Source organism: Oryx dammah, unplaced genomic scaffold, assembly GCF_014754425.2.
Source record: "Oryx dammah isolate SB20612 unplaced genomic scaffold, SCBI_Odam_1.1 HiC_scaffold_14, whole genome shotgun sequence".
In the NCBI taxonomy this organism is placed as follows: domain Eukaryota; kingdom Metazoa; phylum Chordata; class Mammalia; order Artiodactyla; family Bovidae; genus Oryx; species Oryx dammah.
This window is the reverse complement of record NW_024070198.1, coordinates 16,469,021-16,594,287: the sequence shown is the minus strand read 5'-3', so window position 1 is coordinate 16,594,287 and position 125,267 is coordinate 16,469,021. Positions and strand designations below refer to the sequence as shown.

Genomic DNA, 125,267 nt, shown 5'->3' with positions numbered 1-125,267 from the left:
ATTAATCCATATAGCACTGAGAACCATGAGGTCTAGAAACCGGACACAAGTAAGTCCTGTGATGCTGCATTTTATTTAAACCTGAACATGTATCTTGGTGCCTGTACTTACAGTCCCTGCTGGAGAGAAACTCAAAATGGAGCACCTTTCTGTAAGTGAGGCCAAGAAAGCTTCTGTCCACTTCTCCACTTTAAGCCCTGCTCACCACTCTCCAAAATAAACCTTCAGCTATACTCAGACCAAACTCTTCTTTATATTTCCTGGCATTTCCACTGTTTGATTTTTCCACCTTTCCCTTAATCTAGAGCATTCCACGTTTCAAAGCCTCATTCAAACATCACATCTTCCAGGATTTTTTTTTTTTTTTTCTGACTCTGGTCCTTTTGTGATCTCCACTAGCACTAATAATAAAGTATTTTTTGTTCATTACAGCCTACCCTGCAAGCTCACTTTCTGCCTGCTCTAAAGTGAGGACGAGAGCTGGGCACTGGACTCATGTGCCCTCCACCAATCCTAGCAAAGTATCCAGCACACAGTAGGGGCTCAATAAATAATACGAACCTGGATTTGAAACAAATCAAGCACTGCTCTCGAACGCTGTATGATGGAATGGTTCTCAGCCTTATCAATTCCCAAAGGTGATGACTAACGGATGGGCCAGATCTTGGGGACTACAAGTCTCAGTGGCCCATGCGGGTCTGGACCTGGTAGTCTGGGGACTCCGCGGGCTCTTTCCACAGAGTAGGGCTGCAACCAGACAAAATATTGGAGTGTGCTACAGGGAAGGGTAAGGACATTTTATGGGTCATTAAGACATTCACCCGGATGGTCGGTACACTTCTGCTATGCCTGGGCGGCGAAGTCAGGACGCGCAGTTCACCACGGACTCTGAGCTGTCACCAACCGCCCCGCACCGCTCGCGACGTCTACACCCTACGCATCCCAAGCCTTCGGAGCTCTTCCTCCTCCGGGCTGGACGGCTAGGCGGTCCCGGAGCATGCGCGATGTGGCCTCTCAGCCAGCCTGGCGGGAGCGCGCGCCGAGCCTGTGTGTTCCGGAATCTTCGGTGCGCTACTTCTGCTCACCTGGCTGTCACGGCTTGAGACTCACCCTCGTCTCAGCCTGGCGTGTCTGGTGGGAGCTGCAGGTTTTGATCACTCGCCGCTGAGCTTGTGTCTCAGTAGCCACAGTTGCCCTGGTGGCTGTTCTGGAAGAGATCTGAAAGCGGGCTGGCCTGGATCGTGACAGCCCCACATCTCTCGTCCTGGTGAAGACTTGTATCCCCAGCCGGGAAGTATTGGCCGCACGCTCCCCGGCCTGCGCGGGCCCGGGATGACCAGCCGAGTCGCCTCTGAGCAGGTGTTCCTGGCGGAGGATGCTCCCCAGCTGGCCGTGGAAGTGCGGTCGCCCGCGCCGTCCAGGTGCGCCTGGGAGCCTGGGACCTGCTTCGCTCTGCGCTGCCTCTGCCTTACCGCGAGGAGAGTCTTTGAGTTCAGGCGCTTTGGGTGTGGCGTCTCAAAAGACCGCCCGGAATATGCAAGGGTTGGGGCCGGGGTGGGGGTCTTTCTCTTTCCGGAGCCTGCTATTAGTGTAACAAATTTATTTTTCAAGCTTAAAATAGGGCATGCTGGACACGCTCACTCATGTCATGTCATCTTTGTTTAATAATAATAATAAACTTTACATTGTCTTATCTTCTTTTCCCAGTGATTGACCGCCGTGTTAAAATAGAGTTAAATAAAATGTTCTGTGGTTGGAAATTTGTCCTGGCAAACTCTTGGCGGGGGCGTTGGCGGGCGGGGGTGGGAGGTGGAAATTTGCTGGTATGGAAAGCCCCACGGAGGTGCTACCTATGTACGCTTTCATTCATTCAGACATTTAGCAAATGTTTATTAGCTGCTTTCTCTGTAAGGCGTTGTGCTTAGCGCTCTAATTCTAGAGAAACTTAGAAAGTGTTTAAAACTTCTAACAAACCTTGTACATTTAGGGGAGGGGAGATGTGAAAGTAGAGAAACTGCTGCAAAGCTACTGTTCCAGGTTATACTGGCACATTATGACATAAGTAGGAATAGTCCCGCCGTCTATGGGGTCGCACAGGGTCGGACACTACTGAAGCAACTTAGCAGCAGCAACAGCAGAAATGGACCTGAAGCTCTACTCACCTAATAATCTGAAATAATGCATACAGATAAACGTGTCCAAACCTCGAAATCATTTGGCCAAACTGTCATTCTGAATAAAATCCTCACTGCGTCTCCCATCTTGATTTTCTAGAGCTCTTCTGTATAGGAATTTAGGAAAAATGATAGTGGAGTAAGAGAGAAACAGTCTAGAAATACTTCCTTTAAATTGCAATGTTATGGAGTATGTGGGCAAGTGCAAATAATATGTAATCTGTGGTGTTCCTTAAGTACACCTAACTCCTGGAATAAAAATATTAATTAATATAATAATTAATTGATAATTATAATTATTATTAATTAATTAATAATGATTATATTAATACAGTGTCTCCTGAGTTCACCAGCTCCTAATCCTGTCCACTTAGTTCTTCAGGTTAAGCTTTGAATACTCAAGAAACTCTTCACATAGGACATCACGATTATGGGCTAGTTATTTTTCTTTTCTTTTCCATTTGAGTCTTTGTCTCAGTGTGAACTTGTGCTGTGCTTAGTCGCTCAGTTGTGTTTGACTCTGTGTGACCCATGGACTGTAACCCGCCAGGCTCCTCGGTCCATGGGATTCTCCAGGCAAGAATGCTGGAGTGGGTTGCCATGCCCTCCTCTAGGGAATCTTCCAACCCAGGGATTGAACCCAGGTCTCCCACGTTGTAGGTCGATTCTTTACCATCTGAGCCACCAAGGAGTCTCATGAATACTGGAGTGGGTAGCCTATCCCTTCTCCAGAGGATCTTCCTGACCCTGGAATTGAAGCAGGGTCTCCTGTATTGCAGGCAGATTCTTCACCAGCTGAGCTACCAGGGAGGCCCCAGTGTGAACCTAGTTTGGCAGTAAAGACAGCATATTCTATACAGGGTTAACAGATTTTGTTTCTTAAAAAGCCAGATAGTAAATATTTTAGGTTTGCCAGCCATATAGCCTCTGTCACAATTACTGAAGTCTGCCACTGTAGCCTGAAATCAGCCATAGGCAACATAAAGAAATGGGCAAGGGTGTGTTCCAGTAAGACTTTATTTAAAAAAACATATCGCTTAGCTTCCCAACCCCTGTTCTATACAATCCCCATCTGCTGTGGGTTCGTTTTATTTCCTTCCTCAGAGTTGAGACAAAATGAATTTGCACTTTGTCTTATCACAACTTGAGTAATGTGCTGTACCATCACTTGTGATGTAGTCTGTACAAAGACTTCAGCAAAAGAACCCATTAAACAAATGACCCCAAGCCATTCACTGCAAGTAAGGGATGGTTATACAGATTTAGGAACAGTTTTGTACTGAAAAATGTTAACAATTACTGGAGAGGCTGCGTCTGCTAGTGAAGAAGCACTGCCACATTTCCAAGAGAACTGAAGCTGATTAAGGAGACCAACCACATTCACGTAACTTTTATTACAGTATATTGCTGTAATGTTCTATTTTTTAATTAGGCACATAAGAGATTGACAGTAACCAGTGATAAAATAAAACAGTTACACCAATATACTGTAATAACAGTTATGATTGATTATTGTTGTCAATCTCTTATATGCCTAATTTATAAATTTTATCATATATATGATATAGGAGAAAACATAGTATATATATAGTTCAGTACTATCCACAGTTTCAGACATCCATTGGGAGTCTTGGAATGTGTTCCCTATAAATAAGCAGGGATCACTGTATCTACTTTGTTTTTACCATTTAATTAAAATTGCCTTCCCAGAGATCACCAACAATCCAGTCAAATCCTGCAGCTTTTCTTTGTTAATGATCTCTGGGATCATTAACCACTCTCCATGTATACTTTGTATTTTTAGTCTTGCACACTGTTATTCAAGCTCGTCTCTTAATTTTCCAGTAGCTGTCAATCACCTTAAGTTGTCTCTTCTTCCTTCTCACTATAAATATTTTATAGACTCACTTTGGCTTTGTGCTTTTATTCCTATACTCAATTTTTAAAATCACATTTTCTTTTCAAATCATAAATATTCGGTAAAGCTTATTTAATAGTTCATAGAAGAATGACTGTTTTATATTTGTTTTTAGAGACCACATCTGTTTTATTCTATAATGCACTAAAGACTTTTTTTAGTGCTTAATAGGCAATGGCACCCCATTCCTGTACTCTTGCCTGGAAAACCCCATGGATGGAGGAGCCTGGTAGGCTGAAGTCCATGGGGTCGCTAAGAGTCGGACACGACTGAGCGAGCTCACTTTCACTTTTCACTTTCATGCATTGGAGAAGGAAATGGCAACCCACTCCGGTGTTCTTGCCTAGAGAATCCCAGGGACAGGGGAGCCTGGTGGGCTGCCGTCTATGGGGTCGCACAGAGTCGGACACGACTGAAGCGACTTCAGCAACAGGCTAAATAAAGGGCTTCCCAGGTGGCGCTAGCGGTAAAGAACCCACCTGCCAATCCAGGAGACTGGATATGATCCCTGGGTTTGGAAGATCCCCTGGAGGAGGGCATGGCAACCCACTCCAGTATTCTTGCCTGGAAAATCCCCATGGACAGAGGAGCCTGGAGGGCTACAGTCCATAGGGTCACAAAGAGTCGGACATGACTAAAGCAACTTAGCACACACAGGCTAAATAAAGTTTAGCTAGAAACTGAATTTTGCCTGGGAGTTAGAAATTTCCTTCCCAGTATTTATTCAAGTATTCTAGGAGGAAAATTTACTGGCTAACTCATTTCTATTTCTTATAAGAAGTCCTCAATTAAATCTCTCTCATGTTTTTCTTCTCTTGGAAACATTTTGCTTGTGCTTATTTATAGTCCTTACCTGAGGAAATGTTCTTCCCAACAGATGGCAAACTACCAGAAAATCAACACTAGGAGCCTTTACTAGAATTTAGAAAAGTCACTTTTTGAACTCAGTATTCTGTTAAGGTAGTGATTGCTGTTCTTAAACTAAGATATAATTCTTCCCATCTTTTTATCTAGCCATTATCTCTGAGAAAATTTCCTTTATAACATGTCCAGATGTCAGTTTTCTTCTTTTTGAAACAAAGTAACAGGGAATTCCCTGGCTGTCCAATGGTTAAGGACTCTGCACTTCCACTTCTGGGAGCCCAGTTCAATTCCTGGTCCCAGATCTAAGATCCTGTAAACTGTGTGGTGCAGCACTCACACCCACCCCCCTAAAAAAAAAAAAACCTAAGCAACATTGGAACAGTCCAAAAATCTTATGTATCTTAGCATATTTTCAGCAGGCATTCCTAAAGAATATCTTGTTTAATTTTCTCTTCTTTAATAAAGATATAGTATTCATTCAGCATCTTTTATACGCTGCTTAGCAGTTCTCCTAAGATCGCTACATGTCAGATATAGTACTAAACATGGCTACAGAGGTCAGGAAGAGCCCTTACCTCCAAATAGGTAAGTTAACCAGCAAATATAATAGAGTAGGTGCTATAATACAGGACACACTGCCTATTCCTTTTCATTCTGTAAGTATTTATGGTGCACCCACTGTGTCCTAGAACTCTGTTTAGCTCTGAGAAGTCAATATTGAATAAGAAAGACCAGATCCCTTCTCTTATCTTGTCTTTGTGTGGACTAGCAAGGCGTTATATGAAGGAATTCTGCCCTGCTGTTCCCGTTACCTAGAATGTTCTCTTTGCATGGCTGACCTCTTAGTTTAAATATCACCACTTTAGAGTCAGCCTTCCCTGGTTGTCTTATTTAATATTGTCCTTCTCCACCAGTCACTGCCTATTGCATTATCTTGAATTTCCTTACTCCTTGGAAGGAAAGTTATGACCAACCTAGATAGCATATTGAAAAGCAGAGACGTTACTTTGCCAACAAAGGTCCATCTAGTCAAGGCTATGGTTTTTCCAGTGGTCATGTATGGATGTGAGAGTTGGACTGTGAAGAAAGCTGAGCACCGAAGAATTGATGCTTTTGAACTGTGGTTTTGGAGAAGACTCTTGAGAGTCCCTTGGACTGCAAGGAGATCCAACCAGTCCATTCTAAAGGGGATCGGTCCTGGGTGTTCTTTGGAAGGAATGATGCTGAAGCTGAAACTCCAGTACTTTGGCCACCTCATGCAAAGAGTTGACTCATTGGAAAAGACTCTGATGCTGGGAGGGATTGGGGGCAGGAGGAGAAGGGTCGACAGAGGATGAGATGGCTGGATGGCATCACTGACTTGATGGACGTGAGTCTGAGTGAACTCCGGGAGTTGGTGATGGACAGGGAGGCCTGGCGTGCTGATTCATGGGGTTGCAAAGAGTCGGACATGACTGAGCGACTGAACTGAACTGAGCTGAAATGAACTATTACTTCTCTTTTGAGAACAGGGACTTAGCCTTGTTTGATCATTACTGTATCTCTTAAGTGTTTAAACGGGCTTCCCAGGTGGTGTGCAGTGGTAAAGAATCTGCTTGCCAAGCAGGAGATCTGTGTTTGATCCCTGGGTCAGGAAGATCCCCTGGAGAAGAAAATGGCAACATACTCCAGTATTCTTGCATGGGAAATCCCATGGACAGAGGAGCCTGGTGGGCTACAGTCCTTGGGTAACAAAGAGTCTGACACAACTTTGCAACTGAGCACACACACAAGTGTTTAAATAGTGCCTGGCACATTTAGGGCTCCTAATAAGTATTAATATTTGCTGAATGGATAAACTAATGAATAGATGGATAGTGCTGATTCAACAAATAAGGTAATTTCAGATAGTGAAAGAGTGGGAACTCAGAGAAAATATATGGAAGGGTGGAGTCAGGGAGGTCTGATGTCCAGTACTTTAGTACTCCTGACCTTACTCCCTTTCCACCTTTATTTCTTCTGTCACCCTTTCCTCATAGTGCCTGTTCTTAAACTTAAGCCCTTAATTTTTATGATCTCTTGGCCACAGGAAATAACATTTACATCTTAACAGTTGAAAATCCTTTCTAAAATTTGGCTTGGCTGATGACCTTTACCTCATGGTTCTTAAGCTTTATTCTTTCCATCAAGGCAAAATAGCAAAATATCTGTCAATTTTTCCAAGATGCAAATGATGAGCCCATTTGCTTTTTTTTGTGTGTGTGTGCCTTCAGCAAGTTGTAATATTTTTGCAATAGTATCAGATCACTGATCACAGACCACCACAACTAATAGAACGATGGAAAAGCTTGAAATATCGCCAAAATTACCAAAATGTAACAGAGGCAAGAAGTGAGCAAATGCTTTTGGACAAATGGCACCACTAGACTTGCTTGATGCAAGGTGGCCACAAACCTCAATGTGTAAAAAACAAACACAATATCTGCAAAGTGCAGTAAAGTCAAGCACAATAAATGAGATATGCTTGTATATACAGTGGAATATTATTCACCCACAAAAAAGAAATCTTGAATTTGCTACAACATGGATGAACCTTGAGAGCATTATGCTAAGTGAAATCAATCAGGAACATAGATACTATATGACCTCACTTTTACATAGAGGACTCTAAAACAATAATCAGCCAAAAACAAATTAAATTAAAAAAACTCACACAACAGAACACATTTGATTGGTGGTTGCCGGAGGAGGGAGAAATGGTGAAAGGGTTCAAAGGTACAAACTTAAGTCATAGGGGGATATTTAATGTGTAGTGTGGTAACTCAGTTAATAATATTTGTATTGTCTATTTGAAAGTCGTTAGTGTTGGAGAAGGCAATGGCGCCCCACTCCAGTACTCTTGCCTGGAAAATCCCATGGGCGGAGGAGCCTGGTAGGTTGCAGTCCATGGGGTCGCAGAGAGTCAGACACGACTGAAGCGACTTAGCTGCAGCAGCAGCAGTTCTCATTATAAGAAAAATTCTGGTGTGGTGACAATGTTAACTAGACTTACTGTGATCATTTCATTGTATAAAAATACCAAATCACTATGTTGTACGCCTGAAACTAATATATGTCAGTTCAGTTCAGTTGCTCAGGCATGTCCAACCTTTTGCAACCCATGGACATTAGGCTTCCCTGTCCATCACCAACTCCTGGAGCTTGCTCAAACTTATGTCCATCGAGTTGGTGATGCCACCCAACCATGCCATCTGTTGTCCCCTTCTCCTCCTGCCTTCAATCTTTCCCAGAATCAGGTTCTTTTCCAAGGAGTCCATTCTTCGCATCAGGTGGCCCAAGTATTGGAGCTTCAGCTTCAGCATCACTCCTTCCAATAAATATTCAGGACTGATTTCCTGTAGGATTGACTGGTTTGATTTCCCTGCAGTCCAAGGGACTCTCAAGAGTCTTCTCTAACACCACAGTTCAAAAGCATCAATTCTTTGGTGCTCAGCTTTTTTTATGGTCCAACTCTCCCATCCATACATGACTACTGGAAAAGCCATAGTTTTGAGTAGCCGGACCTTTGTTGGCAAAGTAATTTCTCTGCTTTTTAATATTCTAAGCTGGTCACAGCTTTTCTTCCAAAGAGCAAGCGTCTTTTCATTTCATGGTTGCAGTCACTATCTGCACCCTGGCTGCAGTCTCATCCATGTGCCTTGCAAGCTCCTTCCTCTAGGACCGGACCCTGGGCGGTCAGCTCCGGCTGCTGCTGCTGCTTCCTCCTGGGTTCCTGGCCGCCTCCTCGTTCTCCTCCCGGCCCCAGTTCCTACCGCACTTCCTCCTCTTTTCCTCCCACCACAATCCCGGAGACCATGGGAGGCTCCATATTACGCGGTTCTTCCCGGTCTTCCAGGCTGTGATAGCATCATTAGGCTGCGCCCTCCTCCCCGCCCGCCGCCAGCCGAGGCTCCAGTTTTGAGCGCTGCGGATGAATCAGACTCCGCGCCGGAATCTGCGCGGATGCCCTCGTCTGGGGTAGACCTGGGGCCTAACCGCCGGGGCAGGTCCTCTTTGGGGCACCTTGTCCCGGTAACAGCGGTTTATAGCGTGTGTGTAGCCGGTCCAATGTGTACCTGCTCCTGGTTAGGCGCCCGCCCTCCGTCCCTGGCGCCCTTCCCTGCCTCCCTCGCACCGCCACCCCCCCATTTGCCTTTTTTTTTTTTTTTTCTTACTTTGTGCTCAGCTTTTATGCCTAAAAGCCTATAACCCTCTTTCTGATTGAATTTTAAAATTTGAGTTGGTATTTTTCCTCTAGTAATCTTGGAGTGGATATCTGGGATTCTGATGAAGCAGCCAATCTCCCATCCGATTCTATGGACGAAACCATGGATTGACCCTCAAAAATGAAGGCTTTCGTGGGTAAAAGAGACATGATTTTATATTAATATTTTATAAATGTTATGAAACATACTAAGATCAGGAAATGTGCGTTAAAGCTTTAGCTCTACCGCTTAGAAATTGTATATAATTTAGAACAAGCGACATAACCTTTCAGGCCACTCTTGTTTAATTTGTAACCTAAAGCAATTGGACCAGATCAGTTAGCTTTTGTTAAGATGCATCATAAGGATATCGAAAACTAGTATTTCATGAGATATTATTTGTTTTACAGGAGTAAAAATTGTTTAAGTCAAATAAATTTTGGAAATGCAAACTGCAGTCCGCATGAGCATGACTTTATGAAAAGCCCTTAGGATTCCTGAAGAATTTATTAAATTTTTATATGTGGAATCTAAAATGTCACAAATGAATTTATCTTTGAAACAGAAACAGACTCACAGACGTAGAGAACAGACTTGTGGTTGCCAAAGGGGAGGGGGTTGGGGGAGTGATGGATTGAGAGTTTTGGATTAGAAGATGCTAATTACTATTATATATTTTATATAATTATTATATATTATTAAGCTATTATATATAAAATAGAAAAACACCAAGATTCTACTGTATAGCACAGGGAACTATTTCAGTATCCTGTAATAAGTCATAATGGAAAAGAATATGAAAAAGAATATATATAACTGAATCATTTTGCCATACACAAGAAACACACAAATTGTAAATCAACTATACTTCAATACATTAAAAAAATAATTTATTAAATTTTATTTAACCCAGAATTTCCCCAGATTATTTGAGCACAGAACTCTTGTTTCCCCCACAGGACAGGCATTAACATGACATGGGACACTAATTGTCTCCAAACTGCTTAGCAAATATTGATTAATCTGAAAGTAATATATTGCAGACAAGATCATTGTTCTTGGTATCAGGTTTCTACTGGGGTGGTAATCACAAGATTGGAAAGGGGAATCAAAATGAAAAATGCTGTAAAGGCAGAATGGGCAGGTCTTGGCCAGGACAAGCCCCTGTCACTTCAACACTGATAAAGTTGATTCTGATCTTGGTTTCTTAAGGAAATGGTGGTGTTAATCATGATAAAATGCAGGAGGAGGAGCAAGTTCATGAGGAAAGGTAGAGCTCAGTATAAGTCATCCTAAGTACACACTGTTCCCTATCACAGGACTTTCCTCCCCTCTCGTCTTAGAACCTTGCTATAAGAAATGACATTGTTTCTTAGGAGACTGTATCTCATTTTTCATTGACTAATCCATGTTCTCTGATAGTCATTGTGCAAAAGGGATATAGAAATAAAAAGTCAACTCAGGTGCTGATGAGGGTGATTCCATCATTATATCATCAATATAAATTTAGAAATTAATTTACTTAAAATAGAGAAATACAAAAGGCATAAAAACACTTTTAAAACATGTAGTCTTAAATGCCACTTTGAAAGAAGAAGGTTTATGGAGACATTCTTTTCCCAATTACTTTAAAATAATTAAATAAATATTAAAATAACTATTTAAAAGACTATTGTGATTAAACCAATTATGTTCAGTTGTATTAGATTCTTGTGCAAATAAAAATTGAGTAGTTAACTATACACTGTCTTAAACATATAAGGAAAATAAATAGAAGGTCTCTTAGTTAATCTGTCATTTTGGAGAATGTGAGATTGATGTGGGAGGTGCCAGAGCATCCTGGTTAAGGCTGTGGAAAGAAGATGGAATTAGTGATGTCTTGGAAGAAATGACATTTTTTTAAAGAATATTCTTTGGCAACATAAGTGGGTTTCAGTTTATGGAGAACATGCTTTATGTTTTAGGTAATGAGACGCTGGGGTAGACTGAGGCATTGTGCCCAGGGTTTCATGCATTTTCTGTTACAATTAGTCATTCATGTCCTTTGCCACATGACTCTGCAATTTTTCCCAGTGTTTCTTCAATTGGTAAAGTTGGGGCTGGTCATATGACTTATTTTGGTCAGTAGAATGTGAATGGAAGTGACAGGGCCAAGTCTGGGCCAAGACCTGAAGAGGCATCTTGCATTTTCTGTCCGTTTCATGTCCCTTCTACTCAGAACATGGCTCAGGAAGCCACCAGACAAGAAGAGTGGGAGATACATGGAGCAGGCCTGAACTTGACCTACTGCCAGAAATAGAGATACTAGCTGACTTGAGACCCATGAACATGAAAATCAATGTTTATTGTGGTAAGCCACTGAAAATTTGAGGTCGTTATAAGAAATTAAAGAAAAAAAAATTGTACAAACTGAAATACTTGGCTAGTGCAGACTAATTGTGAGCAACTTGTTATGTTCAGACAAGATAGCAATTATCAAACTCTGAATCAGAGAGGGATGAAACCATTTTGGTGAAATTCAGCTCATCTTTCAAACCAACAATACATGAAAATATATTTTAATAGTAATTTTACTATTATATGGTAAACTTTGTGAGCTCTTAAGAGACTAATCTTTATTTTAATATTCAAATTTATACTTTGACTATAGAATATAAGCATCCAAATTATCTTGTATTATCTTTAAATCCAGATTAAATTTTCTAAAGTTTAGGGTTAATCATCAAGCATCTTGGTCTGAATGACAGGCATCTCTACTGTCACAAAAAAACGCAACAAAACCTGAGGAATAATGTGAAATTCTGAGCTGGGATGTTAAAAGCTTGTTAAGGATAATGTTAAACTTCATATATAATAAATAATAGCAAGGATGTTACAGCATCTATAGCTGTTTAAAGAAGTCTCCCTACCAAAGAAAGACAAAGTACATCACCTGTGTTTTTTAGCTTTGAATGTACTTTTTGATATGTGCTGTTTAATGGTAGCCACTAGTCACACATGGCTATTGAGCACTTAAAATGTAGTCCTGATTGGGATGTGCTCTAAGTGTAATATACACAACAAATTTCAAAAACTTACTATTAAAAATAAGAAATCTCATTAATTACATATTAATTACATGTTGAAATGGTTTCTAGGCACCTTCACCATAAGTATCTTTGCCATTGACACCTCTGCCACAAGCGTTTTTGCGGCAAACATTTTCATCAAATAACTCATTGCCTATAAGGCACATTCTCCGTGAAAGATAAAATAACTGAGGTGAGAGTTTTTGGTTTGACAGTTTGGTTTCAACTGGTTAAAATGTGTTAGCATTTCTTCTAGTTGGCAACACTATCGATGGCTTTATTCAGCTGGCATATGACACTGATTTGTCCCAAGAGTTGGTTTCTTATTTTGAAACACTACTTTGGAGGAGAAAGAGGCCACAGTCCTAGAAGGTGGAGAGGGAAACCCACGTTTCCCACATGACTTTGGAATGTCTGTCAACGAACACGTGACAGTATGCCAAGAGCAAACAACAACTGTGTAGAAGCTTTCACAGCACAGCACAAAGCTCAGTTACAAAGATGCCTCTAGGTACTTGGAAACTTACATCACTCTTTATGAAGGAAGAAATTTTAGTGAACAAGAAAAAGTATGATGCAGAATGAGGAGACAAACCAATGAGCCGAAAAAATAAACCCCGTATAAAATGCTATGAATGAAAGACTTGGAAGACAAGTGCTTAGGTACAACCTGCAAAGTAAAATAAGCTATTTGTACAGTATTGCCATGAATCTACACACATTTTAAATGTACGCAAACATTTTATATTTCATAGTGTCTTGAATTTGTTATTCATTTCCTTGTGTCCTTTAATTGCCCCTCTTTTATTTTCCATTATTTTATATTTTATGGCAAAATTGCTTCCAAGCCAATTACTACAGTGAAAATGTGGCCACAAGTGCTTGTGGCAAAGACGTCTATGGCAAAGATGCTTAAAGCAAAAGTACCTAGAACCAACAGTAACACTTGTAGATGTGGTTCCTGGCACACTTTGTTGTGTAAATACCATGACACCAAAAAGGCATGCCACTCTCACTCATGAAGTTCTCTCACTAAATTAGATCCTGGGACAGTAAGATATAGCATGGCTTTAGTGAGCATCTCAGGGAGCATCTTTGTGGTGCAAGTGGTTAGCATGTTTAGCAAAATGGAAAGGTTGATGGTTCATGTCTACCTCAGGATGATCTTATACATGGCCAATTTCTTGGTGATGAAAATATTCTGGAATTGGATAGCAGTGAGAGTCGCACAGCATTGTGAAGGTACTAAATGCCACTAAACTGTTTATGTTATAATGGTGAATTTTAGGTTCTATGCCTTTTACCACAATAAAAACCAACCCCAGGAGATGTTTTGGAGGACACATTTTTCCAACCTTATGTTGCAACTGTATTTTTCTTCCTGACATGTGTACACCTAACTAATATGCCCTGATATCTGAATGCCTATATATATATGTACAGCAGCTTTTAAAATAATCTCTGGTATGGGTGTCCCACTCTGTAGCATTCTTGGCATCACCCAGGAATATGTGACTTAGGCAAAAACCCTCTTTTGGCTTGGATTAACTATTATTGCATAAGCACAGAAATTCCTTTGCAAGACTCTTTTGCCCTAGCACACATTTGCTTAGTCTAGAAAATTTTCCCATGGAAAGGGCAGGCTGGGCTTGGGTGTGTGTCTGTCTTCTCCAAAGGCATTGTATGGCTTTCTTAATAAATGGGAAACAGGTCTGTAAGATCACAACTGAATTAGTTCCCAAGATTCTTCTTTTAGCCAGGGCAGCTTCCCAGCACAGGACTCAAGATTCTCAGTTCTTTTGGACAAAGTCAATATTGTTCTTTTATAAAGCAATGATCATGAAAGGAGGCAGATCTTTAAGACCCACACAAACAGAGAGCACAAAAGAGAAAGGGGGGAAGTTTGGAAAGACTCACAGAAAAGACAGTGTCTGCCAGGAAGTCCTTGAAGCAGAGGGTGGTGAATACCTCCCACGGAGAGGCTTTAGCAAAAGCCAAAGAAGCCTCATGCTGGTCAAGACTGGCCTTGGTGAGCAAGAGTGGTGAGCTTGTTGCACCACTGTGGAGGAAAGTGCTTCCTGGGCAAGTTTTCTCACTCCAGCCAGAAGATTTCAGCTGCTCCTGCTATACCATGTCTTTCCAGATATACGAAGGCTTGTGAAAGACAACTATGCCTACGATGATCACTGCGAGCAGGATCAGGGAGAAGAGGACCATGAGGAAGACATAGGTGGAGTGGGGGAGGGGTGCGGACAATGGCTGTTCAGCTGGAATCTTGTTGGTCAGGTTCAGCATGTAGCCCAAAGTCCACCCAACGCTGGTGCTCCGGACCTGCAAACAGTGGGGAAAGTGTTGTTTCTGGTTTGAGGATTAAATGAGCTTTCATTCAACCCTGCCCATAACACTGAACCACTAGGAAGTAAAAGCACCACGTTCGGTTCTCTAAAGGGATTCCTTCTATATTTTGAATTGGGAATATGGCTGTGAGGAGACAGGAGCAAGTGATTAGGAGAGTGTGGGGCCTCACTACTGTATTCCCCAAATTCAGTGAATTTGGTGAATGATGGCTCAGTTCTCCTGCCAAGAAGAACTTAATTCAAATTAGGCCTTTGGAAGTTTGCATTCCTCTTTTGCTGTTTGTGTGAATGTGGGTGGGTGAGGTGGGGAAGGGGGCTGGAGGCTGACAGGAAGCAGGGAAAAGACGAGAGATTAATGACTGTCCCTGTCCTTCTACATCCATGTCAGGCCCAGGAATCAAATCCGTACAAAACCAGGACTTCTGTTATGATTCAACTAGGGAAAACCTGGGGAATAATCCCCATCAAGTCAGTCTTACTCGACGGATGTTCAAAGACATTGCATATGCATGAGAAAGGATTATTCTCAAGTGAAAAAACATTCTCCAACCCTGCCATCTTCCTAGGGACATTTTCAAATCACCTTGAAATGTATTGAAATATAGGTAGTCTGTGAATAATAAATAATTGTGGAAATGTTTCTATTACATGAGTTGTATGTAGTCATGGTAGGAAAATCACAAAGTACAGATATCTTCTTTTTTGAAGATAAAACCACCTCTGCTTCATCACTCGGAGTTGTTGTTATTATCATTTTGTCTTATATCCTACCAATCTCTCTGTGCATATTTTTCACAGAAAAAAAGTGGAATTAAATTGCATGTAGAATTCACTTAACAATTCTTTGTAAATATTATCCCACATCTCTTAAGGGATTTCTGCAGCATTATCACTGGTATGAACTGCCTTATATGGTCATTTTTACTCACTTTATTCAATTATTTATAAACCCTAGAAATGGAGTAGTTGGACAAAGTGATGTACATATTTTAAGGCTTCTAGCACATATTGCCAAAACAGTCTTCCCAAAGGTTATGCCAGTTTACATCCCAGCCAATATCATGTGAAATGCTCCTCTCCCCTATGCCTTTACCAGTACTAGAAATTAATAATTTATAAAATGCCCACTTCCTTTTATGGGAAACTGGAACTTTATCTGACTGCCTGTGTCAAAGAAGCCTCCAGAGTTACTGGAGTTATCACCTAGGGTTTAGAAATAACAGATCATAGTTGTACCTCAGCGAATATAAGTCTGACATAGACATCTTTCTCAAACAAACAAACTATGATGCAACAGAAGGAAAACTTGGATGTTAAAACAAGGAAAAGATTCAAATTAGCAAAGGCAATATTGACAAGAGTGTGGTGAAACTGGTACTTTCAAGGCCACCACAGTCCTCTGCCTTAATGCTTTGTTTTGCTTGAAGTCACCATATTTAATAAAGGGGTAAATTGTTTTTGCCATGAATTGGTATGAGTTTAAAAGGTAGAGAAACACTGTCCTTAATATTTTTCATCAGGAACGAGTGTGTTCATGTGTCTCACCGCCAATGTAAATGTTGCTCCAGGCCTGAGTGCCTGCAGGTGATGCTTTGGTAATGCACAGCCATGAGGTTGCTTCTTTAAGGCTTATGCTAAGCCTGATTTCTTAAGCAAAGGCCCCCATGCACAGTCATTCCTCTCATTCCTCACAGTGAGCTTTCAGATTGGTCATTCTTAAAGCTGCAATGAACAAGGCCTTCACCCCTTATAAGAAACCATGATCATCCTTTCTGGATTCATGAAGGGGCCTTTGGGATGGATGTTGAAGCCAGCACATAGAATCACTGTGGCTGTTGAAATACTGTTATATTACTCTAATATCTTATATTTTGTCTTATAAAGGGTTAGTCATTGTTATATGAGCAGAAAGGTGAGGCTGAGGATGTAAGTAGACCTCCTTAGATAGGATGCCCACAACTTGGCTGGTCAACATGCCAGGAGAGCCAGACACAAAATGCCAGCTTGGGTTAGAGTTGAGGTGGCAGAACAGGACAACAGGCCAAAATTTAAATTAGGTTGACTCCTACCTCTTTCAAACTCAAAGCTCTCTCAGTCACTACCACCCGACTTCCCCCTTAACCCAACAAACCTTGTTCATGAAGTGAATATTTTTCCAGGACTCAGCTGTAAAATGGTAGCCATTCAGGAGGAGAGCCAGGATGTAGGTGCCAGAAAAGCAGTATTCACTCAGGTATTTCTCCTTCACGTCACGAAAACTCTCCTCCACCTGGAAGCAAAGTGAAGAAAACATCATACTTGTACAACAGGCCCTTCTCGATAGCCGTCATGTTCACTACTGAGTGGATCAAGGGAGTAGAAAGCCCCAGCTCACATGGGCCTGAGGGTTGGCCTCTGTAGAGGCCTTTGGGAATGGTGCTGCACGCCTTCCATGGGTGCAGGGGTTCATACTTTAGGGTCTGTTAAGGAATCTTTTCCTCCACAGGGTTCTATGACACATTAATAAGTGCTCCAGGAGGAAAAAAAAAATCTAGTTTCTGCGGTCTGATAGGTTCAATAACATGGAATTTTACTATATTTTTTCATCCCTTGTGAAACATTTTCCACATATATTCAAAACTGAAAAAATGTTACATGAAAGAAATCATTAATTTTTGTTTAATGAGCTTGTCCACTTACACACACATCTTTTCAATAAATATAGTATCCATATTTTCATTTTACAGATCTTTAAGTGTGGGGAAAATTTGATCTTTGTTAAGACATTTCAACATGTAGAATCAAAAGAACTAGGGTTGGAGTCCTGACTCTATCCCAGCTTCCTGCCCTTTGTTGTTGTTGTTCGGTTACTAAGCGTGTCTGACTCTGCAAGCCCCTGGACTGCAGCATGCCGGTCTCCTCTGTTCTCCACCATCTCCCACAGTTTGCTCAGACTTAGGTCCATGGAGTCAGTGATGCCATCCAACCATCTTCAACCTCTTTCTCCCCTTCTCCTCCTGCTCGCAGTCTTTCCTAGCATCAGGGTATTTTCCAGTGAGTTGGCACAGTTACGTTCAACAAACACTGCTCTGGAACCCAGTTCAGGAAGCATTTTGCTCAAGAATCCAAGATGCTCGTCTTTCTCCACAGATTACCAGCAGCTGCAAAAAGCCTCCCCTCTTGTAAAGGGCTGAGGCATATCTGAGCTGCTCTTTCTGAAAGCCCTGAATATCCTCCTTCATGTCCCAACTCAGACAAAATACTTAAGAGAAAATTCCAAATGTCCAGGCTTTTATACAGTCTTCCTTCCTTGGTTGTCAAGAGAACAGCATTCATTTTCAATTAATCACATATCTTCAGAATGAGAGCACCATGCATTTTGCAACAGTGTCGACTTAAAACAGCTGCTGTTTTTAGCCACTCCTAGATGATCTGTTTTTTTAAGAGCAGAGTATATGCAGATGACACCACCCTTATGGCAGGAAGTGAAGAGGAACTAAAAACCCTCTTGATGAAAGTGAAAGAGGAGAGTGAAAAAGTTGGCTTAAAGCTCAACATTCAGAAAACTAAGATCATGGCATCTGGTCCCATCACTTCATGGCAAATAGATGGGGAAACAGTGGAAACAGTGTCAGACTTTATTTTGGGGGGTTCCAAAATCACTGCAAATGGTGATTGCAGCCATGAAATTAAAAGATGCTTACTCTTTAGAAGGAAAGTTATGACCAACCTAGATAGCATATTGAAAAGTAGAGACATTACTTTGCCAACAAAGGTCCACCTAGTCGAAGCTATGGTTTTTCCAGTGGTCTCGTAGTTGGACTGTGAAGAAAGCTGAGCGCCAAAGAATTGATGCTTTTGAACTGTAGTGTAGGAGAAGACTCTTGAGAGTCCCTTGGACTGCAAGGAGATCCAACCAGTCCATCGTAAAGGAGATCAGTCCTGGGTGTTCATTGGAAGATCTGATGCTAAAGCTGAAACTCCAATACTTTGGCCACCTCATGGGAAGAGTTGACTTGTGGAAAAGATCCTGATGCTGGGAGGGATTGGGGGCAGGAGGAGAAGGGGACAACGGAGGATGAGATGGCTGGATGGCATCACGAACTCGATGGACATGAGTTTGAATGAACTCCGGGAGTTGGTGATGGACAGGGAGGCCTGGCGTGCCATGATTTATGGGATCGCAAAGAGTCAGACATGACTGAGCGACTGAACTGAACTGAACTGAAACTCCATATCTTTCTCTTGCATCCCTGGAAATTTTCATCAGGTAGCACTGGATCTTGAATGACTCAGTGCCTCAGACCAGAAAAAAACTTGTGCTTCTATCATAGCAGGATATATATTGAACCTGTCTGATGGAAAAATGGTCTGACCACAGTGGTGTCTGTGGCAGATTCTGTGAACTGCCTGTCTTCCTCGGGGTTAAGGGAAGTAGTGGAAGACAATGTGCTCAGCTCCAGGAAGTAGCTCGTCGTGGATCTAGGGCTCTAAGCCAGTCGTATCTAGCCAGACATCCTGGAATGTGAAGTCAAGTGGGCTTCAGAAAGCATCACTACGAACAAAGCTAGTGGAGGTGATGGAATTCCAGTTGAGCTATTTCAAATCCTGAAAGATGATGCTCTGAAAGTGCTGCACTCAATATGCCAGCAAGCTTGGGAAACTCAGCAGTGGCCACAGGACTGGAAAAGGTCAGTTTTCATTCCAATCCCAAAGAAAGGCAATGCCAAAGAATGCTCAAACTACCGCACAATTGCACTCATCTCACACGCTAGTAAAGTAATGCTCAAAATTCTCCAAGCCAGGCTTCAGCAATACATGAACCATGAACTCCCAGATGTTCAAGGTGGTTTTAGAAAAGGCAGAGGAACCAGAGATCAAATTGCCAACATCCGCTGGATCATCGAAAAAGCAAGAGAGTTCCAGAAAAACATCTATTTCTGCTTTCTTGACTATGCCAAAGCCTTTGACTCTGTGGATCCCAAGAAACTGTGGAAAAGTCTGAAAGAGATGGGAATACCAGACCACCTGACCTGCCTCTTGAGAAACCTATATGCAGGTCAGGAAGCAACAGTTAGAACTGGAAAAGGAGTAGGTCAAGTTTGGAACCTCAGGCTGGTTCCAAACAGGAAAAGGAGTAGGTCAAGGCTGTATATTGTCACCCTGCTTATTTAACTTCTATGCAGAGTACATCATGAGAAACACTGGGCTGGAAGAAGCACAACTGGAATCAAGATTGCCGGGAGAAATATCAATAACCTCAGATATGCAGATGACACCACCTTATGGCAGAAAGTGAAGAGGAACTAAAAAGCCTCTTGCTGAAAGTGAAAGTGGAGAGTGGAGTTTCTTTCAGAAAACGAAGATCATGGCATCTGGCCCCATCACTTCATGGCAAATAGATGGGAAAACAGTGGAAACAGTGTCAGACTTTATTTTTGGGGGCTCCAAAATCACTGCAGATGGTGACTGCAGCCATGAAATTAAAAGATGCTTACTCCTTGGAAGAAAAGTTATGACCAACCTAGATAGCATATTGAAAAGCAGAGACATTACTCTGCTGACTAGGGTCCGTCTAGTCAAGGCTATGGTTCTTCCAGTGGTCATGTATAGATGTGAGAATTGGAGTGTGAAGAAAGCTGACTGCCAAAGAATTGATGCTTTTGAACTGTGGTGTTGGAGAAGACTCTTGAGTGTCCCTTGGACTGCAAGGAGATCGAACCAGTCCATTCTGAAGGAGATCAGCCCTGGGATTTCTTTGGAGGGAATGATGCTGAAGCTGAAACTCCAGTACTTTGGCCACCTCATGGGAAGAGTTGACTCATTGGAAAAGACTCTGATGCTGGGAGGGATTGGGGGCAGGAGGAGAAAGGGACAACAGAGGATGAGATGGCTGGATGGCATCACTGACTTGATGGACGTGAGTCTGAGTAAACTCCGGGAGATGGTGATGGACAGGGAGGCCTGGCGTGCTGCGACTCACGGGGTCGCAAAGAGTCGGACACGACTGAGCGACTGAACTGACTGAAGCCATTCATAAAATCCTGCATCCTGCTTTCTCAGCCAGCCCTGGCCAATGAGATGTAAGAGGAAAGACTACTAAAGAGCTTCTGGGCTAGCTTTTGCTTTCCTGTAAAAAGGAACTGATGTATCTGGATATGATCGCTGAAGCTACACCTTGTTTCCATGAGGAAAGCGGCCTAACAAGAACCGAAGAATGATTGAAGATAGTCAACCTGTTGAACCCATGCCAGCAACTGCGTATTGCCACACTTCAAATTAGGTGAAAATCATTAAGACCTTTTTTGTTTAATCCATTGTATGGCCAGTTATCATGGAATGCCGGTGAGTTTATTCCTAACTGAGTGTACTGCCTGGGCCTCTAACACGTGTGTTGGATGTTGGTCACATTAGCACAACCTGAAGAGCAGACTCACATCCTCCCTGCCGTCAAGGGCACAGGGTAATGGTAACAATGATAATAGCTGCTGTTTCCAGTTGCTTACCTCTTCCCAACGCTGAGCGCAGAGCTCTTCCAACTTCTCAGTCAACTTTTCCACAGATGTTGGTTCCTGTGATGTAAGGTTTAAAAACTCCATCACATAGTAAAAAGCTGAAAATGCCTACAAGAGAAAAGTGCTGAGTTTGGTGCAGTGTCCAACACAGAGGGGCATTGATTCACTCTCCAGAAGGCCAAACCCCTAGGGAAAGTGCGATATTCCAGACCCAGGAACTGCTTCCTTCCTGGAAGGTGTCACTTTGCCAGTGACAGGCATTTCTGAGCTGTTTGGTAGCTAATTTTCTCTACAATCAGGGAGAAAGAAAGAGAATCAGGGAGAAAGAAAGATAGGGAAAAGAGAAGATAAAAGAGAGAGGAATAGGTCAGAAAAACCCTATCTTTAAAAAGCTATTATGTATGAATTTTTAATAAATAAAGCCTGGAAAATTCTACACAGAGGTAATGGGAGTGATCTCTAGCAAAATTATAAGGTGTTTTTTTCTTTTTATTTATGCAATTTTGAGCCTATTTTTATAATGTACAAGTACTTTCTTTAAATAGCCAATGTTTATTTAACAGATACTTTTTGCAGGTCTATCATAAGCTAGGCACAACTTAAAAGTTTAAAAAAATCATCATCATATGTGAAAACTATATAAAAAGTTTAAAAGTGAGTTAAAAGGAAAACATTCTAGAGTAATGGAAATAAAACCCAAAATAACCAAAATGGAACCTTAAAACTTAAAAGCATTTGTACAACAAAGGAAATTATAAACAAAACAAAAAGATAACCTGCAGACTGGGAAAAATATTTGCAAATGATGTGACCAAAAAGGGATTAACTTCCAAAATATACAAATGTAAGGCTTAATATTTAAAAAAAAATCAAACAATGGCCAGAAGACCTAAATAGAGATTTCTCCAAAGAAAACATAGAGATGGACAACAGGTACCTGAAAAGATGCTCAGTATTGCTAATTATTAGAAAAATGCAAATCAAAATTGCAATGAGGTATCACCTCACACCAGTCAAAATGGCCATCACTAAAAATAATACATGCTGGAGAGGGTATGAAGAAAAGGGAACTCTCCTATACTGTTGGTGGGAATGAAAATTGGCATAGTCACTATGGAGAATAGTCAAGAGGTTCCTTTAAAAAACTAAAAACGGTGTTACCATAAGATCCAGCGGTCCCACTCTTGAGCATATATTCAGAGAAAATTCTAATTTGAAAAGATACATGCACTCCAGAGATCAAAACAGCACTGTTTACAATAGCCAAGACATGGAAGCACTCTAAATGTCCATCAACAGATGAATGGATAAAGAATATGTGGTATATATACACAATGGAAACATACTCAGCCATAAAAAGAATGAAATAATTCCATGTGCAGCAACGTGGATGGAGCTAGAGATTGTCATACTACATGGAGTAAGTCAGAAAGAGAAAGAAAAATGTCAAATGATATCACTTATATATGAAATCTAAAAAGGAAATCAGACAAAAGAACTTACTTACAAAATAGAAGCAGACTCAAAAGACATAGGAGACAAACTTATAGTTACCAAAAAGGGAGAGTGGGGAGACGGGGAGGGATAACTTAGGAATTTGTTATTAATATATACACACTACTGTATATAAAACAGATAAACAACAAGGAGCTACTGCAGAACACAGGGAACTATATTCAATATCTTATAGTAACCTATAGTGGAAAAGAATTTGAAAAAGAATATTTATATATAAATAAAGTCACTCTAATGGCTAATGGGAACACTCTAATGACTGCGTGAGAGTCCATGTTAATGTATCACAGTTCATTCAACAACTCCCTGCTGGTGAGCATTCCTTGGACTCCAGTATTTTTTCCTATAAGCAATGTTGCTATCAATACCTCTGTACATTTAGCTTGTGAACTGGTGCCCTCATCCCTCATTGGAAGATGAGCTCCGTCGGAAAAGGCAGCCTCTACATACTTTGAACTTGGGAATTCAACACTTTAAATATTGTATGCCAGTTACAGAACAAGTCTTATTTCTATCATCTTAACCCAAGCCATCATCATCTCCTGTGAGGACACTGCAATGACCTCTTGTTGGTCTCCCATGTTACCTTTCTAGTCCTATCCCAACCCATCCTGAACTGGTAGTCATAGGAATCTTTTAAAAACAAATTTGATCTCTTCTGCTTAAAGCCTTCAGAGACCAAATTCTACCAGATGTCTCAAAGCCATGCATATTCTAACCCCACCCTCTAGGCCAATACCATCTCAGACCACTGCTGACCCACCCACCACATCCCAGCCACCCAGGCCTTCAAGCATGCCAAACTTTTCTTCCCCCTCAGTTATATAATTGCTCTTCCCTCTACTGGAGTTAACTTCCATGGCTCCTCTTCAGAGAGATCTTTTAATCACCCACCTAGACTAGGATGCTCTATTAATCCCTCTTACAGTACTTTTTTTCTCCCCAGCAGTTGCCACAGTTTGACTTGCTTTGTCTGTATCTCTGGTCTCTTGTCTGTCTGCCCTCTAGAACACCAACTCCATAATGTCAGGACCACATCTGCCTTGGCTCTCAGATGAATCTACGGCACTAACATGGCACTTGGACATGGAAGAGCTCTATAAATGTGTAAGTGGCAGAAAACCACCCTCTCTCTAATTCCTAGAGCGCTGGCTAGAATGTGAGAGACACTTGGCAAATCTCTTTGCTGAGGTGCGTGTACGCTCAGTCGTGTCCCGCTCTCTGCAACGCCATGGACTATAGCCCGCCAGGCTCCACTGTCCTTGGAATTTTCCAGGCAAGAATACTGGAGTGGATTGCCATTTCTAACTTCAAGGATCTTCCTGACCCAGGGATTGAACCCAAGTCTCCTGCATTGCAGGTGGAGTCTTTACTGTTGAGCCACTGGGGAAGCAATAATATGCATAGCGGATGCCTGAAAAGGTTCTCCCCTATTAATTAAAACTATTAAGAGTGTTTTCCTCCAGTGAACTGATTGTGCAGGAAGAAAGGAAAGACTTAAGTTTTTACTGTAAACTTTACATTTTTGTTATAAATAGATTTAACATGAGATCTACCCTCTCAACAAATGTTAACGTATACAGTGAAGGACAAAGCTGTACAGTAGATTTCTAGAAGTAATCTTCTTGCATAGCTGAAACTTTATGCCTATTGATTAGTAACTCTTCATCTCTCCTCTCCATCAAGCCCCTGGCAGCCACCATTCTACCCTCTGACTGAGTCTGTAAGTTTGATTATTTTAGATATCTCATGTAAGTGGAATCATGCATTATGTGTCCTTTTGTGACTGGCTAATTTCACATAGCTAATGTCTTCAAATGCCATGAAATCAGAAGATGATAGCTTCTTGGCAGGAAAGCTATGACAAACCTAGACAGTATGTTGAAAAGCAGAGACATTACTCTGCTGACAAAAGTCCGTATAGTCGAGGCTATGGTCTTCCCAGTGGTCACATATGGTTGTGAGAGCTGGACCGTAAAGAAGGTAGAACACCAAAGAATTGATGCCTTTGAACTGTGGTGCTGGAAAAGACTCCTGAAAGTCCCTTGAACAGCAAGGAGATCAAACCAGTCCATCTTTAGGGAGGTAAACCCTGAATATTTACTGGAAGAACTGATGCTGAAGCTCCAGTATTTTGGTCATCGGATGTGAACAGACGACTCATTGGAAAAGTCCCTGATGCTTGGAAAGATTGAGGGCAGAAGGAGAAGAGGGTGTCAGAGAATGAGATGGGTGGATAGCATCACCGATGCAATGAAAATGAACTTGGGCAAGCTCCAGGAGATGGTGAGGGTCAGAGAGGCCTGGTGTGCTACAGTCTATGGGGTCACAAAGAGTCAGACATGACTGGGCAACTGAACAACAACAACAATGTCTTCAAGGTTCATTTTTGTCTCATGTCACAAGATTTCCTTCTTTTTAATGCTCAAAAATATTCTGTTGTATGTGTATACCACATTTAAAACATTCATTCCTCTTTCAACATTCATCAATAGACGTTGAGGTTGTTTCCACACCTGGGCAGATAAACACCCAAAAGAAAGATTGCTTGATCATATGATAGATATATTTTTTATTTTTTGAGGAACCTCCATACTCCTTTACATAGTGGCCACATCCACAATATACAAAGGGGCCCATTTTCTTCACATCCTCACTACACTTGTCTTTTGCTTTTTCTTTGATAATATCCATTCTATCAGGTATGAGGTGATACCTCATTGTGATTTTGATTTGCATTACCCAGATTGTTAGTGATGTTCTGCACCCTTGCATATACCAACTAGCCATTTGTATGTTGTCCTTGGAGAAATGTCTACTCAACTCTCTAGCCCCATTTTTAATCAAGTTAGTATTCTTCTTGCTGTTGGGTTGTTAGCATTCCTTATATAATTTGGAAATCTATCTCTCATCTGATATACAGTTTGCAAATATTTTCTACCATTTTGTAGGTTGCTTTTTTACCCTGCTGATTCTTTCCTCTGCTGTGCAAAAACTTTCTGGTTTGATGTAGTTTCAGTTATCTATTTTTGCTTTTGGTGCCTGGGCTTTTGGTGTCATATCTAGAATTCACTGCTAAGACCAATGTCATGAAGCTTTTCACCTATATTTTCTTCTTGAAATTTTACAGTTTCAGGTCTTGTGTTAAAGTCTTCAGTCCATTTTAAGTTGATTTTTGTGGATGCTGTAATATATAGTTCCAATTTCATTCTTTTGCATATGGACATACACAGTTATATCAGACTTATATTGAAGAAAGTAGAGAAAACCATTTGGAGAAGGAAATGGCAACCCACTCCAGTGTTCTTGCCTGGAGAATCCCAGGGACGGGGGAGCCTGGTGGGCTGCCATCTATGGGGTCACACAGAGTTGGACACGACTGAAGCGACTTAGCAGCAGCAGCAGCAGCAGCAGCAGCAGCAGCAGCAGCAGAGAAAACCACTAGACCATTCAGGTATGACCTAAATCAAATCCCTTATGATTATACAGTGGAAGTGAGAAATAGATTTAAGGGACTAGATCTGGTAGACAGAGTGCCTGATGAACTATGGACAGAGGCTCGTGACATTGTACAGGAGACAGGAATCAAGATGATCCCCATGGAAAAGAAATGCAAAAAAAGGAAAATGGCTGTCTGAGGAGGCCTTACAAATAGCTGTGAAAAGAAGAGAAGCGAAAAGCAAAGGAGAAAAGGAAAGATATAAGCATCTGAATGCAGAGTTCCAAAGAATAGCAAGAAGAGATAAGAAAGCCTTCCTCAGTGATCAATGCAAAGAAATAGAGGAAAACAACAGAATGGGAAAGACTAGAGATCTTTTCAAGAAAATTAGAGACATCAAGGGAATATTTCATGCAAAGATGGGCTCGATAAAGGACAGAAAAGGTAGGGACCTAACAGAAGCAGAAGATATTAAGAAGAGGTGGCAAGAATACACAGAAGAACTGTACAAAAAGATCTTCATGACACAGATAATCACGATGTTGTGATTACTCACCTAGAGCCAGACATCCTGGAATGTGAAGTCAAGTGGGCCTTAGAAAGCATCACTAGGAACAAAGCTAGTGGAGGTGATGGAATTCCAGTTGAGCTATTTCAAATCCTGAAAGATGATGCTCTGAAAGTGCTGCACTCAATATGCCAGCAAGCTTGGAAAACTCAGCAGTGGCCACAGGACTGGAAAAGGTCAGTTTTCATTCCAATCCCAAAGAAAGGCAATGCCAAAGAATGCTCAAACTATCACACAATTGCACTCATCTCACACACTAGTAAAGTAATGCTCAAAATTCTCCAAGCCAGGCTTCAGCAATACATGAACCATGAACTCCCAGATGTTCAAGGTGGTTTTAGAAAAGGCAGAGGAACCAGAGATCAAATGGCCAACATCCACTGGATCATCAAAAAAGCAAGAGAGTTCCAGAAAAACATCTATTTCTGCTTTATTGACTATGCCAAAGCCTTTGACTCTGTGGATCCCAAGAAACTGTGGAAAATTCTGAAAGAGATGGGAATACCAGACCACCTGACCTGCCTCTTGAGAAACCTATATGCAGGTCAGGAAGCAACAGTTAGAACTGGACATGGAACAACAGACTGGTTCCGAATAGGAAAAGGAGTACGTCAAGGCTGTATATTGTCCCCTTGCTTATTTAACTTATATGCAGAGTACATTATGAGAAATGCTGGTCTGGAAGAAGCACAAGTTGGAATCAAGATTGCCAGGAGAAATATCAATAACCTCAGGTATGCAGATGACACCACCCTTATGGCAGAAAGTGAAGAGGAACTAAAAAGCCTTTCAAAGAAAGTGAAAGATGAGAGTGAAAAAGTTGGCTTAAAGCTCAACGTTCAGAAAATGAAGATCATGGCATCCGGTCCCATCACTTCATGGGAGATAGATGGGAAAACAGTGGAAACAGTGTCAGACTTTATTTTTTGGGCTCCAAAATCACTGCAGACTGTGACAGCACCCATGAAATTAAAAGACGCTTACTCCTTGAAAGGAAAGTAATGACCAACCTAGATAGCATATTGAAAAGCAGAGGCATTACTCTGCTGACTAGGGTCCGTCTAGTCAAGGCTATGGTTCTTCCAGTGTTCATGTATGGATATGAGAGTTGGACTGTGAAGAAGGCTGAGCACTGAAGAATTGATGCTTTTGAACTGTGGTGTTGGAGAAGACTCTTGAGTGTCCCTTGGACTGCAAGGAGATCCAACCAGTCCATTCTGAAGGAGATCAGCCCTGGGTGTTCATTGGAAGGACTGATGCTGAAGCGGAAACTCCAGTACTTTGGCCACCTCATGGGAAGAGTTGACTCATTGGAAAAGACTCTGATGCTGGGAGGGATTGGGGGCAGGAGGAGAAGGGGATGACAGAGGATGACATGGCTGGATGGCATCACCGACTCGATAGATATGAGTTTGGGTAAACTCCGAGAGTTGGTGATGGACAGGGAGGCCTGGTGTGCTGCGGTTCATGGGGTCGCAAAGAGTTGGACACGACTAAGTGACTGAACTGAACTGAACTGATACACAATTTCCCTGAAACCATTTACTGAAGGGATTATTCTTTCCCCATTGTGTACTCTGGCACCCTTGTCAAAGATCAGTTAATCATATATATGTGGGGTTTTTTTTAAGGACTCTATTCTGTTCCAGCCTGTCTTTATGACAGCACCATGCTGTTTTTATTATAGCACCTTTAATTAAATTAAATGTAATATATTTTAAATGTAATATATTTAAAAATCCACAAGTTGATACCTCCAGGTTTGTTTTACTTTCTCAGGATTGTTCTGGCTTTGTATGGTCTTTTGTTCTGCAAATGAATTTCATATATATTTTTTCTGTTTCAGTAAAAAACACGACTGTGCTTTTAATGGGGATTGCGTTGAATGTGTGGATCACTTTTAGCAGTATGGGTACTTTAACAATATTAAGTCTTTCATGAACAGAGGCTGTCTTTCCATTGTGTCTTCCTTAATTTCTTTCATCAGTGCTTTGTGGTTTTCAGTGTACAAGTCTTTCTCTTAGGAACTAAGGGACCAAACAGAAAAGCTACCAGGAGAAGCTCAAGGCTCTTCCATGCTTTTCCAGCCCTGTCCTACCTTGATTGGGGGAATTACATTCAAAGGCAAGAAATTCCACCCTCACCCCCATCTTTCCACCCCAAACAGTGCTAAGTCAAAAGGGTTTGTTCAAGCTTGAAAGCAAGAATTGGGCCATGTTATTCAGGAGGGAAAGGTTTCAAAAAAGTTAAAAAGCAAATACAAAATAATATATCCCTTTTCCTTCAGATGTAGTTCCCAGGAGTGACCAGAATAGAAAATGCCCTTGGCTGTCCCCAGCATCTCTGGTAACCTTCTTCCCTTTTGTGGCACCCTCCTTTCTCTTCCAGCAGCTAGATCCAAGGCAAGGAATTTGGCTCAAAAAAACCCAAAACAGGCAGCCAGTCCTATTTCAGCTACGGAGCATCCAGGTGAGAGTGTAGTTTGTTCTGAATTTGTATTTGGAGCCAACTAATGACCAAATATTACCTTGCCAGATTGTGCAGTCATGTATTTCCCTCAGAAAACTGGAGAGGCAGGTAAGCTGTGGTCTAGGCCATGGTGAGCAGGATCCATGATTTTACCCATTGTTGTTTTCCAGAGACCAAGGGAATGAAGACCTCCATATCATTTGCAAATGGTAACGCCAGATTTTAAGCCAGGTATGGTTACTACAGGGCCTGTGCTTTCTCCAGGAAGTTCTTTCTGCGACACTGAATTGGGCCAAGAGACGTTAGAGGAACCTCTTATGTTGGGGTCTGAGAGAGGAGTTGAAAGACCTCTCCTCACATGCTGATCTACTTTCTGAAAAAGGGAGACTGTGAAGGCAGACAAAAGCCTATTGTTTCTTTGAATGTAATCTTAAGTAGTTGAGATAACATATATATTAGTCAATAATTAGAACTCAGTTGATGGTAGCTTGGAAGAAAAGTTTTGACCAACCTAGACAGAATATTAAAAAGCAGAGGCATTGCTTTGCCAACAAAGGTCCATCTAGTCAAAGCTATGGTTTTTCCAGTAGTCATGTTTGGATGTGAGATTTGGACTGTGAAGAAAGCTGAGCGCCAAAGAATCGATGCTTTTGAACTGTGGTGATGGAGAAGACTCTTGAGAGTCGCTTGCACAGCAAGGAGATAAAACCAGTCAATCCTAAAGGAAATCAGTGTTAAATATTCATTGGAAGGACTGATGCTGAAGCTGAAGCTCCAATACTTTGGCCACCTGATGGGAAGAACTGACTCATTTGAAAAGACCCTGATGCTGGGAAAGATTGAAGGCAAGAGCAGAAGGGGACAACAGAGGATGAGACAGTTGGATGGCATCACTGACTGGATGGACATGAGTTTTAGCAAGCTCCAGGAGTTGGTGATGGACAGGGAAGTCTAGAGTGCTGAAGTCTATGGGGTTGCAGAGTCAGACATGACTGAGCAACTGAGCTGATGGTAGCTAATGGAACAATATACTTATAAACTGTGAGTACTATAATTTTTGGTCTTCAGGAACAACACATGACATTTGAAATAATGAGTAGATCTAGGGGCACCTCTTTCAGCCTCTGCTTAAATTTTTTTCTTATTCTGGAATAATGAAGAAAAGAAGGAATTTAGAGTCAGGATTCAAATGATCCCCCAACTCTTCAAGATGTAATGAAAATGACACTATCTTCTTGTTTCCTTGGGACTTACTTAGTTTCTACTTCCTAAGTGTCTTTATAGAGGAAAATCCTTACCTAAGACATCTAACTGTTGATTCTTCTTCTGACATCTGAGACGCCACCTGTGGCAGATTCTAATGGGTGCCTACCCAACAGCCTTACAGATTCCTTACAATCTGGCTTACAGATTCATGATTTTACCTGGTAGAGGAAAGCAATTTGCTCAAGAAGATTCCCCGGTTCCAGGGGATGAACAGTGATTGTCTAAACCAACCATGGTAACCCATTCCCCTTTATCATGGGTTGGTTTACCAAATTCTGGCTAATGGTATCTAAAAAGATGTCTGTTGACACTTCTGCAGAGTTGGAGAGAGATATATGCAAGATAAACTCCTTTCTTTCCTGCACTGGCTTTGCACAGAGCAGTAGCTGCCATTTTAGTACCACAATAAAGCCAAGAAAATAATTGAAAAGCTGACATTGTTAAGCTAAAGAACTAGCCCAGAATTATCTATCTTAAGGATTATTACCATGTGAGAAGATAAAGAATCCTGTTATTTAAACCCTTTGGAGGCACATATTCTATAATTTACAACCCAAATCATTCTAACAAGTATATCATTATTTCACAGACTTACCCCAAACTGCCCTTGGAGTGGCGGTAAGAAAACCCCATTGAAAGAGCAGCTGGAGTAAGGGCAATAACTGGTGTTAAAGAGTTGAATGATGCTTTGCCGACATTGTTGGAAGTGTCCAGTGCCACGGACTTCAATGTCAGAGAGTGGGTAAAAGGAAGAATTCAACTCATGTCTCTTGGTACAGAAACTTTCGTTGAAGACACTCATCTTCACTTTCCTTATGTATCCGGAGTGAAAGCATGGCTCACGGATGATTCCATTCGTACCCTGAAGGGGAAAAAAATCACTTGAAGGCACCACGTGCAAATGCTTTGGACAAAAGCACTGGTGTGACTTCATTAATGTACAGCAACTGAACAACATCCAGGCACTCAGCGCTGGCATCAGTAGGCCCCTGCTCTGTCTTTTTGACCCTTGGGAATAGTCGTATTTGTTTAACAGGCACCAGAAATGGTATCAGAAGTAAATGAACTTTTGCTACTCATAGGAAGCTAATGTGGTTGAAGCTGGGCCCAGAGATTCCACTTGTTTGGATTGGCCCTGAGTGCTTAGGTCAGAAGCAGATCCACACTCTCAAGGGTCTCAAAATTCTGATCCTGAGGTAGTTCTCTGGGGGGTCTGCTTATCTTCCTGCCCCCACGTCTAAGCCAGAAGCAAAAATCCCAAGAACTAGAAGTGCCATAAATCATATTGACACAGGAGTATCAAAATGATTTTCAGCCCACAGCTCAGTCTGTTCCAGAGAAGAAAGGGGGCTGCGATGGACGAGAGGCTTAGTGGAGCCTTAGGGCAGCAGCCCCCCACTCATGGCAGTCAGCTTCTTGACCGTGCAGAAAGCTTGGGAGGAGAGCATGAACACACACACACACTACTCTAGACGTTTCATTGTCAGCTCCACAGGAATGAGAAATTATGTCCAAAGAAAGGATTTGAGTCGTGTTCTTGGAGACAGTGCAGTAAACAAACAGGAGGTGATGTCTAGGTGGGACAGGTCACAGGAATTGACCAGATGTTCTTAGATATCCTCCCTGAAAAATTGTGGAAAGTACAGCAGCCAACTTCAGACCAATTATGCAGTAGAAATAGAAAACAACAAGATGCGGGGGCTGGAGGCCCCCAGCTGTTGGGAGGGTGGTCTGGATTGAGTTATACTTGCCTGAATTCCCAGGGCCAGTTTCTGAAAAAGTGCTTGGTCTTTCCCATAGCACAGGAAGCTGTGTGTGTATACACTGTAGTTCTTGCCATAGAGGCGAAAGTACAGGTTGTTGTCTGGAGACTCGGTCATTTCATTTCGGGGCACAAAAGTGATTTGTGTAGAGGCTCCCCCAAGGTCTAAAGCTCCATAGGTTTCCTGAGTATCATCTTTGCTTGGCTTCAAGTTAAACCAACTCAATTTCTGAAAGAGAGTATAGTCATCAGCTGTAGAAGCCTCCGTACATCTCCCTTTTCATATGATTTCTTGGACTCAAGGACTTCCTAAGGCATAGGAGCATAAGGGTGACACCAAGCTTACCAGAGGTTCCTGAGTCTGCATCAAATCAACAGCAAGAAAAGAGGAGCTTGAGAGACAGCTCAGATTGTAGCAATACAGGGCCAGTTTACAACCGGAGGCCAGAAACACTAAAATTCAAATCTCCATTCATTTGCTCATTAGCTGTGTGACCTTAGGCAGAATAATTACCTTCTCTAGACCTCCATTTGTGGCTTTTCAATGAGAGAACATCTCCTATAAGTATTCTGAAGATTAAATCAAATGGTATATGCAAAATGCTTTGCATATAGCACAAGACACATAGCACCAGGAAAATAACTGATATCTTTATTTTCAATGATAGATTTTTAATTTTTCTATGTGTGCGTGTGTGCATACAAAGTCACTTCAGTCCTGTCCGACTCTTTGCAACCCTATGGACTGTAGCCCACCAGGCTCCTCTGTCCATGGGATTCTCCAGAAAAAGAAGACTGGAGTGGGTTGCCATGTCTTCCTCCATGGGATCTTTCAGACCCTGGGATCAAACCCGTGTCTCTTGTGTCTCCTGAGGTGGCAGGCGGGTTCTTTACCACTAGTGCCACCCAGGAAGACCGATTTTTCTACATTTCTATATTTTTTATTTTTTCTTTATCTCTGTAAGGTGAAGATATGGCTCCCTTATTCTCCGATAGTAAGAGTAGTTGTAAGAGAATTATACCTCTGGTGACCCTTGCAAATATGAGAGGAAGTTAATTTGTTCATTTATCCATCATTCATTCTGTTTAGTGATCCAGGTATTTCCAAGATATATCAATGGCATTGACCCCCCTGGAGCCACCTCCCAGGGTGCTGTGAGGTAATCACCTGAGTGAATTTGCCCAGCAAATAGTTGACAGTAATCCAGCCATAGGCACCTTCCTCCTGGCCACTGATGATTCTGGCACCTTGGAAGTCAAAGGGGTACTTGCTGATGCTGCTTGCAACCGCAGCCAGGATCTTGTCTGCCATCTGTTTATTTTCCATCCTGCACAAAGAGCTGAGGTTACTGGTTTTGTTTGAATAACTACAACTACCTACTGCAGCCAGAGCTTCCAGCCTGTTCTACTAGGAAGCTGAACCACAAACTCATGGACTAAACAGATGGATGGAGATCCCCACACATGGCTGTCTGAGGAGCCCTCCCTTGGGGTGAGGCATAACTACTCTTGGCCCCCTCTCTCCAAATCCAAATCCTTTCAATCCCTACGTAGGTTGGTCCTCTTAAAAGACCATTTTCATTGTTGTTGCCTGGCTCCAGGAAATTATCAGAGTAATTTTAATTACTGTGGTGGTAGCTGGATATTGCTTGATCACCAAACCTAGAGCTGAGATGTGCTACATTAGCTATTAATGGAGGCTTTGAGCTGCTTACACAGCCTCAGGACTCTCCTTGAGGTTTTTAATTAGGGCTCTAGTAAATTCCAGGTGGTAAACATCCTGGGACAGATACCCAAACTCAGTTCGTGCCAGATTGGTTAAAAAATAAAACAACTTTCTTATATTGTGCCTTGGTTTTGGGGTTTGAGATCTTGAGATCTAAAGAAGAAATCTTCCAGGGTTGTCATAATGAAGATGGACTACAACTGCTTTCACCAAGGATTGCATGCTCAGCCATGTCTGACTCTTTGTGGCCCCATGGACTGCAGTCCACCAGACTCCTCTGTCCATGGGATTTTTCGGGCAAGGATACTGGAGTGGGTTGCCATTTCCTTCTCCTAGGGGTCGTCCCAACCTGGGGTCAAACCCATGTCTCTTGTGTCTCCTGCATTAGCAGGTAGATTCTTTTACCACTGCACCACCTAGGAAGCCCTTCCAAGATCTAGCTAATACAATACTGAGAGTCTCTGGGTCAGAAAATGCTGCCTTCCAACTGGCATTAGACTCCATAATCTCTCATTTGAATGCCTTCCATACCCTAGCAACTGGCCTCCTTATCCCTAGTTTTCCTCCCTTCCAATCCACCTCTCTACCAATGTGCATGGCACACTTCATGGCAAATAGAAGGGGAAAATGTGGAAGCAGTGACAGATTTCCTCTTCTTGGGCTCCAAAATCACTGTGGATGGTGACTGCAAGCCATGAAATCAGAAGACGTTTGCTTCTTGGTAGGAAAGCTATGACAAACCTAGATGTGTGTTGAAAAGCAGAGACATTACTCTGCCGACAAAGATCCGTATAGTCAAGGCCATGGTTTTCCCAGTGGTCACATAAGGTTGTGAGAATTGGCCCACAAAGAAAACAGAAAACCAAAGAATTGATGCCTTCGAACTGTGGTGCTGGAGAAGCGTCCTGAAAGTCCCTTGGACAGCAAGGAGATCAAGCCAGTTAAACATAAGGGAGATAAACTCTGAATATTCATTGGAAGGAGTGATGCTGAAGCTGAAGCTCCAGTATTTTGGTCATCTGATGCTAACAGACTACTCATTGGAAAAGTCCCTGATGCTTGGAAAGATTGAGGGCAGAAGGAGAAGAGGGTGTCAGAGGATGAGATGACTGGACGGCATCACCAATGCAATGATAATGAACTTGGGCAAGCTCCGGGAGATGGTGAAGGCCAGGGAGGCCTGGCATGCCACAGGCCATGGGGCCGCGAAGAGTCAGACACGACTGGGTAACTGAGTGTCACCATTGTGTAGCATCCTTTCATGGCTTCCCATTATTTCCCAGATAAATTCCAATCTCCTTGGCATGGCCCATGAAGCACATTGTGATTTGAATCTTGCCCTCTCAGAATCCCACTCAGAACCTGGCTCTACCACTTGCCAGATGAGTGACCTTTGGTGAGTTCCTTAACATCTGTGCACCATAGCTTTCTTAATCTGGTTAAGAATAGCTAATGGTACCTCTTTCTTTATAGAGTTACCTCCATAACATGGTGCTGAGAACATAGAAAAGGCCCAACAAATACAAGCTTCTACCACTATTATTGTCACTATTGATATTTACCCTGTGCACCCTGTGTTCCATTTGTGCAGAACTATCTATAGTCCTCTGAACAGGCCCTGGTCTCTCACATATCCCTCTTGGGTACAGTGATTAGAATACAAGATCCAGGAAAAGGAGGGACTTGTGCCTGACGTGTAATAGGTATCCAATAAACATAGGTTATCAGAGAAGGCAATGGCACCCCACTCCAGGACTATTGCCTGGAAAATCCCATGGACGGAAGAGCCTGGTAGGCTGCAGTCCATGGGGTTGCTAAGAGTCGGACCTGACTGAGCGACTTCACTTTCACTCTTCACTTTCATGCATTGGAGAAGGAAATGGCAACCCACACCAGTGTTCTTGCCTGGAGAATCCCAGGGACGGGGGAGCCTGCTGGGCTGCCGTCTATGGGGTCACACAGAGTCGGACACGACTGAAGCGACTTAGCAGCAGCAGTAGCAGACATAGGTTATGGAATACATAACATCTACTTGGCCTGTGATGCCCTTCTCCCAACCTCCAACAAGCCCTCAATGATTTGGTTCATGTACTCCTCCTCTGGTGAGTCTTCTTGATCTCCTCCCATCCTTGGCAGGGACAGGTATGTTCCTGTAGCAGCTCTAAGCACTCCTCTAGCAAAGAATTGGCCACCCTGTATCAAAACTCGGATCTTGGGAGACGAATAGTCTATTCCCATGTCCTGGGACAGAGGAGGCGGTCACTACACACTGAATCAATGGTGAACAAATGAAAAATTAAGCTTATGGGTGCTAAGTGGTGACCAACAATGCTGTGCTGGGACAATTTGGGTCTTGGGACATTGTGATCTCCTCTGGGTCTCCTACTCCCAGATATGGAATGGCTAAATCTGTTACCCCAAATATCAGAGTATACAGGCTCAATCTTTCTTTGTGTCATCACTCCCTCGAATTCCTTGTGGGGAGATCAGCATGAGGGCTTTTTTTTTTTTTTTTACATATGTAAACTCCCATTATTATATATTCAAAGACTTTGGGAATATTATCTGTTCACTGACATTTTCTTTCTTCGGTGTGGACGTTTAGCATCTCTAGAATTGTGTTAAGAAGTAGTGTGGCATTTGCTCATAGTTCAGAGGCTCTAGTGCAACCAAGCCCAACTCCCTGCCGCGCTCAGTCCCTACAGGCTGCTACACCTGAGCAACCGCATGCCAGCCGTGGCTCCCAGGTAAACAGGCGTTTCTGTGTGCTGGAGTGATGGAATCACTTTCCTGGCTCTTTCCATGCATGCAGTCAGATAAACATTGATTTCATTTAATTTTTTAGCAAAGCTTGAGATTCCGGGACCTAGAGAAAGATGTAGAAGCAGATGAAAATCGTTTTTAAAAGTAAAGGACATATCGTCATATTATTAGAGAAAATAGTGATGTTTTCTGAGAAAATGAAAGCAGATAATTTCTTTTTTTGATATTTATTGGGTTTTGGTAGGCTTCCCAGGTGTCTCAGTGGTAAAGAATTCACCTGCCAAGCAGGAGACCCAGGTTTGATCCCTGAGCTGGAACGATCCCCTGGAGAAAGAAAAGGCAACTCATTCCAGTATTCTTGCCTGGGAAATCACACGGACAGAGGAGCCTGACAGGCTACAGTCCATGCGGTTGCAGGTCAGATGTGACTTAGCAACTAAACAACAACATTAGGTTTTGGTATTTAAGGATAACTCACTGAATCTAACCTTGGTAGGATTTATTGTCACACCTCGAGCTAGTTTTGTTTGCTGTTCAATAATTTTGCCGCTGGGTGGTGCAATTTTCACATTTAATGACATAACCTTCCTAAAAACAGGCTCTGGGATTTTAATGGGGATCTTATAGATAACTACTCTATATATAGCTGCTTTATGACATTTCTTCCACAAAGCTATAGTTAAAAACACTAATTCCTAGAAGACCAGAAAGGTGAAAGGTAACATTTAGAATAAAAATTAAGAGTCTCATGTTCTACCGACTGAACTAGCCGGGCACCCAGAGAGATGGTGCAGGGAGGGAGGTGGGAGGAGGGTTCAGGATGGGGAACACGTGTACACCCATGGCGGACTCATGCTGATGTATGGCAAAACCAATACAATATTGTAAAGTAATTAGCCTCCAGTTAAAATTAATTAATTTATATTTTAAAAAATTTTTTAAAGGAATAAAAATTAAAATATGCACCAGGCACATGGGCTTTTACTGAAAAGATAGGAATGGCTACTAACTGGCTATGTAATTGTGGCCAGTCCCCTAAAATTTCTGAAGCAAAATTTCTTCCTTCGTTAGAAAAAACAGGAATAGTATTCATGATTCCTCAGCAATTTTCCCATTCTGATATCCTGACTGCCTTGCAAAACTGTTTATCCAGTTTTAGAGCCTTTTAAACTGTTGCTATGGAGAGGATTAGAGCCAAGATTCCTTAAATTTTTTGAAGTTAGCGCAACAATTTTGGCTCATTTTAAGCTAAAAATGTACATTTTCAATGCTTTATAATGAGGATTTGCTTTAACAGTAAATATCCAGATCTTATCCATGCTGCTGCTATTGTTTAGTTGCTAAGTGGTATCTGACTCTTTGTGACCCATGAACTGTAGCCCGCCAGGCTCCTCTATCTATGGGACTCTCCAGGCAAGAATACTGGAGTGGGTTGCCAGTTCCTTCTACAGGGGAGCTTCCCGACCCAGGGATCGAACCTGCGTCTCCTGCACTGGCAGGGGGATTCTTTACCACCTAGCCACCTGGGAGGCCTCTGTCTCACCCATATCATTCACCAGTATCATTCACCAAATTTTAAACAGCCTGTCCACTTCACTGTAATAAGAAAAATCAGCTCCAAGTTACCAGCTAACTGTTTTGATTCCAAAAAGTCTGGCCTTCAGTAACTGGTGGCTCTCAACTCAACCTTTCTATTTAAATATTTGATTAGAGAACTCTCTCCCTCTCTCTCTTTTGAGAAGGGAAAATTATTGCATTTATTAGACCAAATATGCATGGGATAAATCTCCATAGATAGCTGCTAGGTTAACACAGCAACACTACTTTCAGAAATGGAAGGCAATGAATAATTAAATAGAAGTCAATAAAATGAGGGACTCGGGTTTTAAGAAATGCTTGAAATACTATCTCAGAATTTATGGGACCAAACTGAGGACATCAGGCACTGGATACCATGACTCGCTGTCTTAGAAACACCTCCTATTTACAGCTTTCCTGACAAACTATGAAAAGTCAGTTATCTTCTGGGGCGTAGGTAACCTGTCTGACTAAAACTAAACAGTAGGTCCCTGGCTCCAAAGGCCAAGAGAGAAGTCCGAAGATGACAGTACCATGTGGTAACATTCAGTGCCTGCTGGAGTGTTGGATGGGAGGGAGCAGAGGGAGCTGTTGTCAACAACTCTGTCTTGTTTTGTGACCTGGAAAGAAAACTGACTAGGAAAAAAACTCAGCATGCAATGCAGTGACTCAGAGTAGCAGGGAACCTGGAGTTGTAACTAGGAGGCGAGATTCTTTTCCTAGATCTGTTCCTACTCGCAAGTCACTAGACTTTCAGATTTTTCGCTTCCTTTTCTGTAAAACAAGATTTCAGTGATCCACAGGGTCTTTTTTGCAGCCCTAAGGGTCTATGATTTGCCTGCCTATACAGAAGCTAAAGGCTTTTAGAAATTTCTTCCAAGCCTCGAATTAGAGGACAAAGATTGAGAGCAGCAGTTCTCTGGACCAGCAGCACCATCATCACCTGGGACCTTGTTAGAAATGCAAACTCTCAGACCTTGTCTCAGACCTACTGACCCAGAAACTCGGGTGAGAGCAGCCATCTGTGGGTCTGATGCAGGCTCAAATTTGAGAACCACTATCTAACACGTGGGTTTAAAGTTGTGCATGTCTTTGCCCAGCAAAGGAAACCACCAACAAAACAAAAAGACAGCCTATTGAATAGGAGATATTTGCTAATGAGATGACGGATAAGGGTTTAGTTAAATTGGAGATCTCAGTTTGAGCTCCAGTCCCATCACTTACTAGCTCAAGTAACCTTAAACAAGTGGCATAACTTCTTGAAACCTCAGTGCCCTCATTGAAAAAAAAAAAAAAAACACGGGAATACATTCCTTACAGGGAGATTGTGAGGATGAAATAACGCATTTTCAGTACTTGGTGCATAGCACACAGAAGTGTCCTGTTGACGGGAGCTATTCCCCAATTATTCTAAAGTTTATTTTTCAAGGGCTTTATCATTAAGGACTGATTCCAATACGATTTTATAACGATAATACATTATTTATAAAATAGCAACAACAGCAGCTCCACTGCGTTCTCACCTGACTTCCCTTTTCCTCGTGTGTTTCACTTTTCACATGCCTCTTGGTCTCTTGTGCCCACGCTCTCCCAGCCCCTTTTTCTTCGTCTTACCTTTTAGCTTGCATTCTTCTATCTGAGTCACCACCCCCGTGTCATTCTCCTTCTCTGCTGGCCATCTATAGATGTACAAACTCGTGTGAGAGGAGCCCGCATCCAGCACGATCCCAAACTGAGGGCAAAACAAACCGAGAACTTGTCAGCATCTCATCACTCTTCTCCACACTGAGCTTGCAACAGAAACGACACAAAAGACAGGGGCTTTCAGAAACAGGAGAAAGTATTTCAACTCATGGTGAGGGTGGGTTGGGTGCTGGGGGAGTGAATGCCTGGAGTTGTGCTGATCACAAGATCGACCAACACATCAGTCCCTCTAGAACTATGCCTCTCAGTGCTGGCTGCCCATTAGCAACAGCCAGGCTTTACCCAAGGAGGGGCCTGCCACTGGAAGCTTCTCAGGTGATCACTATGCTGAAGGAGCTGAGACAATAGAAAGGGAATCGAAAGCAATTAATCCAGCAGTTCCCAAGCCTGGAATCCTGTGACAACCATCTGAAGACTTTCAAAGGCTACTGCTGCTAGTGTCTGGCTCCCAGATTTGTGATTTGATTGGTCTAGTATGTAGGAGGTCTGGAAGAGAGATATCGAAAATATTAAATGTACCTGTTTTCTTATTACAAATATAACTAGAAACTGTATTCGATAAATTTTAAAAGATTTGTACTTTGATTTCATGATTTTGGCTCTTAAGCATAGAAGGCATGGAAAGAAGAATAAAGCAAAGGAAGAGGGTGGAGGAGGAAGGGTAAGAAGACAATATGAGAAAGAATGAGGCGGCCAGACCAGAAAGTTGCCTCTTCATATTTCACAAGGATGGGAAATGCACCAGCAAGTGTTGTGAGGAGTATTCTATAAGAATTGTCTGACTTAACCTTCAGTGCTATAAGGTACATACTGTTCTCATCCCCAATATACAGATGAGAAAAGAAAGTACAAAGAGGTTAAGTAATTTCCTCAAGATTCAGAGTGATTAGGTGACAGAGCCTGGATTTGGATCAGAGTTAGACCTAACTAAGGCCTTGTGTTTCTAATACAGAGGAACAGAGGAGCAAGGTATAGGACAATAGTTTTCCAATTGGTGCCCCATTGAAAGGACTTCTAAAGAGGGATGACTATACCAAAGTGTCCTGATGAATTTTTGCACATATGCACATCCGTATAAACCACCACCAAGATGAAGGTCAGTTCAGTCATTCAGTCGTGTGTGACTCTTTGCGATCCCATGAGCTGTAGCACGCCAGGCTTCCCCGTCCATGACCAACTCCCAGAGCCCACCCAAACTCATGTCCATTGAGTCAGTGATGCCATGCAACCATCTCATCCTCTGTCGTCCTCTTCTCCTCCTGCCTTCAATCTTTCCCAGCATCAGGGTCTTTTCAAATGAGTCAGCTCTTCGCATCAGGTGGCCAAAGTATTGGAGTTTCAGCTTCGGCATCAGTCCTTCCAATGAATATTTAGGACTGATTTCCTTTAGGATGGACTGGTTGGGTTCTCCTTGCAGTCCAAAGACTCTCAAGAGTCTTCTCCAACACCACAGTTCAAAAGCATCAATTCTTCGGTGCTCAGCTTTCTTTATAGTCCAACCCTCACATCCATACATGACTACTGGAAAATCACAGCCTTGACTAGACGGACCTTTGTTGGCAAAGTAATGTCTCTGCTTTTTAATATGCTGTCTAGATTGGTTATAACTTTCCTTCTAAGGAGCAAGCGTCTTTTAATTTCATGGCTGCAATCACCATCTGCAGTGATTTTGGAACCCCCCAAAATAAAGTTTCTCACTGTTTCTACTGTTTCCCCATCTATTTGCCATGAAGTGATGGGACTGGATGCCATGATCTTAATTTTCTGAATGTTGAGCTTTAAGCCAACTTCTTCACTCTCCTCTTTCACTTTCATCAAGAGGCTCTTTAGTTCTTCTTCACTTTCTGCCATAAGAGTAGTGTCATCTGCATATCTGAGATTATTGATATTTCTCCAGGCAATCTTGATTCCAGCTTGTGGTTCCTCCAGTCCAGCGTTTCTCATGATGTACTCTGCATATAAGTTAAATAAGCAGGGTGACAATATACAGCCTTGACGTACTCCTTTTCCTATTTGGAACCAGTCTGTTGTTCCATGTCCAGTTCGAACTGTTGCTTCCTGACCTGCATATAGTTTTCTCAAGAGGCAGGTCAGGTGGTCTGGTATTCCCATCTCTTTCAGAATTTTCCACAGTTTCTTGTGATCCACACAGTCAAAGGCTTTGGCATAGTCAATAAAGCAGAAATAGATGTTTTTCTGGAACTCTCTTGCTTTTTCCATGATCCAGCAGATGTTGGCAATTTGATCTCTGGTTCCTCTGCCTCTTCTAAAACCACCTTGAACATTTGGGAGTTCACAGTTCACGTATTGCTGAAGCCTGGCTTGGAGAATTTTGAGCATTACTTTACTAGCATGTGAGATGAGTGCAATTGTGTGGTAGTTTGAGCATTCTTTGGCACTGCCTTTCTTTTGGATTGGAATGAAAACTGACATTTTCCAGTCCTGTGGCCACTGCTGAATTTTCCAAATCTGCTGGCATATTGAGTGCAGCACTTTCACAGCATCATCTTTTAGGATTTGAAATAGCTCAACTGGAATTCCATCACCTCCACTAGCTTTGTTCGTAGTGATGCTTTCTAAGGCCCATTTGACTTCACATTCCAGGATGTTTAGCTCTAGGTGAGTGATTACACCATCGTGATTATCTGGGTTGAAGATCTTTTTTGTACAGTTCTTCCATGTATTCTTGTCACCTCTTCTTAATATCTTCTGCTTCTGTTAAGTCCATACCATGTCTGTCCTTTATCGAGCCCATCTTTGCATGAAATATTCTCTTGGTATCTCTAATTTTCTTGAAGAGATCTCTGCTGCTGCTGCTAAGTAGCTTCAGTCGTGTGTCCAACTCTGTGCGACCCCATAGACAGCAGCCCACCAGGCTCCCCCGTCCCTGGGATTCTCCAGGCAAGAACACTGGAGTGGGTTGCCATTTCCTTCTCCAATGCAGTAAAGTGAAAAGTGAAAGGGAAGTCGCTCAGTCGTGTGGGACCCTCAGCGACCCCATGGACTGCAGCCTTCCAGGCTCCTCTGTCCATGGGATTTTCCAGACAGAAGTACTGGACTGGGGTGCCACTGCCTTCTTCAGTCTTTCCCATTCTGTTGTTTTCCTCTATTTCTTTGCATTGATCGCTGAGGAAGGTGTTCTTATCTCTCCTTGCTATTCTTTGGAACTCTGCATTCAAATGCTTATATCTTTCCTTTTCTCCTTTGCTATTCACTTCTCTTCTTTTCACAGCTATTTGTAAGGCCTCCTCAGACAGCCATTTTGCTTTTTTTGCATTTCTTTTTCTTGAGGATGGTCTTGATCCCTGTCTCCTGTACAATGTCACAAACCTCTGTCCGTAGTTCTTCAGGCACTCTGTCTCGGATGTAGTCCCTTAAATCTCTTTGTCACTTCCACTGTGTAAACATAAGGGGTTTGATTTAGGTATGCAACATTTTCTAGACCCCAGGTTGTTTTCAGTGGCCCTCTCAGCCAGCTTCCCCCGCAGGAAGCCAGTCTGGACGTCTGTTACCATGGAGGAGTTCTGCCTGGTTTTGAGCGGCAGTAAATGGGCTCACACAGTCTGCGCCCCGATGTCTAACCTCTTTCATTGCACAAGTCTCTAAGGTGCACTCAGGCTGTGAGTGCCCATAGCTGGTCCCTCGTCGTTTCTGTGCAGTGCCTCATTATATGCCTGCACTGCATCTTTATCCATTGCACTGCTGGACACTGGAGTGGTTTCCAAATGTGAAAAACATCCTGTGGGCCTAAGCACCCATTGATTCAGGTATGTCCCAGGAGTAGATTGCCCACTGGGCTCCCCACGTGGCGCTGGTGGTAAAGAACCCACCTGGCAGTGCAGGAGATATGAGATGTGGATTCAGTGCCTGGGTCGGGAAGATCCCCTGGAGGAGGGCATGGCCACCCACTCCACTGTTCTTGCCTGGAGAATCTCATGGACAGGGGAGGCTGGTGGGCTACAGTCCATGGGGGTAACAAAGACTTGGACAAGACTGAAGCGACTTAGCACACAAGCAGACTGCCCAATGCCCATTTTGAGCAATTAATACTCATCTTTGGTGATGCCCCTGGGTGTAATCAGGAAAATAAATGACATGGTTATCAATGTCTGCCACAGGCTGGTGAGGAGAGTATGGTGCCTCGGGTGCCTTTTATTTGTCACCCCTATCCTAGAAAGAAACATCAAGCAAAGTAAATGGAAGGGAATGGAAAGTAAAAGGATGAGAAACCAAGGAGGTGCTTCTCAAGTGTGAGCCAGCCACTCACTTGAGTCACACTTTGCTGCCCATCTGAGCTGCGGACCTCACAGTGTGGTCTGCCACTTGATACTGCTTAAGTCAGCAGTTTTACATCTATCGCCTCATATTGTCTTATCACCTGGGAAGAACCTAAGAGCCTCCAGGGAAAAAAGAAGAATTAGAATTAACTGACCTCCCTGAACCACTGCTGCTGCTGCTGCTGCTGCTGCTAAGTCGTTTCAGTCGTGTCCGACTCTGTGCGACCCCATAGACGGCAGCCCACCAGGCTCCCCCGTCCCTGGGATTCTCCAGGTAAGAACACTGGAGTGGGTTGCCATTTCCTTCTCCAATGCATGAAAGTGAAAAGTGAAAGTGAAGTCGCTCAGTTGTGTCCAACTCTTCGAGACCCCATGAACTGCAGCCCACCAGGCTCCTCTGTCCATGGGATTTTCCAGTTAAGAGTACCTGAACCACTGCGGAGAGCTAAATGTCAAGCTTGTTGAGGTGTCAAGTTTTCTTCCGTTTCGCCACCAGGGAGCGCCACTGTCCTGCTGTGTGAGCCTCCCTGACCTTCCATAACCTCCACAGTGTTCTCTGCCCGCTTTTGCACAGTGGGACTTCTCTACGGTGACCAGCATTACACCCTTACAAAGGAAAGGGCCTGCATGCTGGTTTTGGGCACGGTGATGAAGGAAACGGCACAGACTCTTCTGCAACTAAGCCTGCAGTGAGATCAAACCAAGAATCGCCTGAGGTGGTGACCTCTGTGCACAGAGAAGAATCTAACCGATATCTGGGACCTTTGAACCCATGGGAAACCTCCCAGCGTGGAGAAAGAGCCTCAGGGCTTACGAGGCAGAAAACCCTGCTTTTCCCTAGCAGGGTCCCTGAACTCTCCCTGCCAGAAAATGTCCTAACCACAGAAGTACATGATAAAGGCTAGCTAGGCAGCGGCGCAAGCAGCCTTATTCTGGAATCAGGATGTTCTATTCTGTCTACTCTTCCAGTAGAACAGAGGGACCAGGGTTGCTCCTATCAGCCTGTTTCACCAAGGCCTTACACAGTGAGGTGATTGAGAGACGAAAACTTTCACCACATTTCATTTGACAAGTGCTTGAGAAGAGGTGGTAGAGAGACTTTAACACAGGAATTGATGTATACATTTCACCTTATATATATAGCAGCTAAACTGTTGAATTCTACTAAATGTTTTTTGTCTTCCAAAATGGATTGCACACACACACAAAAAAAAAATTGGCATCGCTTGCTGTCTCATGTATAAGTAAAGCTTGATTGTCTGAAATTTCTTAGGTTTGAACATATGGGGTGTATGCCTTTCATTGTTGCAACACTAAAAGCATATTCATTTGCCATTCATCGCTGGCTCATTATAGAGTTAGAAGTTCATTTCCCCTAACTGAGATGAACTTTCATAGTTCATTTCCCCTAACTGAAATGAACTTTCATAGTTCATTTCCAGAGCAGTTTGACTTGAATGGGTACTTAAATAGTTATGCCTCACCTGACCAATCTAGAACCCCAGGAGCCACTAGCTTTTATTCTCTTTCCTCACACCAGCATTTTCCAAAGCACTAAGCCTGCAAGGAGCCGGGTGAAGAAAGCTTCCCAGAAGTTTGGGGAATGCTTGCTCCCCATCCTGGGCTCATGAACCCACTATGTAGTGACTGCTTCAGAGAAGTCTGACAGTGGAGAAACCCGCTTAACCTTGTTTAAGCTGGCATCCCCCAGACTCGGTGACAACAGAATTATGTTTTAAATACAATCTCCACGCTATAGAAATCCTTTGTGAAATGCTTGCCATGTTATCACTCTACCCAGTGTTTCTCTGTAGCTCATATTTAAGACATTTCTAAAAGCCCGTATGTCCTTCACATCAAAGAAAAATCAAAGATTTGAGTAGCGAGCTAGAGATCTGACATCCTCTTAATATTATTTTCAATATTACTTCATTTTTTAAAAGTACTACAAGTTTATTAAATAGCATCTAGAAAATTAAGAGAAAAGGAAAAAAGGCATTTATGATTTCACCAACTAGACATCACTGTTCCTTTATTCCCTTCTGATCTTTTTCAATTCGTGGTAATTTTTATATAGTTGTGATCAGGCTGTGTAAATCTTGATCTTAAGCTAGTTTTTGGTCATGTACATGATTTTATCAATCATAATTGGTCTTGATGAGCTATGTTGAGTGAATAGAAGCAGTGGTCTAGCAAGAGGGTGTTGGTTCTTGAGACACGAATGTTGGAGCCTTGGTGAAGATCCGGGAATAGGGCAGCAACAAGCCTGAGCTCAGGGAGACTAGAGGCCATGTGGAGGGGGGTAAGATCTTATCTTAGGATGGAAATAATTCTACCTCTGCAAATGTCATAAGCCCAGCTTCTGAGTAAGTCTCCTTCAATGTGAAAAGAAAGAAAACTGGAACATCAGATGACGCACTTCTACCCTTGACTTGGCAGAACTGGGATGTTCAACCCTCTCCTTGCTCAGAAAACTGCCCTCATACTATTCTACTCTCAGTTCCCCACTGGCCATGAGATTTCTGTTCCAGAGACTTGGCCCCAAGAGCCCTTCACCTGAGACCCAGCCCTGTTTGACCTTCTCAGATTCGAATCTACCTTCTTAATCCAGGCCTTGGGTTGCCTGTGTTTTCCCTCTAAAGACAGTACTTATAACAATGTGTAATTACACATTTACATGACTAGTTGATTAATATCTGTCTTCCCTGTTAGATTCTAAGCCATGTTAGGGCAGGTCTGTGTTGCTTACTATGGTATATCCAGTATCTACCATGGTAGATCCTATTATGTGTTAAGTACAAAGAAGGAATTCAACAGACAATTGCTGAGTCACATGAACGAATGAGGGGAGTTAGAACTATATGGTCCCTAAACTCCTTCCAGTCCTAAAAGATGTGAATATTCACAGTCTAATATAAAGTAATACCATGGGGCTGAGTTCCATCCCTCCCCCACAACAAAAACCCCAGAAGTCAGGTAACATGGGCTACAGTGTGAATTAACTCTTTCTGGTTTCTTCACACATATTGGTCCCTCAGAATCTTTCTTAAAAGCCCTGTAGTTTTAACGGTAACTTCAGCAACCTTATCGCTCTGTTTCTGTGAGCGCTTTAGAATAAACAGAGCTTGTCCTTTTGAATGACTCTAGTGCTCTATAAACAAATCAGGTCTGCATTAGCTACAGGGATGCTGGCAGCACCTGGAAACAATTAGGGACCATTTTCTTTTGTTTTTTTCTTTAGCTGGAGTTACTAGACCTTTAATACAAACTGCAGTTTTGTGGTCTATTTTTATTTTTTTAATTGTGGTAAAACACACAGACCCTACAATTGACCACGTTAACTATTTTTAAGTGTACAGTGTGGCATTAAATACATTCCTACTATTGTGTAGCCATCACCACCTCTCATCTTCAGGTGTTGCTGCTTTGTTTTTGTTGTTTTGTTTTTAAATCCAGCGGAGTAAAAATACTATAGTTATTTTCCAAGAGTATTTGAGGTTGAAAATTGATGCAAATTCTTCCAAAGTCTCCATTAAAAAAATGAAAAAAATCACAAGCGCTGTCCTAAAAAATAGCACTTTAGTTCCCAGTGACAAAAGCAGATGTGCAGCACAGGTTAGCAGCAGTTGGAAATCTTGGGAGCACCGGGTCAGGGACCACAACACACCAAGAGCTGAGGGCCTTTCCTTAAACTCATCCCCAAAGCAGTGTGGACAGCTGGTCTCCACTGAGAGCTTCTGATGCACTGGGCACTCTGATAAGTGAGCTGGCAGTCCTATTCCATTTAATCCTTACAGCCATCTTCCAAGTAGCTATTATCACCATGTTACATATAAGGAAACTGATGTGTGGAGAGAATTTGCTTGCCAGAAGTCTCAAAGCTAGCAAATGGCAGATCTGGGGTTGAAATCAAAGCTGTCTGGCATTCCAGGGAAGTGGCAAGTTTTAATGAAGGCATGTGGTTTTGGACAGGGTCAGTTTGGTGCCTTAGAAAGAAACCTGTGGGGTTCTGTGTGTGCCAGAATGTGCAATGTTTGCGCTGTAGCAATATCCTGACAGGTTGATAACTGCAATTTAGGAAGTGGTGAGCCAAACAGACCTCAGAGCTACCTCCCCACCAGGTCCACAGGACAAAAACACTTTCCCAGGGGATGTTTAGGTACAGATCATGACTCTTCAGTATACTACGGTCCCAGTTTGTTTGCTTTAATGTGGTCACTGCATATTTACCCAACAGCAGTTCCCAGACTTTAATGTCACGAGAATGGCCCAGGATGCCTGTTATGTGTGTGGATTCCTGGGCCCTACACACTGGAGGTCTGAATTATGTAGGCTCTGGGAATGAGGATGCGGAGCCAGGACCCAGAGGGCATCCTGAGGCAGAGGTCTGCCTCCCACACTGACAAATTCTGCTGTCCTTCTTCACATCCTCTTCACATCCAAGCAGGGTGCCCACTCTACTCATGAGTCAGCAAACTTCTGTGAGGCCATCCCAGTCAGATGCTGTGCTGGCTGTAATTTAACATTTATTCTGTTGACAGTTCAGTTAATGATTGTCTCTTCTGCTAGACTATAGCTTCGTGAGGATCAGGACCTGGCCAGTCTTGCTCACTGCTGTATTCCTAGGGCCTAAAGCAGGGTAGATGGTCAATGACTATTTATTAAATGAATGGATGGAGTGAAAGGTTAAGACAATATTGATATATGCAAAGATGAATGAAACCCAGTCCTTGCCTCAGAATGCTTACAACCTGGGTGGCTGGGCAAGTAAGGCCATCAGTACAAAAGAGAGTTCTTGTGTTTTGTGAGATATGGTCAGGCATGAGGCAACCACTTTCCAACCAGGCTGAACCCAAACTGGATCAGGCAAGAAGATGAGAAGACTGGATCTTTGGAACTGGAGGGCTAACTTGAACTGGGCTAGAAGAGGGCGAGTCAGATGGGAAGAGGCAGGGAAAAGATAAGTGGTGATTTGTCACCAGGCAGATGGGCTGCAAAGATGATAATGATAACACATAAGTTGCCAGCAACAAGGGTGTGTGGGGGGCCAGTATCCTGTCCTGCACTTCACACTGCATTTACGTTATCCCACTCAACTCCTCCAGTAATCTACAAGATAGCAGTGATCAGCTCTGTCTTACAAATGGGGAAACTGAGGCTCAGAGAAGTTATGTCCTATCTCTATAAGAGCAGAGCTGAGGTTTAAACCCAGGTGGTATGAATCCATGGCCCCTGCTGTGTTGCACTCCAAGCAGAGAGAATTAATGATCCCCACAATAAGACAGGGATGAAGAGTCAGGAAATGTGTAGAGACAGCTGAAAGCCTTCCCGTTCAGAAGCATATGGCCACCACTCTCTTTAAACAGAAGCATGGAGAGATTGTTCTCAACATGACATCCAAGGTGTTCCATCTTTATCTTAAAAGGTCCTCTAAAGAATCTAATGATAAATAATTATGAATAAATAAATTGGGAAAGGAGTATGTCAAGGCTACTTATTGTCACCCTGATTATTTAACTTATATGCAGAGTACATCATGCTTGGATGAAGTACAAGCTGGAATCAAGATTGCCAGGAGAAATATCAATAACCTCAGATACGCAGATGACACCATCCTTACGGTAGAAAGCAAAGAAGAATCAAAGAGCCTCTTGATGAAAATGAAAGAGGAGAGTGAAAAAGTTGGCTTAAAACTCAACATTCAAAACACTAAGATCATGGCATCAGATCCCATCACTTCATGGCAAATAGGTGGGGAAACAGTAGAAACAGTGAGAAACTTTATTTTGGGGAGCTCCAGAATAACTACAGATGGTGACTGCAGCCATGAAATTAAAATATGCTTGATCCTTGGAAGAAAAGCTATGACCAACCTAGACAGCATATTAAAAAGCAGAGATATTACTTTGCCAACAAAGGTCTGTCTAGTCAAAACTATGGTTTTTCCAGCAGTCATGTATAGATGTGAGGGTTGGACTATAAAAAAAGCAGAGTGCTGAAGAATTGATGCTTTTGAACTGTGGTGTTGGAGAAGACTCTTGAGAGTCCCTTGGACTGCAAGGAGATCCAACCAGTCCATCCTGAAGGAAATCAGTCCTGAATATTCATTGGAAGGACTGATGCTGAAGCTGAAACTCCAATACTTTGGCCACCTGATGCAAAGAACTGACTCACTAGAAAAGACCCTGATGCTGGGAAAGATTGAGGGCAGGAGGAGAAGGGGACGACAGAGGATGAGATGGTTGGATGGTATCACTGACTCGATGGATATGAGTTTAGCAAGCTCCAGGAATTGGTGATGGATAGGGAAGCCTGGCGTGCTGCAGTCCATGGGATTGCAAAGAGTCAGACATGACTGAGTGACTGAACTGAACTGAAAGGAATCTAATCACTAAGATCTGGTGGACCTCAGTGTCTCTCACAGTATCTCCTTAATACCTTAATTCCATGGCAGTGCCTTAGTTCCAGCCTAACCTGCCTTGTCTACACAAAGTCAGGAATAGCCTACCTGATCTCTCGTCTAATCTGCTCTCCAGCCAAGAAGAATCTCAGAAACACAATCTGCGCCCCACCTCCCTGTTTGCTTCCCAGGTAGCTCAGTGGTAAAGAATCTGCCCACCAACACAGGAGACACAAGAGATGCGGGTTCTATCCCCGGCTTGGGAAGATTTACTAGAGGAGAGCATGCAACCCACTCCAATATTCTTCCTGGAGAGTTCCATGGACAGAGGAGTCTGCGAGGCTACAGTCCATGGGTTGCAAAGAGTCAGACATGACTGAGCACACAGGCACACACCCTGTTTGAAATCTAAGCAGTGGTTGACAAGCATGACTGCTCATTAAAATCACCTGGGAAGGTTCTAAAACATACCCCCAAAGATTCTAATTGACCCAGGGTAGAGTCCAGAAGTGAGTATTTTTAAAAAGCTCCCCAGGAGCCAATCTTGAGCACTGCTACAGCTGAATGAGATATCCATCACTGAGCTAGGCATACTCAGGTTGAAGTCTCCTCTCCCACCGTTCCTTCCTGCCCTATGTTCAATATTCTAGCCATGATGAGCTGTTGGTGATTCCCCAGGATCATCTGTTTATTTTCAGCTGCCACTCTGCAACAAATGGTATGGTCTGTGTCCAGAAAATGTCCTAGCTCACCTCCTGTCAGACTCCTTAGTGTTCTTCATTACTTGGCGCCAAGGCCCCCTCCTCCGTGAAGTCTTCACATGACCAGGCACAACTGGTGACTCCTTCCTCTCGGCAGCTGTAGCACTCCACCTATATTCACACGTCTCTATTGTTCTGAAACTATGTATACAAACGACTCTCTCTCCTACAAAAGGGTATCAGAACAGTGATGCTTCAGATAACTTTGGTGGCCACTTCATGCTTTTTGACCAGCATTTTTCTAGCTCAACCTGTATCTTATCTCTCTATTTCTTCACAGAGTCTTCTCTCCTACCACCTCGTAGTCCCACACAGCCCCTCTGACATACGCGTAAACCTGAAAGTGCCAAGGAGCTAACCTCTGGGGCAACCCTTGACCAACAGGGATGAGAACCCAAGGATAAATCCCTAGAGCAGAAATTCAGAAGTGCTTTCTCCACAGCTCTTCAGAGGGTCCTAGTGGGACTGAGCCAATCATACTACTATAAAGATTCACTTTAGATGACAAAGACTTTGTTCCATTTTTCCAGGCCAACACAATAACACAGAATCACAACAGTCTTGAGGACAACCATCATGAATGACAAAAAGTCATCCATGACCACAAGTATTCACTGAGAACACAGAGCCTGAGTCTGTCATGGATTTTGCCTCCTAAGCCATCTCCCTCACCAATGATGCAATAATGCACATATAAAAAGGTCAAATCAAGAAGGCAATCACATACTTTTGCAGCTGGTAAACAAATAGCACAACCAAGATGTCATGAGGCTTCAATTGTGAGTGAAGTTTAGCCAAGAGAGCCAGCATCACTGAATATTTAAAGTCAAGAGACCATTGACAGTGAGATAGTATCAGCCTTCAGTGCTGACAAAGGGGCTGCTGTGCACAGCCCCACTGAGTTGAATGTGTGTGGCAAACAGATGCCAATGTAACATCCAGGCCTCTGCTATAGAGCAAATGATTTGAGTAAGTGGCCGTAGTTTCAGAGGCCTGGCATATGCACCCATCTTTCCAGGCTCAAAGTTTAGTATATTCAAATGCAAAAATATATATACTTTTGCATATGTATTTCAGGATTTCCATGGATATGTCACTGCGCACACATATGTATGTGTTTATTAGCACACTGGCCTCTGGGCCCTTGAAGATTTATTAACTATAATTCAAATGAAAGTTTAAAATCAATGTATTTACAATAAAAACTTAAACTTACTGTATGCTTTTAAATTAATGGCTTAAATAATGAACATATTACAAGGTATTAGTGAGGTATTCATGTCTTTGAAATTGAACTTTGATGAATTTGAAAGGAAGCAGAAATAAATCACAGCAGAGTTAATGACCCTAATTATTTTTAATGATACACACACACACACACACATACACACACACACACTAGCTCTTCAAATGTGGAAATTTCACAAGAAGTCTATACATCCATGAGTTCATTTCAAATTACTATATTCAATACATGTATGTGGTCTCCAGGGGCTTTTAAAAAAACTGATCTTTAAATTGATTTCTTTTTAATATTTTAGAGATGAGGAACAAGTCTTCTCCAGAATCTCTGACTTCCAAAGTGCTTCATACAGAGCTGTCTAGTAAAGTTTATTATTTTGGTGATAGTGATAATAATGGAGTAAGAACAAAGAATGCAGTGTTCAGTAAACAAAGAGTTCATTGTTTCCACAAGGAAACAAACAGTAGGAAGCAGAGATAGTACTAGAGTTATGGAAACCAACACAGTATATCACAGATCTGGATGTGGTGAATAAAGCATTTGTCTCTGTTAGAATACTGATTTCGTCAGTTTGCTGAACAATCGTAAAGACAATTATCTTTCCACCCCTAACTGACCCAAGGCATTCTCTCCTCCAGAATAAGCATCTGCTACCATTTTACTCACCTAGTTCAATGGAGACTGACCTGCCCTGGGCTTCCAGAACCTCATCTCCTACTGCTCTGATTTACCATAACTCCCCCTTCCCTCTGCCCCATCCAGGGACCCTAAAACACATGTTCACACACACACACACACACACACACACACACTCTCAGGGATTTGAGTTACCTTAACATTTTCTGGCAGTGCTTTGTTCTGGGTCAGCCCCAGAGCGAGTAATGCTATCACAGCGATGATGCAGGAGAAACCAAGGATGCTCAGTATGTTTTTAGAGCAAAATACCTTCAGTTCAGATTCTAAAATCAAAAGAAGAAGAGAAAACATCAGTAAGAGATGACCAGACATTGATTTTCCTCCCTTTTCTGTATGGCCTTGAGCTGGCTTTCTGGAGACAGCAAAGAAGATAAAAGGTGAACTTTATCCAAGAGGCACTTGCAAAGTAATTGGGTAAAAGTTAAAAAACAAAAGTATGTGTCTGTACTGTGATGAGGGCCAAAACTGAGTTAGTGGCTGTAGTAAGGAGAATGGGCAGAATTAGGTCAGTGATGAGATACAAGATAAGAAGGGAAAATCCCAAACTGGCAGCTTGTTTACTAGGTCATATAGATCTATCTATACGGATTTCCCTGGTGGCTCAGACGGTAAAGCGTCTGTCTACAATGCAGGAGACCCGGGTTCTATTCCTGGGTTGGGAAGATCCCCTGGAGAAGGAAATGGCAATCCACTCCAGGACTATTGCCTGGAAAATCCCATGGACAGAGGAGCCTGGTGGGCTGCCGTCCATGGGGTCGCAGAGTCGGACACGACTGAGCGACTTCACTTTACTACATCACATAGATCGATCAAGGTTAAAGAAACAAAGAAAGCAAAGACGGCCTTCCTCATTTTTAAAATCTGCCAAAATATGAGTACAATATTAAAAAGTATTCAGAATGTATCACCAAACAAACATCAAAGTCCCTCTGCTTCATGACATTTCCTGGCTTGACCTTCAACTTCAACCACCCTTACATGTTGAATAACTGTAGGTAATAACATAGGGGCTGTGGAGTTTTAAAGATTTCATCATTTGTACTATTTTATCTATCCTGTAAATACTTTCATCATCACAGGCCATAAAAAAGTTCCAGAAGGAGAATTCTATAAAGGGCAAATTTACTTTGAGCAGGATAAACAGAGCCTGTGGTGAACTCTCATCCTTCCACTGTAGCTTCCCAAACTATCCCCAAACCTTTTCCTAAGCCTTTGGGGAAGAAGGACGGGGTCACGTTAAAGAAAAAAAAAAAGCATGTGGAAATGAGATGGGCTCTCCAAAATAGTTTGCACTTCTCTAAGAGAGAAGGCGAGGGATTAAAGCAACTGAAAGAGGAACCTGAGTCCCCTCCTCCTCTTTCCCTCTTGCTCAGCAGCAGCAGCTACGCCAGCACAGGAGCTCCTCCTTGAGCTCGTGAGCACAAGCTTGGACTTAATCCAAAGGGTGGTGATTGCTTGGGTCTCCAGTCTGCATCTACCTCTAGAACCTTGAATCAGTCTGTTTCCATCAAGCCAAACAGTACAAAACTTAGGGGGGAAAGTTCTAGCAACACCATTATCTACTTCTTCCAAACAACAGAACAATGAACGAAATACACAATAAATGAAGTGTCCCCCTCCTCCCTTCCCAAAGGAATCTCAGTTCTGTTCAGCTGCCTGCCGCTCCCCCAAGCACCTCATACACCTCCTGGGAAGGGGCTGACCGTTCTGCATAATCTCATTCCCTCTCCAGTAACTGGTTCAACAGTGGGCATATACCCTCAAAACAGCCTGTGAGACCCTGGAGGAAGACTGCTGGGGCAAGTCTAGGAAAAGAAAGGAAGCCTTCTCTCTTCTTAGTCAGACATGGTCCAGCCAATGAGGGTAGAGCAGAGAGATGGAAAGAATTTGAGTTCTTGAAGCATTTTGAGCTGCTGAAACAACTTATCCTGATCTGATCCTCTCATGAGACTCAAGCTTTGATCCAATTAGAATGATGATTTAAATACCTTGAAGCTAAAATATCCTGATACTACTGTGACAGGAATGTCCTTTTTGCTGCCAGGGCTGTGGGATCTGGAAAAGAGCCCCTTAGCTAATTTTACCTATCTTGGTTCCCAAAGTGGTGATACTGACAAACACAGCTTATAAGCAGCACGTGTTTTAGATGAAAAATTACAAATCTAATCTAAAAATTGCACACTGCAACAATAAGTCTACTATAACAGAATTGTGAATACTCCCTCAAACTGTTCAAAAGGTCTACCTATTCTTTTGTTTCTGTAAATATGACAATTTTGATTATTTCATTTTCCTTTCATCCATTTGGGTGCTAATCCAATGAAAATGACCAAAAAGGTCCTTGCTCGTTGGAATTGGCATCTAGTTGGGAAGATAGATAAGTCAGAAAAGAAGTCTGCAGATAAGGACTTCAGGTCATGAAAAGTGTGGAGGAGAAATTCAAACCAAGAAAAGTTATAGAGTGACTTGCAGCAGAGTTGGGGTGGGGAGATGAGACTAAGGGTCAGGAAAGGCTCTCTGAGAAGATGACATTTAAGCTTAGACCTTAAAGGTGAGAAAACACCAGTTATGAGAAGGAGAAATAACATTTCAAGAAGAGGAAGCACAAGCTGAAAAAGCCCTGAGATGGAAAATAGCTTGAAGTGAATCTGTTTCTTCCTTTTTCAAATGAGAATATTTACTAAATCATTGTTATCACTAAACAGTTGAAAGTGTACTTTTCCAGGGATCCCTCCTGCACTGAGGGTGGAAATATGACTTGGTGCAGCGACTATGGAGAACAGTATGGAGGTTCTGCAGAAAAATAAAAATAGAATTACACGGGGAGCAAGACCATCCCCAAGAAAAAGAAATGCAAGAAAGCGAAATGGGTGTCTGAGGAAGCCTTACAAATAGCTGTGAAAAGAAGAGAAGACAAAACAAAGGAGACAAGGAAAGATATACCCATTTGAATGCAGAGTTCCAAAGAATAGGAAGGAGAGATAAGAAAGCCTTCCTCAATGATCAGTGCAAAGAAATAGAGGAAAACAATAGAATGGGAAAGACTAGAGATCTCTTCAAGAAAATTAGAGATACCAAGGGAACATTTCATGTAAAGATGGGCTCAATAAAGGACAGAAATGGTATGGACCAAAAAGAAGCAGGAGGTATTAAGAAGAGGCGGCAAGAATATACAGAAGTATACAAAAAAGGTCTTCACAACCCAGATAATCACGATGGTGTGATCACTCACCTAGAGCTAAACATCCTGGAATGTGAAGTCAAGTGGGCCTTAGGAAGCATCACTACGAACAAAGCTAGTGGAGGTGATGGAATTCCAGTTGAGCTATTTCAAATCCTAAAAGATGATGCTGTGAAAGTGCTGCACTCAATATGCCAGCAAATTTGGAAAACTCAGCAGTGGTCACAGGACTGGAAAAGGTCAGTTTTCATTCCAATCCCAAAGAAAGGCAATGCCAAAGAATGCTCAAACTATCACAAAATTGCATTCATCTCACACGCTAGTAAAATAATGCTCAAAATTCTCCAAGCCAGGCTTCAGCCATATGTGAACCACAAAGTTCCAGATGTTCAAGCTGGTTTTAGAAAAGGCAGAGGAATCAGAGATCAAATTGCCAACATCTGCTGGATTATCAAAAAAGCAAGAGAGTTCCAGAAAAGTATCTACTTCTATTTTATTGACTATGCCAAAGCCTTTGACTGTGTGGATCACAGTAAACTGTGGAAAATTCTGGAAGAGATGGGAATGCCAGACCACCTGACCTGCCTCTTGAGAAGTCTGTATGCAGGTCAGGAAGCAACAGTTAGAACTGGACATGGAACAACAGACTGATTCTAAATAAGAAAAGAAGCACATCAAGGCTGTATATTGTCACCCTGCTTATTTAACTCATATGCAGAGTACATCATGAGAAACGCTGGGCTGGAGGAAGCACAAGCTGGAATCAAGATTGCTGGGAGAAATATCAATAACCTCAGATATGCAGGTGACACCACTCTTATGGCAAAAAGTGAAGAAGAACTAAAGGACCTCTTGATGAAAGTGAAAGAGGAGAGTGAAAAAGTTGGCTCAAAGCTCAACACTCAGATAACAAAGATCAAGGCATCTGGCCCCATCACTTCATGGCAAATAGATGGGGAAACAGTGGCTGATTTTATTTTTCTGGGCTCCAAAATCACCGCAGATGGTGACTGCAGCCATGAAATTAAAAGACATTTACTCCTTGGAAGAAAGGCTATGACCAACCTAAACAGCATATTAAAAAGCAGAGACATTACTTTGCCAACAAAGGTCTGTCTAGTCAAATCTATGGTTTTTCTAGTACTCATATATGGATGTAAGAGTTGGACTATATAGAAAGCTGAGCACTGAAGAATTGATGCTTTTTGAACTGTGGTGTTGGAGAAGACTCTTGAGAGTCCCTTGGACTGCAAGGAGATCCAACCAGTCCATCCTAAAGGAAATCAGTCCTGAATATTCTTTGGAAGGACTGATGTTGAAGATGAAACGCCAATACTTTGGCCACCTGATGCGAAGAGCTGACTCATTTGAAAAGACCCTGATCCTGGGAAAGATTGAGGGCAGGAGGAGAAGGGGACGACAGAGGATGCGATGGTTGGATGGCATCATGGACTCAATGGACATGAGTTTGAGTAAGCTCTGGGAGTTGGTGATGAACAGGGAGGCCTGGCGTGCTGCATTCCATGGGGTCACAAAGAGTCGAACACAACTGAGTGACTGAACTGAACTGAACTGAGGATCCCACAATCCTACTCCTGGGCATATAATCCAGAGAAAACCATATTTCAAAAAGATAAATGCACTCCAATATTCATTGCAGCACTGTTTACAACAGCCAACACGTGGAAGCAACCTAAATGTCCATCAATAGATGAATGGACAATGAAGATGTGGTATACATAATGGAATATTACTGAGCCATCAAAAAGAACAAAATAATGCCATTTGTAGCAACATGAATAGAATTAGAGATTATCTTACTAAGTAAAGTAAGGAAGAAAGAGAAAGACTAATACCATATATCACTTACACATGGAATATAAAATATGGCAGAAATGAACCTATCTACAAAACAGAAACAGACTCAGAGAACAGACTTGTGGTTTCAAGGAGGAGGGGCGAAAGGACAGTGACGGTTTGGGAGTTTGGGGTTAGCAGCAGCAAACTGTCACATTTAGAATCGATAACAACAAGGTCTTATTGCTTAGTGCAGGGAACCATATCTAGTCTCCTGGGATAAACCATACTGGAAAAGAATATTTTTTAAAAAGTATGTATTATATAACTAAGTCACCTTGCTGTACAGCAGAAATTAGCACAACACTGTAAATCAACTATACGTCAATAAAAAATAATTTAAAAAGAAAGTATACTTTCCCACATTTGCCCAGCTTTTGCAGTGAAATCCATATATATTCAAGTCTTTCATCACATTAGTCTTATCGAAGATATGATAACAAAAAGAACTTAAATCAGAGAGGAAACTTAGGAATTTTTCAAAAGCTGTATTATCAAAAAAATAATGACGTTTTTCATGTGAACTAAGTTACTTAGGAATAATTAAAATACTATGCTTTCTCTGAACTATGCAGATAGTTTTCAGAAGTTATCATCGCATGGGAGGAGGCCACGTTCTTAGGAAGTGGTTTACCAGATGTGGGGGCTTCCCAGGTGGCTCAGTGCAGTAAAGAACTCATGTGCGATGCAAGAGATGCGGGAAACACAGATTTGACCCCTGGATCGGAAAGATCCCCTGGAGAAGGAAATGGCAACTCACTCCAGTATTCTTGCCCGGAGAATCCCGTGGACAGAGGAGCCTGGCAGGCTACAGTCCACGGAGTTGCAAAGAGTCAGACACAGACAGAGCAAAACAGCAGACATGGGGGTCCAGAGGGGGGCTTATCTAAGACATCTCCATAAAAGGCAGCCACTTGCCCTTCTTCCTAGGCCACAGAGCTCTTTCAGATGTCACGTCTGCTACAGTCAAGTTCTATTATGGAAAATTCACAATGACTGTATCCCCCTGAAAAGCTCTTCATTTCCCTTGTGGATAAAAGAAACGTGGTTTGTAACATACAATGTGAAATTATATTTTAAAAAACAATTTCAAGAAACATTTTTACCAAAAATATCTTAACGACGAAGTGTTATATTGCTTTGAATTTTCCCACTATCCTGAGGAACTTAAGACTGCCCCTGCCCTCTTATTCCCTTCCTGTCACAGGATGAATTAGAAAGTTTCTCTGTTTTGGCTAAGAGCCAGTTAGAAATGTCAATTCTTCACTTGACAGAGACAAAACTGAAGGAAACCCAAGCTTTGACAAAACAGGCTGATTTCAAGCCAATTAGCTATGTCAGAGGCAAAAAAAGCTGATTCTTTTTAACTCTAACAGAAACAGTTATCATGACATCCAGAGCTGGCATCCTATTAAAGATTAAAATTATGTAATTTGTCCTTAGTCAAAATTCTGCAATACAGAGAAATCCCAGCTTCTCTACTTTGTGATACCAAAGATGTTTTATTTTAAAATTTCACTCTATTAGTAAGAAAGATTTGGGGTGTTGGCAGATGTGGTGGATCTTAGGCAAAAAAAAAAAAAACAGAAGTTTTGCTCTGCAGATTCAGTGTGACGCATTAGATCCAAATCATTTCCAATTTCTGATGGGTTACATCCAGACCAAGCTTGGCTTGTCATGTAGAGAACAAAACAGCCAATACCGACAAGCACTGGAGAGTGAACATCAGTGGAGTGCTGTGGGCCCTTCCTGTGTTTACACAGCGCAGTGATAGGACAATCACTGAAGCTCAGGGGACTGGTCCTAATCTGACTTTGCCATTTCTCCAGCTCCTAGAGTCTCTGCCCCCTCTCTGCCTCTTCCTTCCTCTCCATTGGGGAGTTCTTGGTGACACACACTTAGATTGTTCTCACATTCAGGGGCTTTAAGATCCTTTCTCAGCTGCTTCATTCCAGGTCCCTTAGACTCAATCTCTTCTATGGCAACATCCCTGCCTCTGTTCCAATCACCACCACTTCTCTATAATAGCCCTTTCTGGTATCTCCCTAATTCTTTTTCCTATCAGAATCCATCCTTCATGCACCTGCAGAATTCCTCCATAATTGATATTCCCAGGGCTCTTCCTGATTAAAAATGAAGGTGGTTTTCTTCTGATTGCCAGATGAAAACCTCACTGTCTACCCAGCCCTCTCAGCCCTTTAGAAATTTAAGCACTTCGCATCTCACTATTCCAATAAGCAGATGTGTGTGTCCGAGATCATACTGCCTGACATTACAACCACTAGACTGTATGCTCCCTAAGTGCCACGACTTTTTCTGGTTTGTTCATTGCTATAGTCCTAGTTGAATGAATAAATGAAGTTTAGATGCTGATATTTTTCAACATGAGATTTCCTTCAGCTGGAATTCTATTCCCCTCTTTCTCCACCAAATCTTTTTCCTTGTCATGTTCAAAATCAAGCTCAAATAGAGGCTATGCTTCCCTCCATATGCCTCAAAGCTCAATGGTTCCTGTACTCCTCTCTTCCCGTGCTTACCTCTAGATATTTAACGGATTGGCCTATTTTGGTTTGGGAGTTCTGTAGTTGTTATTTCATCCATTGTTCTATTAGTCAGCCAACAATTATTTATTCAGTGCATTACACTATTCACTAGACCTGCCTGAGGCTAAACTTACAGCAGTGAACAAATGTTTCCATTTCATGGTGCTTATATTCTAGTTTGAAAAAATAAAACAAGTAAAGTTTATAGTATGTTAATAATTATAAGTGCTAAGAAATGAGAAAAGGCAGGTAAAGAGGCAGCACAGAGTGATTAGGAAAGACCTGAGATGGTGATATTAAAAGCGATAGGGATAAAGAGACAGCAAGCACACCACTTGGCCAAGAGCATTTAAACTGGAACTGCAGGTACAAAGGCCCAGGGGTGGAACAGTACCTGGGCATGAGGCCAGTGTGGCTGGAAGAGTGAGGAAGGGGAAAAGAGTGAGAGATGGTCAGGGGTGGGGTCACTGGGTGCCTTGCTCATAGGGCTTTGCAGGTTCTGGTGAGGGTTTGGTCTTACTCTCAGTGATCTGACTTCTTTCTAATCATTGGTATAATTTATCTTCAGCACCATGGTAAACAAGGGACCACCAGGGACCTTTGAAGACCCCGAAGAAGGAGGGTGTGGTCTTTTAGGTGGCAGGTCTCTGCCTCTTGTAATGAGGAGCTGAGGCACCCCAGTGAAGTCAGCTCTCAGGACAACCACTTAGTCAAGTTCGGACAGAGCCTGGCTCTGCTAGAGTAGAGCCTGTGCCAAGACCAGGGCTGGGAAGACACGACCAGGAGGAGTAAGAACCACTTCGTGATAGATCTTCTCTATACCTTCTGTTCTCGTTGGTAGCTCAGAGCTGCTAAATCTTCGCGGAGAGAACATCCTTATGAGGGGCCTCCAAACCAAAAGTCACCTGGATCCATCACCCCAAAGCCAAACTCCACAGACTTCTGAGGGGTGGCTCAAACTGGAGCACAGTCCAGACAACCTCAACTTTGCTCAGTGTCTAATCCTCCAATTCCCTGCATGCAGGATGACTCATAATAGTACGGACTTCATAGGGTTGCTAGGTAAGAGTCAATGAGCTAACAATACATAACAACCTACAAAAGAACCCTCAGTGTATTCCAGATTATGTTCTCAGCACTCTACACACAGCAACTCACTTAACCTTCACAGCACTCCTTCGAGGTACTATTTTCATCATCTGTATCAGCTTCCTATGGCTGCCACAACAAATTACCACCAATGTGGGTGACTGACAACAATAGAATTTTATTCTCTCACAATTCCAGAGGCTAAAAGTCCAGAATTAAGGTGTCAGTGGGGCCAAAGGCTCTGGAGAGATTCCTTTCTTGCCTTGTCTAGCCTCTGGTGGCTCCTGGCATGCCCTGGCTGTGGCTACATCATCCACCGTCTGCCTCCGTCTGCCCATGACCTTTCCCCCAGTCTCTGTGAGCAGTAGATTTTCCTGTCCTTTCTCTTTCTTATCTACCCGTCATTAGATTTAGGGCCCATACTAAAACCAGAACGACCTCAAGATCCTTAACTATATCTACAAAGACTTCATTTCCAAATAAGATTGCAGTATCAGGAACTATTATTATCCTCACTGCTCTCTCTTTACAGGTGAGGAAACTGAGTCATAGGTTAAGTAGATTGCCCAAAGTTACACTGAAATAAATGTAGGGACCAGGAATTAAAGTCAGGCATTCTGGGTCCAGAAATCAAGATTTTAGCCACCACTCTACTCAGACGGTAAAACGTCTGCCTACAATGCGGGAGACCCAGGTTCGATCCCTGGTTCGGGAAGATCCCCTGGAGCAGGAAATGGCAACCCACTCCAGTATTCTTGCCTGGAAAATCCCATGGACTGAGGAGCCTGGTGGGCTACAGCCCATGGGGTCGCAAAGAGTCGGACACAACTGAGTGATTTCACATTCACTTTCACTACCCTATACCATGGGGCTTCCTCAGTAGCTCTGCAGAAGCCTGCAGAGAATTCGCCTGCAATGCAGGAGATGTGGGTTCGATCCCTGGGTCAGGAGGATTGCCTGGAGGAGGGCACGGCAACCCACTCCAGTATTCTTGCCTGGGAAATCCCATGGACAGAGGAGTCTGGCAGGCTGTAGTCCATAAGGTCGAAAAGAGTTGGACACGATTGAAGCAACTGAGCACACACACACTACCCTAAACTATACGACTGTGCCTGCTGTGCGGTACAAATGCTGAATGTGGGAGCCAATCTCATTATCCAGAAGGGAACGAACCATGACTGACTTTGAGGATTTGGCTGAAGGGGTTGTCTGGACATCAGACAATGTCACACTTTTTCAAATACAGAGTCTTTTGGTCCCTGATGGTCAGAAGGTAGCAGCTAAGAGACAGAGGCTGGGATTATGGTTCCCAGGGAGGTTAAGGGACTTGCTCAAAGTCACACAGCTGGTAAGCGGCAGAACAGTGATTGGATCCAAGTCTCCCAACTCCGCTCCACTGCCTCAACTATTGTCCGGCATTAGAGAGACATAGAAGTTACTCAGCTTCATTCTTTCTTGGCTGAAACAACGCAAAAGAACCCAAAGTTCTGTTCAAATAGATCTTAAATTTCACCCCCACCCCATATTTTCCCAATTAATACATTCAGAGTCAGTTTGAAGATAAAGCAGTTTACCTTGATGAGGTTTTTTTCCTGCCTATTTTTAAGTCAAGGAAGTCAGTATAATGTCAATAAATAGACAAATGCTAAAAATGCACTTCAAGGCCTCAATGATGGTCAATCAGTTAAAGGGTAAAAAGTAAAGGAGAGGAGGGGGAATCAGATAGACGCAGAGAATACCAGTGGAAGGGAGACGGCAGGGGAAATAGGAAGAGAGGTAGAGAGGCAGGTTAATAAATACCCAAGTCCGGTTCCACGGATCACTTGAACCACAGACTTCAGAGAAAGTTATATGTGCCTAGTCGCTCAGCCGTGCCTGACTCTTTGCAAACCCACGGACTATAGCCCGCTAGGCTCCTCTGTTCATGGGGATTCTCCAGGCAAGGATACTCGAGTAGGTTGCCATGCCCTCCTCCAGGGCATCTTCCCAATCCAGGGAATCCATCCAGGTCTCCCACATGGCAGGTGGATTCTTTATGTCTGAGCCACCAGGGAAGCCCTCAGAGAAAGTTACTGGACGTGTTTATAATCCTTTGTTTCTGCTCTTTGAAATGTTACTTAGCTGGTTAGTCTCAGTTCACAGTACTTTAGTTAGAAAAAGAATGCATTTATCCTAACAAAGTAGCCTGGTTGATCCTGAGTGGTCCCCGAAGAGGCTCAGTTTTGGGTGGGAAGAGCCCATTGAGTGATCTTGGGCAGTGGAACCGGGGTCAGGGAACAGAATAAGCTCTTCCTGCTAGTCAGACTCAGCCAACCTCAAGCTCACCACCCAGCCGTTCTTGCTGTGGGCTGTGCTCTTCTCAGACTGGTAGCAAGTAACTGATTGACTTTGCACTGGTGTGCCTGACTCTAAAACTGTTAATAACTGCAAAAATCAAAGAATAGCAGAGGATCCGCGTCTGGGAAATAAGGAAGCAAAGGAATCCCCTTCCCTTTCTCTTTCTTACTTCCTCCCACCACACCACCTACCTCCTCACCAACCTCCTCTGGCCTTTCCTGAATTCTTTTGCCTGTAGATTGCATGGAAAACAATAGATCTTTGTGGACGACATGGATTCCCATATTCAAGTACAGAGTTGTTTCCGGCAGAGTGATATCATTGAGATCACAGACAGGAATTCGCTGTGACCCAGCCAACAAGGATAATAACCACGTGTATTGATGGTCTCTGCAATAAACACACTGCTTCCACTAAACAAATCCTCTTCCATATCTGAAATTGTAGAATTGTGCTCTGGGGATTCTATCTTTCTCAAATCAGCTGCGTTTGTCAACAAGCCTTGGTTATGCTGGTGAGAAAGACAGAAAATCTATGCTGGCCATATATCACTAGTGTGGGAGTCAAAGTGGGGATGGGGTGAACTGAGTCACCCAGGTAGCCCAGCCTCACAGCCCGCCCCTCCAACCCACCCCCACCTCTGTCTTCTACATCTCATTTGTAAGTTATCTTATTTCTACCTCCTCATTTTTTCACTTATGAAGTACAAAAGTCAGAAGCAACATAAAAATATTTCTGCAACAAAATATGCCATAAACAAAATAAAAATGACAAACTGAGGAAAATGTTTGTAACAACTATGAAATAGTTGGTTTCCTTAATATATGAAGTCATTAAAAATCGATAAGACAATGATCAAGACAACCCCTCAGAATTACCACAAGACAATATCAGAAAAATAAACAATCCAATCAAAAAGTGGGGAAAAGACCTAAACAGACATTTTTCCAAAGAAGACATACAGATGACTAACAAACACATGAAAAGATGCTTAACATCACTCATCATTCAGTTCAGTTCAGTTCAGTTGCTCAGTCGTGTCCGACTCTTTGCAACCCCACGAATCGCAGCACACCAGGCCTCCCTGTTCATCACCATCTCCCGGAGTTCACTCAGACTCACGTCCATCGAGTCCGTGATGCCATCCAGCCATCTCATCTCTGTTGTCCCCTTCTCCTCCTGCCCCCAATCCCTCCCAGCATCAGAGTCTTTTCCAATGAGTCAACTCTTCGCATGAGATGGCCAAAGTACTGGAGCTTTAGCTTTAGCATCATTCCTTCCAAAGAAATCCCAGGGCTGATCTCCTTCAGAATGGACTGGTTGGATCTCCTTGCAGTCCAACGGACCCTCAAGAGTCTTCTCCAACACCACAGTTCAAACGCATCAATTCTTTGGCGCTCAGCCTTCTTCACAGTCCAACTCTCACATCCATACATGACCACAGGAAAAACCATAGCCAATGCAAATCAAAACTACAATGAGATATCACCTCACACCAGTCAGAATGCCCATTATCCAAAAGTCTACAAACAATAAATGCTGAAGAGGGTGTGGAGAAAAGGAGCCCTCTTGCATTATTGGTGGGAATGTAAATTGATTCTGTCATTATGGAAGATGGTATGGAGATTCCTTAAAAAAACGAGAATAAAACCACCATATGGAGGGATTGGGGGCAGGAGGAGAAGGGGACGACAGAGGATGAGATGGCTGGATGGCATCATTAACTCGATGGACGTGAGTCTGAGTGAACTCTGGGAGTTGGTGATGGACAGGGAGGCCTGGTGTGCTGCGATTCATGGGGTCGCAAAGAGTTGGACACGACTGAGAGACTGAACTGAACTGAACTGATGATCCAGCAATCCCATTCCTAGGCATATACCCTGAGGAAACCAAAATTGAAATAGACACACATATCCCAATGTTCATTGCAGCACTATTTACAATAGCTAAAACATGGAAGCAACCTAGATGTCCATCAACAGATGAATGGATAAAGAAGCTGTGGAATTTATAAACAGTGGAATATTACTCAGCCATAAAATAGCACATTTGAGTCAGTTTTAATGAGGTGGATGAACCTAAAGCCTATTATACAGACTGAAGTAAGTCAGAAAGAGAAAGATAAATATCATATACTGACGCATATAAGCTGAGTGCTGACAAATTGATGCTTTTGAACTGTTGTGTTGGAGAAGACTCTTGAGAGTCCCTTGGAGATCCAACCAGTCCATCCTAAAGGAGATCAGTCCTGAGTGTTGATTGGAAGGACTGATGTCGAAGCTGAAACTCCAATATTTTGGCCACCTGATGCAAAGAGCTGATGCATTTGAAAAGACCCTAATGCTGGGAAAGACTGAAGGTGGGAGGAGAAGGGGACAACAGAGGATGAGATGGTTGGATGGCATCACCAACTCAACAGACATGAGTTTGGGTAAACTCTGGGAGTTGGTGATGGACAGGGAAGCCTGGCATGCTGCAGTCCATGGGACCACAAAGAGTCAGACACGACTGAGTGACTGAACTGAACTGAACTGAACTGAACGCATATATGTGGAATCTAGAAAGATGGTGCCAAAGAATTTAACAGACATAGACAACAGACTTATGGACATGGGGAGAGGGGAGGAGAGGGTGAGTTATATGGAAAGAGTAACATGGAAACTTCCATTACCATATGCAAAATAGATAGCCAATGGGAATTTGCTGTATGGCTCAGGAAACTCAAACAGGGGCTCTGTATCAACCTAGAAGGGTGGATGGGGAGGGAGATGGGAGTGAGGTTCAAGAGGAAGGGGACATATGTATACCTATGGCTGATTCATGTTGAGGGTTGACAGAATACAACAAAATTCTGTAAAGCAATTATCCTTCAATTTAAAAATAAATAAATTAAAAAAATAAAAAAGGGCAAAGAACATAAATAAGTAATTTAAACAAAAAGAAATAAATACTGTCAACATGTTAGAAGCATGTACTAAACGTACTAAATGAAAAATGAGATGCTATTTATTACTTATCAGAATAACAATGTTTTTTAAAGTTTGATATTAACAAAGTTTTTTAATATATAATATTACATACTTATTAGAATGGCAAAAAAAATGCAATGTGGCAAAGGATGCAGAGCAATTGGAAGTCTTAAACACTGCTGCTGGGGATGCAAAATGGAATTGCCACTTTGGAAAGAATTTGTGAGTTTCTTATGAAGTTAAAACACACACGTGTGTCTGCATGTGTGCGTGTGCGTGGGTGTGTATGCTAAGTCACTTTAGTTGTGTCTGACTCTGTGTGACCCCATGGAATGTAGCCCACCAGGCTCCTCTGTCCAGGGGATTCTCCAGGCAAGAAGGCAGGAATGGGTTGCCATGCCCTCCTCAAGGGTATCTTCCTGACCCAGGGATCGAACCCACGTCTCTTACGTCTCCTGCATTAGCAAGTAGGTTCTTTACCACTAGCACCACCTGAGAAGCCCCTTGTTAAAATATATACTTATCATATAACCAGACAGTCCTACTCTTAGCTATTTACCCAAAAAGAGTGGAGATGTGTCTACACAAAAACCTGTACCTGATTATTTATAACAGTTTTATTCATCACCCCAAACTCAAAACAACTCAAATGTGCATCAGCTAGTGAAAGCACAGAAACTGTGATTCAACAGAATTCTATTCAGCAACAAACAGGGTATAAACTATTCATGAGCACAACAGCATGGATGGATCACAAAAGCATTATGCTGAGTGAGAGAAGCCAGACTCAAAAAACTGTGCATGATTTCATTTACATGATATTCTGGAAAAGGCGAAACTAAGGACAGAAATCAGATTAGTAGGCAGAGGTTCAGGGACAAAGGACAGACTGAAAAGTCCACGAGGGAACTTTCAGCAATGATGGACGAATTCTGCATCTAGATTGTGGTGGTAATTACAAAACGACATATATTCGTTAAATTCTCTTTCCTCTCCCCCTTCCCTCTCTTTCTTCCTTCTTTCTTCTCTAGTAATTAAAAATTCTTAGTAAAAATTCCTGAAAACCTAAAAGTTCTGAGTTGAAGAGAAAGAATTTACAGAGGGTTTCCAGTTGGGATTAAAGTGATAAAGATGCTAGGAGCCTGGAAAGTGGGCATCGGGTAAATGGGAAGAGATGTGTCTATGATCTGATGTCACCTTTGCTGATTCTCTGCCCTCTCTACCATCCTGCCAGTCACTCACTAACGTAACCAGTCCAAGCAGCCATCTCTGGGTCCCCATTCACTCAGTGTTCCCAGATCAATGTCATCTCTTTTGTATTCTTTACAGAAAAATTGTCAGATCTCATTTCACCAGGCTTTGGGTGGATTAAAAGCTTTATTCTGTGTCAATGTATGCCAAAACCAATACAGAATTGTAAAGTAAAAATTAAATAAATAAATAAATTTAAAAAAAAAAAAAGCTTTATTCTGAGGGAAATTTGGCATCTCTTTTCAGGCATCTCTTCCCAGGTAGCCCAGGGGTAAAGAATCTGCCTGCCAGTGCAAGAGACATAGGAGATACGGGTTCAATCCCTGACATCAGGAAGATCCCCTGGAGTAGGAAATGGCAAACCACTCCAGTATTCTTGCTTAGAAAATTCCATGGACAGAGGAGCCTGGCGGTCTGCAATCCATGGAGGTCACAAAGAGTCAGCCACAACTTAGTATACACACCCTCAGGCATCCCTGCTGTTACATATTAATGCAAGAGGGAACAGCTCTCTGGATAAGGCATGATCAAGCTTCTAAACATCCATGGTAACTGTCACAGATCACCTGGTATCTAAGCAACTCTCTTCAACCATCAACGCAGAGTACCTGCACTTCAGATGCTTATGTGAGAACTCAATCCTAAATTGATTAATATGTAGTTCCTGTCAAAGAAGTGACAGATAACAACTTATTTGGGAGGGGCAATCTGAGAGTACCCTAGATTATTCAAAGCATATTTCCTGTACTCATTTAGTGAGGTGGAAGGCAGGAGTTAGAGAAAGATTCCTGGGCCTTGGAGAAAGGTGTGTCCTCCTTAGAGCAAAACTAATAAGATAAACCCATAACAGATGAAAACAGCTCCTACCAAAACCACCCACACTTTAAAAGATGTATGTTCAGTCCTGTGACTTGAGTATTTCCTCAAATCCAGAATGCAACTAAGAAAGTGGCATCCTACTCACTTTTGTATCCTGGATGAAGAAAGAGGTGAGAATATGGTGAGGCAGGGCCGTCTGCATGCAGTGAAAAGGCAACTAAAAGAACTGGTCAGTGCAGGGTCCCTCCAGCACAGTCTGGGAGGGGACGATGTCTTGGGTCACGGTCACTTCCCCGAAAGTTCTTTCTCCATAGTGACGAAGGATAATTCCTCTAAGTTAATCAAACTAACCCCCCACTATGATTTCATGTTTACCAAGTTTTCTTGCCATGATTTTTCTACAAGATAAAAAAATATGAGCTGGTCATTGTTAAACAATAGTGGTATTATGCCATAAACTAGTCAGTCCTAAAGGAAATCAACCCTGAATGTTCACTGGAAGGACAGACGCTGAAGCAGAAACTCTAATACTTTGGCTACCTGATGTGAAGAGCTGACTCACTGAAAAAGACTCTGTTGCTAGAGAAGACTGAAGGCAAGAGAAGGTGGCAGAGAGTGAGAGAGTCAGCATCGCTGACTCAATGGACATGAATCTGAGCAAATTCTGGGAGTTAGTGGATGACAGAGGAGCTCGGTGTACTGCAGTCCAAGGGGTAGAACAGAGTTGGACACAACTTAGCCACTGAACAAAAACAATGAGACACAGGCTGCGTGTAGAATACAGATGCAATGCGGAGACCGCAGGCCACTGGTACAGCACAGTCTATGCACTTCTTGCTCACACCCAAGAGGTCTGTTTTCTTATTTGCTCAGATTCACAGAGGTAGGAGGGGTGCAGCCAAACAAAGAGGCAACTCTAGGGGCTCAAAACAGACAAGACAGATCCCATGTGTTTTCTCTTTTCCGGAATCATAATAATGTGCTGAATGGAGGGGAAAGTGTCTCTCACTCAGCAAAAGCTAAGGACACCACATAAGGATACCATACTAGGAACCATACATTATAGTCTTTGGAAATGATGGCTAAGATAGTTGAATTATTTATAAAGATGCTTACAAACCCAAAGACTCTGGGGAATGCAAGAGCTGAAGAGGAAATTTTTACTCCACCTTCTGCTAGTCTTTGTTTCCTAGAATTGACCGCTAAGAATGCCACATTAGAAGACCCATCTTTAGAGGGTGGATAGCTAAATTAGATAACAAAGACACCATTGGGCTGGCTCACCACTAAGTCTCTCAGGGCTGGGTGGAGAAAGGCCACTTCCTTTCTTAGACCTTTACACAACGCTGATACGTTTATTCCACTTCTCTTGTCTTTAGTATCCCCAGTGAACTGATCCATGCCACACCAGTTCTAAAGATTTGACTTCTTCTGACTTTTTTTTTTTTTTTTTTGCCTCCTTGTACTCTGTGCATGCCTAAATTCCACCCTTCCACAACCCACTTTATTCTTTGATTTACAACACCTGGCTTCTGTCCCACCATTCTATTAAAGCCACTCACCCTTCAATCAAACTTCAAGTTTTTATTCATTCTACCAACTAAATATCTCCCAAATCCTTATCTATTTCTTCCCTGACTTCTACAATAGCTTCTGTAGAGGCCTTTCCACATCTAGGCTCTTCCTCTTCCAGCTATCCTCTACTTTGAAGCTAGCATTATCATCCTAAAAATGCACACCTCATTACATGACCGCCACCAGTGTGATCTTCTCATATGTCTCAAAATAAAAGTTACTCTTTAACCACAATTTAAAGGCCAAGTCCCCACACAATTTGTGTGTGGTTCAAAGTGTTAGTTTCTAAATTGGCCCTTCTTTTTTGTATTTCCATGTCTTTTGTATCTTCATAGCTTTTCTCTCCTGCCACATGTCCTGCTTCTTTATTCTGCCTGAAGCACTCTTCTTTCCTCTCTTCTTTATCTTTTCCTAACTTACGAAGAAATTGGAGTTGAGGATATTAGTGTACATGTCACCACTTCCAGGAAGTCTTCCTGAAAGTCTCTTGACCCTTCTCTAATGACAGATTAAATACCCTCCTTTGGATCTGTCTGTGTCAGTCTCCTCTATGAGACCAACATACTTTGAGAACACTACACAGTTCTAGATCTTCAGAAATCAGCAAAGGATCTGGTCTGTGTCAGTATTCCTTATGTCAGCTGAATAAATGAATGGATAAGATGGATTTGAATCTCTAGTACACAGTGTTTTCCCTCAAGAAAAGGGGAGATTTATTTGATCTTTCCAAATGTGTTTTAACTTCTCAATTCTATGGTTCTGACTATTTTTAGTGAGCTGCCAGGCAACTCAACTTCAGTTTGTATGTATTGTAGGAAGCAAGAGGACAGATGTTTGGGCAGTAAGTCCCAAATCTGGATCCCAGAGCTTAGTCATAAACTCCGTGGAATATTCTCTTGCTGAATTACCAAGAATAATAGATTCAAATGATTTGTTTGTAGTAGAAGGAACTACACATTTAGTTTGTCCTTTCTAAGCTAGCATGGTTAACGATATTGTCTCTGAGAGTGAGTCATTCTGATTAAAGAGAAGCATTTTACGATTAGGTAACAATCCATCTATTTCCTTGTTTTTGATTATATAATCATCCCATAGGAAGGACTCTCACCCCTGCCTCTTAACTAGCTCTGTGACTTGGGCAACTTACTTGATCTTTCTAAATCTTCATTTTCTAGATTAAAAAATTTTAAAACATCTATCACTTAATTTGGGAAGCTGATGTGAAGATGTAGTGAGGTCTGTATGAAAAAAAATGATTTGAGTGATCCCAACCAGCCCCATGGGCTCAGTTACTACTATCCATATGTGGGAAATACTCTAACTTATATTTAGGCCAGACATATGGATTCTTGATATTTCAACTGTCTCCTTGACACACAGGCACCTCAAATCTATTCTGCCCAAACGGAATTCATGCTTTCCCCTTCCCACCAAACCTGTTCCTCACCCAGCTCTCCATAGCCCTCAGTGAGCATCTCTACCACTCATCCAGTTGTGAACCAAGAATAATGGCATCATCGTCCACTCCCTCCTCATCCTTGTCCACATCCAAAGAGCTGCCCATCCAGCAAGTGTAACTGAGAGTCGTGTCGAATCCTGGGATTCACCGCCCAAAGATTCTGATGCCCTGGCCTCCGCCACCACTCTGCCACCTTCTTACTTCAACCACCACCTCCTCTCATGGCAGGCTGGTTGCCCTGCATACACCCCTGCCTCTTGACAACTTGTTTTCCACACTGCAGCGTGAACTTTTCAAAGTCTCTATATGATCACAAAACTCACTAGTTACTTAAAACCCTTCATAGCTTCCCATTACTTTAAGACCACAATCCTTCATGTAACTCGCAGGTTCTGCCCTTCCCCAGGTTCCAGCCTCTCTTATCACCTCTCTTCCCTCACTCTGCCTCCTTTCAGCCCTCACTTCACCTTTCTTCCCCTGCCACAGGGTCCTAGCACAATTTTTTTAACTCTGCTTGGAACATTCTCTTCCCACTCTCTAGATTACAGGTGAAAGTCGCCTCCCCATGCATGAACTGCTCACTAACTGGCACTCCTCACAGCACTCTAAATGGTTTCTTCATATTGCTTAAGGCTGTTGTAATTAGTTAGCTGGGCTTCCCAGGTGGCTCCGCGGTAAAGAATCTGCCTGCCAATACAAGAAATGTGGGTTCAATCCCTGGGTCTGGAAGATCCCCTGGAGAAGGGCATGGCAACCCACTCCAGTTTTCTTGCCTGGGAAATCTAATGGACAGAGGCTTAGCGACTAAACAAAAATCAATCAATCCATTAGCTACACGCTGAAATCTTCTACCTTGTCAGTCATTCTCAATTCTAGCTGCACATTAAAGTCACTGGAGAACTTTGTGAACATACCAACCCCCGAATACCATCCCAGACGAATTAAATCAGAATCATCAAGGTGGAGCCTGGGCATTGCTATTTTTTAATGGTTCCCTGGTGCATCTAACATGCAGCCAAGGTTGGGAACCATTGCTTCAGAGGGCAAGGACCAGGTCTGCTTATCCACAGCTTTATCACTAGAGCCAAGCACACAGCAGTGTTGCACACAGTAGGCACTCAATAAATGGTAAGTGTAGCTATGATTATTATTATTATTGTTATGGTCAATATGGTTACGATTAAGATTATAACTTTTTTCACATTTTTGGCATCTGTGATCCTTTACCACAAAATCCCAACTACATATTAATAGCAGCCAAATCATGCTTTTAAAATTCAGCAAATTTCTATTTTCCTGTCAACACAGAGCTTCAATTAAGAACTAACTAGGCTTACTTGACAAAATATTTTCACAACAAGCTATGTCTCCAAGGTGAAACAAAATACAGCATATTAAAAAATTCATAGCTTAAAATTCTTTTCTATGTATGTATATACATTAGCAATTATAGTCACTTGAATAGGAACTTTCTAGTTTTGTAATGACAAGAGTTAACTGGATTGCCCACTGCTTTGTCATTCTGATTCTTTTTTGTTTTACTCTTCTCTGTTAGTAGCTTTTCTCTCCTGCCACATGACCTTTTCTCATTGAGCAAATGTCAAACCCACTCACCACCCTGGCTCAATGGCAGTTGAAGTTTCTTCAGCTTGCAGTTTTCCTATTAAGTCCTGTGTCAGAGGGCAAACTCTGTATAACTAACTCCTTTAGAGAACCTTCTAAGGATATGGTTTCTATAGTCCTATAGCCCAGGCCTCAGTCATCAACCTGCTCAGAATCACCAGAAAGTTTTGTAAAAGAAAAATCACTGGACCCCACCCTCAGAGTTTCTGACTCAGCATGTCTGCAATGAGACCAGAGAATGTGTACCTCTAACAAGTTTCCAGGTAGTGCTGGTTCCGGGGCCACACTTTGAAAATCACTGCTACCTCCCACTTAGTGGCTGATATTTTCTTAAAATAGAGAGAGAAGCTGTGAGGGCTTTTAGGGGTACAGTGGGTAAAGACTGTATCCAACGTATTCTTTATAAATATAAAGAAAAAATATGCACAACCATGGGTCTTTCTCCCATGATTTCAGAAGGATTTTCTCTGCGCTATTTTGTAAACAACTATACCGTGCATATACTTCTCTTTTTAGAAGAGATTGTGAAGCTGTGTGGGGGGAGCATGCCTCCAGTTTCTTCCTAACAGGGAAATTAGAAAACACCTCCAGGCTCCTTTTTAAAGGCAGCCCTGGTTCACCATTTCTGCAGCCAGCCAGATTTGTGAAGCCACCCTCAGGATTGTTTAATACAATGGTGGAAGAGGGGTTAAAATAGCAGTGAGGGAATTGCTAAGAAGCTCTTCAAAGAAACAAACTTCACAGTCACTCTAGGAAGTTTCAGCAGAGATTGGTGGGGAAGGGTAGGATAAGGGATTCCAAGGTATCCCAAAGCAAGCTACTGAGCCTAGCACCAGCACCCTGGCAAGATGCCAGGCAAGCAAGCAAGACACTATCACTGGAAAAAATAGCTAGAGTGCACGTAGATTTTAGCCTTAGCAACTGCTCAGCATGTCAGTGTGATATATTCAGATACTCAAACAAGACATCTTCTCTCTTCAAGGGGAGCGACTAGGACAACAGAGGTTTTCTGTGTGCTGGCCTAATCTGGGGGCCGGTGGGGCACGCTAATGGTGCCCAGGACCATCCTGGTTTTAGTATATCTTCAGACCTCTTTTCAGTCCTTTCAGTTCCACTCCCTTCCCCTGGTACCGTCCCCACTCAGCTTCACTCCTACCTTCTCCACAACCACACAGGCACCCTCTCCTCTAAGACACACACCCTCCTGGTAACCTCCAGCAATTTTAGTTTCACTTAAACCATTCTTTTTCCTTCCCTGAAGTAATTTTTGTGTCTGATTTCAGCGTCATATTCAGGCTTTCCACCATTCTGACTTTGGGAGAATGAATGGGATTTATCTTTTTCAGATTAAAAAGAATCTCAAAGTTTGAAAGGATCCTTAGAGTTTCTGCACTTCAAGGTTCCAGCCCTGACTATACAGGAGACTCACCTGGGACTTTTTCCAGTCCTACCCAGAGCAATTGTATCAGAATCGCTGGGACTGAGCCCAGGTACTGGTCATTTTAAAAGCCCTTCAGGTGATTCTAATGCACAACCAAGGTTTCAAAACTTCTTCTAAGTGGCAAATTCAGTTCTACAGAATTCTGGAAAGATGGATATTTAACCTCTTCAGTAAACTTCTCCATTGATGGGGACAGTCACTGGAGTCAGGACTACACTACGTGTCCATGTAGTCCTAGCCTTTGACAGACATCTGTAATTATCAAGAAACTCTTATCTTGATTCAAGCTTTGTTACATTCTAAATTCTATCCCTTGATCCCAATGAGCTATGAAGCAACACAGTGTATGTTTATTTCTTTATTGATTTTTTTTCTAATCCTCAAAGACAAAGCTATTTATATACAAAACTATGTTCTGTTGGCAAATTTGCTAATCACACTTTCTTTGTTTTCATTCAAATCACAGATAATAAAAAGCAGAGACATTACTTTGCCAACAAAGGTCCGGCTAGTCAAGGCTATGGTTTTTCCAGTAGTCATGGTATGGATGTGAGAGTTGGACTATCAAGAAAGCTGAGTGCCGAAGAATTGATGCTTTTGAACTGTGGTGTTGGAGAAGACTCTTGAGAGTCCCTTGGACTGCAAGGAGATCCAACCAGTCCATCCTAAAGGAGATCAGTCCTGAATATTCACTGGAAGGACTGATGTTGAAGCTGAAACGCCAATACTTTGGCCACCTGATGTGAAGAGCTGACTCATCTGAAAAGACCCTGATGCTGGGAAAGATTGAAGGCAGGAGAAGGGGACGATAGAGGGTGAGATGGTTGGATGGCATCACCGACTCAATGGACATGAGTTTGGGTAAACTCCGGGAGTTGGTGATGGACAGGGAAGCCTGGCATGTTATGGTCCATGGGGTCTCAAAGAGTTGGACACAACTGAGAGGCTGAACTGAACTGAGGAGATGAACGCCAGGTGAGCAAGTGAAGCTTCATCTGTATATATAGCTACTCCCCATCATTTGTGTTACCGCCTGAGCAGTAACTTTAGATTCTCACAGGAGATGGAACCCTGCAGTGAACTGCACAGGAGAGGGATCCAGGTTGCGCACTCCTTACGAGAATCATCCTGAAACCATCCCTACCCTGTCCCCAGTCCATGGAAAAATTGTCTTCCATGAAACCGGTCCCCGGAGCCTAAAAATTTGGGAACTGCTGATCTATAACCTTTCTTCAATGTGGATTTCATACCATTTTTGACATGATTTGGTGGCTCAGACCAATCTATGTTCAGAAAACATAGAAAGTGTGATTGGCCAACAGAACATAGTTTTGTATATAAGTAGTTTTGTCTTTGAGGATTAGAAAAAAAAAGTTTTTAATAAAAAATTCACTTGCAATGCAGGAGATCCAGATTTGATCCCTGGCTTGAAAAGATCCCCTGAAGAAGGAAATGGCAACCCACTCCAATATTCTTGCCTGGAGAATTCCATGGACAGAGGAGCCTGGTGGGCTACAGTCTCTGGGGTCGCAAAGAGGCAGACATGATTGAATGACTAACACTTTCACACATTTGACATGATTTAGCCATGATTCATACTAACGCTAATCCTCTTAGTTCATTCTTATCCAGTCCATATTTCTCCATCTCATCTTTAAGCATATCATGAAAGACTTTGTTATACATCTTTCTTACTAAAATACTTACATATAAAATTATATAATATGTGGGATTTGTCACAAAAAATTCCAATACCAACAACAAAAAGACTTGGTAGAAGGGAGAGTAACAGAGGAAACAAAAATCTCAGAACATGTATTGATAATTGTTGAAGATGGGTAATAGGTATGCAGAGGTTTATTATAATACACTGTTTTTTGTTTGATGTTTTCTATAACTAAAAATTTTGTGACTCTTTTGCTGAAGTAGAGAACACTATTTGTATAAATTTGAGAGACTGCCAAAAATTATTAATTCTAGCCCCCAACTATCCATCTCCCAAATGGGGGTGATTTGATACGATTTGATTTAAAAACTCCATGCCAGCTCAACTGTTTGGGATCTTTTTTTCCTAGGTTCTAACAAATCTTTCATATTTATTTTAAGATTTTGCCAAGAATTAACTTTATGTGGAATTTCCTGAATGCAATCTCTCCCATATTTCATAACTTAGATTGCTAACTCTGAGAGTTTAAAGGTCATCTCTGTCATGTTCTTTAAACTCATTTAGAAAAGTCAGGGGCTTTCTTAATAACTTAATAATGCAAGTTTTAGTTTGAATTGATTGAACTGCATTTTTCTAGACTGAAGCAAAATAGAAGTTCAGAGTTCCAATTCCTTTGTGAAATCCATTGTCATTGTGCATCTCCCTTCCTGCTCGTGTTCTTGAACTGAATCATAACCAAAATAACTTTTTTTTGTTATCTTTAGCATTTTTTCCTGCCTGCCTAATCTCCAGATGATACTTGGCCCAAGTGACACTATTTTTAAAAGAATTCTCCTAGCTTCTAAACATTTTCTCAATTACTCGCTATTTTTTCTCTATTGTACAAATATCTGGGGAAATTTTTTTTAATTTCATAAAAGTTATGGTCATCATAGACATTTTCAGAAAAAAGAGAAACACATAAAAGGAAAAAACTCACCCATAATTTCTGAGCTCCTTATCAAACTCCCTCTGGTCAAATGAATGTTTTAAATGTTTCTCTTCTCTTATGTATTAAGATTACTTGTGATTATATAAGTAGATTTCTCATTTAGTTGATTATTTCATTTTTAGACTCAACTTTTTTGAGCCATATTCTTTACCAAATCTGGCCATGGAATCTCACCTATCATCTTTCTGATTATTTTCTTTAATCTGCCTTCTGATTGTATTTCTCAACGTTAGGATTATTAATGCCTAAATAAACTAGTTATTTCTCCTACATTTCTGACCATATTTTTCTTTTCAATCCAAATTAAATCAAGGAAGAAGGGCACTAATGAAGGCTTCACAGGTGGCTCGGTGGTAAAGACATACAGGATCAGAGGTAGATGAGAGGCTCAGAAGTGAGGCCCTCACGTAACAAATCTACTTCATCAGCACCCAGTTTTACCCAGCACTCACCCTGTCTCCTTCCCACCTCCTCAGGTGAAAAGAGAAGGACCAGAGACCAGAAAAGCTCCCGTCACCCTCACAGTCATGTCCAGTATCATTTGCTGTGTGTTTGCTGGGTACCAGGGAATGTGCCAAGCACTCTGCATGCATTATCTGTGAAAGACGCCAACACTGTAGATAACATCAGACCCTGTTTCGCACTTGAGGAAACTGGGAGTCAGAATATGCTCATGGTCACACAGACCCTGAGTGCAGAGCTGGAATCTGAACACAAGCTTGTCTGAGTCTGGCAAGTCTATGCTCGTAATTATCAGGAGGAACTGATACTCATCTAATTCTCTTCTATCCCTCCCACCCCCACCTACCACCCACCCACTTCCTTCAGCCCAGCAGAACCAGTTTACGTAGCCATCCTCTGAGAAAAGTTGCGATGGACTGTTTCTGTCTCATAAGTTGTCAGGTTGGGTTTTGTGGCTGACCTTCATATGCTGTGATCTTATGATCTTGGCCACAAGAGGTTGTTCCAGCAATTTCTGCTTAAGCCAAAGCTTAGGCTGGGTTTCATGATCTCAGTTAATATTTCCAACAAAAACTATAAACTAGGTACTCATATTTTAATCCCATTGTATGGGTGGAAAAACTGCTATTCAGAGAAGTTAAGTTACCAACCTGAGGTCAAACAGCTAGTAAAGGGCAAAACTAGGACTGGAAGTTGGTTCATCTGCTCTATCTCCTTTCGGCAGAAAGATCAACGGAGTTGGCCTGGAGCAAGAAACCCTGTTGAAATCAGTTTGTGACAACAGAGGGGAGTTGTCCAGCCACCACAGCAGAGAACAGAATCAGAGAAGAGAGGAGTTTTTTCCGTGGAAGAGAGATCGGAGGGGGATACCTCCACAGTAGCGGTCCAGTCGTGTGAGCTGGTGCTACACCTTCATCAGAGGGGCCCCCAATCCAGCTGATATGCAGCAGTAGAGTCTGTTATCTGTATTTCCTGACTAATCCATATGGGGAAATAAACAGGAAAAGAATCCAGTCCTTGTCACCTGTGCCTGACACAGACACACTCTTTAGGCTTAAACTCCCTGCAACACACCCCATCCCAAATCTGGTCTGAAGGATGGAGTGACCTTGGAACCTTGCAGATCCTGATCCTTGAATCCTACCTTCACCCCAGCCTCCAGCTTTACTTCTTCTCCTGATAAGTAACTCTTGCCTCCTTCCTCTTTGTCTGCCAGCTTCAGGAAGAGGATACGGAGGCCTAAGTTGCTTTCAACAGGCCCTCGGTGCCCTGGGTGGACATCAAAGGTTTCCTGGGAGAACAGCAAGTCGGATGTAGTGGGCAACTCAGAAGGCCGTACAAGTACTGGCCTCCAGCATTTCCACTTCCTGGGTCTACCAGGGTCTTGGGGTGGTGGAGAGTAAATCCAGAATCTTTCCCCAGCTTTCACACCTGCAGGTAGAGCCCCTATTCTCTACAAGGGACCTCAGAGCTCACAGACATCCCCACATCCCTGAGGTCAGCCGGAGTGAAGAGTTTCTGGTGACAGTAAGTGCTGGGAATGCTGACAACTAACCAGGAGTGCGTTTTTAGTGCACCCATAACGTCTGCGTATTCTAAGGATCTCGTATACATACCACAAATGATGGGCTATTCCAAGAAAGATCCAGGAATACAAAAAGCAGGATTTCTTGGCTTCAAGTCTCTTCCCTTTGAAACTCTGTCATATGGACAGTTTGGCAAAGGGACAAATTGCTACCCAGATCTTTCCTACTGAAAAGCGAACAAAACAAACACACACACAAAACTGAACAAGAAAATCACTTGGTTATATAAAGCGTTCCACCCTCAGGAAGACAGGATATGGTAATCAGAAACAGAAAAAAAGGCAAAAATTGACTAGGAACCTGTATTTTTTTTTTTTTTTACATAGATGGTCTATTTCCTTCCACCCCTATTCCAGGGCCTCCTGCTGTTCTATTTCTTGGTTACCAAACGTCCCATCTTCAAATCTGTTCCTCCTTTCCATAATCAGCAATATCTAGAAACTGAGTTCCCAAGACAACCACAAATATTTGTTATTCTTTTTGTCGTGTGACTTGCCCTAAAAATAAACTCAGATATCTTTCCTACTATCAAAATGACAGGAAGAATGTAAATGGATATTGGTTTTTTTATGCATACCTGTGAAATAACTAAGGCACAATACCACTTAGGCAAAATTTCTAGGAATACCCTGGAAGTCCTAAAACAGAAAATAATGTAAAAACCGGGCATGTTAGAAGATTATTCCATGTTTAAAATGGAACAAGCAAAAGAAGGCTTGGGGAAAATGGATTAGAATAAGCAAATAAAGTTTACATGCACACAAACAAGTAGAAAATGTTTTCCTTTAGAAAGGGAGAGGCAAAGAGCAGAGGGAACATTTGCTCTGAGGTCCAGTCACGATTTAGCGTCTCTCTGCTGAAATGCCCCCTTGATGTGCCAACCAAGGACCCCCAAAGACCTCCATTTGAAGCTGACAGTACTTGAAACCAATTCACAAACACGATTTGTTTTCTGTTCTCATGTGACTCTGGAGTGGTTGACCTTTAGGGAAGAATCGATAGAGTCTCTGTTATGGTAATGACCCTACTACACAAATTATTGTGAGTTAGGGAGCTGTCAAATTAAATGAGGTTCAACAAATGTACTCACAAAACTTTACATGTTGATGGTCTTGACAAGAGTTTGCAAACACACATTCATGTCCATTCTCTTTTCTGATCTCCAGAGAAACTCTACAGGACACAGAAGGAACACACACACACACACAAATCCCATATTCAGGTATGTAAAAGCTGAGGCTAAATAGCAAGGAAACTTGTCCACCCTGTACGTGGCAGGGTTGTACAATTCAACCAAGGCTTCCACGTCCAGCCCCATGTCTTTTTATCTTAGATGTTCTCTATGGCTCCACCTCACCATTCCCATTGTCATCCAAGAATCTTAAAACCAATAGAATTTGTGATACAGAGGACTGGAAGTTTAAAAACCATCCTTAGAGCTTTTAGAGAATTCAGTTCAGAAGTAAAACAACAGAAAGATTGTGGAGAAACAAACAGGAAGTGTTCAGATGAACTAAGGCAGGATGAAGTCAATAAGCCAACAGGGAAATTCTCTCTCTCTTCCTCCTTCATGCCCTCCCTACTCAGAACTTCCTCAAAGGGCCTATTCTAAGACTCAGGACTTCCCCAAATGACCCTTTCATCCAATATTGGATAGTCTCTTAAATTCCTCTGGCTAACCTGACTCGATGGACATGAGTCTGAGTGAACTCCGGGAGATGGTGATGGACAGGGAGGCCTGGCGTGCTGCGATTCCTGGGGTCGCAAAGAGTCGGACACGACTGAGCGACTGAACTGAACTGAACTGAACTGAACCTTCCTGACTGACCAGGAGTAAGTTTCCCATGTTTTCTTGGAACTACCATATCAGTACCAGTCACATTCATGTCATTATCTCCTTTGACACATGTTCCTTATATTACCTGGCCTCTGGATCCTTCCCCATTCTGGACACATCCACCCACCTGGTTTGTCAACATCTCACTTTTGGTGTGATGCACAGAGGAAATGTACCACCCATAACGTGATTTTCAGTTCTTCACTCCGTAAGTCAATCAAAAGTAAATTGGTATGTACTGAATCACGAGGGAACTTTGGGGGTGATGGAAATGCTCTATATCTTGATGGGGACAGAAAGGGCTGTTGTAAAGGTAAACGCAGTAGTGGAAGTCAAGCTCTTAAAAGGGCCCTTCATGCGCTGTGTTCAGTTGCTTCAGTTGTGTCCAACTCTTTGCAACCCCATGGACGGCAGCCCACCAGGCTCCTCTGTCTGTGGGGTTCCCTGCAAGAATACTGGAGTGGGTCATCACGCTCTCCTCCAGGGGATCTTCCTGACACAGGGGTTGAACCCCCATCTCCTCCATCTCCTGCATTACAGGCAGATTCTTTACCACTGAGCCACTGGGGAAGCCCAACTCCTTTACGCATCACTTCAGATCAGTGCCTTCATGGCACTATCTCTGCAGTATTACCTACACACTTCAGAGCAGTGTATTTGGAGAAAGACATTAACAAACTGGAGGAAAGAAGATCCAAAGAAAACAAAGAAGCTCTTACTCACTGAACTTCCACCAGCGTTTTGTCCCTCTCGGTTTGCCCTGTCCAGCTTTGCCCTGCTCTGGGAAAGATATCATTGGTTTTCATCCTGAGAATGAAAACTTCTGGAATATATTAGGAACCCCATCTAACTTCTGGAATATATTAGGAACTTCTTTACCTTTGTGGGAGAGCATCTGGAAAATCATGATTGCTCCCATGCCTGGTGTTAAGTGTTCTGGAAAGAATCTCACCTCCCCTCTGGAAGAATGTGGGCAAACTTCCTTAGCTAAATCCATCCCAAAGTCTGTAACAGTCTATCTGGCCACCCAGGTCCTGGTCCTCATTTCATTTCCACCCGAGGACTAGAGTCTGGCCATATATGTTGACTAAATTGTTAGGGGGCTGACTCCCTCCACTGGTTTCAGTCCACTCCTTTTACATAGGACCTACATTCAGTTTCTGATGTTCTCTCTGTGCTCATGCAGACAGATCTCCCTACCTGACAATGTGGCCACAGACCAAGAATGTACTCCCCAGACAGCCCCGGAGCTGGACCCCACTCCTCAGATCCAAACCCTTCAACATGGCCGTGGCCTGGCTCAAACATGAGTTTATTCGCCTCCCTTGGACGTGATGACCTGAACTAATCAGGGCAACTTCCTTTCACTCTCCCCCATCTGCAGAGATGCAGGCAAATCTCATGTTAACGGATATTCCGTTTAGAACACTGACAGGAAGGAAAAAACATACAAAGAGCAGACATGTGAGCTCATAGAGCAAAGCCGGCAATTTAGGATTTAGTACAGGGGCAAATAAGTCTAAAAATACTAATAGAAAAACTTTGATTGGTGCTATTCCATAATTTCATCCATCCATTCATTCATTATGTACTCACTCATACTTGCACTGATCTGAATCATATTTGATTGCCTGGTTCTAGATACATAAATAGGAATAAGAGTTAATCCCGGCCCTTAAAGAACACAAAAATTAACGCTCAGAATGTCAATGTCATCATCTCGACCTAGTAAACACATTTTTAAATGCTTGGTGTGCTGTTAGAGAAAAGAGAAAGATGCAGTACACTTTAGTAAATTAGATAATTCCATTCAACAGTATCAGCTATAATTAGCACAAAATGTCATGTGTGAGCTTCATTTCTTTAGGAACAGTACCGTCAGCCTTGAATCTGGCATTTCTAGGCCTGCTTCTCACTTTTGGCCCTCCTAGTTATATCAGGCATTGGCCTCACTTCCTTACTTCCAATATGAGAATAACGGTAGTTCTCATCTCTTAAGATTATTATAAAGGGCAAATGAGGTGGTATATACAAAACGCTCAACATGGTGCCTGGAATAACCCTGTTTCTGTTGTGTTTTCCTCTTCAAATGTGCATATTATAGTTTTATTTATGCACCTAATATTAACAAGATCTTTCCATTTTTCAATTTTATCTTAGCACCTCCATTTGGGGCTAATAATATCTAAGGTCAGGGGTTTCCCTCGTGGCTCAGTGGTAAAGAATATGCTTACAATGCAGGAGATGTGGGTTCAATCTCTGGGTCGAGAAGATCCCCTGGAGAAAGAAATGGCAACCCACTCCAGTATTCTTGCCTGGGAAATCCCATGGACAGAGAAGCCTGATGGGCCACAGTCCATGGGGTCGCAAAGAGTTCGGCATGAATTCGAGACTCAACAACAACAACAAGGTCAAGTGCAACTGGCCTTGAAAAGAAATCCTAAGAAGTTAAAACAGTAACCAACAGAGAGTCTCCCACCCCGAACCCTTCACTAGAGACTTCTATCCTTGACTACCTCCCTGTTCCTTAAACAAACCATGCCTCTTCCTGACACAGAGCTTGACATATGCTGTTTCCTTTTTCTGCTCTATGTTCCCCTTGCCACATTCTCACCCAGCTTCTGCCTTCTCATTTCTTAGATCTTCATTTCATTTCACTTAATTGTACCTCACTTTTGCTGGGTAGCTGCTGTTCTCCTGACACTATAATGACTGCTTTCATGGACTTTCTTATTCAGTCCTTGCAACAGACCCTCCTCTAGCCCCATAGAGGCTTTCCACCAATAAATGGATGACCTGTGGAGACAGGACTCAGATGCAGACTCTGTGCCCCACCTCCCTGTCCCCACTCTCCTTCACCCTCTCACCTCCTTGCACCCTCTTACCTCCCTAAGCCCTCTACCTCTTTATTCCTCACCTCCCTGACCCTCACCTCCCTGGTACCCATACCTCCCTGCACTCCCACAAAAAAACAGTAATCAACAAAAGGGATAAACTTAGCAGTTGCTGCTGCTAAGTCGTTTCAGTCGTGTCCGACCCTCAGCAACCCCATAGACAGCAGCCCACCAGGCTCCCCCGTCCCTGGGATTCTCCAGGCAAGAACACTGGAGTGGGTTGCCATTTCCTTCTCCAATGCGTGAAAGTGAAAAGTGAAAGTGAAGTCGCTCAGTAGTGTCCGATTCCCATAACCCTAATCAAAAACTGCCCAGAAATTAAAATTTATGAGAAACTTCTCAAAACTATCACCTACTAGGAAAAGAAGCACATGAAACTTCCCAGGTTAAAACTAAACCAATTGTAGGAAACATTAATGAGAATATCCCATTCAAGTTTCAGTGTTTCAGAGCACATCTGGAGTCTGCATTAAGTTACAGACACTACGCTTAGAGTGAGATCTGGACAGCTAAAAGCTGATCCAAAGCTTTCCAAAACATTAGCCAATTGGAGCTTGATGGAAGAGGGAAATACAGTAGGAGACCTAGGCCTCTTCAAATTGGAGAATGACAGACATGGAAGAGTCATGATGATATCCTTGCAAATATCTAAGGGTCTATCCTATGGAGGGAGATTTAGGTTTGGTCCATCTTTTTGGCCCAGAGGACAGAACTAGTGGTACCGACAGAGGAAAATGCAGGGAGGGAGAAATGTTTCAGTGAGACTTTCTAACGACCATATCTTTCTAACAGAGCTGTCTAATACAGCAAGACAACTTTCTCTGGGAGGTGGGGGAGGTCAAGTATAGGAGAGTAAGAAGAAATCTTAAAGATTCAAAAGAGAGCCCAGTGTGATTGAGAAGCTGGACAGTGGATATACCCAGTCCATGATAATGTTTTCAGACATCCACAGTAGGAAAAATAAAACAATGATCTAAGAATCATTAACAAAAGAGGATAATAATAATATTAATCTGATAGAATTGTGTGATGATAATAATAATAATACACAAAGAAAAAAGTCTTCAACATGAAAGGCAGAAATGAAAACAAACAACAGTGACAAAAAGAGAAAATAGAGAGAATAAAACTTCAATTTTTAGCCTCAGAGAAATAAGAAAATATTATATCTATGAGGCCAAAAGAGTGTACAGCTTTGTTTAAAGAAACCACCAGGAAATAAAAACAAGCTTTTAGAAATTGAAACCATAAAAGCTGAAATAAGAAATTTTTAAAGGTTATGGTTGAAAGATAAAGTTGAGGAAATACCCTGGAAAGTAGAGCCAACTGTCAAAGAGTAATGAGAGGAAATAAATGACATTTAATTAATATGAGAGACAACATCTGACTAATAGGCCTTCCAGAAAAGAACAGAGAACAGCGTGGGAAGGAAATTATCAAAGAAACCATATGAGAAAATTTTCCCAAACTGAAAGATCTAAATTGCCAGATGGGAGGGGCTGAATGCCCAACACAATGGATGAAAAACACACACCAAAGTACGCCAGCACAAATTTCAGTACATAACGGATAAATAAAAATCCTAGACGCTTCCTGGAAACAAAGGGTGGGGTGGAAGGAACAAGTGATATAAAAATAATTGGGAGTTAGAATAACATTGAACTTCAAAATTCTGATACACAAAGGCCTCAACATTTTTCCTCCAGGGCACCTTTTCTCAGGAAGTTACGGAAGGATGTGCTCCACCCAGATGAGGTAGTGAACCTAGAAAGAGGAAGAGATATAGTACAAATCAAGAATTAACACAGGAGAAAGGTCAAGGGACGTCCAGCAAGACAACTATGAAGTAGGCCGAGAGACCAGCCAGCTGAGACTGGAACAAGACAATAGATTCAGAAAGGGCGGTTTAAAAAAGAACAGACAGGAAAAGAAAAGGGACAAAAAAGAAAAGATTTATTGACTATACAGGAAATTATATCAAAAGTTTTTACCAAAAACGAATTGCTATCAGAGACAAAGATGAAAAAATGAGACCTTATTAACACCAGTAAAAATGAAAAGTCACACAGGATAGGAAATCTAAGCCACAAACAACACTTAACTTAGATTGGCTAAGGTAAATATCAGATACTGATTGAACCAGAAATTGTGATATCACTATATAGGGGTGGTGGTATGGAGAGAACAACCCTGGGGGAATGTAAGAAAGCAAAGCCCTCAGCTACCACAATAGGAAAGCAACAGATAACATCTATTAATAAATTAGCAGAGTAAGCACAAATGCCAAAAGAAATCCTAAAAAGATTTAAAGGGTTAATCTGCAGAACAAGGCTTAAGTGTAAGGGGGCGGGCAGAAAGTGATGGTATGGGTGACTGCAGTTCTTTGCTATGATTATTAAACTTGACTTGCTTCCCTGATAGCTCAGTTGGTAAAGAATCTACCGGCAGTGTAGGAGACCCTGGTTCATTCCTGGGTCGGGAAGATCTGCTGGAGAAGGGATAGGCTATCCATTCCACTACTCTTGGGCTTCCCTTGTGGCTCAGCTGGTAAAGAATCTGCCTGCAGTGTGGGAAACCTGGGTTCGATCCCTGGGTAGGGAAATCCCCTGGAGAAGGGAAAGGCTACACATTCTAGTATTATGGCCTGGAGAATTCCATGGACTATGCAAAGAATCAGACAGGACTGAGCAGCTTTCACTTCACTTTAATTATATGCATGTATTACTTTGATAAAAATTGATATTGACTTTTTAAAGAGAAATCCTGCCAGTACATCAAATTAAAAAACTCCTGTTGCCACCGAACTAGTTGATTATCAAGGTCTATAATTCTTTGAGACTTATTTGATGTCCTCATGTTCCCTAGTGGAGCTGTTGATCTGTGCTGAGAAACTTCATTTACAAGGCAGACAAAGGAGAATTGTAGCCAATCTTACTATTATGACACTAAGAGTTTAGTGATTTTCAGTTTTGCAAACACCTGTTCTTTTTTAATCCAATATAACTTTCTCATTTCATTTTCATTCCTACTTTCATCTGCTTCTGTTATTTGAAATTCAGATTTATTTATCTGCTTAATTATTTAGTAGTCAGTAAGTTACTTTCCATTTAACATTAAAAATTTTCCACAACAATTTTTTATGATTGTAAAATATTATATGCTTACTTTTAAAAATTTGGAAAATACAGAAATAAAAGAGGAAAATAAAAACCCACTCTCTTTTGAGTACCCATAAATAGTCCTTTTAATACTTCATTATATATTTTGCCAGTCTTCCTCCTGTGTATATTTAATGTCTACATTTATAAATTTTTTAACAAAATGGGTCTTGATCACCTTTATAACTTGTTTTTTTCTTAACAATGCTTTTTTTCCTCTTGTCCTTGGAAATTCTTTTACTATATCATTTAATTATTTGATTGTTTCACCTAGGTATGTACATTACTTTATGTTATTTCTAATCATTCACTATCACAACCATGCTCTAATGAGTATCCTTGAAGGTACATCTATGCATATATCCAGGTTGCTTCACTTAGGCTAAGTTCTGATGTGCTTAGTGCTGGGTCAAAGTGTACACATTTTTAAGGTTTTGAATAAGTATAGCCACATTTCCCTCTAGAAAAGCTTACCCACTGCATTCTGGCCAACAATTTGGGAATATTAATTTTCCCACCTCTTCAACAACAATGGACATTTTTTTTTAATGAAAAACTTTTCCTATTGATATGTGAGAAATGCAGCCCTCGTTGGGTGTTTAGGAGTCAGTGGAAGACCTTCTAGAATCTGTCTTGGGGATATTCTGGGATATGCAAGTGGTATGACATCTAAGATCATAGATGACATGACATCTATGTTTCCTTGACATCTAAGATCATTTTACATATTAGGATGAATCATAAGAAAGTGCCAAGAGTTGACAATTTTTGATCCTACAATACTGTCAGTTTCAAAAGCTTCAACCTAATAAATTTATTTGTCAATTGGGGAAGGTCTCTTAGGTTAAGAACTGGCCAAACTGCCAATGCCTTTTAAAAGTTTCTCAGTTACAGAAGAGCCACCTGTACAACCTGCTCTAATGTGAAAGCCTTGCTGTGTTTCTGCCCACTGGCTGGATGGGGTGGGGTGACTCAAAGTGAACCATGACCGGCATAGGAGAGGGACTCGGTCACTGGAGTCCACTGACAGGTGGCTTTGCTTTAGAGAAGCACTACTGTGAAGCAGCATTCTAGAAAGAAAGTATAAAATCAGGAAGGGTAAAAAGAAGTCAGAGAAACCTCAGTAACACTTCATGTGTGTGAAGGAATGTCCAGGGGGTGTGGCTCTTGACTAATAAAGAAACATTTACAGCCCCAAAGGAGAAGGCACCTGAGGAGTACCATCTTCTCCCATGAAAAAAAGTGTCTCTAACTGTTCAGAGTTCATGTGCACAGATGAATTAGAGGACTAGTTTGGCATGAGTGGTAGCTACAGAGTTTGCAGGAAAAAAGTATATGTCATCAACGTCAAGAAGTTCTGCAGGACATCACTAACAACGAGCTGAATGTAACAGGAGGCATGGTGTCAAGGAAACGGATCTTTCAAAAGACAGAGCAGCTGGACTCCAAAACACTCAGGCACTGACAAGGTGGCTTGGGCACATTCCTTCCCAACTCAGGACTTCAATACTTCTGTCCCTCAGATACTGCTGTAATTTGGAGATCAACTTACAAATTCTACTTTAGGAATTTATCCTAAAGAAACTTTGTGAGATGACCCACAACAGTTTTTATAATAGTAAAATATTTGGAAAATTCCTAAATATTCCACAAAAGGTAATGGTTAAATAAATATATGGTATGTGTCAAATAATGGAGTACTATATATAGTCATTAAAAATCATGGTGGACTTCCCTGGTGGCCCAGTGGTTAGGAATCTGCCTGCCAATGCAGAAGACAAGGATTGGATCCCTGGTCTGAGGTACAACTAAACCCATCCATCATGACTACTGAAGCCTGGGCGCCCTAGAGCCCGTGTGTGTATAAGTCGTGCCCGACTCTTTGCGACCCCACGGACTGCAGCCCCCCAGGCTCCTCTGTCCATGAGATTTTCCAGGCGAGGATACTGGAGTGGGTTACCATTTCCTTCTCCTAGAGCCCGGGCACCACAACAAAAGAAGCCAATAAAACGAGACGCCCATGCACCGCAACTAGAGTAGGCCCCGTTCAGTGCAACTAGAGAAAGCCCATGCACAGCAACGAAGACCCAGCACAGCCAACAATAAATTAACTGATTAAAAAAAATCTCACCCCAAAACAATTTGATTGTCCTAGCAAATTATAAAGTAAAATATAAGATTACAGTCAGTATGGATAACATGGCTTCAAATTTTTAGAAAATAAGTAATAACAATAAGTAGGAGAAAACAGATCAAAAGGGAAGTTACATGACAATGATGTATGAACAGTGAGCTTACAGAGGATTTTTGCTTTCTTATTTGTTCTTTATATATCCCAAATTTTCTGTAAAAAAACTTGTATCATGTGTGTAATTTTAAAAGACAGCAATACAATTAATTATATTTTAATGAAGAGATCTGAGAATACTCAAGTGGCCTTCCAGCACGAACGTTCATTGAGTCTTCTTAAAATGCCAAATGCAGAAATACCTAGACCACACTTGAACTGTGATTTCCTACAGGAGACCTGGGTTCAGTCCCTGGGTCAAGAAGATCCCCTGGAGAAGGGAATGGCACCTCACCGGGAAATTCCATGGACAGAAGTGTCTGGTGGGCTACAGTCCACGGAGTTGGAAAGAGTCAGACAGGACTGAGCAACTGATACTTTCTCCACGTCTATCCTGCCCTTATTTTGTCTTAGGATGCATAATTCTCCAAATCATTGGATTTTGCAAACAGATATACCATATGAAACCATAAGGCAGTTCTGGAAAGTGCAACAGTGACTGGGAGCCTGGTGTTTGGGCTGTCTTCATAGTCTGAATCCCGGAGTGAGTTTACTGAGAAAGACACATTTGTAAAAGAGTACACACTTCTTGGCCCTGTAGGGCCTCCGCCTTTCAAGGAAAATGACTGCCATATGGATGGTTTATCAGCACCAAGTTATAAGCCTTCCTATAAAAGCTGCCTTTCCCAAAAAACTTTACAGACAGCTGATGGTAGAGGCTGTAAATAGGATACCCAGGACAGAAACTGGCTATTTCTAGCTAAAGTGAACATTTGCTGTACTGTCTGCCAAAAATCCGTTTCCCCTTCTTCTGGTACCAGGACTCTGAATTTCCTTTGAGGAACCACGACCCTTTCACACTCAACCACGTTCTCCAGATATCACTGATTCTTCTTTAGTTCAGGGAAGAGGAAGGAGAGAGAAGCAACAGGATGAAGTCCAGTGAGAATGTAGCTCCCAGCACTCCACCAAACGGGCTCTTACGGAGACCACCATGGACTTCCACTGTGTTAAATGCAACGGTCACGTCTCAGCTTCACTTTATTTGACCCATGAGCAGCATTAGATCCAGCCAACCACTCCCTCCTCTTCCTTAAAAAAAAAAAAAATTTATTTATTTTATTTTGGCTGTGCTGGGTCTTCACTGGCTTTCTCTAGTTGTGGTGAGTGGGGGCTACTCTTCAGTCGCAGCACACAGGTGTCTGCTTTTGCAGAGCACAGGCCCTAGGGTGTACAGGCTTCAGTAGTGTGGCAACTCAGTAGCTGCCGCATGCCAGCTCCAGAGCGCAGGCTCCATAGTTGTGGTGCATGGGCTTAGCTGCTCTGCGTCACATGGAATCTTCCTAGACCAGGGATCAAACCGTGTCCCCTGCCTTGGCAGGCAGATTACCAACCACTGGACCATCAAGAAAGTCCCTTTCTCCTCTTAAGACACTTCCTTTACTTGGCTCTCAGGACAACATACTCTCCTAGTTTATCCCCTCCCCTGACCCCAACACAAACACGCACATATACACACTTTCTCTATCTTCTTGGATGATTTCTCTTGTTCCCAGTCATTAAATTTGTAGCATTCCAAGGCTCCGTCCTTGGAATGCTTTTCTATCTGCACTCCCATGGTGGTCTCATCCAATCTCACCGCATTTAAACCCAGTATCACTAAGTTTCAACACCACCGAACACAACTGGGGATGGTGACTACCTGTTCGTGGTGGGCTGGGTCCTTCCATGGCAGATGCAGAGCTGTGGTTTTCCTGGGGCTGGTGTGGTCGTCCTGGGACTGATACCTACACACTGATGTGTGAGGCTAGGTCCTGGGCCCCTGTGCACAGGGCTATGTCCAGGGATGGCTCTGGACTCGGGATCTTAAGGCAGCCTACCTGCTGTGGGTGGAGCTGTGTGCCTGCTTGGCTAGTTGTTTGGCCCAAGGCATTCCAGTATTCATGCTTACAGGCATGAATGAAGCAGGGCTGGGGCTAGGTCCCAAGACCAATAAGGTAGAGAAAGTGTTAGTCGCTGTTGTGTCTGACTCTTTGCGATCTCATGGATCTCAGGAGCCCACCAGGCCCCTCTGTCCATGGGATTTCCCAGGCAAGAATACTGGAATATTCCCTTCTCCATAGGAATCTTCCGAACCCAGAGATCAAACCCAGGTCTCCTGCACTGCAGGAGGATTCTTTATCATCTGAGCCACCAGGGAAACCCTAAAAAGGTAGAGAGAGGGTTCCAAAATGGCATTTGCCAGCATTAGTGTCCATCCATAAAATGAGGTCCCCAATATGCCTGCTACCAGAGTTTATGGCCCCAGGGTGAGATCTAAGTTGTCTCCTGCCTCTCTGGGAGGTCTCCAAGATTGAAAAGTGGAGCTGACCCAGGCTTCTTCAAATGACTGCTTCTGCCCTGGGTCTGACAGCACATGAGAATTTATGTGAGCCTTTTAAGATTGTAGCCTCCATTTCCTGCAGCTGTCTGGGTCTCTCCAAAGTAAGCCTTGCTGGTTTTCAAAGCCAAATACTCTGGGGGCTCACTTTTTCCAGAAGAGGACCTGCAGCTGGGGTGTCCCATGTGGGGCTCAGATCCCTCATGTTTGGGGAAAAACCTCTGTAATTGTGGTTATTCTTTCATTTGGGGGTCACCCACCCAGGGGTCACCAACCCAGAGGCCTGGGTCCTGACAATACTGTGTCTCCGCCCTTCCAGCCCATCTCGCTGTAATTCCTTCCTTATATCTTTAGTTGCTGAAGATCTTTTCTGGAGGGTTCTGGCCTTTCTCATCAATAGTTGCTCTGTAAATACTTGTAATTTTGGTGTGCCTTTGGGAGGATACGAGCATCCTACTCCATCATCTTGAGAACTCTTCCAAGAAGTGATTGGATTTTGAAGGGATAGCCAACAGTATTTCCTGACCAGATATGGATAGAAAGCAAAGAGAGAAGTAAATTTGATTCCAAGGTTTTGGGCCTTCCAAAAACTAGGATGGAGTGGCCTTGAGCTGAGAAAGACGGTAGGAGAAACAAGTTTGAGTGGGAAGCTCAGGATCTCAGTATTGGATGTTTTCAGTTTGAGACGCCTTTGCTAAGAAATTCTATTTGCAGACTTCCTTATGGTCCGGTGGTTAAGACTCTGCACTTCTACTGCAGGCAGCACAAGTTCAATCCCTGGTCAAGGAACCCGCATGGCAGGGTGAAAAAGAAAAGAAGAGAAGCGCCTATTTGATGCGGAGATTTTGAAATAAGCAGATGAATATACAAGTCTGGAGTTCAGAGGAGAAGACGGTACTGGAGAAACAAATGTGGGTCCCAGATCTACCCACTGACAGATCAACACCAGCTCTGGGGCAAGTTGAGCCCCTCAGGCAGCCATACTGGGACTGGGCCTTACTTATCAGCAGGCCAACACAAATTTCAGTACATCCCAGATCCTGTAGCCAACTGTGTCAAGTACTGGCCCCACCTACAAGCAGTCCAACACCTGCTCTCAGACCCCTGGGTTCCACAGTCAGAGACTCTGGGACCTGGTCCTATCTACCAGTGGGCCAGCACCAGCCCTGGGACACCCTGAGATCCAGTCCCACCCACCTGCAGGCTGACACTAGCTTCTGGACACCCTCAGGACCCTATAACCAGAGACTTTGAGATCTAGGTCCATGCACTAGTGGATCCAGGATCCCCTGGATCCCCTGGGCTCTAGCTCTACCTACTATCAGGTCAATACTAGCCCTGAGACCCCTTAGGCCCTGACCACGCCCCCACCAACAGATCAACGATGGCTCTGAGATACCTTGGCTATTCAACTAGCTGCCCCAGTTTCTGGCCCCACTCACCAGCAGGCCAGCACCAGCTTTAGGACACCCCAGAACCCACAGCCAGCTGTGTCAGGAATAAGCTCCTCCTGCCAGCAGGCCAACACTAGATCAGGGAAACCTGACCCCACAATCACTATTCTAGAACCTGGCTCTGCCCACCACTGAGCCAGCACTAGCCTGGAGACTCCTAGGGTTCTGCAATCAGCTGCTTCGTGACCCAGCCCCACCAACCCACAGCTAGCAGCCTCCACACAAAGCAGGACCGGTAACCAACCAGACTGGGAGCCAGCCATACCTACCAGACCATCCACAGCAGTCAGCCTATCACAAACAAAAGACAGGCAGCGCCCACCGGGGGCACATCTAGAGCGCATAGGTTTGGTGACCAGAGGGGAGTGCACTGCTGGGACTCATAGGACATCTCCTACAAAAGGCCACTTCTCTAAAGTCGGGAAATATAACCAACCTACCAGATACATAGAAATAAAAACAGCAAGTTAGGCAAAATAGGTGACAGAGGAACATGTTCCAAGGGAAGAAACAAGATAAAATCCCAGAAGAAAAACTAAGTGAAGTTGGAGATGGGCAATCCATTCAGTAAAGAAATCAGTGTAATGATTACAAAGATCAAAGAACTCAGGAGAAGAATGGATGACAGAGTGAGAAGTTAGAAGGTTTTAACAAAGAGAAAACACAAATAAGAAACAGAGGTGAAGAGTACAATAACTGAAATGAAAAATACAGAAGAAGGAGGGATTGTCCTGCTGGTCTGGTTAAGAATTTGCCTTGCAACGCAGGGTATGTGAGTTTAGTCGTGGAACTAAAGATCCCACATGCCGCAGAGCAAGTAAACCTGCACAACACAACTAGAGTCCATTGACATGACAGAGATCCCATATGCCACAACCAAGACCCAAGGCAGCCAAATAAATATTCAAAAAATACACTCGAAGGAATCAACAACAGACTAAACAATATAGAGGAACGGATCAGTTAATGAGAAGGGTGGAGGAAATCACTGAAGCTGAACAAAAAAAGAATTTAAAAAATGAGGAAAGTTTAAATAAAGAGACCTCTAAGCAGCAGCAGCAGCAAGACTATATCAAGCATTCTAACATTTGCATTATAGGGTTCCCAGAAGGAGAAGAGAGAGGGAAAGGGCAGAGAACATATCTGAAGATACAATAGCTGAAAACTTCTTTAACTCGGGAAAGGAAACAAACCTCCAGGTCCAGGAAACACAAAAAGTCCCAAATCAGGATCTACTCAAAGAGATCCTTATCTAAAATCCTCATCTAAAATTATAACCTCCCTAGACTCCTCAGTCCTCTTCCCTGCTTTAATTAGATTACTTTTCATCACTAAAATATATCTTACCTTTTTCCTTTGCTTATTATCTGTATGCCACCCAGAACATAAACCCTGTGAGGTTAAGGATTTTGTTTTGCGATCCACTGTATCCTCAGTGCCTAGAACAGTGCTTGATATATATTCTTTGCTCAGTAAATACTTGTTGAATGAATAAGTCCATCTTCCTTCAGTTGGCTCAGCAGTGAAAGCACAGGGTCCTAAACCACTGGACTCGTAGGGAATCCTCCACTGTTGGCTCTTATCCTTTAAACATAATCAAGTCCACTCTAGTCTGCAACATTCTTCCCTTGACCTAACCTCTCAAGTCAGCTCTCTTTCCCTTCACCACCTCACTTCCTGAGTCATGTAATAAGCTCAATGTTCCTACTTTCTTAATATCTGCTGTTTAACCTCTTAATATTCTACTAAGTCAGTTTCCACCAAGAATATTCATAAGCTCCAAATTCCCAAACCTGATCACATCTCTTCCACTGTAAAATGTACCATTAGAGTTTGAAGGGTTTTGCTGGAGGGATTAAGGGTCTGTGGGTAGGAAATACTATAGAGTGCCTCCCAACTCCCAAAAACATTAAACTATGGGGCAGGGGTCGAGGCGGGAAGTGTGCTAGAAAAAGAGAAAATACGATTCTTCCTCTCATTCTCCTTCTTGCCTAATCGGAAGCTTTGGCACTTCTTCTAGAAGCTTTGGTCTCAAGACACTCTCTTGGCTACCAGGTTCAGACTCTCCTTGGCTTTCTCTTACCTTTCTGGGCTTTCTTTCTGAATCTCTCTTCTTAAGTCCTTTCTCTTTCCATCTCTTTATTGTTGGTGTTTCCTTGGGTTCCGTTCTTCAGCCTCTCTGTTTTCATTCCCTATAGTTTCCACAGTGACTCATACTTCAAATGTTCATATTTTCAACCACTGACTCCATGCTCCAACTCCAGCTCCCATTATCTCTTGATTTTGCTCAAACTTCTACAAGCTTTAGACTCAAATTTCCAGCAACCAACAAAATAGCTCTGCCTTGATGTCTTATAAACATCTCATATTTAGCATGTGCCAGGATGAACTTATTATCTCTCTCTGCCCCTGCCAAATCCTCTCTCCCTCCCCCATTCCTAGTTTTATCCATAAATATGTATTAACCCAATCATCCACAGCTAAACTTGAAAATAAATCTTAACATCTTCATCTCCTTCTCTCCTAAAAAACCACCCACACTCTACCTCAGACTCTACCTTATAAATATTGCTTAAATCCAGCCCCTCCCATTCATCCCCCTCCCCTGTGTGCATGTGTGCTAAGCTGCTTCAGTCATGTTTGACTGTTTGTGATCCCATGGATTGTAACCTACCAAAATCCTCTGTCCATGGGACTCTCCAGGCAAGAATACTGGAGGTGGGGTGTTGCCATGCCCTCCACCAGGGGATCTTCCCAACCCAGGGATCGAACCCAAATATCGTGCAGCTTCTGCATTGCAGGTGGATTCTTTACTGCTAAGCCACCAGAGAAACCCCCCCTCCTCCCCTACCCACCATCAAAGCCTTAGGCAGGTCCCCATCATCTCTCACCTAATGGACTATTGCCAAAGCCCAATACTAGTCTCTTCCCATTGCTCACAAACTTCTTGGTTCATTCCTGCCAGAGTATCTCACAAAGCCAAGTCTTATGACCACTAAGTATGATGATTGCATAACTGGAAATACTTTGATATACGCTCTCACATTCTTGCGAAAATCTGTATCTGTATCCTAAAAAAAATTTTTTCCCCTCAAAAAATGTCAGTGCATTAGTATTAAGAAATGATATTAATGGCAAGCATCACCTCTTCTGAGACAAGACAGCATGACCAGGGCAAATAAGCAGAGGTCTCAGATGGCCCTCACGATACTCATTAACTTGGAGCCAACCAAAGCACACTATGAGGGCTTCCCTGGTGGTCCAGCGATTAAAAATCTGCCTTGCAATGCAAGGAACAGAGGTTCGATCTCTGGTCTGGGAAGATTCCACATGCTGCCGGGCAACTAAGCCCACGTACCACAACTGCTGAACCCACGCTCTAGAGCCTGGGAGGCACAACTACTGAAGTCTGTGCACGCTAGACCTGGTCTCAGTGAGACGCCCACTTGCGCAACTAGAGAAAGCCCTTGTGCAACTAGAGAAAGCCCTTGTGCAGCAGGGAAGACTCAGTGCAGCCAAAAATAAATAAATAATTTTTTTTAAGTGCACTATGGGAGGCGAGAAGTGGCACGTGTTGGGAGGGGAGAGGGAGCTCTTCGGGATGCCCCCGGGTTTGTTGTTTTGTCTTGCTTTCTTTCGCTTGTTTGTGTGGGGGTTTTTGCCTCTGTGAACTGGTAACCTTAGGTCTACCATGAGTATACAGAGACTTAGAACTGTTCTCCAAAAATGGCATTACTTGGCCAAGATACTAAGCAGTGGAACAGGAGCTCACTCTGCAGTTTAATGGAGGTTTGTTCTCAGTAGAAAAGGGGAAAAGCAAGAAAATGGGCCCAGAGAAGGGTCCTTCCTGAATGCCTTTATGCCTCTGGACAAAAATATTGACAGAATCCTGACACCACTAGTCTCGCTATCCTCTGAAATATGACTCTATGGCAAGAGAATTTTTCTTTCCTGGCTCCTAGTGAAATTTTATGGGTAAAGGACTGAGATATCTTCCCACTCACAGAAGGGGGACCTAGAATTTGGTGACTGTATTATTTCAGGATCCAAATGGATCTAAGGGAGTCAAGGGGAGACCACTCATTCCTAATCTCTAACACTGAACTAGGGTGAATCTCCCTTAATGCTTCCTTAAACTCCTTTTAGAATAAGATGAAAAACACTGTTGACTTAAGAAAAATGCCCGATGTGGGAGTTGCAAGTTAAGTCTTATTTGGAGCCAAATGAGGAATATAGATGCGGAAATAGCATTTCAGACAGCCCTGAGAAACTGCTCCAAAGAGTTAGGTGGAAGGTCAGTATATATGTGATTTTGGTGAAGGGGGAGTACATGCACTTAAGCATATATTTTTGCAGAAGGTTTCTGCTAATCAAAAGAAGCAGAAATAAAAGAAGAAATTTAGTGCTTTTCTAGATGAGATAAAAGAACTGGGCTCATAAAATCAGCTTCTGAAAGTATCTATCTGAAGACCTGTTCTGCCAGTTTTTCCAGAGCCTCATTTCTGCTCTCCGCTCTGAACTCCCTTCAGGGGATGTTAAAAGCCAGCAGCTGCAGCAGCACATGGTTTTATGCTTGTAAAGGTAGATGGCAAGGGCCAATCTGTAGTTACAACACATTCATCCTTGCACACATACAGAAAATATCTCTTTTCTTTTCTTTCAAGGATAAGGCCTTCAGTTCAGTTCAGTTCAGTTCAGTTCAGTCGCTCAGTCGTGTCCAACTCTTTGCGACCCCATGAATCGAGGCATGCCAGGCCTCCCTGTCCATCATCAACTCCCGGAGTTCACTCAGACTCGCGTCCATTAAGTCCGTGATGCCATCCAGCCATCTCATCCCCTGTCGTCCCCTTCTTCTCCTGCCCCCAATCCCTCCCAGCATCAGAGTCTTTTCCAGCGAGTCAACTCTTCGCATGAGGTGGCCAAAGTACTAGAGTTTCAGCTTTAGCATCATTCCCTCCAAAGAAATCCCAGGGTTGATCTCCTTCAGAATGGACTGGTTGGATCTCCTTGCAGTCCAAGGGACTCTCAAGAGTCTTCTCCAACACCACAGTTCAAAAGGATCAAGCTTAAATAAATTTTGCAATAAGGTAGAAAAAATGGTAGAGGGAAAGCCTGCTTCCAAAAATAGATATGATGCAGGAAAGAGAGGAAAATATTTATTTATTTTTTGGTCGGGTATAAGAGGATGTTGCTTTGAGAAGAGAATACACTGAGATAGAAGATTTCATGGAAGTCTAAAATATTGCAGTTGAATGGAAGGTCATACTAGAGATAACTAAGGAAAACTGAATGAGTGATATAGAGAATAATCTTAGGGAAATATTGTCAAAATACAAAGAAAAATAAAGGAAAGAAAGGAAGAAAGATGGAATAAGTTCAGAGATAAGAGATCCAAATAATAAGTCACTGAAGAAGAAAAGCAAATGAGCAAAATACGAACACTGATTCAAGTTATGACCAGAGAAATCTTTCTTGCCTAAAGAAGTTCTGAATTTGGAAATCAAGAGGGTTTACCATTTTCTAAGCAAAATCTATAAAAGAAAGTCTATACTTGGTTGTCTTACTGTGAAAATTATGTCAGGAGTAGAGAACAGAAAATTATTCAAGCTGAAAAACAGTGTCCTCAAACTTCTTTACAGAATCAAACTCCTCAAAACAATAGAGGAATGCCTCCAATTACTTGAAGGGGATAAGGTATCTACATTTAGACAAGTTGTCACTCTCTTACCACATTGATGCTCTTCTAAAAAATTACTTTCAGAGGTACCAGATCATTATGAAAGGAACTAAAATTAAGAACTCAAAAATAAAGACAGTGAGAAAAGAACTACATGGAAATTAATTAAATTCACGCTAATGGGTACAGGGTTTCCTTTTGTGGTTATAAAATATTCTAAAATTGATCATAGTGATATCTGTACAATTCTGTAAATGTGTTTAAAAACAATGAATCATTTTTTTAAAGCAAGTATCATTTCTATAATTGTTTAAGCAAGCTTATATACAGGTATTTTGTTTTAAAAAACATATGTATATAATTTTTCTCTTACAGTAATTCATTTCAAGAGCAATTTCATTATGTATCTTCTACAGAGTCCTAAACCAAGGCAGCCAGCATATTCAAATAAACTCCAAGGAGTGGGCATGCTTCAGGCCAGCTCCTCATTACAAACCCCAGCATGGGGGCTCTGGAGACCAACACTTGGAAGGTCTTCTAGGGAGAGCTGAAATGTTCAGATAAGTGAGTTCTGGAAAGAAGGGGTAGCTGGGGGGCTCTGGATTTGAAAGAGACACGTGTACGCCAATGCTCATCACAGCACTGTTTATAATAGCCAGGACATGGAAGCAACCTAGATGTCCATCTGCAGACCAATGGATAAGAAAGCTGTGGTACATATACACAATGGAATATTACTCAGCCATTAAAAAGAACCCATTTGAATCAGTTCTAATGAGGTGGATGAAACTGGAGCCTATTATACAGAGTGAAGTAAACCAGAAAGAAAAACATCAATACAGTATACTAATGCATATATATGGAATTTAGAAAGATAGTAATGATAACCCTATATGCGAGACAGCAAAAAAAAAATCAATCATAGGCTTTAAATGTGTTAATTACATGGTGTGTGAACTATATTTCAAAATAATAAGATCAACAACTATGGCTTCAAATGTCAACCTCAGCACTTACCAACTGAGAGACTTTAGGAAGGTCAGTTAACTACTTATTCCTTGGTTTCTCATTTTGTAAGAGAGGGACAGTACCAACTTCGAATAGTTGTTTGAGAGCTGCAAGTTGACTGGAACAGCATGTGGCTCAAAACACTATAAACCTGTGGGTTAATGAACTAAGCCTTCACCACACCCATGTATTAAATACTTACTGTATTAGTTTCCTAATGGCTGCCATAACAAATGACCATAAACTCAATGGCTTAAAACAACACACATTTACTCTTATAATTCTGAAGTTACCAAGTCTGAAGTCAGTTTCACAGGACTAACATAAAGTGTGGGCAGGGCTGCCTTTCCTTGTCCATCTGCTTGACGGCATTCTGTGCATTCCCCATTCCTTGGCTGTGGCCTCTATACCCATCCAAAGCCAGTAGCACAACACGTTGCTACAGTGATTGCACTGCCTTCTTCTGTGTCAGGACTCCTTCTTCCTCTCTCTTATTAGACCATCTGTGATTATCTAGGATAATCTCCCCGGTTTAAATTCCTTAATTGAATGACATCTGCAAAGACTCTTTTTCCATATAAGGAAACATTCATAAATTCCAGGGATTCAACGCTGCAATCTTTGCAGCCTACCACCATTATTATATCAACCAAAAAAAGAAGAAAAAGAAAATAAATGTATGAAAAAGCCTTTATGATTATTTGCAAGTACACCAAAAAAAAAAAAAAAGCAATAAATAAAAAAGAAGACATTAAGCAAAAGATGGTATCAAGAACATTTGACACAGCTTACATTAGAAAATATAAGTACTGTACACCGTGCTTAGTTGCTCAGTCATGTTCGACTCTTTGTGACCCTGTGGACTGCAGCCCACCAGGCACCTCAGTCCATGGGGATTCTCTAGGCAAGAATACTGGAGTGGGTAGCCTTTCCCTTCTCCAGGGAATCTTCCCAACCCAGGGATCAGACCCAGGTCTCCCACCTTTCAGGCGGATCCTTTATCAGCTGAGCTACCAGGGAAGCCCACTGCACTATTACTTTCTATTTACCAATCCTTGTTCACTGGAAGCTTTTAAAGTCCTCTGTATCCTGCCTTTTCAGTGCAATGCCTAAAACATTATTTTGCTGATGACACATGGCTTCAGATGTCTTTTGTGCATGTGTGTCTGAGTTTTTATCCACTTGAGCAATCCTGTTTCAATTTTATAGTTCAGAAATTCTGACCCTCACTTCCTAAATCTTGCCAACGAGATCCACCTCTTGGCTCTAGCCACCTGAGGCCTGCAATTATTATTTGGAAGGGAAACATCTGGCAATTTTCGTTCACACCACACTTCAATACTTCCTAAAATTATGTAGCTATATAAAGTTCTTCTGCCTAAGATGCTGAGAATTTTATCTCCTCTTCTTTCATCATTCTCAAAACTTTATTGAACTACTCCTTCTCTGCATCTACTTTACTTCTTTTTATAGTCCTAAGTCTCCATCACCACTCCCCATCCTTTTCTAATAAGCCATAATAAAAAGCGATTCCCTGGATTCTTTCTCCTGGAATGAAAATGCATACGTAACAATAAAAGCATATAAAAGTTAATGCACATAGACTATAATTTCACATAGGAGAAAATTATGGTTGAGGAGGGATTACCATATAATTGAAATGACTGGATAAATTTACAAATATCCAATTTCGTATCTTAAAAACAGAATATATCTTATTTACAAGCATTCACAAATTTGTAAAACTTCACTACATGCTTTGGTTCAAAGAAACCTCAGAAATATTAAAGCCATATTCTCTAATCATTGTGAAATAAAATGAAAAATTAATTAAAAGTAATGATTTAAATAAAAATGACAATTACTTGGCACTTTAGAAAAATTATTCTGGGTTAAGAGACAATAAATGCAATATCAAACTTTTTTGGAAACATAATACCATAGATTAGAAATGCATTGGATCTATTCATAGTTGTAAATCTCTGTATAAAAACATTAAGATTTCAGAAAAACTGAAATATAGCATAAAACTTGAATATATTTATTATATCAAGAGCTCACATAAATTAATTTCAAACATAAAATCCAATGAGTAAGAAACAGGCAATGAGAGAGCATATAAAAGGAGAACACTATGTGTAAAATGTCAAATTCACTGGCAATTAAACAAATACTAACTAAAACAACATAAAAGTGGGTAAGACTATTAAAAAAAACCCTAATCTCTCAGGGATGTAGCAAAACAAGAACTGTTGTGGAAGCACGAAGGGTCTCACTTTGGTAAAGCAACTTGCTGACAGTAATAAAGAACTTTTAAAAATTTTACAAATTTTAATCCAGTGATTCTGCTTCTGGGAATCTATCCTCAGCATGCAACCCCACACATGGAAAAACTTCACACACAAAGATGTTTACTGGAAATGGCAACAGACTAAATGTTCAATAACAGGGACATTGTTAAACTATGTGACTATAAAAATTATGCTAACAAAGACTATGCTATGAGGCAGAAAATACCTGTCCTTTATTACTGCACTAGAAGTCTGGCTTTAAAATTGTATATTCAAGCTCACAATCACAGTGCCATCTCTTAATTTAGCAAAGTCCTAGTCTAGTAAGTGCTAAAAGAGAGAGAACCCCGGCTAGAAAAAGGAGCTGCAAGGAAATACGCCAAAATACTGTCACGAGTGATTGTTTTTCTTTTCTTCTCCAATTCATATTTCATGTGTTTGTTTGTTTTTAAACAAGTATGAGCCATATTCCCTACATCCTCACGGATATAAAGGAATTGTCCACATACTTTCTGTGGATTAGAAGGAAATACCTCTTTATGTAGGGCTTGTACTGCCATTGTTCCTGGGTCTCTAAATTCATTTTGAAATTCCAGCACAAAAACTGTGGGATGGAAGTATGTTAGGCAAACTTCCCTGCCTTCTCTACTCCAACAACGTCTCTTTTCCTTATAATTCCTTCACGTTTCCAAACCTCAAGAAATCGCATCCATCCTCCCTGCACTCACGTCCCTCCTTTGTGTCTGGGATCCTTCTCACCTCACTTCTGCAGTGTAGAGGGTGTCCCTGCCATGCTGCTCCCAGCCTCAGAGTTTGGAATCCTTGCTAGCCCCAGCTCTCTGGCACTCCAGACACCCAGCAAAGTACTCGGGCAGCCACTACTTCCCAGGTTGGAGGCAGAGAATGAAAGCAGCTTAAGGAATCTTGGAGACACAGATAAAAGGTGGGAGATATTCAGGAAATCCAACACAGGGCCTTTTTTGTGTAATAACAGATTGTATGTGATTAAGATTCAGATTTTGTTTCTTGTGTGGCAAAATTCTGGGATATACACTCACTGAAAGAACAGATGAATGAAAGAACTAGGTTTCCTATCATCCTGCAATGACATAGCTGATCAGTAACTCAAAGTGGTAGCTTCAGCGGGTGGAGGTCTGGGGAGGGAGGGCTTGGTTGTTCGGTACCAAAATAAGTCCTGAGACTAAGACATGCAATGACCTTATGACGTGGCAGTTGAAATGTGGCCTAGGGGGCAGCTTTACCACCACCTGGGAGCTTGTCAGACATGCAGAATCTCAGGCCAACACTCTAGAGCTACTGGGCCAGCAACTGCACTTTAACAAGGTCCACAGTGACGCACACGCAGTGCACATTGACGCACACGCAGTGCACATTGACGTATAAGAAACACCGTCTCAGAGCACACACACAGGCTCACCAAGACAAAGCTAGTACCGCAGCCAATCTGCACTTTCATCAAGCCATCCAGAGGTTTGATGTTTCTTCACTGCAAGGGCTGCCCTCAATTTTGGTCTCCCTCCAAACTTTTTCAGAGAATGGAGCTCACAGGAAACAGACCAGGGGATGTGCCCCACTCTGCACAGGCAGGTGGGATTAAACATTAATTCTCTTGGGCATACCACTGATTATGGAATCAGAAGCAAGCAAAAGACCACACAGTGGAGAAAACACACTTAAAATGTGGTTTGGCCAAGTACAAGCGAGACCAGTCACTGCCATTTGTAAAAACTGTTTACCAAATAGGCCCAGTGATCTTGCAAGACAAACTTTGGATTTCTGCCTTCAAATCTCCAGGATGAACATGTAAATAGGTTCCCTACTTGAAACTTAGAAAACGTGGAAAAGAGCTTTTTACTCTTAAATCTAGCATGTAGTTTAGGTAAGAGAGATAACTGGTCTTTAAGCACCGAGGGACTTGGAAGATGCTTACTGTGGGCTCCAGACTCTACTCATCTTTCTGGGTCCCACTGAAGTGTCCCATCCTTTGAGAAGTTTTCCCCAAAATCATCACTCCCTATTCTGGTTCCCAGGAGATTTTCCTGAAACTTTTAGTATGGCTCTTAGGGAAGTAGGAGAACTTAATCTATTAGGAATCCAGGCTTTGCCGCTGGACTATAAGGGTCTAAATTCCCCCCTTTGTCTATGAATATTACTAGCTGGGTGACCTTGGCCAGGTAACTTCCCTCCACAGCTGTCAGATGGAGAAACCTGTATCATAGGAAGTTTTCGTGAAGGTTACATGAGACAATGCACATGAAAATGACAGTGCCTGGCACATAATAAATTACCAGTGTTAGCTATGATTATTAGCACTTCGCAGAGTCTGGCTTCAATTAGAGTTGGTTGTGTGTATAACTGCCTTCCTTGCTAGACTGTGAGCAAATTGTTTACACCCCACATCTGCCACAGGGACTTACAAATGGAAGATACAATAATATTTGTCAAATGGGTTTGAAGGTATGCCAGGAAGAGGAAAGGGAGGGTGCTGGAAACAAGTTTAATGTACTTTAAGATTTTATCCAGGACCAACCTCTGTGATACTTGTTTGTCTTCCATTTCCAGAGCACATTGTCTCAGACTTTGGCTGCTGTAAATGGGGCTGGAAGAACACTATTTCTGCAACCAGATGTTCTGTTCAGTGATATGAGGTAGTGCTATGAGGCATCTGAAATCTCCAGTTTGGTCCTGGGCTGGAAGGGGAGTTGGGGGCTGAAGTTCAGCCAGAGCTAGACTGGCTAAACTGGGTGCCCTAGCTAGCATAGGGTCACATCAACTCTGAGGATCACCCACCTAGAAGAGATGTGTTTTGATTCTCAGCGTATTCACTTAGAGGGATGTCTTTACATATTGCAGAAAAGAGCTGTTTGTACCAGCAGGACTCTACTGCAAACTCAGAGGTCCCCTTAAAAACCAGCCTACTGACACTTGGATGAATATCAACTAAAATAATGTCACTTTGCTTACTATTTATTGAGCACCCATTATGTGCTAAACACTGTGCCTGACACTGCAGATCCAAAGCATAAAGAAATTACAGTCAGGGAAGGTTGGGAAGTGATGCAGAAAGCAGGAATATGGACAAGTACAAGTGCCACCTTAGGTGTGAGTACGGAGGTAGTAGAAACATCCAACAGATGGCTAATATAAGGCTCAAAGTGTTGGAGGAGGCTTGGAGGAGGGACTAACAACCAAGATAAACCAAGGAGTGATCACAACAGCTAACATTTATTGAGCACATACTATATACATCTGGCCCTGTTCTGAGAACTCTGCTTGAGAAGCCTCATTTAGCCCCCTGTGAGGTAGATAACATTATTCTCTCCATTTTAAAGATGAGGAGACTGAGGCTTAAAGTAAATGGTGGAGCCAGATTCAAATCAAGCTGGAGCAGCTTGGTTCCAGACTAAACGGGAAGGAGAGAGCTAAATCAGCCTTAAAGGCAGAGACAAGTGACTTGCAACAGTCTAGAAGGAGGAAAGACGCTCCCCAAGTCCCTTGAGGAACTAAAAGTGTCTGGGGGTGGGGACAGAAGTTGCAAGATGACTCAGCTCCATCTGCAGGTTAGAAGGGAAACCAGAGGCAGGAGACAGTCTGCTGTGGACTTCTGAAAACTAGCTGTGTGACTCCTGTCATCTAGCCCTTCTTGGCTTCAGTCATAAAAGGCAGTAATTGCCCTTTCATAAAAGGCAATAATAAAAATGCCTGGACTCTAACATAAAGAATGGCCACAGGCACCAAATAGGAAAAAATGCATGTAAACTTGATGGCAAAGTGCAGATTGCTTCCCAGACTTGAGATTTCATCAATATCATTTCCCCAGTAGCTTCAAAGATTTGCAAACATAATCGACAGTGTCAGGGCAGTAGCAGGAGACTTTGAATTGTAGCAACAGAATGCGGAAACAGCCCCTTGGACCCTGTGTCCATCACCTGCATCCAAACTCACCGCTTACTGTGTGATGCCAAGGCAAGCTACTCTCTCACTACCTCAATGCCATCATCTGGGAAATGGGGATGATGATAGCACTCACTTTATAAGTCGCGGGGAGTGGCTTAGGACGGCTCCCAGCACAGAAGAAAGACGAAAATGTTAACAGCTATCATTTTTATCATTATTAGGAACTCTATTGGCTACTCATCCCATTCCTCCACATTTGATGTGATAAAAACACATGGGGATACTAGAAAGCGGAGGTAATGAAGGTTTGCAATCCTACACAAGCACGCTGCTGCAGACATTCTTCCTGGCTCCCATGGGCTGGCAAGCAGCTAGCTCTCTGTGTTCTCTGTCCTGGCAGAAAATGCCCAAAAGAGGTAAAAGACAGAGATCGCACACCATCTGTGCAAACCAGGCTGCTCTCCTAGTTTTTAGACAGAATCTAAAGTCAGTCAGTCAGATAAGCCTTACTTTTTTAAGACAAAACTGTTCTTAGAGACTTCCCTCCCCTCACCCCACCCCACCCCCATACTCATGCACACTCCCCCACACCTCCCAAGAAACGTTTAGCCTTTTGCAAGACACACTCTGGGGTCCTGTTGAGACAGCCTCTTGCCACATTAACTTCTCTGTCTAATTCCAGGCAGAGAAGCCTTTGCTAATTTCACAACAGGAAAGCACACAGGAAATTCGAGAACAAAGCAAATCTACACGGGCAGCCCAGCATCTTCCAGCAAACGCGGTGAGGTACTGACCCGAAGCAAGACGACTCCGGACTGCAAAAGAGGCAGCTGCCTCCTAAACTGTGAGGGGACGGAAGAAGTCTTTTGCCTCTAAAAAACCAGATCTGAATACCAATTGCTCATAAATATTCATGAGCCGCTCCAGCTTGCTCAAGAGTCACCCTCGACTGTAGCCCTGGAGCTTGGCTTTGTAAAATATTCCCCAAAGTTTTTTCTCTCTGCCTCCTCTCGGAAGGAGAGGGTGGGAAAGTGTATACAGGGCTTTTTGCCTCTTGCTCTTTCAAGTACTTGCTTTTGGTCTGGGCTTTTGGTTTCCTTTTTTTTTATTTTTTATTTTTATTTTTTCCTGGTCTTAAGGATTCAGATCAAATCAATTTTGCTCTTACCCCTTCTATCTTCCATAATTGGCAGCTTTTGTTTTCTTCCTCTTTGCTCTTTACTTTTCAGCCTCTGCTTGCTGTGGTCGGTCTCAGTGAAAGAGGTACTCAAGGAACAGAGATATAACAGACCCTCGGAATCATGGGAGGGGCTAAATTAGCCTGCCCCGTTTCGGAAGGAACCTCAAACCCTATGTCTTTTTCATTGACTGAAAGGACAGAATGCCGAGGAGTTCAGCAGTTCATTCCCCTAAAGCTTGCTTGGGCTGTAACTTTTTCTCTCTTGAGGCAATGTGTGTTCAGATTTCGCTTCAGATTTCCCCCTCTCTCTTTGATACAGAAATCCATCTCCCCCCTTGAAAAATGTATCTTGTCTGCAAGCAAATAAAAAAAGCGCGATTTACTTTTTGCAATTTTGAAGCAAGCTAACAAGAAACTTGTTACCTTGATACCCACTGGAAAAAGGATGGGACTCAGGAACAGATCTGCTGGCCCCACAAATCCGATTACTTCTGGTTCCCTGATGAGCAATCCCTTTTTGGAGTTCATTACGCCAGAAGAGCACTAGGTCACCCAAGCAAAGGACGCTGCGGCTTGAGAAACCGTGGTATTCGTCGGAAGTCATGGTGGGACGGCAGAGAAGGCTGCTGGCTGGGAACAGCTGTCTAGCTGTGCTGATGCGAATTGTCTACCTTTTCCAAACCTTCACCCCCTACCTCTGAAGTCTTATAGGCAGGAATTGCCACACGCTTTGCCACGATGACCCAAATACAGACTGACCAAAGCATTAAAAAGAAACGGTGTCTATGAAGTTATTTTGAAATCAGGATAAGAGACAACCCACAGGAAGGTAAGTTCCCAAGTCTTAAGGCAGCGTGTTTGGGCACCTTCTCCCTCCACGAGGCTGTCAAACTTTAGCATTTTAGGTTTCAAAGAGACCTGACATGTAGTCTAAGCGAAGATAGAGATGTGGAGATGTTAAACTACAGGTTCATGTTCCTGTTGAGGGCAGGGAGCTGCTCTTTCTTACTTGTTACCATGCTCTCCAGCACCTGATACAGTTTCTCCCACAGTGTAGGTGCTGAGTAGATTTTTGATGAATGGTTGAGTTAATAAATAGCAGCAAAGCAGAACATAAATCTGATTTCTACATTGTTTCTTCCGCATGAGAATTTGTGTCTAGAATCAGTTACACCATAAAACATTTTGAAAGTGAAAGTGAAAAATTGCTAATTCGTGTCTGACTCTTTGCAATCCCACAGACTATACAGTCCATGGAATTCTCCAGGCCAGATTACTGGAGTGAGTAGCTGTCTCTTCTCCAGGGACTCTTCCCAACCCAGGGATTGAACCCAGGCCTCCCGCATTGCAGGTGGATTCTTTACCATCTGAGCCACCAAGGAAGCCCAAGAATACTGGGGTGGATAGCCTATCCCTTCTCCAGGGGATCTTCCCAACCCAGGAATTGAACCAGAGTCTCCTGCATTGCAGGTAGATTCTTTACCAGCTGAGCTATCATTTTACTTCCATATATATTCCATAAGCTATTAAATTGGTGACCACTAAAGGCTGTTTTTTACTCTATAAAAAATATATTCTCCACTATACTTTTAATCATACTTTAATAAAGGCAGGGGCTTTTTTTTCAGTTTAGGTGTTTCTGTTATTTGCTCAGTGCTCAGCAGCATACTGTGTGCTCAATAATGTTTCATGCTGGACTTTCCTGGTGGTCCAGTGGTTAGGACTCATGCTTCCATTGCAGGGGGCACGGGATTGATTCCTGGTCAGGGAACTAAGATCCTAATGGCACAGCCCCCGCTCACCCCCACCCCCACCTCCAAAAAAAAAGTTTAGTGCTTTAATAAATCTGAGTCTACACAAGACTCTTTCTTTACCTTACTAAAGGTTTCAGAGTTAGAGCATTTGCCATTTATAATAAAAGCTAGTCATACTAAATGAGAATCCAGTGGATGCCTTTTCCAGATACCAAGATTTCTAATAAGAAATGTTAGTTTGGTATTTGTCCGATTGTGGTAAAATTGTTTATAATTGATGTGATGATATATCTGTAAAAATCAACAATTTTATAATGGGTTTATGACTGTCTGGGCATCATTGTTTCAGAGAAAAGTTCCCAAAAGAACATGTCTACAAAATATCCTGTGAACTATAGGATGGAAAAAAGACTGTCAAAGCTAGAAGGAGAAAAAAAAATGATCTAGATCCACAGTGAGTGAGAGGTTATGTGGGAGAAAAAGACAAGCATGTGAACATGTCAAGGAGAGCCCCCTCCAGAACATGCCCTCTTCTCATTACCCCCAGTGCTGCCACGCTGGGCCAAGCCACATCACCTCGCATCTGGTTTATTACGATAGCCTTCCCACTGGTCTCCCAGATCCTGCTCTCAGTCCTGCTCAGTCATTCTGTACCCAGTACTCACAGTCATTCAGTTAAAACCAAACCAAGCATATCACTCTTCTGCTCAAAACCTTCCAGTGGCTCCCATCTCACTCCAAGCATAAAGCAGTTCCTACCTGGCTTGCTCCCCATCACCTCTCTGACTTTCCTACTGTTCTCTTCATGTTGCCTCTGCTCTAGCCTCAGAGCCTTTGCACTTGCTGTTCTTTCTGCCTACAGTACTGTTCTCCCAAATATCCACAGAGCTCATTCCTAAGTCTTTAATAAATTACTGTCTTCTATCCTAGCACAAGATAGTGATCTCTAGTGCTTTCCACGAAAATGAACCTAGGTTCTTTGGAAAGATGGCAAATTCCAAGTGTGAAGCAAGAAGTGTGTAAGATGAGATTGGAACATTTTGTCATACCAGAAATAAAGGACACCATCTAAAACTGCTAGGGTCACTCCGAAAGGACTCAGGAGCCAACTTCAAGTGGCTTCTACTAGCCAAAGTAATAAAAAATTTGAGTGGCAATAATAAATAATAACTGAAATGTATTGAAACACATTAGATATATTGACACTCACATATTCATGATGGTACTATAAAGAAATCATTGTTCATCTTTGGAACCAATTCATTATTCCAAAAAAATGTAAATAAAAAAGGAAAATATCAACACTCAACCTGCCTTTGCTGCGCAAACTGCACCAATAGAAGGGCCAAATAGTTGACGAAGAGGGAGAAGTTTCTCCCTCAAGTATTCCAGATAATTGAAAAAAATTTGAGTATAACCATTGTGCAAAGAACCTCCCTACAAATAAATAAATAAATAAATAAACCTAAGCATAATCACCAATGATTGCTTATATCACAAAAGTAGGTACGAACATTCATTGACAACCTTCTGATGGAGGTATACAGCACAACTTCTGAAGCAGTCTTGCCAACATTGAAGCTTCTATATATAACTACCAGCTCACAGGAGGCCTGGGGGCACTGAAAACAAAATTAAAAGGCTCCACAGGAATGCAGTCAGTAAAACTTGATCTGGAGGAAACACTATAAAATAACTCAATTTCTTTAACAAGGAAGTTGCAGGAAGAAAAAAGAGGATGGGGCACCTATAGACTAAAAGAAATTTAAAAGATACACCAAGAAAATGCAGTAACTGGGCCTTGAAATCCTGATTTGAACCAATTTAAAAGGAACTTCAGGACAACTGAAGAAATTTGAACACCGGATATTATATAATGTTAAAGAGCTGTTATTTTTAAAGATACATATAATATTGTGGTTATTTTTCAAAAGTACGTATCTTTTGGAAATACATGCTGAAATATCTACAGAAGTCTGAGACTAGCTTCAAAAAGGAGTAGTAGATTAGGTATAAATAAAACAAGATTACAGATGAAGTGATAATTTTCGAAGCTGGATAGTGGGTACATGGGGATTGGATTTACTATTTTCTCCATTTAGTATGTTTGAGATTTCTGTAATAAAAGATAAAAAAAAAGAATCTTAGGTGAAAAAGTGGGAAACTGATGATATACAATAGTTTTATCAGGGAATTGTTCCAGAGTTTTAAAGACATGATTTCATATTTACTGAGACGGTAGCCATATGTAAAATCAGCTTGGAGGTTGAAAGAGGACAAGGTTCAGCTGGGTTTTTTAAATTGCTATAATTTGAAGCCTCAACATTTCATTTAAGAAGCAAACAGTCAGATGAAAGAGATTATTTGTAAGATTTATTTGAAAAATAAAAGAAATTGAACAACAAACTGGTCAAAGCTAAAAAGTTGTTATACCAGCATAAGCCAGAAAAGTATATTCACTATGCATTTTTTTTTCCTGTGGCACAGTAATCAGGCAGCTGTATCAGGATTTTCTTAGATTTCTTTGTGGAACATAACATTAGATGTAGAAATTAAAAAGGACTATATACTCTATCCAACATGCAATATCCACAGCAATATCCATCTGACTACTTGAGGCACTCTCCATACACCCAACAGTGACCAAATAGGAATAACATTAACTAGACAGAGTAATGATGGTAGTTTCTGCATCTGGGGGGCAGAGGTAGCTGGTTGGGATAGGGTGGAGAATGGGCATTCTGGTCTTGACACTGTTTCTAATTCTCCACTAAAACAAAAGTCTATTGATAAAACTCATGAAAAGAGGTACTCTGCTTTTATGTATCTTAAAAGAAATGGCCAGGGTAACTATTGTGCAAAATGACATGTTTCCCCAATTTCAAGAATGCCTGTGTTTATCTATACAGTTTTTATTATTTTTGAATATACCAAAATGTTCTTCATAACATTTGACACAGTGTTCAAAATGTTATGTCATTTTTATATTAAACAGTTCTTACTTGTGGTTGGTTTCAAGGCTAAAAGGAGACTGCAAAAGCATGGGGGCTTTTATCCTTGATAGGGATGTCCTAGACATGGTAAATCATACTTCAAGAAACATGAGGTAAAAGGTTAAATGCTGTATGGCAATTAACAAATCTAATCTTCAGTTCAGTCACTTAGTCATGTCCAACTCTTTCTGACCCCATGGACTTCAGCACACCAGGCTTCCCTGTCCATCACCAACTCCAGTAGCTTACTCAAACTCATGTCCATCGAGTTGGTGATGCCATCCAACCATCTCATCCTCTGTTGTCCCCTTCTCCTCCTGCCTTCATTCTTTTCCAGCATCAGGGTCTTTTCCAAGGAGTCAGTTCTTTGCATCAGGTGGCCAAGGTATTGGAGTTTCAGCTTCAGCATCAGTCCTTTCAATGAATATTCAGGACTGATTTCCTTTAGGATGGACTGGTTGGAGATCCTTGCAGTCCAAGGAACTCTCAAGAGTCTTCTCCAACACCACAGTTCAAAAACATCAATTCTTCAGCACTTAGCTTTCTTTATAGTCCAACTCTCACAACCATACAAGACTACTGGAAAAACCATAGCCTTGACTAGATGGACCTCTGTTGGTAAAGTAATATCTCTGCTTTTTAATATGCTGTCTGCTCCTGCTGCTGCTAAGTCACTTCAGTTGTGTTCAACTCTGTGCGACCCCATAGGTTGGTCATAACTTTTCTTCCAAGGAGCAAACGTCTTTTAATTTCATGGCTGCAGTCACCATCTGTGGTGATTTTGGAGCACCCCTCAAAATAAAATCTGTCACTGTTTCCATTATTTCCCCATCTATTTGTCATGAAGTGATGGGACCAGATGCTGTGATCTTAGTTTTCTGAATGTTGAGTTTTAAGCCAACTTTTTCACTCTCCTCTTTCACTTTCATCAAGAGGCTCTTTAGTTCTTTTTAAAATCTAATCTTAGGAATTTATAAAAATTTTTTCCCACCGGGAATACACCCAAACCCCATCTTCTTACACCTGCTATAAACCGAGATACTAAATCAGTATTACTTGGTATTTGCTGTAAGAATATTCAACAAACAAAACTTACCAGCACCTTTTGAAAATCATATCAAATTTTCAGGACACTATTTTTTTTCACTTTTAATGGACTTTTATTTTTTAGAGCAGTTTTAGGTTCACAGCAAAAGTGAACAGAGTACCGAAGTTTCCCATATATAATTCTGTCACTGCCACAGTCTTGCTTGCTATCTGCCATCAGAGTGATACATTGGTTACCACTGATGAGCCTCCCCTGATACCTCACTATCACCCAAAGTCCATAGCTTATATTAGAGTTCACTCTTGATGTCGTACATTCTATGTGTATGTATGTTAGTCGCTCAGTCATGTCTGACTCTTTGCGACCCCATAGCCTGTAGCCCACCAGGCTCCTCTGTCCACGGAATTCTCCAGGCAGGAATATTGGGGTGCGTAGCCATTCCCTTCTCTAGGGGATCTTCCTGACCCAAGGATCAAACCCAGGTGTCCCGCATTGCAGGTAGGTTCTTTACCATCTGAGCCACCAGGGAAACCCTGTACGTTTACAGGTTTTGACAAAAATATAATGACATATATCCATCATTATAGTTTCTTGCCAGTATCTGATACTGTGCCTTGACAGTCTATCAGTACCACATGCACATGCTTTATTAAAAAAAAAAAAAAAACAAACATGGATTAGATTAACTCAATCATATAGAGGGTAAAGCACCTGTCTACAATACGGAAGACCCAGGTTCGATCCCTGGGTCGGGAAGATCCCCTGGAGAAGGGAATGGCAATCCACTCCAATACTATTGCCTGGAGAATCCCATGGACAGAGGAGCCTGGTAGGCTACAGTTCATGGGGTCGCAAAGAGACGGACACGACTGAGTGACTTCACTCACTCACTCATCATTGATAATAACCTCTGCCCCTACTCCATCTGCCTGCTTACAGGTGTGATGATAAGAACCACAGTGAGGGCTAGGAAACAGGGCATGGGTTGGACCTAAAAGTACTCTGGGAGTGTTTAGAGTGCACACTGGTTCAGAAGACACCCCTTCCCTTCTTTTAGGAGAGTAGGAAGGGTACTGGCTCAGTGGTAAAGAATATGCCTGCACCGCCGGAGCCCAGCAAGAGTCCCCTGGAGGAGGGCATGGCAACCTACTCCAGTATTCTCACTGGAGAATCCCAGGGACAGAGGGGCCTGGTGGGCTACAGTTCATGGGGGTCACAAAGAGTCATACATGACGGACCCACTAAGTACAAGGAAAAGCTCTGCTCAGAGCAGAGCCAGGGCTCTCAACCCCAGCTGCACATTATACATGTTGTTATCACTGGCGGTGCTTTAAAAACGCGAACGCCCATCCTCATTCTCAGAGATTGGAATTTGGTCTAAGGTTCAAGCAAGGATTTCTCTTTAAGAGCTCAGGTCATTTTAATGTGCTGCCAGGGCTTTAGAGTTAAGGAGATCTAGATTTAAATCCTCACTGTGTGAAATTAGACAAGTTGGTGAGCCTCTCTAAACCTGTTTATCTGTGAACTGAAGTTTTCTTTAAAAAATCTAGTTCACAGAGCCACGGTAGGGAAAGGAGGAAATAAATTATAAGAACTCCCAACAGAGACCCCAGCACATAGTTGGTACTCACCAAGTTTCCGTTTCTTTCCTCTTCACTTATACGCTAGGTATATGGTTCAGATTAAATAAAATATTGTCTTCTCTTCCTGTGTCCCTTCCTTTTCCCCTCTCTAATACCTTCCATTTATTTTTCAGAAGTAACCCCACGGCAACCCTGAAGAGAACAGAAGTTCCTTCCCTCCTCCAGTACATAGGACCTCTCTACAGCCCTTCCCCAAACTTACTGTGATCTTACATATTCAACAGCAACTGTGGGACTAGGGGTATGCTGAAATAGGGGGTTGGAGAGTGAAGTCTGACCAAGGGTCACTCATGCCTTTTTCTTTCAAGGATAAGCAAGTGGCCTTGGAAGTCAGGGAGGAATGCCCTGGACTCTGAGTTCAGGGAAGCCCTTGAATGTTGCAGAATGGGGCCAGCTCTTCCAAAGGGGAAGTACATGACCAAACAGTTGCACAAGAAGAAGGCATGCTCCAGGCACAGGCACATGGGAATCAAGCAGAGCAGACACTCAACAAGGAATCTGAAGAATTAAAATAGAGATCCTGAGCTACAGGTAAATGCCTAACCTGATCCCAGGACTTGATAAAGTCTCTGCTGTCTAGGTATTATCTTTGTTTACAGCAAGTATTGAACAACTGATTCATAACCACTCTATTCTGAGCTACAGCTACCCATCACTTCTCCTGCATTAGCTGAAATCTCTTATATTTTCTGTTGAAACATCCCCTTTACCTCTTTCATCCTTCTACCCCCTACATCAAGTATCCTGATTACTCTAAATGTCTCGGAGGTTTGCAGATGTAATGAGTGAAATGTTCCTTCATTAAAAATGATAAAATTGTATTGCTACTTCAAGAGGCCAGCCTCAAATCCATGAGTTTCAGGTATAATAACTGATAACAGCAGTAATATCTTTGGGCTTCCCCAGTGGCTCAGTGGTTAAAGAATCTGCCTGCAATGCAGGAGATGCGGCAGAAGCCGCAGGTTCAATCCTTGGGTCAGGAAGATCCCCTGGGAAAGGAAATGGCAACCCACTCCAGTATTCTTACCTGGGAAATCCCATGGGCAGAGGAGCCTGGTGGGCTACAGTCCATGGGGTTGCAAAGAGTTGGACACGACTTAGCAACTAAACACAAACAACAAAAAACATAATATCTTTAAGGTCAAAGATATTCACTTCTAAAGAAAGTACTATCTATGAAAGTCCAACTGATTAACGTGCTGTGCTAAGTCACTTCAGTCACGTTCAACTCTTTGTGACCCTAAGGATGTAGCCCGCCAGGCTCCACTGTCCATGGGATTCTCCAGGCAAGAATAGTTGAGTGGGTTGCCATGTCCTCCTCCAGGGGATCTTCCCGACACAGTCGAACCCGTGTCTCTTACATCACCTGCATTGGTAGGTAGGTTCTTTACTGCTAGGGACACCTGGGAAACCCATTTGATTTATAAAATCTCCAATGATTTAAAAATTTTTTTAATTTTAAAATATTTTTTAAATGTTAAATTTAGATAGAGATGGTAAACAGATTAGTGGCTGCCCTAGATCCATTGGGGCAGAAGGAGGTCTTGAATAAGTGAAGCTTAAGGGACTTTTTTAGAGTGGTGAAACTATTCAGTATGATACTATCATGATGGATACGTGACAATATTTGTCAAAGCCTGTGGAACTTTAAAGGACAAAGAATGAAACTTAATGTACACAGTTAAAAAAAGAAATCATCCATGAGGTTAAGGGATCCCTGAATGGAATGTCGGTTATGACAAAAGAATCTAACTCTATTACAAATGTATGAAAGAACCTCATTGAAGAGAGTAGGAAAAAGGTTACTTCCCTGAGTCACTTTGGAAATGAGTGAAGTTTGTAAAACTAAAGGCAGAAGGAACCATACAAAAACTAATGACTCTGTTGATACAGCTGTTTCCCACGGGGATATGGGTTCAAAGTTCATATACTACTACATATGTTTACTGGCACTGGACAATTATGTAAACAGATGACAATATGAGTGAGGGTTCTCATTGTGGGAGTGGAAGGTTACAGACAGGCAAGGGTAGGGGTGATTATAACAAATCGATCACACTAAGATAATAGAGGAAACTGGATATGGAGTATATGAGTAGTCTCTGTACAATCTTTATAACTTTTCCATAAATCAAAAACTATTCTAAAATTAAAAGTTGATTTTTAAAAAATATGTTGTTAAGCATTGTATAGGTGTTTAAATGCATCTGTTGTACTGAAACTAATGCTGAAGGACATCTTTACTAAAATAACTGCTAAAAGGACATGGTTTTGCAAAAGTATTTGTTACACATGATTTCTTGTTCAAACAGAATTCATTGTCCCTACATCCAGCAAAGCAAAGTTAACTCAGGCTCTGTGCCAAGACATGGAAACAGTCTTGTTACATAGACTCCATGTGATAATGGTAGTACTCAAATCATTTCATCCATGACACACAATATTCCCATTGGCCTAAAGGCAAAAAGCCTCACTGGCTCGAAAAGTTTCCAGTAAGTGTCTCCGGGGAGAAGTCACAAACTCTGGGGCCAGGGGAGGGCAGGAAGGAGAACTGACTGCTGGTTCCAGAACCTGGAAAAAATAATAAAAAAGGGAAGAGAATGCCTACGCTTCTCCAGACGACCACCCTCATATGGGAACATTGCCTGGAGAGCTTAAAGTAGTTCTGAGAAGGAGACAAGTTGTACTTAAGAAAAATTCACCACACTTAACTGACCCTAAGTGCTGGACCATCCTTGCTAGGCAATCAAGACTGCCAAGGACATAAATTTCTAATTCAGGACACTGCTAGTGCTAGGAGGCAGGAGAAATTCTTATAGAACACATAGCTTCTAGAGTCGTATGCTCAAGACTTCAACATGGTGGCTCACACACTCATTCTTTGAAGACAATAATAGCCCACAATACCAGGCCAGTCTGAAGCAAGAGGTATTCATGTTGCTGTCAATGTCTCTGCCTCTGCAGAGCTTAGTGGGGGTGACAAACTGGAGACAAGGCCAAAGTCAGGCATCCTGTGTTCCTTTACATTAGGCCCTTCATCCATTCCAGGCCAGCAGAGCCTGAAAAAATAAAGGGTAGAGAAAGGTAACAGTGATTTTTCTACTTTTGAGATTATTAATTGCATGGTTATTTTTAAAGGCTTCCAAGCTCCTCCAAATTCTGAGAGCATAATTCTCCTCTCAAAGTGCCAAGTCATTTGGTGGTGGTTTAGTCGCTAAGTCATGTCTGACTCTTGCGACCCTATGGACATAGCCCACCAGGCTCCTCTGTCCATAGGATTTCCCAAGCCAGACTACTGGAGTGGGTTGCCATTACCTTCTCCAGGGGATCTTCTCAACCCAGGAATCGAACCCCGGTCTCCTGCCTTACAGGTGGATTCTTTACCAACTGAACTACAAGGGAAGTTGCTAAGTAACAGCACTTGCTTAATGCCTTGCACTTCCAGCTTCTTTTCAAGTGTGATCTATCTCCTATGCAAGGGCTTCCCTGTGGCTTGGATGGTAAAGAATCTGCCAGCAGTGCAGGAGACCCAGGTTCAACTCTTGAGTCAGGAAGATCCCCTGGAGAAGGGAATGGCAGTCCACACTAGCATTCTTGCCTGGAGAATCCCAAGGACAGAGGAACCTGGCAGGCTACAGTCCACGGGGGCGCAAAGAGTCAGACACGACTGAGTGACTAACGTGACTATATCTCATATACACAACTAAAGAGTCTGACTTCAGATTCTTGAGCCTGACTACAAATTCTTTTTCTCTCCTCCGCATACACATCCTTTCAAATCCCAGAGCACCCAAGCCAGTGTTTTGCATATGTGCTTAAATTTTAGGGGGAAATGTTAGTTGGAATCTTTTACTAGATGAACCATTCTCAAATAAAACTCCTTCTCAGCTCATGACTTGATCATACAAATCTCTCCCAACTCTGAAATTTTCTGATCTAGTCCAAAGTATGTAACAATTCCTATTGTTTCTTAAATTCATTACTCGGCATATGACAGCTAATCTGCCACATTAAAAAAAAAAAGGTAAGTTTGCTGAATTGTAATCTTTAACAGGTTTCGAAAGCCAACTGGGAATCAAGAATGTAAATTAAAATACACCTACGTTAAGCATAGTTACAAATTTGTTGAGTTGGCGATCAACTGTTGAGTTGGTGATCAGAAAAAAAAGATCTTCCGTGCAACTGAGCACATATGTGCACAATGGCAAACACAGCATAACTTACAGTTCTGCCTGGAAACAGACAGATTTCTTCTGACATTTAATTACAAGACACATGCCTACTTTCAGAATATTAAAAATCTGTTTTTATCACGTGTTTTAGAATTAAGGATATACAGACTACTTATAGAAAATGTCTCGAAGCCTATCCACGCAACCATTCACCTTAATTTTTTCCAGGAAAAATGGAAATTTCATAGAGGTCCCTGCTCCAGAGCCTCTACAATGGCAAAGAGAAAGCTGCTGATTGAGAAAAGTATCTGTGGGAGGGACAGACAGGGGAGCACAAGGATCTGTGCTCTGTGTGTCAACAATGTCTGTTTGATGAGACAGTGCTTTTTCTGCCACCGTAATCCAGAGGATGGACATGGACAACACGAGATATACTCAAGTGTGACATGTAACTAGAGGAAAGGAGAAGAAATTACCAGGAAATAATTCTTCATTAATACTTGACTAATATATAACTCGGAGAAGGCAATGGCACCCCACTCCAGTACTCTCGCCTGGAAACTCCCATGGATGGAGGAGCCTGGTTGGCTGCAGTCCACGGGGTCGCCAAGAGTCGGACCCGACTGAGCAACTTCACTTTCACTTTTCACTTTCATGCATTGGTGAAGGAAATGGCAACCCACTCCAGTGTTCTTGCCTGGAGAATCCCAGGGACGGGGGAGCCTGGTGGGCTGCCGTCTATGGGGTCGCACAGAGTTGTGGTACTGTCTACCACATGTACAGTTATGTTACTGTGCTTTGTGTTATAAAAAGGGAGTAAGTTAGAAGAGGATCAATGAGGAAAAAGAATTCTTTCTCCTTCTCTACTTAACTTCCCTCCAGTTCCTTCCTCTGCCTAGCTGGAAAAAGTCCTGTGAAAAAGAGACTGCTACCAAACAGAAAATAATACGCCATGGCTTATCACAGCTATGCTAAATCCCATAGCCTCCCATAGTGCCAGCCCCTGTCATTTTCTGCTTTTTGTTCTGGTTATTTAAGCACGGAGCAGATTCCTTCTCAAACCATCGTGTTTAGGTACCTAAGAAGTTTTGCTACCTTCATTTTCTTTATATTAACTTAAGCCCATCTTGGTTCCCTCTGAGCTGGCAAGAAAGTCGATTGCAGTCATTACTGGAGTCCCCTTACCTCCCTGGTTTACACCACAATCAGGGAGAAGTGCATAGATGAGAAAATAGGGGGAGGACTCCTAATCTCACCTTTGCTTTGAGCCCTTTTGAAATTTTCACTGCCCAACCCTGAAACATGACAGGCTTTCTGCTCCACTGCTGAGTGGGGATGGAGTTGGTCTGGTGAGGGGGCTTCATCTTTGCTGGAAGCTCTGGTGTCTAGAGTGGAGTCTCCGTAAGGCATCGTATGACCATCCTGCTGACCAGGACTCAACCACAGAACAAGCAAGGGTGCCCACTACCCACCAACCTCCATCCCCTCCCCAGCGCTCCAGAATTTCCACTCTTCCCTGGCCCTCAGAGGCTTACCCCCTTATTACTGTAGTACTCTATCTATCCATTACTCTATCACTTCAGGGCACTTTGTGCAATTTCAACAACAAGCTAGGAAGGGACTGGGGACTCACAATAACTAATACCTTAACAAAGCATCCCGCCACTTTACACTGGTGGTGTCATTCCCTCCCACCCCAAACTTCCCTCCAGCCCTCCCTCCACACTCTATCACTACTCAACTTGGAGTTCTGCAGGAAAAGGACAGATTATTACTCATTTTATGTCCTCTAAAATACCTCACATGGGAATTCTCAACCAGGGCACACAAGAAATCAAATCCTTGGGAGTGGGGTTCAGGATGCAGAACACGTGTACACCCATGGCAGATTCATGTTGATGTATGGCAAAACCAATACAATATTGTAAAGTAATTAGCCTCCAATTAAAATAAATAAATTTATATTAAAAAAAGAAATCAAATCCCTGCCTAGCAGTCCCTCCAAATTTTTATTGATGTTTAAAAAATTCTTTTCCTACAATTGAGTAGAAATAACGTCACAGCAATGCCCAAGACATGAAATGAAGCACATCAGGCAGCTGAGTGTGGAGCAGCTTTGCTGTAACCAAGAAGGATGAGGTTAGCATGTCATCAGATAGGCCTACGGAGGAATTCCAAGAACTCTGCCTCCGAAGAGCACAGATAGGACAGAACCAGCTCTTCTTCAAGTGGCAACCCTGAAGAGCACCCCATAGATGACCCTGATACCTTTATTGACAGTATGGTGGTGACTGCATTATAATCCCTGCTGGCCTGACTAGCATTGCTGTCAATCATTTAATTATCTGACAATATGTCTCAAAAATTCTAGAAATTGAAGTGTTCTTCTGAAGTCTGCTACACGTTCACTTCTCTTATTATCATTTTCTCCCTATCTAAAAGAATATCCATTGTTTAGCCACCCGGCATAAAGACTACATTGCAACCTATTTTGCATCTGTGTGTACAAAAGCAGTGACCCACTCTGGCAGTAGCCATGATGGGTACCCATGATTATGCTTGGCCCGAAGAGGCAGCGGGAGGAAAGAAGAGGTTCCTGGAACCCACAGAGTAATGATGGCTACAGACGACAGTTGCTTGACAAGAACGGTGCCTTTTACTTTGGGTTGGGGTCCCCCCAAAGCCATTCTCAAGAGTAGGATTTCAGCACAAGTAGTTTATTTGGAAGCAATCCCAGGAGGTCCTGGAAAGGGATGGGTAAGTGAGACAGGGCAGGGAAGGAGGCCAAGACAGTGTGCACTGATCGTCAGAGATGGCCACTGAGGGCAAATGTGGCTCAGTCTCCATAGGGACATAGGAGATGATGAAGAACACGGCTTAAAGTTGTCCCAAACCAGGGGAGAAGATACGGGGATGTCTACTCACCAATTCCCATACAACAGTGAGACTATCAACTGTCTAGCACCTTCGGCCTGCCCTGAACATAGAGTAGGCATGTTTCCATGGCCAGAAAAAGCCCTCAGGCAGAGAGTGGCAGGTGTTTGCACAGGAAGGAGCCACCACTGTACACCAGCGGTGGTGAGGGCTGAAGGAACCCAGGTCGGGGACCCAGGCATCTGCTATGCCTCGGTTAAGGACCGTAGCCACTGCTACTCTGGCCCCACAGAGAAGGAGCAGAATAAATAAATGCCTGACCTTGCTCTTGGCCCATCCCCCTAATCTCCTGCTGGACCTAACCAGATGCTCCTTGATGCAGTTCACTCTGGACCGTCTCCCGTGGCACAGAGCAGGGTGGAGGAGGAGGAACAGCGGCCTGTGGAGCAAGCAGAGGGTATCCAACCCACCTGCCTTCCACCGTTTCCAAATGTCTGTATTTAAAATCTAGGACAGCACTCTCTGACTATGAAAATATCATGATACGTTTATATCGTCACTAAAACTGAAGAAACGTGTGACTGGAAACGACCTTGGAAAACATCTCTGTGAGTCCAAGCAGCAGAGAGAGCACAAGGAAAATGAGAGGAGACTTAAGTTCTGGTTCTGGTTCTAATAATTATAAACGATGACAATTTGAGCAGGTCATGTTGCACTTCAAACTGTTTCCTCATCCTTATAATCAGCAAGCTCATATTGACTGAACAAAGCTGTTATGAAAATCAAAAGAATATAAAATACCCTGTGGTTAAAAGGGTTATACAGTGAGGAGTTAGTATACCTTCACCGTCCAGACAGAAAGGATGCCATACCACTTTTAAACACTTTTCGGAAGGAAATGCCCCTATTTTTGTGTGTGTTTCTTTCAGTTAGGAAGATATTTACATGTCTACCACCACACAAAAAAATTTTTTTAATTAGACAAGGCATAATAATTAATATGTATTTACTTACAGTGATTTTCTTACCACTAATCCCCCAACCAAAAAAATCTACATTCATTTTAATGACATCAGTTACTCTTCTAATAAATAGTCATAGTCATTTTTCTCTAGTTGTTTCGTTTTATTTTTGACAGCATGCTTTTGACCCTTTTAACCACTTCCTCTCTGTCCTTACATGCTTCAACATTTCTGATGACCCAGTAATCATGCCCAAGATCACAATTCTACATGTTTTCTCTTTTCACTTCCCTTTTAATGTAGAAAATAAGCCTAATGATGGAGGCACCATTAGATTATACTAAGAAATACTAGATAGAAAATCTTCTAGGTGCAGTCATCAGTCTAAGGAATGAATAAAGTTACAATTATTGCCCCTAACTGGAGATGTCAGAGTTGCTCCCTTGCTAAAAATCAGGAATCAAGATTATCAGTAACCCAGAGAAATTCATGAAACAAAAGGCAGTGTTTCCCTTGGGGTTATGACACTGTTACTGCCTTGGATTAAAAACCACCGTAGTAACTCATTTGACTGGCCTAAAGTTTTCATGAAGGAACTGTGGGGGGGGGGGAGGCTGTTTTCCAAGGTACCACCCCTAGGAAAATAAGCACTTAATAGTTCTTACCCATCCACAGGGTAGAAGAAGGTGAAGACAGTCATTAAATAAACAAAATAAGATATATCCGAAGAATGAACAAATTTTTTTTTAAAAAGAGTGAACATAAAAATATCATTCTTTTTTCTGACTCTATTGTTTCAAGTCTTTATGGTAGGTGGGAACAGGAAGACTCAAAAGTAGAGAGAAGGAAAAGGCTTTGCTTTTTTCCTTAAAGCATGTTAACTCTATTTTAATTAACCTTTGGGCATTACCGCTTTGCTTCACATCAAGAACAATGTAACATCCCATTATCACACCATCTTGAGGAAAGAGATATTGCCCTTCTGAACTTTGGCAAAGAAGCATAACAGACATAACAGCTCAGAAATGACTACTCCAGGAAAGACAATTATTGCATAGACTCTCCTCCCAGTAAGGTTAAAGGAAACTACTTTAAAAAAATTCTCTATGAAATGATAAGCCATTTTCCATGTAGGTAATTTCCATTGTCAATATTTACAGTTCTCTGAATAAAATTGCTAGGAACTCCATTTAAGACACTACTATATCTGACATGTGTTTTAAAAGGGAGGGAGAAGGCAGGGGAGAAAAGAGGGAGAGAGATAAGATGGGGAGAAGAATTGAAAGTACAAGTGAAATCAAATATATTCAGTGGTTAGCTGGCATTAATAAGCTATTATTTTTATATTCATAAACTTCCTAAAAGATTTTTCCAATTTGTAATACTGAAAACAACAAACATATTAAAATTTAAAACATTTTTTAGATGGAAAGGATATTCAAATAATTTAATTTATACAGGATGGTTACATAAATACTCTACTACTTATACAACTGTCATTCCAAATGTGGAAACTCTATAGATTGGCGTGGGTTTTGGCATCAGATTGCTAGGAATAATCAGACAGACATTATCTGGGTGTCATCTTCAGTGTACTGTTAAGAGAGCCTCAATCAGAATTTA

The 125,267-nt window shown here is 42.3% G+C and overlaps 1 protein-coding gene across 3 annotated transcripts; it reads right to left on the bottom strand.

Moving 5' to 3' along the window:
- Nucleotides 1-10,042: 10,042 nt before the first annotated feature.
- ENTPD1 (ectonucleoside triphosphate diphosphohydrolase 1) lies at nucleotides 10,043-108,966 on the bottom strand. Of its 3 annotated transcripts, none has more exons than XM_040254622.1 (10): nucleotides 108,622-108,966; nucleotides 53,401-53,528; nucleotides 39,799-39,916; nucleotides 36,559-36,709; nucleotides 33,286-33,445; nucleotides 32,107-32,346; nucleotides 30,951-31,217; nucleotides 21,090-21,206; nucleotides 16,736-16,873; nucleotides 10,043-14,578 (listed from the first exon to the last, which is right to left on the bottom strand). In XM_040254622.1, exons 1-10 carry the CDS (start codon nucleotides 108,800-108,802, stop codon nucleotides 14,372-14,374), a joined length of 1,707 nt encoding a protein of 568 aa, XP_040110556.1. In that variant the 5' UTR covers nucleotides 108,803-108,966; the 3' UTR covers nucleotides 10,043-14,371. The 3 variants fall into 3 exon arrangements, with proteins under 3 accessions (XP_040110556.1, XP_040110557.1, XP_040110558.1); XM_040254623.1 differs by having other exon boundaries at nucleotides 108,187-108,711; XM_040254624.1 differs by lacking the exon at nucleotides 53,401-53,528 and having other exon boundaries at nucleotides 108,187-108,711.
- Nucleotides 108,967-125,267: the final 16,301 nt, after the last annotated feature.

Bases quoted from the DNA above. Each gene is read 5' to 3' on its own strand.
- ENTPD1 (XM_040254622.1), bottom strand. From the start codon at position 108,802: ATGACTTCCGACGAATACCACGGTTTCTCAAGCCGCAGCGTCCTTTGC. The intron at 39,917-53,400 runs GTAACTCAAATC...TTTTGCCCTCAG, and splicing joins CACTGCCAGAAAATGTTAAG to TTTGGGATCGTGCTGGATGC. The intron at 32,347-33,285 runs GTGATTACCTCA...ACTCTCTTTCAG, and splicing joins TGCTGGGCAAATTCACTCAG to AAATTGAGTTGGTTTAACTT.